Source organism: Phoca vitulina, unplaced genomic scaffold (genome assembly GCF_004348235.1).
Source record: "Phoca vitulina isolate PV1807 unplaced genomic scaffold, GSC_HSeal_1.0 scaffold8, whole genome shotgun sequence".
NCBI lineage: Eukaryota > Metazoa > Chordata > Mammalia > Carnivora > Phocidae > Phoca > Phoca vitulina.
Window position 1 is genome coordinate 50,767,733 of NW_022589711.1, and position 144,179 is coordinate 50,911,911.

A 144,179-nucleotide genomic window follows, 5' to 3' on the forward strand; every position below is an offset into this window, starting at 1 on the left:
GGGTCATCTGTTACCCCAGGACACCGCCATCCATACATGGTGTTAAAGCTGCCTGTGGCTTGTTGGTCTCCCACACTGGACGGTACGTTCCTCGAAAAGGTATCATAGCAACATCGTATGCCCAGCATCTGGCCCATGGAAGGTGCTAGTAAATACATGTGTGGGATGAATGAGAGTGCCTCAAATGTACACAGCGCCTTCAGGAGAGCCCGTTTGGGAAAGCTTGGGCAGCGGGTTTGTGAGGGAGCTACATTCTGGATCGTGTGGCCCCTTGGGGCTTCCCCCATCCCAGGAAGTTTCCAGCCGCCTCTCTTCACACTTTGCTTTGCTCTTCCCGTCTGGTGCAGGTCCCATGACAAGACGAGACCAGCCTGGGCCCAGCCCTGCTCATCACTGATAGTCATCATGGCCGGATTTGTGAAGCGTCTGGTTTCCGCTAGACCCTGCGGCTGTGACATCCATCATCTCGTCTAATTCCACTTCAGCTTTATGGGGATCCCTTAAAGAGTTACAATCCCAGGTATCAGGGGTAGGAACTGGGGTCCAGAAGAGGTCAGTAGCTTGCTCGAGGCTACACAAGGAGACACAGTGGAGCCAAATCACTATGCTGTGAAGACCCAGAGGGTAAGACTGCATTGTGTTCACTGCTGTATCCTCCATACCCTGCCCACGCCATGCAATTTTGAGTGTTTGTTGAATGAATGAATGAAACATGATTCTTTTGACTCCAAAGCTCAAATACATCCTGTGCCTCCATTGCCTCATCTGGAAATAATATGAACCCCATGGGCTTGGTGTGAGGCTGAAAATGAGTCTTAGCAATATGTTTGGTAAACAGAGGGGTATGTAAGCCACCTTCTTTCCAGAATTCCCCAAATCCCACGCTGCAGATAATGCTTGCAGATATCCTTTTGAAGATATTTGGCCTTCAGAGCTCAGCTCACTTCCCACTGGTCGTCACTCGTGGGTCTGATCTGGTCCTTAGAACTGGCGATGTCACTTGCCGGCAGGCCGACAGCAAACCTTCCATAAGAAGCTCAACAAACTCTCTTTATCTCAGGAGTGTCTGAAACCCGCTCGCGACGCCCGGCCACCGCCCGTCGGCCCACGCCTCCCAGCTCTAACCCCACCCCATTCGGCAGCCCTTTGTCAAAGGACTCAGAAGGGAGAGGTTAACTGAAGGGGGACATCTTTGTGGCCAGAATAAGTTAGCAGGGGGGCTGTGTCTCCGCCATCCCTGCTCAAGTTTCGGCGGCTATGGGCCACACAGAGCACGCCTTGTTCGCTCCTGAAAGTTCTAGCCCCGATTTCGTTCCAGGGATGTGGAGGCTTCAGCGGGGCCTTTGTGGCCAAAGAAACCTCCTGGACAATAGGGCTACCCTCCTCCAGAGTGCTTGCTCCACCCAGGAGGGAGGGCCGAGGCTAGCGAACTGCTGGCTGCCCAGCACTTTGTGGATGTGGAAAGTTCCATGAAGCCCAGGAGATACAGAGAGCTCAGGCCTCTGCTGTCCCAGGGCCCTCTTGGGCCAAGAGGCACAACCCAAGGGACAGCTGCTGCCAGCCCTCACCTGCCTGGTGGTGCCAACATCAACCAGATCCACTGGGGGGCAAGCTGGGAGATCTAAGCTCAGCTGAAATGTCTCATTCAGAGGCTGCCTTTTTCTGCCTGGTGCAGCTGATGACCCCTCTTTGTCTCGAGTGCCAAGGCTATGTCATGACGAAACACAGAGGGTTCCATGGGGAAAAGTTACGGAGCTCTTACCGAATGCCAGGTGGTGTGGGAAGCACTTCAACAAGTTAATATGTATTAAGCACCTACTGCATCCCTGGCATTCTGTTAAACAATTAATATTTATCATTTCATTCTAGGTCCCCAACAGTCTTACAAAAAAGGTAGGAATATCATCATCCTTATTTTAGAGAGGACAATGCTGAGCTTCGAAGAGGTTAAGTGACTTGCCTACGGTCTCACAGTCTGTAAGTGGTGAGCTAGGATTTAAATGTGGGATTTAAATCCATGTCTGTGCAATAGGGAAGTCTATATTCTTTTTCTTTATTCGTGTGTAAGTGACATACAATGTACTTCACAGAGTTTAAGTGTACAGTTGATTGTTTTCAGTATATGTGAGACCAACACCACTCAACGTGGTGAACATATTCATTTCCCCAAAGTTCCTTCGTGCTTCTTTGTAGTACCTTTATCCTATCCGAAAGCAACCACAGATCTATTCTTACTATGTATTGGTTTAAAATTCCTAGAATGTATAATTCCTAGAACCATATAATATCTACTTTTTTTTAATGTGACTTCTTTCACTTGGCATAATCATTTTAAGATTCCCCTATGTTGTTGTATATATCACCAATCTGTTCCTTTTGATTGCCAAGTAGTATTCCATTGCATAGATGTACCAATGTTTGTTTATACATTTCTCTGTTGGTGGACATTGGGGTTATATCCAGTTTCTGGCTGTTAGAAATGAAGCTATTATGAAATCTGTGTACAAATCTTGTACAGATGGGGCACCTGGGTGGCTCAGTGGATTAAGCGTCTGCCTTGGGCTCAGGTCGTGATCCCAGGGTCCTGGGATGGAGTCCCACATCAGGCTCCCTGCTTGGTGGGGAGTCTGCTTCTCCTTCTCCCTCTGCCCCTCCCCCTCCTCCTTCTCTCTCTCTCTCTCTCAAATAAGTAAATAAAATCTTTAAAAAATTAAAAAAAAAAACACAGATCTTGTATAGACACATACTTTTTTTTTTTTTTTCCTTGGGTAGAAACCTAGGAATAGAATGACTAGATCATATGGTAGGTTATATATTTAAACATTTAAGAATTGGCCAACTGTTTTCCAAAGTGGTTGTAGTTTCTTGCATTTCTCAACAACAATGTATGAAGATTCCAATTGCTCCACACCTTTATCAACACTTGGTGTGGTCAGTCTTTAATTTTAGCCTTTCTAATAGGTGTGCTGTGTAGTAGAACCTCATCTTTCCATGTGCTTATTTGCCATCATACACCTTCTTTGCTGAAATGTCTGTTCAAATCTATTGCCCATATTTTTATTGGGCTGTTTGAGTTCCTACGACTGAGTTTTGAGAGTTCTTTATATATTCTAAATACAAGACCTTTATCAGATGTAGGATTTGTTAATATTTTCTCCCAGTCTGTGGTTTGTCTTTTGAAGAGAAGAAGTTTTACATTTTGATGATGTCCAGTTTATCACTTTGTTCTTTTATGGATGGTACTTTAGTTGTAGTATCTAATTCAAGGTCGCAAAGATTTTTTCCTATGTTTTCTTCTAGAAGTTTAATAGTTATAGTTTTTACATTTATGCCTATGATCCATTTCGTGTTAATTTATGTATATGGTGAATTAAAGCTTATTTTTTTGCATATTCAATTGTTTTAGCAACATTTGAAAAAGCTATCCTTTCTTCATTGAATTATCTTTGCACATCTGTCAAAAATCAAGTGTCCATATATGCATGGGTTTATTCCTGTATTCTGTTCCATTGACCTATTTGTCTTTAAGCCAATATCACGCTGTCCCCACCCACTTTACAATAAGTCTTGAAATCAACTATTGTTCATCTTGTTCTGGTTTATTCTTCTTTGCAAATTTGTTTTGGTTTTTAAGTCCTTTTCATGGCCATATGAATTTTAGAATCAGTTTGTCAATTTCTACTTAAAATTTCTGCTGGGGGGCACCTGAATGGCTCAGTTGGTAGAGCATGCAACTCTTAATCTTGGGGTGGTAACTTCAAGCCCCAATTGGGCACAGAGATTACTTAAGTTTCTTAAAAAATATCTGCTGGGATATTGATGAAGTTCCTATCTTTAATTATATGTGAATCATACTTAAATTTTACCAAAAATCTTTGAGTTTGGCATTATTCTTACTATTTTATAGATGAAGAAACCAAGACTCATATAGGTAACAGGATCTCATTTGTGACAGAATAAAAACTAGGACCCATGAATGCTCTAATTCTTGCTACAGCAATAGAGCTTGGAATTAGCATATATGGTGTCCCAGCCTTCAGCTGGGATTTCCCATTGAAATATTTTTGGGTTGTATTCAACCCATGAAGCCATCATTTGATGTTTACTTGATTGCAAAATAGACCTTCAAAAACACATCCTTCATGCTGCTTCTCTCTGACTGACCCTCTCTTCATTCTCGCTTCTTCAGTGAGTGGGAAAAACATACTCTCATCTATGCAAATAGTACCTTCCCTCTAAGTCTCACTACACATGAATATAATGAGAACTTACTCACCAGGCCTGTTCATAACTGCCCAAGTAATCATCTTCTTAAAAGTATGTCACTCTCCTGCCCAAACATAATAAATGACTCTCAATGCTACTGAAATTATGTTGACTCGCGGAGTTGTGCACGTTTAGAGCAGAAAGAGACCTTCGAGATCAAGTGTACAAAACTATAAAGAAGTAATGTTCAACCCTCCTGTTTCTGATGTGAGAGCTAATTACCAAGGAGAGGAAATGACTCTGATGCAAGTAATCTGTAACTCCACCTGTCTTAGGAATTCTGGTTTTGTTTTATTTGGTTTTGAGCTTTATGGCAGGATTTTTATTGCAATCCCAGCCTAATGCTTTTTCTTCTAAAAATGTAAAAGAGTCACTCTGCCATTCAAGGCTCTCCTCACTCACATGCCAGACCATTTCCTGTCCTTCCACCATACTCCAGGCAGCTGATGTCCACACCAGCAGGACCCTTCCTGACCTCTGTGCCTTGCTTTCTGCTGGTCTGTCTGCCAGTGATGAGTGCTCCTTTTTCTCTTTGCATCCATTTCTTCCTAAAATACCCTTACTCCCTATCACTTGAGGCTGATCTCAAATGCCACCTCTTCCATGAAACCTTCTGTGATTCTTCCAGATGCAGGCATTAGGTTCTCTGTTCACCACCCCAAATTTCCATCATCCTGGGTCTGATATGAAAAATGCCCTGGATGGAATTAAGAGCAGATTGGTGACTACAGAGGAGAAGATTAGTGAATTCGATGACATAGCAACAGAACACCAAATGAGAGCCAGAATAAAACCCAGAGATAAAAAGAGAACAGAAAAAAATAAACAGACAATCAATGAGTTGCAAGACCACTCCAAGTGGCCTAATATATGTAATTGGCCTCAAAGAAGAAGAGAGGGTGCTCAAAAAAATACTGAAGAAGTAATAGCTAAAGTTTTTGTACATTTAATAAAAAAAAATACCCCCAGATCCAAGAAAGTCAATAAACCCCCAAGCACAAGAAATATGAAGAAAAGTACAAGGTATATCCTAATCAAATAGCTTAAAACCAGTGGTAAAAAGAAAAAAAAAATAAAAGCAATTAGAAAAAAAGGCACAATATATAAAAAAGGAACAAGAAGGACAGCATACTTCACATAGAAAACAATGCAAGTCAGAAGATGGTGGAGAAACATCATTAAAGTTCTGAAAAAAGAAAACCAACTTAGAATTCTATACCCAGAGAAAATATCTTTCAAAAAGGAAGGTGAAGTAAAGACTTCCTGAGACTTATAAACACTGAAAGGGCTCATCCTCAGCAGGCCTACACTATACAAAATATTAAGGGAAATCCATTAAAAATGATACCAGGTGGACATCTGGATCTACGGAAAGGAATGGTGAACACCAGGAATGGCCAAACATTGGTAAGGACATATGATTTTTAAAAATTATTTAAATCCCTTTGAAAGATCATTTTTAAAAAAGATCTTTGAATGCAAAATAACAGCAATGTACTGGAGAATTCGTAACATATGTTGAAGTAAAACAGAAAAATTGGGGCACCTGGGTGGCTCAGTCGGTTAAGCATCCGTTTGGTTCAGGTCATGATCTCAGGGTCCTGGGATTGAGCCCCATGTTGGGCTCCCTCCTCAGCGGGGAGTCTGCTTCTCCCTCTCCCTGCCCCTCCCCACTGCTTGTGTGCACGCTCTCTCTGTCTCTCTCTCCATCTTGCACACATATGCACACTCTTTCTCTCTCTCTCTCAAATAAATAAAATCTAAAAAAAAAAGAATATAATCTTTGTAATTATTTTTTTAAAAAACAATAAATGTTGTTTTAAAAAATAACTCTTAATATCTCTTTTCATACAGTCCGGTAGGATCTTGTGTTTCCATCTTGCTGAACACTGGCAGAGGTGTGCTCTGGAAAGAGTCCTGGGCTGGGAATCACAGAACCTGAACCGTAGTTCCATTTCTACCATGTATTTGACTTGACCTTTCTAAGCCTCAGCTTTCTCATCTGAAATGGGCACAATAAAGCATACCTCACAGGATGATTGTAAGAAGTATGCTGCTGAGACATGGGTGCTCAGTGAAAGGCATGCTGCCCAACAAAGAGCCTAAAACTAGGCTTCAGGAGTTTGAGTCCATCTCAGCTCTGCAAGCTGCAGCTAAGAAAAACCTTGTCTCTGGAACCAAGGCCAAGTCCAGGCCAGAACTAGGACACAGCCAAGAGCAGCCGTTGCTCACCTCCTGGCCCATCTGCTGCCCTTGCCCACCTCCAGGGCTTTCTCTGGGAACCATTCAAATGCAGACCACACCCATGCTCCTCCCCTCCCCCACACCAACACCGAGGGAAGGTATGCCCAGCCACAGACAAAGAGTAACCCCCGATGTTGGTCCCATCAGCTTCATCCTTACTGCCATGGTCAGGCTGTGACCCTTGTCACTTCACACCTGGACCATGGAAAAGACTCATAAAGGTCCCCCAGCCTCCACCTTTCCTCTGATCTCTAGCTCCTCACTTAGGAAGCCACTCTCCACTCCATACTGTGGTCAACATGATCTTTTGATAAAGCAATTCTGATTATGTCTCTTCTTTCTCAAAATTCTTCAATGGCTCCCTATCACCTTCAGGATAAAAACCTAAACTCAGCTTGTCACAATGTAACCCAAACCTGACTCTTCCATCTCATCACCCAGCCTTCTTCCCTTGACAAAGACACAGACTCGGCTCTAATCACACCAGAGGCCAGCTGCTGACTCCTAGCTCTGTGTGTGATGTTTGGTGAGCACCTGTCAGGTGCCAGAAACCCTCTAGGTGCATTTTAACTGTAAACTTTCCCAGACTTCACAACGACTAAGTAAGAGCTTACTATGCCAAAGGAAAACAGGATGGTTCACTTTTTGAAGGATGTTCTTTAGCTCAGCTCACATACCACCTCCTCCACAAAGCCCACCTTGGCTGAATCTGTTCTCTTTGTGCTCCTTTTCAGAGTGCTGGTTGTCTAAAGTTATCTTATGCCTGTGATGCAGGATTATTACTCTCTTCTCCAAGTTCAGCCCCTACCAGTGTGAGCCTCTTGAGTTGAGCGTGCACGTCTTGTTCACTTCTGTCTCTCCAGGCCAGGAGGAAGAACTGAATGGAACAGAACCCACGTGTCTGCAGAAGGCTCCTCCCAAGGCTGCAGAGCACCCAGAGCTTCCCAAGGATTCTTGTGCATCTGCGCAGACACAGCATCTCACCCTCGCCCCCAGCTTCCAGCTTGTAGGGAGTCCAGTGATGAGGTCTGGGGTGTTGCTGGTGTGTGTCTTGAAGGGAAGTGAAGCAAAGGCCTCAAGACAAGGGAAATGTTCCCAAGATTGCAGGGGCTGTAGGGTCTCTGGTTCCCCCCATGGAGGCCCCTGAGCTGGTGGCCTCTGCCATGCCCTTCTGCCTCCGGTGGGTGGCATGTCTTGACAGTCTGGCAATAGCGGATCCACTGTGCGTGCTCAGGAGAGAGGGAGCCAGACTCTGGATTTGGGCAAGAAGGAGATCCAGAGGCTCTGCCCCTGACTCGGGACAGAAGTCTCTCCAGAACCAGGCATTTCCAAGCCAGCTTCTTAGCCAAGAATGTAACATGGGGTAACACAATCTAAAACGCAGAACTCCCAGTAGTAGGACAGAGGGTTGCTGTGACCATGGGAAGCGCAGATTCGGTAAGAGCCCTGGGCGGGGTTGGGGGTAGAGGTTGATGTGAATGCCCGGAGAAGTAGGTGACATGGAGAATTCTCATGAGGGGAACAGTTGTTTTTGTGTGTTTGTGTGTGTGGAGGGGAGCTGGCACTGGTGACTGTGTGTGTGTGTGCCCCTTGACATTAGCAATGAAGTTCTTTAAAAGCATTCTAGGACTGGATATGCAAACTGGAGAGAGCCTGTCCAGACACCCTCCACATGGTCTCAAACAAGTCCCCTCCCTTTCTGAGTCTCAGTTTCCCCACCTGTTGAGTGAGAAAGTTCAACCCCTAGCTCTGGCATGCTTTTTTATCATCCATTTTAAGCTCCCTCTCATCCTCAACTCCCAATTTGCTTTAAGAAGGCAAAAGGAGTGCGGTATCACATAGCAGAGCGCAGTTCAGGGAGGTTCCCCCTTCCCTCTCTCAGTCGGCCCGGGGCGGTTCTCAGGCAGAAGAATGGACCAGATTCAGGACTGGAATAACTCAGGTGTATTCGGTGGTGTGGAGGGAATCCGTAAACGACCTGTCTTCTGATGTTTCTGGATGGTGGTATGGAGGGAGGAGGCACAGTGAGGCATGGTGGGCAGGGCACCTGCCACCTTCTTGGGACGTAAGACCTGAGCCTGTGCGTCGCCACTGGTTCAGACAGTCCTCTTCCGGTCAGCCCGTCAGCCGCCTCGGGCTCAAAACAGTAGAGTGGAGCCAGGGACCACACATTGGTACTGGAAGGGCCCCAAGAGACGTGAGACCAGCTCTGTCCTTTAACAGAGTCCACCCCGATGCCAGAGCAGGGAAGGGGCAGGGCTGGGGCAGGGCAGAGCTGGGACCCGTCGGTGCCAGGCTGTGCTGTAACCAGGCCCTGCTGGACACACACACACGACAGGCTGGCTGCAAATGCCAAGGGAAGTTTTCAAAATCATGCGGCTTAACACAGGTGCGACTACTGTATGTTAGCAGCCAGGTGAGTGGTCAGCGATGCCTGGGAGGGTCACAGGTGGGCTTGTGGGATGCTGGGAATGTTCAGCTTCTTGACCTGCTGGATACAAGGGGGTGGCGGTGTGTGACAATTCATGAGGCTGTGCAGATGACACGTGTACATTCCACCTCAATCAAACTGTTAAAAAAAGGGCGCCTGGGTGGCTCAGTTGGTTAGGCGACTGCCTTCGGCTCAGGGCATGATCCTGGAGTCCCTGGATCGAGTCCCGCATCGGGCTCCCTGCTCGGCGGGGAGTCTGCTTCTCCCTCTGACCCTCCCCCCTCTCATGTGCTCTCTCTCATTCTCTCTCTCTCAAATAAATAAATAAAATCTTTAAAAAAAAAAACAAAAACAAACAAAAAAACAAACTGTTAAAAAAAAAACGAACTGAAAAGAGAGGAAGGGAAGCACGTGTCTTGGACACTGTGCTCAGCACCCCTCCCGGCGGTGGGGGGGCAGGCGGGCGGGGTGGGGCACGGCTAACGCCCCCGGCTATCCCCCACCCCCCGGCAGTGGGAGGTTGGAAGGCCAGTCGCCCGCACATATTGGCAGAGCAAACACATGGGCCTCCGAGCACACTGGCCCCTCTGTGTACACAGGGTGTTAGGCCAGGCTCCATCGGGCTGCACTTCATGGTGACAAAGACAACAATGCCACACCATCTCGTAACTGTCAACAGCGTTGCGGTGCTCAAGTCTCTGGTCCAATATTTGCACTTAGAGGAGCCTTGTCTCCTTGGCAATATTGACTTAGATCCACCACTTACCAGAAAAAGTGGAGGCCCCGGCCCTGCCTGCGCACCTGCCAGGGCCTACAGGGAGTGTGTGGCCTTAGGCAGGATGCTGGGGGGGCCGCGTGTTTGGAAAATCCACCCTGCTGGGTTTCCCTGTTGTCTCTGTTACCTTCGCCCTGTACCCCGGGCTGTGGAGGGGAGTCAGGAGTTTCCAGATCGCCCTGCAGCCCTGTGCAAATGCAATCCGCTAGACCTGCAGAGGAGATAGCTGCGAAAACGAAGCATGAAGCTCACAGTCTTGAACTAAAGTTTTCAGGAAATGGCAATTAGAAAGATTTTTTTTTTTTTTCCTGAAAAAGTTTTCTTTTTCATAACGGAATTAAACCCTACCAGTGCCAAACATGTTAGCCTCTGGGTCAGGGTTTTACGTCCCCCCGGTTACTTCTGAGTGAGACACTTTCCCATTGACAAACACAAGAGACTACTTTCCAGAAACTCTGCCCCCTTTGTGAGCTCGGGGCCCCAGCCGCGGCGGCCATGACCTGTGACCTCCTGGCTCCCAGCCTTGTTGTCAGCTGGAGAAAGAGAGGGGCCCCGCCTGCGTCAGCTGGACAAACGAGGGCCTGGAAACGCTGCCTGGGGGCTCTGCTTTCCACGAGGGGCTGACCCCTCGCTGCAGGCGCCCTGTCCCCGGGGCAGCCTTGCTGCGCGGTCAGGTGGCAAGTCGCTAAGACAGCTCTGCTCTCTGAGAATGACTCTTTTTCCCATTTGATCAGAGGAGCTCTGATGAGATGGCCTGCCTTGCCCTCTCTGGGCCTCCAGGGCCCCCACATTCAGTGAGGCCTCCAATAACCATTAATTTAGCCAATTTCCTGGGCCACACCGTCCCCCAGGGACCCCACTTTGGTGGGCAGCAGCGGAACAAGGCTCCCTGCTGTTGGCCTTCCCTTTTAATTACACGGGGACAAGCTTCCTTGGACTGACTTTGGGAGGCAAGCCCCAGGCCAGCCTGGCCGCCCTCCACGAAACAATGCACACATGTTCAGGAGAATTCCCTCCTCGCCTAATCCGGGCTGGGAAGAAAAGGGCTTTTCTTCTTGTTGTCAAAGGGGGTCTTCGATGCTAAGATACCATTTTGTGTCTCAAGTCATGTCACGGGACTTCTGCCTCGGCCTCGCTGCCTGCTCTTTAGAAATGAAAGACACAGTCCTTGCTTCACCTCAGGACAAGTGCCCCCCACCCTGCCCTCCTCTGAAAATAAAGGGGGTTGGGGGCCTAGGGAAGCAGGAAAAGCTCCCAACTCCCACTGTTCCTTTCTCATCCTGGCAACCTCGGCTTTCTGGACTATTTGCCCAAAGGATGAGTAGGGAGGGCTGAGCCTCACCTGCTGATCTCAAGGGTCATGAATATTCTTATAATCCCCTGGAAAGAAGGGCCCTTTCATTAGAGGAGCAGATTCCTCCTGGCGGCCTGGGGGCTTGCCTCCCCCTCCTACCCACCGGCTTGCCTGCTGGCTGCTTTCCTGCTCCAAGGCCTCGGGGTCTGGCTAGCTTCTCCGCTCTTGGTGCAGGTTGGATGGAGAGCCAGATTTTCATAAGGCATTGCTAGGCTGCTTCCCTCAGCACTCCCTGTCCCTATTCTGCAGACGAATCAAAGGATATAACAAAGAAACCCCAGACATGCATCCTGCTGCTTAGGAAGGAGCTGGGGTCCGTACACCAAGGACGGCAAAGTGACGGCGTCATGGTAGTTGAGTGCACTTAGTTTATAGACTTCACCTTTATTTGGCAAAAGGATTGGAAGTAGCTTTTGGAAATACCCACAAAAATTCAGATGAAGAGCTCAAAGATAATTAGAGCAAAATGGAACCAAGGCAGGCGAAAGCTTAATACCACAGTAAATGTTAACAAATAAGTTACAAGTAAATGTCAGTTTCCATATGGGAGCAAGGCTGAGCTAAGAATGTAACTTTGGGCTTCCTAGCAGCCCCAGAAAAGGGAGAAAAATGGTCCATGGATGGTCAGAGCATACCAGTCGCTCAGGGGAAGCACAGTTCTCCCTGACACTGAGGGCTGAGACCCTCTATCAACAGTGGGTCCTCAAACAAACAAAAATTCTCGTGTGCTGCATTAAACATGTCATCCCTAATCTTAGAACCCTTTCCTTAAACTGTCTTTCAAGTGGCTTAACGTGCAACTCACATACCAACAATCCCTGACGTTTGCTAGACTGCTTTTAACACTTGCCATGGATTTAAAATCCATCTTGAATTCAGGCTAAGAAACTAAGAGGTAATTCTCACAGGGAGTGCATTGCTTCAGATATTTCAAACAAAGAAAGGGTCTGGTCCTATAGCTAAGCCTCATAGTACAAAGCAGTGATTTTCAAAGTTTTAATCTCTTAAAGATTATTGAGTACCCCAGAGAAATTTTTCTTTAGGTGGGTTATGTGTATTGATATTTAATATTTAATATAATACTTGATACTGGTATATTCAAAATTGAAATGAAGAATTATTTAAAATATATGCTCATTAATTAATTTAAAAAAGAAAACAACTTCATGTTAACATAAATTACATTATGAAAAAAAACTGTAGCAATAAGAGTAGCTTATTTTTGCAATTCTCTTTGATGTCTGGCTTGATAGAAGATAACTGGATTCTTCCATCCACTTCTACATCCAACCTATTGCAATGTATTGTTTTGGTTGAAGTATATGAAGAAAACTTGGTCTCATACAGTAATGTAATTAGAAAAGAGAAGGAGGATTTAATAGCTTTCCAGGTAATTGTGAATCTTCTTTGGTACTACATCAACACTTGACAAAGGTTAGTTGCAGTGTAGACTCTGAAACTGTATCAATGAACTTCTCATACTCTGTGATGTAAAATCCATCGGTCTACCTTCTCCTTAGAAAGGAGCTTTCTCCATGCTTGACGTGGCCCCATCATGCATTAGCCATTTGGAAAATACTGGTTTCCTTGGTTATGCAGATCTTCTAACTGACACATTTCTTTTTACAATATCAAAAAGATACATTCGTCTAAGTCATGGGAATAAAAGGCACAGCATAGGGCATATAGTCAATGACACTGTAATAGCGTTGCATGGGGACAGATGGTAGCTACACTCGCGGTGAGCATAGTATAGAGAAGTTGGATCACTATGTTGTACATCGGAAACTATGTAACTGTGTGTCAATTATTTTCAAATTAAAAAAATTAAAACATGCTTTTAAAAATAAAAAAAAAGATACATTCATCAAAGTCATCATCCACCTCACCAGAAAAATACTGAGTTGTCAAGTTCATTGTTTTTCCAGATTCTGCTTTTTGCCTACCTGTCTAAGTTTTATCATTGGCAACAAATACAACAGAGTTGTTTTCCATGAAGTGGCAGGCCCACTCTGCTTATTTTCGACAAAATGTCTGCCACATGACTAAGTTTGGATTACCATAGTTCCTCAGTCATCCTCAGCAAAATGGCGCTCCTCAAAAAAAAGTGAGACTTTAGGTCACCAATCAAATAACTGCACAAATATTTTTCCTCAAGATGACCATCATATTTTGGGTTGGAAAGTGCTTTATGTGACCCTCCTAATTTGTCACACAGACCATGAAAAAGACATGAAAAATACTTAAGGGTGGAGATTTAATAAAAGTAAAAATCAATAAAATAATATTAATATAAATTAATAAAATAAATGACTATTTTTTGCTACTTCACCAAGCCATTTGTTAAGTAAAACGGGCTTTTTCTTTTTTCTAAACTGAGTGCGTGGTGGTGCGGATGGCACAATGCCCGTGAGTGCAGGGTGGCGCCACTCCCTGATTCCTGCTTAGCAGGGTTACCCACCATGATCCTGGCGCATCCAGTGGATATCAGTGCAGTGCAAAATGCTAATAACATATTAGTATTATTATAAAGTCATGACCTTGTGAGCCCTGGAAGGGTCTTGAGGACACCCGGGGTCCACAGGCCACCTTTTACCAACTGCGCGTGCAGAGGAAGACCAGGATTGTAAGAAGGCAGTTACTCGAGGAGAGGCTCTCCTGATGTCAGGTAAGAAAAGGCAAGCATTTCCTTCTGAAAATGTTTTCTATCTTGAGTATAGCTCTGACAGCTGAAAGAATTAGAAACGCATCTGTGCTGCAGAAATAAATATTTCAGAAATTTAGTGCTAGAGTCAAACCGTTTGATTAAGTTTAGATAAATGCTTAAAATAGGCTAATAACTGAATTCTACTCACCCCACCACAATGACTATCTTCTCTACCATATTGATATATTGTGAAGATCAAATGAGATAATAGCACTGAAAGCTGTATGCCAATTACAGGTAGTTTTATTTTTTATTTTTAAGGGTAGTTTTATTTATGAGAGGCAGTTTTATATAAAAATAGAATCAAACTTTTCACAAATAGTGGCATTAGAAGGACCTTTAGTGAATATCCAATCAAATCCTCTGCTTCATCAGTGAAGAAATTAAGACCAAAGATGAAAAGGACTTCCCAAGTTATAGCAAATCCTGATTATGGGTCCAATTTTTTGCCAGTTGAAAAGTTAATCGTTTATACCAGTTAGCAAATGAAAAAAGAGATCACACACACACACACGCACACACACACACACACACACACACACACAAACGAGTAAACGTACAGATAGCAGTAAACGTTAATTTGTATGTAACTCAGTATCTACATACTGTATGCTTTATAGACATGAACAACTGACTCATTTAAACAGTTTTTCCATATTTGTGATGTGCTAAGTGACAGGTATATGAAAAGAGAACACACCGTCCCGGCCCTCAGAGATCTTTCAGTCTTGTGAGGAAATGTGTGAGTGATCAGTAACTCCAGGACGTGCTGCCGTGTTAGGTTAGGGGTATGCTTAGTAATGAAGGCACTAATGAAAAGCAGTTAACTCGGGTGGGAGACAAGGGAGTGAGGAAGTGGTCACGTAAGCTCCCCAGAGGAGTGGCTGCTGGATCGGGGTCCCCAAAGAGGCAGGAAGGTCACCAGAGCAAGGAGGCTGGTCCAGCCTGAGCAGGGGGTGCGCAGGAAAGCAGTGTGACAGAGCAGGGGGGCTCTGGGGCTCTAACAGGGCTGTGGGATGAGAAGCAGGGCTGGAATTGCTCTGAGAGAGGTGGGCGGACCCCTCACTGGGAAGAGCGTGAGGTAAAGATTTTGGACTTTACCTTGAAAGCTATCTGGAGACAGTTATTAATTAAGTGGTCACATTTGCACTTTGGACACATCATTCTGGCAAGAGTGTGGAGGATCGATGGGGTAGAGGGGACAATGAAGGTCTGCGGTGGCAATGGAGTGAGACATGAGGGTCGTCTGATGTGCGCAGAGGCTGTAGGATGGGGACACAAGATGGTAAGATGAAAACTACAGAGATTGGCGATTGGGTTTGTTCCTGTATCAGGGAGAGAGGGAGATTCCTAGATGTCTGTCTTGTGCACCTATCAGTGACGGTCACCATATAGTGAGGTCTGGAGAAGGGACAGGTTTAATGGAGAAAGCGGTGGTCTCACTGTGGACAGGTGTGTGTGAGACATACAAGTTGACAGCCGGAGATGGGGCTTTGGGGCATGAGGAGAGGACTGGGATGGAGCCAGAGAGTGACAGTCACTCTCTGGGAGGGCAGGGAGTTGACCAGCCAGGGAGAACGTGAGATTGAGGTAAGGACACGGAGGGAGACCTCCGGGAAAGGCCACCATTTAGGAAGGTCTGCAAACAGCAGTGACAACCAGCAGCTGCTTTGTTACTAGAAGGAAACCCAGGAGAAAGTGGTGTCATCAAAGGGTAGAAGCCAAAGAAATAAGGGTTTACAGAGAGAGAGGGGAGAGGGAGAGGGAACGGATGTCACAAGTAAGTAGAAGAGTGCTTGGGGGGACAGTGGTGGCCTCAGTGAGGGGCACTCGGCATAGGAGCCCAGCTGGTGAAAGAAAATGCGAGCTTGGAGTGAGCTGAACAAGGAATGGTGGATGATTTCTCTTTCTAGGAGCTTGGCTGTGAATGAAAGGAAAGATAGTATACACTTTATAGATACATAGACTTCACAGAAGATACCAATTTGTTTCTAGATCCTGGGATTCACGGATATTTGAAAAGTTCATTTGGAGCGTCTGAGTGGCTCAGTAGGTTGAGCCCCTGACTCTTGATTTTGGCTCAGGTCATGATCTCAGGGTCCTGGGATTGAGCCCCCCATTGGGCTCTGCGCTCAGCACGGATCCTGCTTGAGATTCTCTCCCTCTGCCCCTCGCCCTGCTTGCATGTGCACATGCCCTCTCTAAAATAAATAAATAAATCTTAAAAAAAATTTTTTTTTTTTAAAAAGTTCATTTCCCTTATTTCCAGATAACTATATCCACAGTACCCAGAACACAGTATGTTAAAGTGGTGGTATAAAACGAGAATAAAGGAAAACCCATTCAGATTAGAAAAATGCAAAAATAGCAAATGCAAACCACCATACTGGTAATCTAAAATGCTCCCAATCCAGTTTCCTTATACCCACATGGTGGCTAAAGCACGGCCTGGGAGCTGGGCTACTAGTAGACAAGGCAATCCCTTTTCCAAAGCCTGGCCATGAACCTAAGTTCACACAACTCACCCTGTGCCCTCTCTCAGGCAGCCAATCAATAGTCTCTTTAGAAACCTACTTTGGATTTAGGTCTCTTTGCTCATCACTGTTAATTTGCTCATCAACGCAGATTAACCCAGGCTCATGCCCTTTGCCCTTGGCAGGGAGGAGCTGCTGTATGTGAGCCGTCTTGTTGGCAGTCAGGGGTATCCCAGGACTTGGGCGTGGAGCCAAGGTGCCTGTGGGCCAGCAACGCTATTTCTCTGTGCAAACATTCCTGAGCAAGCAGGACCTCTCTTACCTACAGCTCCCGAAGGCTTCCCTACTGAACTCACTACCTCTCAAACTGCTCTGACATCTTTGCCAACAGTAACTTCTTCCTCACGCACCCTACCGTAATGCAGGCCATTTAGGCTGAGAAACAATTTATAGTATAGGGCAGTGGTGAGGTGCACAGACCAGGAACCAGACTTCCAGGGTGGAAATCCCAGTTTTGTCCCTTATAAGCGAAGCAAACTCTGACAACTTGAACAATTTAGAGGCTCTGTTTTGTTTTGTTTTGCCTATAAAATGGGGAAAATAATAGTACCTTTCTCTCAGGGTTGTGGAAATTAACAACATTCACATAGTTTAAGTGCTTACAACAGTGCCTGACAAACACTCAGTACATGGTTACTCTCATTATTAGAAGGATGCAAGAGAGAAACACCTTGTACCTGGTTTGGAGGCAAATATTAGAATGCCTTTCACTTAAAAATGAATGTAATCTGGAAAATATCTTGCCTGACTTAGTTGGACAAGGATGCATGTTCCCTTGGTTTCTCTGGATGCCAAGTTTAATCAGTGGCAGAAATTCAGAGGTTATCTGGGCTGGAGGAAACCTGTGGGACTATCCAGCTCACTGTCCTTTCACACATCTGGTCTGGAGAAGGAAGTGGCTCTAATAAGGTCATGTGGGGAGCAGAGCATGATTAATCAGAAGTAGGACTCGGGGCGCCTGGGTGGCTCAGTTGGTTAAGCGACTGCCTTCGGCTCAGGTCATGATCCTGGAGTCCCTGGATCGAGTCCCGCATCGGGCTCCCTGCTCGGCAGGGAGTTTGCTTCGTCCTCTGACCCTATCCCCTCTCATGTGTTCTCTCTCTCTCATTCTCTCTCTCTCAAATAAATAAATAAAAATCTTTAAAAAAAAAAAAAAAAAAAAGAAGTAGGACTCTTGTGCTTCATGGTCGTGTGCTCTGCTTTGCCCTTCTGAAGATCCGAATGCACAGGTTTGAACTATGTGTGTGTGCACGTCATTGTCTTCTTTCCTGTCAGAATTTCTCCAAATAGGACTTTTTCTGGAACCAGAGATGAACTCTTTGTTACAAAACCAGGGTAAATACACACACACACAGACAACTGGCTCTCCCTTATGATACAGTACCCTTTAGTTAGTGAGATGATTTTATTCAAGCTGAGCGACAAATACAAAATATTTATCAGAATTCTAGGCTACCTCTTCCTCAGTAAACCTTAAAAATAGAATGTGCTCTGAATACTCAGGATTCACTTAAAATGTGTAAAATTGGCCTCAGGGCCACTTTCCCCTGCTGAAGTTCACCAGCGTGACTTCCAGAACTTGAAAAGGGTAGACGTGTAGAACAGATGATTTTTATATAAATATGTGCATCTTATTCGATCAGGGTTTCCCCTTAGCACCGACTTATCCATTGCACTGGAAGTAGCGTGTTAAGTGTCTCTTGATGAATGTACACACGTTTTTGCAGCTCACAACATGAAAAGCAACTGCCGGGTCGGGACAGGGGAGTGGGTAAGGGGAGGGGGCTCCTGGCACGTTGCCAGTCTATTCAATACCTGCTCTGCTTTCCAGGCTTTGGAGGCAAACCTACATGGGATCCCAGACAGACTCAGCGAACTTGCCAGCCTGGGAACTCAGGGAACCTCTCTGAGCGGGCACTGACATGCTGAAAAATGGCAATGGCACCGACGTTAGGAAGTAAAAATAAGTAGTGTATTTAACATATATTTAATATAGTTGGCATTTGGTAAATGAGATTTTCCCTTCAGTCCAGTGTCATCATTTAACTTCATTTAAAGTTAAAGCTCCATGCATCTAAATGAAGCTAAACATCTATGCATCTCTAAGCATGACCAGAAATCATGTTCTCTTCAGAAGCCCTCAGTAGAACTGTCATTCAGATGCACCGAGGCCAGCAGTGGACAGAACGCTGCAGTTCCAATCACGAGTTCTCACGTGGTGGATCCGTCGCTGGGCAGCATGCTGGTTGTGGATGTTTCTGTCTGACTCACACACCGTTTAGGATTTTTTCTTTTTTTTTGAAGATTTATTTATTGAGAGAGAGAGGGAGCAGGGGGAGGGGCAGAGGGAGAGAGAGAGAGACAGAATCCCAAGCAGACGCCTTGCTGAGTATGGAGCCTGACGTGGGGCTGGATCCCACAGCTCTGAGATCATGACTTGAGCTGAAATCGAGAGTCAGACACTCAACCGACTGAGCCACCCAGGTGCCCCAAGATTTTTTAATTAGCTGCTAACATTCAAAAGTAGGGAGGTTGCAAATGAATATCCAGATCCCCAACTTCTTTTACAAAATGCCCGACTTTGGGGGCACTGAGTTTGTGGCCTGACTTAAATCTTCTTGGAACGGACACGGTATAGTAGTTCCCCAGGATCAGCAGGGAGGGACATTTCAAGACCCCTGGTGGATGCCTGAAACTGCAGATAGTTCCGAGTCCTATACATGCCACGTTTTTCCCTATACACACATACCAATGAGGAGGTTTAGTCTATAAATTACACATAGTAAGAGATTAACAATAACCAATAATAAAATAGAACAATTATAACAATATACTGTAATAAAAGTTATGTGAATATGGTCTTTCTCTTTGTTAAAATACCTTATTGGACTGTACTCACCCTCCTTCTTGTGATGAGACGAAGTGAGGGGAATGGCAAAGGCACCGTGATGTAGCGTTAGGACACCGATGATGCCTCACGAGGAGGATCACCCGCTTCCGGATGGAGGTTGCCCTTGGGTCACTGGAGTCGCGGATAAGGGAGGACTCCCATACTTGCTTAGGAGTCAGGAGAGAAGGGTTCTAGTTCTGCCACTAATTGAACAAATTGTTTCTTCTCTCTGGACCTCTTTTCTTCTTTTGCAAAACGTGAGCTATCATTGCCCTAGAACTATAATTCACTTGCTAGGTAAACAAAGTGAAGCCGAGAGTAAAAAAAATGATAGAAATCCTCTACAATCTATATACAGTCAGCCAGGTAGTGGAAGGCTTTAAAAATGTTTCCGAGTATACATATCTGGTTGCACAAAAGATTATCCAAACGATAGGCATTAATAATAAAAGCTATGGTACTTCAGAAAGAGGAAACTATTTTTTAAAGGAGGAACTACCCTATTTTATATACACTACTGTATTTTATATACACAGGAAGATCTTGGCTTCCCACTACCCGATGGGAAGCATGCAGATGTGCCCCGTATGCATCTGCTCTGGAAGAAATTTCCCTATTTCCACATTCTCATCTTGTAGTTTTGAGGAGGTTGGTTGAGCATGCCACGCCTGGTCCGTGAGGCTTTCTGCTCGGTTGGCTTCAGACAAAGTTACCATTAACTCCCCAACCTGCAAGAAAATTATTTAACACAAAGGATTCCAAAATGTCCTCCTCTCCCCCTACAAGCCTGCAAACAAATGGTACAGGAATGAGGTCAGAAAGGAATCCCCCGCCTACCAGGCCTCTGAATTCATTTACCTACCTCAGAGCCCATTCAGGGAAAGGGGTGGAACGGGGAACAAGAGATTCTCGGAGGCCAAGTGGAGTTTGGGGGTCGAGCGCTACATTACAAGATTTGACAGGCCTTTGCCAGCCTTCAGCTTCTTTGTGTCTCTCACATAATAGAGAAACACAAACTGAGCAGCACACGATCTGTGGTTACACCCTTGGACAGAGCACACTCTTTGCAAATGCTAATAGTATTGTAGCATCCTGTCACCCGGGAACACAAAAAAGGATGTTGATTTTCACATGAACCAGAACAGGCCCATTGTACACAAGTTTGTGACCAACTTGTAGTATCTGCACATCAAAAGCCCAGCCAATCACAGGGCACACAGCTGGCGAACTGCACCGATGGGGGTGCCCAATGGAGAACAAGATCCAAATGCCTCATCCACCCATAGAGACACACACAGTACTTTTGACATGAATGAAACTACAATCTCACAATCCTGGTTCAGCTATGACCATGACAATTGGCAAGTAAATAATTAGCAAGAACGTAATTGTCTCAGATGTTTAAAGAGAGGAATCTGAATGTATGAAAATGGGAGTGGTTTTGCTCCTGCTGAGAGCCTCCAATATGGTAGAGGCAGCAAAGGGTGGGGGTGTTCAATTAAGGGTGATCCGATACACGAAAAGATAAACTCATGAGAACGTTGGCAAGAAAAGTATCTATTTCCAAGTCCTGGGAAACTAGAAACTCAGGGCAAGAAAATTAAATAAAGAATGTATATGATGTTCTTAAAAATAAATTTAGTCAAAATTGTAGAGGCTTCTGCTAATAGCCTCTCAAGTGTTTTTATCAGAAACAAAAAGATAGTCAAAATTTGGGAAAATATTCAATCAAGGTTTTAAAAACTGGGGTAGAAATAATTCTGGATCTGATTAGTTGGGCTAATCCCCCAAAATTTAGAGAATCAACATAGGTAAGATGGGAAAATTAACATGATTAACATGTTGAGGAAAAATCACAAAGTACTAATTTCTACTCCTGAGATTTGAGGTCTGGGGCAGACAGATTAGAGCCCCCTGAAATCTTGGTATCACCTTGTCCCCCAGGACCCCACGGGGACCCCTGTCTCTGCTGAGATCCCCACTGTTGTGGTGCAGCAACAGCCTCATACAGTTAGGGTTAGCCCCTTACGCACTTCCTAGGGGTGTCAGTGCGCAGGGTACTCCTCAGTAAGTTTACTTTGTAAATAAGTTCACTGTCCTAAAAGTATTTTTGAGAGATAGCAAAACGTACAGGGGTTTGCAACCAGACCTATTTTCAAATTCAGAGTTTGTTGCTCACTAGAATGACTTAACTTTTCTGAGCCAATTTCCTCATCTACAAAATGGAAATAATACTGCCTGTGGTAATGAATGCAAAACGCAAGACATACTGGTTCAAGTTCTCTTAACTTCAAAACTTAAAAGAAAAACAAAAAAAAATTTCGTGGGACCCATCTTTGGCAAGACAGGATACTAAAAAGGCTTTGGGGTTTCTAGACGGACCCCAACATGCTAACGGCCTGTGACAGTACACATCTTCGCCGTGCGCTCAGTCCTGCAGCGTGGAACGGGCCCGCAGTCAGGGTGTGCTACCATCTGTGCCCTTCTCCCGACACACCCGGCACCTCTTCCTCCGGCCAGGATTGCTCCTGGAGGCAGGGAGGCAGGTCCGCTACTGGCAACTGGGTGTGTGCTGGGTTCTTAAGGCACAGCTAAGGTGCTGCGAGTGACTTCCGACTTAGGCTCTCTAGACAAATACATTTCTTGATGGAGAAAGTAAGCATTGCAACTTGTTAATGGTGTGTGACTACTTCTATGTTAAGACGTATGGAAAGAGAGATTAAAAACAAAAATGGAACGCAGGAAATGGATAGGTTAATTCCTTAAGTTAAGAGGTAAATTAATTTTAGCATTTCCTGCAGCTGAAGTGAAGAAATAGGTTAAGGTCTTGAAGTCTCTTTGACAGAAGAAGAGTGGCATATACATTTGTCCGGAGTGAGAAGCTTTGCTGGCCCTGCATTATCTAGTAATCCTTACTTTAATGAACTTAAATGATAAGACATGTTCTTAGGCTTTACTTCTGCAAAAGATACCTTGCAGAAAAGAGTATTTTCTTCAACTAGGTACATCATATAGTATTTGGGAAAGCCAAGGCCGTATTAGATAAATCCAGAGGTAGGTCAGTGTCAGTCCAGGCAGTATTGCTTCCTGAAGATTTGGCCTAATTCTCAGAAAAACTTCAGCAGGCAAGATGGAGTCAGTCTATTCTCTACACACTTTCTCACAAATGTCAGAGGTCTCACAAGCTTCTGACCAGTGCTAGATCATGTCAACCATGACTATATTTTCTGACAAGTGGATAAAATGCTAATTTCCATGTTGCTATGTGACTTAGTGACTCCAAGAGTAAGCGGCAGAACAGACGTTCTGCTTCAAACATTAAGGAGCGTAACCTGTACTGGTAACAGTGCTGTAAGATACTCCTCTGTGGGAGGCAGCTGGTATGTCACGGCATGGTGTCTGGGTCTTCAGGGGGGCCTTGGGCCTATGGGTTTTTAAATTTTCTCAAATACCTGGATAGGAACCAGGCTAACACCTGGATTAATTAGTTAAAAACAAAACAAGTAAGAATTCTTTAGCTAAAAGGATGAAGGAACAGGGATTTAAAAACATTTAAAAGTTACTTCCTACTCAGTGACTTGACCCCAAATGAGCCTCAACACTAGCCCTAGAGAATGTGAGCTCAGGTCTTTCTGAGAGTGATCATATACACGTTCTCAATTTTCAAGCTAGTAACTCAACTCTATCATTTCAAGATACCTATTTAACCTTATGATGCACATTTTTCTTACCCTTACATTATAAAACGGTCTTCTTCAGGGTAAACGTCATTCACATTTAAACAGAATGGAGATTCCTCAGAAAGTTCAAAATAGAGCTACCCTATGACCCAGCAACTGCACTACTGGGTATTTACCACAAAGATATGATGTAGTGAAAAGAAGGGGCACCTGCACCCCAATGTTCATAGCAGTAATGTCCACAAGAGCCAAACTGTGGAAAGAGCCGAGATGCCCTTCAACAGATGATGTGGTTCATATATATACAATGGAATATTATTCAGCCATCAGAAAGGATGAATACCTACCATTTACATCGACGTGGATGGACCTGGAGGGAATTAGGCTAAGTGAAGTAAGTCAATCAGAGAAAGACAATTATCATACGGTTTTACTCATATGTGGAATATAAGAAACAGTGCAGAGGACCATAAGGGAAGGGAGGGAAAACTGAATGGGAAGAAATCAGAGAGAGAGACAAACCATGAGAGACTCTTGACTCTGGGAAACAAACAGAGGGTTGCTGGAGCGGAGGCGGGTGGGAGGATGGGGTAACTGGGTGATGGGCATTAAGGAGGGCAGGTGATGTGATGAGCACTGGGTGTTATATGCAACTGATGAATCATTGAACACTACATCAGAAACGAATGATGCACTTTATGTTGGCTAACTGAATTTAAATAAACTTTGTTGATACTGTTTGCTTCTTTGACAATTTTTGTAGCACTCATCTTAACTCTTAAGTTTTCTACGTCCATTAACTTAGTTTTAATATGTGCAAAATATGACCATTTTAGTTAACACAAATTGGCTGTGATTATTTTAAAACACATTTTGTAATACAATTAAACAATACATCTGTATTATTTACAAGCACATGATAAACTACTTCACTTTGGTAGAGAATTCATACATCTGAAACTTAATATTATGTCAACTATATTACAATTAAAAAATGAATAATTTTTAAAAGGTACGAATTCTTCAACTGGAAGCGTGAGAAGGAAACAAATCACTCTGTTAAATCTACAGGAAGTAAAGTCTGCAACTTTTTTGATACATGCAGATTTTGAACTTGAAGTGTACAAAGGATAAAAAATTAAAGTACAACTACTTTCTGAGCCTCACGTTGAGAGTGGTCCGTTAACAGTGACAAGTGACATAAGGCTAATGTGACTGAAACATGTTCTTTTCTACAAACCTTCCAGAGGAATTCAAAGACTCTCTTGACATTAACTCATCAGAAATAAACCATATTCCAGCTAGTATGTACTACTTATTGAAGCAATCATGACTTTGAGTCTTTCCCTAGTTTTGACTTCAGCCAACCATATGAATCCTGGAGATGGCACACCTATACTCTGCCTTATTTTACATATCAAATGATCAACAGACATTTAATAAGCATCATTTAGGAGCAAAGTTCTGGGAAGAAAAAAAAAAGAGAAATGGGAGTTCATAATAAGGTGGTAGATGGAAGTAAGGGATCCTCACGGTTCCTTCCCCTTCTAAGACTTAGGTCTGACTTTTCAGTAAGCCTCCTGTACGAATGAACATGCTAGCATCATTAGTGAAAATGATGGCCATGGCAGCAAAATCCAATTAAAAGACATTTTTAATATATTTTATCATAGTAAATACCAAAACGTTTTGACAAGTATCAAGACATAAAAAAAGGCATTGTTTGACCATGGATTACAACTGCGAAATGTGTGCGAAGTAAAAGTATTCAGAGAAGAGCCACATGAAGAGGCTTGTGAGACCATGAATTTGGCTACACTGTGAGGTCAAATTATGACCCTAGGTGCTCAGGTTTCTCTCTCTCTCTTTCTCTCTCTCTCTCTCTCACCCTCTCATTAATACAGAGAAAAGGTAAAAGATGCTCTCCAATATCGAATTATAACATGATTTAAATATCTTTAATTACTAATCTACACAAATGACCTTAATTAATCACAGGCAAAATATAATCGCAATAACATCTACATGGAGTGTGAAGGTTTTAAAAAATAATACAAAGTTCATTCACAGTGCACAAGTAAAAACAAGGTTAAGTTTTAAATATTTAAACACATAGTCATGATCATTCAAAAGTAAGTATATTTGTAAGCACATCTCTATACTGCTAAAGTACCTGAAACTCTAGCAAACACCAGCTAAGAGAACTGAGATAAAAAGCACTGTTTTGATCCCTTTTACTGGAAACCTAAAATACCATATTTCTTTCTGCAGATAAATACATCTGAAATAAATAAATATAAAATTATTAACTAGTTAAGGAAATTACCTTTTAAGCCTCCACTCTGAATCTTATCATCATATGTAAACTTCCCAAATTATACGGTTAGGAAGTACCACTCTCTGCAATGTTCCCTACTCATTTTTACACTATTCATTTGCATTTGGAGGCCAAATTATTTGTGGGAAGGAGTCCATTGGAGTAAAGCCTGAAAAAGGGGGGTAATACAAAGAGGAGAGAATATAATTAAGCTCCTAAGAAAGGAGGATTGCTCCACCTATAGCTACCGCTCTGCTGACTGAACTGTGAAGCAGCAAGAACGGCTTGTTTCCTATTGTGCACTGCCTATGAATACGGAGTTTTAAAATTGATACCTTGACCAAGTCAATTTTGGATATAATCTATTTACAGTTGTTCAGCCTTCCATACAGAGCTTTGTTCACTCTATTCTTTGCAATTTCTGCCATGCAAAACAAATGATTCCTGGTCGAGTTAGAACTTAACTCCTATACATTGAATTTCTGAAGTGATTGGTTTAACTTTGAATCATTTGTAATTTTTGAACTACAGACACAACACACAGGGTTTACTGTTGAGAATCCGAATTTTATTTTTCCTTTTAATAACATGTGCATCAACCTAACTTCCAAGAAAAAAAAAAAAAAGGCATGCTTAGAATGAGCTCAGCTAAAAAGGAAAAAAAAAAAATATATATGTAGCCCATAAAAGAAAGAAGTCATATTACTGTGGGGGACGAGGGGGTGTCCGGACTCTTAGATGGATTTTTAATCACATTAATTTGTATCATCTATTTGTATGTTTAAATTACAAATACTGATCTCAAAATGAAGACACCCCATCCCCGTTTCTTAAATTTATACAAAGAGATGTGAAAAAAGTACTGACTTAACATTAGCCTTTTGCTTGGGAAAAATCTATAGAAATACAGCTGAAGGTATTTTTTCCTATCCATAGCACATATAAATAAACGTGGTCCTATTTCTTTAGAAATAGATTTATAGTTGTAAAGTGGCTGTGTTTTACAACTACAAAAATATTAATAATTGCATGGTGCCTGCTTCAGTGAGGAGTTATCACCAAGCAGCACTGGTTAGAGGGAGTTAACCACTGAGGTCATCTCCAAACTCAGCACAGAACATGGAGCGGGGCTCTCTACTCCCTTTCTGTTCACCCACCAGCCCTAGAGCTGAAAGACACGTGAAATGTTCTTGACTCTCATCTACCAAATAACAATGTAGACTGCTACTGGCTGTGTAAAACGGGATCTACCTTTCTTATCAAACAGTATAAAACAAATATTTACAGAATTCTCAATTTCTGAAATACTCTGTGATATCCTTCCAACTTTGTATATTAAGTGTCCTCAGATCTTGAGAGAAATCACAATGAAGGCTATATTGATGCTAAATTAAAAAAAAAAAAAGTGGGGTGGCAAGGGAACTGTTACCAAAACATAATTCTAAAAAAGCTGAAAATTAAGTAAACTATAAAATAAAAACTGTCACACAGTGGGCATTTTTATTAGAATAATAAAGGTTCAATGAAATGGCAACAAAGCAGAGATAAATGAGAAAGACAATTTAAGTCAAAAATGGCATATTTCTTTGCTTTAAAGTCCGTCAGCCAGTAAAGAAGTATTTGTATGAAACACATGAAAATGCTGTGAAGGTACAATAACTGAACTGCAATGAATCAAATTTTATGTTTTTCTTTACACGTTCAGCTAAGAGGGAGATGGCCAACGTTATTCTGTTGAAGTAATTTCTATTTAAAATAGTCTTATGACAGAAGGCCTTTTCCTGAAGCCCACCTGAAGTGCTTGACAACAGTCTCAATGAAATTAGTCAACCGATTATTCTTTGTCTTCCTTACCCTGTGTCACAACCCAGTAGCTCTGTCAACAGGTTAAAAAAACCCACGGTTAACAGAAAACCCGGCTTACCTATACAAAATAAATGAATTTCAAATGGGTACAGAAAGGACAAAATGGTCAACGGAAGCACACAGGGAAGCTGCTGCCGACTTGGCTTCTAAGACAGCCCTCTCAGCTGGCAATGAAGGGTAAGACCTCTTCCACTGGATGTACCCGGATTGTTGTAATCCGAATTCACCTGTTTGAGGCGCTCTTCTGTTAGCTAGTCCTCTTTCACATGATAAATGTAAACTCAATTTTCATAATCAGATAGCTACTGCATATAGAACATTACAGATACAGACAACAACTTAGCGGGTTACCATCATCTTATATACAACTGATAGCTTTTCACAACATCTAGCATTTTTTCCCCAGAAAAAAACTGACACTACATCAGCTAATGAATTAGTTGAACGCGTGCCACCACAAATGAGACAAGCAGGAGAGCAAGTTTCTTATCTTCAAGGACTGAATCTAACGGCCACACCACTTGTATTATTTCACTTTGTCACTTCAATACAATAAAATAGGATTTTAATGCCATTTCCACTGTTCTTGCATTTGAAAGGCAACTGATGGTTAAAGTGCCTTGAACACGCATAAATTATTTTTATCCCATGACTTTATTTTATGTTTAGAAAGGTGGAACAGCAGAAGGAAAAAAGGCAGGACAAGAGACTCTGGAGTTTTTTTCTTCACATGTATGCAGAGGTGATTATATTATGAGTAGGATTCTGCAAAAATAAACATATTTGATAAATTAAGGTATGAGGAGACAAATGCAAAATTTCTAAACTTTATTACTGCATGATCATAAAAATATTGAAGTTTAACTGCCTGTCTGCTAGTTGTATTAAATTCAAAAAGCACCTACTGTAACAACAGAATAATTTTATTAACATGATGTGTGAATCAAAAAATACTGTAATTAATTTTTATGGAAAAAATTTAAAAACATATTAAAGTCGATCAGCAGAAGGAATCTGTGTATGGCTGTGTTGGGTATAAACATCTTCAGCAATTATCAGAATGAATTACTTAAAACTACCAGGCTGAGGAATCCATACATGTTAAAACTATCATTAAGAAACTATTCCTTAAAGTTCCTGGTAACTTTTATAAAATGGTCAGAATGAAGCAAGGCTACTACCATTTTGCCACATTTATTCTTTTCATTGGATTTGCAGGGTACAAAACAGAATTACTAACAGTTCACAGGGTTATAAATCCCAAGGGTTGGGAAGGGCCGTAGAGATTAAAGACAAGTAAGGAACAAAGAAAGTTGGGATGGTTTCCTCATAGACAAATATCATCACAACTTAGCTCTTGGGACTGCCCTGGACTCCACTTGAGACAGACACTCTGGCAGGAAAAGGCATGCTTCCAGTAGCAATGGTAATACTAAGATGTCACACTGACCCGCTTAGGGAAGTGACACTCACCATTATGTAAAACACTGGCTGGCTTTAGGCTTCCTCATTTCATTAAAGACAGAAATGCAGCTTATGTTTTTAATGGGTTTCTGTGATTTTCATGAATTTCCTCCCCCGCCATCACCCCAAACCACATTTATAAACAAAAATTTCAAGAGAACTTCGGTGCTGAAGAGGAGAATCTTCATATCAAAAAGGCTCTCCAAATGTTTATTTCTAACATTAACTATTGAGTAATTATGATGAGGAAGATATAACAACCTTAGGACTTTAAAAGAAAATTTTCATACACTGAAGTTGTATAAAACATTTATGAACACCGACACTTAAAAACAATGAATTATTTTTGGATTGTGTTCAAGATGATTGATATTTAGTTTCTAGATACATTTTGTATACATCCATATATACATCTGTCTTAACTTCAGGGAGAGACACAGAACAAAGTAACAAAGCATTACTGGAAAGCTTTCTAACTCCTCCCTCCCTCATTCATTGCTGGGATGCTGTTCTGAGTGATAATGGTCTGAGCTGTGCTTCCTTTTCTAGCTTGCTTTCTCAAACATACTGTCCCTCCAGTAGAGGAAAATAGGTAGTTTGGTTAAAGGGCCTTTTCTGAAATGAATGCAGGAGCTAGGGAGGGAATCTCTTACTTTTCTATTCCTTCCAGTTCTGACTGTGTTGCAGGCTGCCTACCGGGCAAGGCTCACAGATAAAGTGATTAATTAAATATTTTAAATACACGATAATGTCTTAATTATAGCATTTTCCCTTTCTCAACTTTTTCAATAAAAGCAAAAGACTTACTAATTATAATTCTTTAGCAATAATTAGCAGGTTACTAAGCTACTAAGGCAAGTCTTTATACATGTAATACTTTATCTGGAACATACTTCCAATGCCAGACTATAAAATTAGACAAGAGTCCACACGTTCAGAAGAGTACTACATACTAAGGCTATCTGAGTAATTTTAAACAGGAGAAATATTTTTAAACATAAGAGAATAAGATTAAGAACAACTGTTAGGATTACCAGTCAAGCCAAATAAATGCTTTGCAACTTAACATACATATAATTATCAATTAAATGTGAACAATGAGGAATAAAATGAGAGCTAGAGTTCAATTCTTTACATGCAGAAAACTTGCGAGCCATATGCATATTATGAAATAGCTTAGCTTTGTTTACCTTTGTTCTGTTCAAAATGAGTTCTAGAGGATATTTTTAGTTCAGCCAGAAGACAAGTATTCAAAAGGAACATTACACATATGAAATGTAGAATTAGTTTCAGAGATCCCTGCCACTAAAATTATTTAATTACACTAAAATTGTTATTAAGGAACAAGCAGGATATAGTCAAGTACAATGATGAACTATAATAATAAGTTAAAAAATATAAATTTTGCATCTAGTCAGTACCAACGCAGTAAGAGGACTTTTACTTAACTTATTACCATTTATTTCTCCTGATGAAGAGCTTCAATAAAAGCATCAAGTTTTTCTTGAATTTCTCTAACTTTCTCTGCAGAGATAAAAAGACAATAAATTAGTTAAAAGTGAATTTATTTTTCAAAGGCGACACAAATCTTAGAAGATAATTATCCAATATATGGTCTGGGATACTCTATTTGGGAAAAGGGAAAAAAATTCTTTTAGCACCCCATACCCCCTTATGTCCAGAAAAGGTTAAATTGGACTGTAGTAGTAGTTCTTAACAATTTTTTGGAAAGGGAAGGAGTGTGGGGTTTGTGACAGACCCCTTTCAGAATGTAGTAAGAGTTATGGAATCTTACACAGAAAAATGTATGTATAGATACATATGTAATTGCATATAGAATTTTAAGGAGTTCTCAGGTTCTCTGGAGTCCAACCAAGGACTCAGTTAGCAATATCTGGAACAGAGGAAAATATAAAATAAAATAATGAAACCATTTTTAAAAATTAAAAGAGAATACAGGTGAGCATTTAACAGGCCTTAGACTGGAAAATGATTTTTTAGGATAAACAGGAAATACAAAGGATAAGATTACCAGTATGACCATATTAAAATGTACATTTTATATGTCAAAACAGATAAAAGAAATTGTAGGAAATACTTGCAACAAACATGAAAAGGGCAAAACACTTCAAAAATACATAGAAAAAACGTACTTTTCTAGCTATAAATGAATAAAGTTTAAAAACACTATAGGAACTGAAGACAGACTTACATTATTTTATTTGATTTTAGATTTTCATGTTTATAGGCTTCCAAATAAAATCTGTAACTTCTCTCAGAGATATAAAGATTTCCTTCACAAATATAAACTAGTCACAGTACATGTCAATCTCCAAATGTTAAAAAAATGGACGTTGTGATTTATTCTACTTCACTGCTAACTTAATTATGCAACTCCCCCTTTAAAATATAGCTTGTGGTAAGCACAGTAACAAATATTTTTGTCCTTTTAACACAATTCTACATATTAGTGGGAATTATCAATTATAGTGAAGTGGTTCAAAACTATCGATCTAGAGGCAAAACTGTAAAGCATTCTGCATTATATCTATAGAAAAATCATAATAATATTCAACATGTGTTATCTTTTAAAAAAATATTTATTTATTTACTTATTTTAGAGAAAGAGTGCTTTCAAGTGGGAGGAGGGGCAAAGGGAGAGAATCTCAAGCAGACGGTGCTGAGCATGGAGCCTGATGCGGGGATCATCTCATGATCATGACCTGAGCTGAAACTTCAGGTTTCAGACACCCAAGTGACTGAGCCACCCAAGCACCCCAACATTTGTATCTTTTATATTTAAAAATAAATAATCTGCAATTGAAGACATAGTATTTCTATCAGTGAGACAGCAGTTTTGATGAATAGCCAATGAAAGGAAGACCTGTCCTCTTCACGAATTCCTACTAACATTGCAGGAACTCAACAAAGCCTACATGGCTGCATATCAAGAATATGTCTTCATCTTTTTTTGCCAGTAATTTAACACTCCTACCTCTTCGTATGACTCTGAGACTAACACAAAATCTATAGGGAAAAAAAAAAAAGTGTATTGTTTTAATCAAACTATTTACTGAGCAAACATGAGAATAGTTATCGCAGAGATGGCAATAATTCCTTATATGTGAAAGTAAACTAGAGAAACCAGAAACAATAATCCCAACCCATCTCTTAGAAGTTTAGTCTGTACTTTTTGATAGTCAGTACTATTTGTAAAAGAAAAGTCAAACCAAAAATATACATCCTTTCTCAAAATAAGGTCATATTCTTATTTTTAAAATTAATTCATTTGTTGCTTAGAAATAGCTTCACCTATTTTCTTCAGTGGGTATTTACAGAGTTCCACATAGTGCAGTTCATCAGCTGAAGAATTTTTTTAAAAAAAGGGAGATTAGGAGAAAAGGAGTTTTCTAAGTTGTCTCACAGAATTTTGGAAATGAACAGGGTTTTTAAAAAATCATCTGGTTTAAACAGCACAACACATGGAAATCTAAAACAGGTGTTTAAAGCCTTGGCAGCTCCTCTAAACATTTCACTGTGAACTATTTCTACTTGGGAAAGCTGTACTGTGTAAGAGGAAATCTGATTCTATTTGCTCCATGATCTGCGTACAATCGGGCAGCTGCAGGGCCAGCTCTATCCATCCTTTTGCCCTGTCCCTGACCTTCATCCTCAGCTGGACAGACGACCTGTGAGCGGGTGGTACAGTAGTATCACTCACAGGAGACTGTTCAGAGCAAGGTCTATTTGTATTGAAAGAGACCAAGGGCCACTCTTTTTTTATTTTTTTAATATTTATTTATTTATTTTTATTAACATATAATTATTTGTTTCAGGGGCACGGGTCTGTGATTCATCACTCTAACACAATTCACAGCGCTCACCAGAGCACATACCCTCCCCAATGTCCACCACCCAGCCACCTCATCCCTCCCACCCCCTCCATTCCAGCAACCCTCAGTTTATTTCCTGAGATTAAGAGTCTCTTATGGTTTATCTCCCTCTCCGGTTTCATCTTGTTTCATTTTTCCCTCCCATCCCCTATGATCCTCTGTCTTGTTTCTCAAATTCTTCATATGAGTGAGATCATATGATAATTGTCTTTCTCTGATTCACTTATTTTGCTTAGCATAGTATCCTCTAATTCCATCCATGTTGTGACAAATGGCAAGATTTCATTTCTTTGATGGCTGCATAATATTCCATTGTATACATATACCACATCTTCTTTATCCATTCATCTGTTGAGGGATATCCAGGCTCTACTTTGGCTATTGTGGACACTGCTGCTATAAACATTGGGGTGCACGTGCCCCTTCAGACCCCTACATTTGTATCTTTGGGATATATACCCAGTAGTGCAATTGCTGGGTCGTAGGGTAGCTCTATTTTCATAACTTTTCGAGGACCCTCCATACTGCTTTCCAGAGTGGCTGCACACCCTGCATCCCCACCAACAGTGTAGGAGGGTCCCCAAGGACCACTGATACAGGTGTCTAACTGTGAAGTCTGGATCAAACTCAAATTCTTCTAAAATTAGAGATACGCAATGTTTTTTTCCAAATGAAAGTAAAAAGACTTATCTAATTGATAAGAAAACCACAGAATAAAATTGCCAAATTTCCCTTTCAAAAGTTGTTTTTTTACAAATTTTATAATTGGAGTATCAGGACACCGTGACACTATACTCTGAAACCTCAAGAATGACACAAAGGGTATTTGAGTAAGTAATTAGGAAGTAATGGGGGTAGATGAGAAGAGAGGAGGGGGTGGAGGTAAACATTAAAAGAAAAAAGAATAGTTGTGATAAACATATCCTTTTTACACTAACTTTAAAAATTCACTTCTGTGTTTGTTCCTTCATTTTCTACAGTGCACTTAATGGAGTGACATGGGGACAGAGATGCTATCCTGCCTTTGAGAAGAACTCCTTGATCACCTCCTACCTACCTCATTATAAGTCTATGAAGTGTCTACTATATTTGGGATGATTTTAAATCCCACATTTCACTTGTTCCTCATACGACCAAAAGTGTCACTGCCAAAGATGAGGATATTAAGCCCGGAGAGTTCGCTTTGTGACATCCCTCTGATCAGAAACATACTAGATCTGCTACAGACTCTAAATGGTGAGAAAACCAATGCTATTATTTCAAGTGTATTTGTTTTAAGTTTTACCTTTTATGTGAAGTAAGACACACTGTGGTAAAAGTTAGGGAATGGACTAGTTACCAAGCATGTTCCCAAGTAGTTCTGTGCCTAGGAATGACTAAAAAACATATAATAAATATTATTACCTCTTGAGGAGACTAGATCTACACACATTTGAAGAAATCCTTGGAAAACAATACAAAAGTATGAAACTGGACAAAAAAAGTTCAGCATCTTCAGTGTCTACAATATCAGACTCAATATACATGCTCAATAAATACTTGACAGGTGGTAAGCGAAGTTCCCAAAAATAGAGCACAGAAAATAAAGGCTGTAGGTTATTAAGAAGGAAAGTATCACTTGACAGGCTTCCTGGGTGTTAAGCCAATGACGCAGAGGGCAGACGCCAGGAGCACAAGAACTACAGCCAGCCTGGGAACAGGAGGCAGGGTACATACACACTGACAATGAAGGTCAAGGAAAGCTGGTGGGTCACCTGAACCACATAAGCAACACAGAACAGAGAATACTCGGATCCAACAATACAATACCGGTGGAAAGAGAAACTTCCATTTAATTATTTCACTTTATTAAGAAGACTAAACTATGCTGACTGTGCACGCGCACACACACATACATACACACAAACACAGAGCTTTAGAAATTAGACTGATTTCATTCTTTGCAAAGAAGCTATATTACAAATAATAAACAGCATTATTTCTTATATTTGAATTCATTCATTTTAAATTCTAAGTTTTCAGCACTTCTTATATACAAACTATGCCATCTAACTGCACCCAGGAAATAGTTATCCATAAAAATAAGGTTAAGTGTTAGCAACTAAAACTTTCTACTTTCTGATCCTTTCAAATTAATGTCCCAGTATTAGTGTTTTCAAATTCTAAGATCTTACTGTATTTAACTATTTAGAAATTACTTTCCCACGGAAATGTGTGTACAGATTAGCATGGCTAATTACAAAACAAACTCCTTTTTCTATTAAATATCTGCACTAAATATTTATAGCTAGAGAATTCTTATAAAATTTCAGATTAACTTGATAAATTAAACCAACTCAGGAAGGGATTAACAAACCACTATTTCTGTTTGAACTGCTATTTCGGTTCTGAAATAGGCAATTCTACATGTAGTGAATACGGAGTCTACTTTCCATTTACCCAATGTTTACTTAAAAGATGAACTATTTCAAACATCAATTCATTGTGCTTCTTGATTGAGTCATGAATATTCCCATAATCCCCACCTCATAAACCATCCGTCTCAGTGAATGAAGTTCCTTCTCTTTTTTCTTTTCTTCAGATGACCTGACACCCATTCATGTTTTGGGTCTCTTTATCTCCACATGAAATGATACTGCTACTCTCAATTTCTTTTTGAATCTTCTGATACTTGCTCAAAAAGTCTCAAATATAGACTAATCTGTAATTAGGTTTTGAATACACTGTGAATACCAAAAGGCCAGACCTGGGAGAAGGTTCACTTCAGTGGTTAATAACAGTTTAGAATAGGAACAAAGAATCACACACAAAACACTACCACATGCGCTGAAATAAATCTTTTACAACTTGAGGTTTTTAAAGAAAGCACAAAGAAACAAACTGTAAACTTACTAATACAGTGTACTTTAAGCAAACCACACATCCAAAGATTAAAACGTACCTTAACAGAACTGTTTTATAACATGCTGCATACATACTTTGTACCAAGCTTGAGGACACCTTGTAGGTGAGATTCTGCTATAAAAAAGCTGTTCACTAAAGGAACAGTTCTTAACATGTAATATATGTTGCTCCTAAAAAGGTTTGCTTTTTATCAGACAATTATACTATAAGTGCTCTTTAGAAGTTCAGTATTTAGAGGAATTATCTAGAGAACAGGGAAACAAGGAAAAAAACAAATGAAAAAGGTAACAAGAGACCAGATTTAAAGTTCTTAAAGGTATAGTCAAAACAGATTTAGCACAAGAAAAAATGTGCACCTTTTACAGTCGAGAGGAAAAACCAAAGAGATAGTCAAAGGTGTATAGCTAAATCTAATACTTATCTTCTGAATCTTGGCACTGTAGTTTTTTTTCCCTACAAACAGGCATGACTATTTTTAAACAGAGTCATTAATGAAGACGAACAGAATACTTCTGCTTGTTACAGAAAAAGGAGGCATTATTTCCTATGTTCTGGAAAGCTGTTTGAGACTGATATAGTAATTTCAAAGCTGGGTGGGGTCCCTGACTTCTAGGGGTCCGCTAAAGGTGGTAATAGAGTTGTCTGGGTTATTTCCATTGTCTCAAAAGTTCAAATGGAAATCTTTGGCCAGAATTACATCTACTCTCAGAACAATTATTATTTAGGCAGATAGAAGATATAATTGTAACTCCATGTTTCTTTCTTTTTTTTTTTAAAGATTTTATTTATTTATTTGTCAGAGAGAGAGAGAGCACAGGCAGAGGGAAAGAGAAGCAGGCTCCCCACTGAGCAGGGAGCCCGACGCGGGGCTCGATCCCAGGACCCCGAGGTTTCTTATGAAAAATATATTACTGTAGACAGATCTTCCAAAACACAGGACTTCACAGGAGTATACAATGAAAGGAGTGTTTGATGACAACAAATGTTAGAAACCCCTGGACTAACACCCCTAATAATCAATGAAATAGTAATTTTATATGGTTTTTATAAAGATGAGAACATAATGGATTAAAAGCTATATAACAGCGTGGTCAGGAGAAACAAGGCTTCTAGCCCTGGCTTTGCCTTTAACTTCATGATCACAGTCATGTCACAGCCCCAGTTTCTTTATCTATAATATGAAGGAATCTATCCAGAAGAGTTCAAAGCCTGTATTGCTTTAAAACTTAGGACTGAAATTTACTATTCTAACTGATCATATGTTTTAACTGCATCCTTTTTAAACTTAATTGTCTTGTTTGTGCCTTAATATTTTAATTTATTTGATATTAAGCTCTGAGTAAAAATTCAACTGCAAATGACAGTATTACTCTCACAGGGATACATAATTTTAGAAACATCAGTTTTATACTGTTGTTTTTTTTCCCCCAGGAATCAGTGTGGGACTGCTTGCATGAATTATCTACATACAAAAAAGTGTCATTTAATATCACTTGGCCTAGCACAGAACTTGCTACGCAATAGATGCCTATGAATATTCATTCACTGTTGAGTAATCTACTTAACCAAAACATGAATCAAACACTAAAGATGACTATTTTAAAAATTTGCTGCAATCAGACCCACAAAACAATCTGATTTAGAAAGAAAGCTGCCTTAAGAAAGTCTATGAGATAAACTGCAACTTAGGTCTGGTGAATATATAAATAAATTCAGCTTTCCTTCTCTTTCTCTTTTTCTTTCTTTTTAAAAACTCTTAACTGTAAGCATTTCTACCAGGCTCTTTTGGCCAATATAACCAAAACATCCTAAAACACTTTCATGATATATTAAAGCTAATTCTCCAAAAGACTTCAGTATGAATGAACACAGAGTAGCCTTACCCTCAGGTCTTTCACTTTTATAAGCAGATGGCAATTGTAATTTCATCTCAGCTAACTATTAATGCTTATGGATCTGCCCTTAATTAATAGAGTAGCTCCATTCCAGGTGTTTGTCATTGTCAATGAGTATAAAACCTTGAACTTTCTGCCACCTGATTATTACAAGGCTCAGCTGAAAAAAGAAATCATATGCATGGAAGACTGTATGGGGGATACTAGATATTAGATACTACGGAAGTTCATCTTTAGATAAGTCAAATAGCTATGTATCTGGACTGCAATTTATGTTATTAGCCTACATTGAGCTGAAACCAAGTTAAGAGCCCCATGAAATTCATGATTATCTGTAGTCATTTGATTTACTCTATCTTATATTATAAATCAGTGTTCTGTCTGTGAGGATGGGTGAAATTTCCCTCAGGCGTTGTATACCAGGAACACCTATGCTTCCACTAAGCAACTGCTCTGTCCGACAGTCACCAGCAATGCCACGTAATCAACTTCGCTTTCCATTTTGCATCAGCTGTCTAGGAAACTCAGAGCTAAATTTGTAGGTTACCTGCAAAACAGAAGAACCCCTGAGCAAGCATTTTGAGGGGTACCAATCTTATCCCAAGTTTCACATTATTTCACCTGCCTTACCTTTCTCTTTCCTTTCACCCAACTTTCCACTTAAGCACTTTTACATTTTGTACAGGATAGATCTTTGCAAACTGCCTCAAACCCTTTTTGAAATAGGGCAGGGAATAAATAAACAAGCTAAAATACTAGTTCATAGAAGATGTACCATGAGGTGGCTGATTCATACAACACACTATAAAACTTGAAAAGTGGTCTTTTTTTTGCTGGTAATGTTTTTAAAATCAGTATTTTAAAAACATTTTGGGGAGACAATATTTGTCCTATTAACCTTCTCTAAGTAATTTCTGCATGGGAGAAAAAAATATTTTTATTTCTGCCCAATGCTTGGAAAATCCAATGATATAAATATGGATACTTAAAGCATTTCTTTTTAGCAATCAAAGAAAAAATAATAAATTTTTATGGGACTCATGATTGTCTTTAAAATGTAAAAGTTAAACTCTAGCATAAGATTAATAATCATCTGTGAATTATTTTATTCTGTATCCAGTACATAAAACAGTCCATATTAATTACATCTATCAAATCAAATTATGGTGAAGAAAATCTTTAAAAGTTATTTTATATACTAAGTCATTAATGATACATTGCTTTATTTGCCCCCCAAAAAGTTTAAATAAATACACTATTTCAAAATGAATACATTCCTTTCGTCTCCACAGAAAAATCTAAACATCTAAATAATTTCTAAACTATGGTTTAGGTAATTAATTGAGAAGGCTAAAAAATCTTTAGCATAATGACCAGTAAAATATTTGGTCCCAATCAATTAAGAAAGTTTGAAAATAATCCATTTTTTTTTTCTATTTTCCTCTTCTTCTTTAAAGTATATTTTATTCTGAATTTTGTTAGAAGGAAAGTTGAAACATTTTAAGAAAAGGAAAACCACCCAGGCAGCCCTTAAAGAGACAGGACATCATTTATCACCTGCAAAGACAGATTTATAAGAAGAGGGCCCCTTCTGTTCCTTTAAGACTGCAAAACAGATGGGAAGTGAATGGACAGTCAATGGGACAAGAAAACACATGGGAGGTGCTGCTGTATGTATGTTCCCAGCATAAGAAAGAGGTCAAGATTGTAACTGCATGACTGGGTCCTGGAAAGGGTCTTTCTTCAAGCTGTTACAAAGACAAACGCTGTTCCTCATCCTGCTGTCAAACTGTTATAAATATTGGTTTGTCAAAAGACCTTCAGTGCTGAAGCTTTAAAAAGGAGGCGTAACAGATGAATGAGTCACAAGAAATGATTCTTAAACAGTCAGCTCTTTAATGTAATTTTTAAAAGTAAAAGAAAATATGAGAATAGAGACTGTAATTCTGATTTATGAACCTAACCAAAAGTTTATGAAAAAAATATGGAACTAAAAATTGCAGGTTTTAATAAAGTTATGAATTAAGTGAGATGAAAAACAAAAATGAAATACAATGATACTTCTTAACTAAGATGCTGCACTAGGACAAAGGATTATTATTAAACTTATCACAAGAAGAGCTAAGAGGAATTCATGTTTTATTAGGCTGATTCTGTAAGTTTTCAGTTATTTCTCACTACGACCCTGTAAACAGGTATCATTGTTGATGTTGATTCCAGAAGTCAGAATAAGACTCAAAGAAATGAAAATAACTTCAGAATTAGTTTTACATATTCATTAATTCAGAAAGTCACCTTTACATTTTGTCACAATTTCTTATTACCTACAGAAAAGGAAAATCACAAAATTGAAATAGCAATACAGAATACACAGATTTATAAACCTGTATATTTATCTTTTTTGAAGAATGAAACCAGTACATATGTCTTTAGAAGACAAATTCATTGTTCTAGATTCTTAATAATTAGTTTAGGAGAGTAGGCTCAGAAACTAGCACATTGAAAGTAATATAAAAAAGGAAGCCAAATTATATGAATTTGATCACCCACAAGCACAAACCCAAAGACTAAAGATGAGCAGATCCCAAAACAAATCTAAAAAGACACTATCTCTAACACATGTTGTTAGCCCCAGCTTTGCCATAAATATTTATGCAACTAGCTAAATTGTTTCCCTCAATGATCATTAATTTCCCCATCCAAACGACGGGGGACAATACCTTACAAGCCTCTTATGCCTTTACAAGGCAAACATGGACAAATATAACACTCTCTGTAAAGCGCAAAGCTCTATACAAATGTCAGAGACAGTTGTAGAGCTCCAAGCAGGATTTGGATCCCAAAGTACCAAATGCTGCAGTTACATGGGAATAGATACTTTCTATTCCTTAATGCTCACCTAGCTCACTGCTTTCCCTTGATTGTCAGCAATCTTGGAAAAAACAAATTTGGCAGAAGTGAGAATAAAAGATTACAAAGTTAAGAGAGTGGATGGTTAAAGTGGAGGTAGCAGGCAAACATTCAAAGGTTCTTCTGGATAAGAAAGTCAAGATCAAGGCAGAGTGCACGGAAGAATCAATCCAATGGTTTTAAGATGGGGATGACGTGAACATCTTTGGAGAAAGGACAAACATAATGCAAGCATAAGCACACACAGGAAGTGCCAGCGTCCTGGATACAGGTGGGGATTAACTTTCAAAGCAGAGTGATTTTCTGTGTATGTTTTGCTACAATATAGCCTTTGGAATACCTGACCTATTTAAAGTAACTAGTACCATATGAAGAAAAAGAGGAGAAATTTAGCTTACTCTGATAAATGAGAGACCAGAAATAGGAGCAATGGCAACGAAGTGAAGACTGGTAGTATAAGAGAAAGCCAAGCTAAGATCTCCTCATGAAAAATGTGTTCCAGAAATGCACAGAAATTATGTCCCTAAGACCACATTAAAATTTTTGCTAGAATACAATGTTACAGTTGGTTATCTCTGGATAGTGGCAATTGTTTTAAAAAATTCTGCTATCTCTAGTTTCTAATTTTCTTTTCAAAGACTATTTATTTGACAGAGAGAGAGGGCAAGCACAAGCAGGGGGAGCAGCAGGGGGAGTGGTAGAGGGAGAGGGAGAAGTAGGATCCCCACTGAGCAGGAGCCTGATGTGGGGTCGAAAGGCAGATGCTTAACAGACTGAGCCACCCAGGCGCCCATTATTTTCTAATTTTCCACAATGCATATATATGTACTAGTTCTGTGATAATAAGAGGGATTAAAACAAACACCTGAAATACTGGTAGTGTACTTGGTGGAGACAGGTAGTATGTACCTATGACTCAGAGAATGAAGTGGTGCCTCAAGGAGACTAAACAAGCGAGGTTAGAAAGACTTGAATTCCTTCACCCAGGAAACAGACCTAACTGAAGGGAATAAAAAAACCAGCAAACTCGTTTCTACAATGCACAATACTAAGAAGAGATGAAACAGCTGTTCTAAGAGAAATGAAAATGGACTATTTTCATATGTAGTAGGTAACAATGAAGCAGGGAAAATCTATTCTCTTGCATGGGTTGCATGAGCTTGAAAACTTCACCAGTTTAAGAAAGATTTCAATTCATTTACAGATGACAGATCCACAGTTGGCATTTACTGGAAATCAGAAGAATTCAAAGTGAATCCCAACCACTAACGAAGACCCCATGATGAGCAATTACCGTCTAGTCCCATGAAATGTCTCTTGTCATCACAATCACCAAGAAATTATTTGGGAAAATATTCGGTCACTTTTAAGACTGATTATATCATGAATTACCTTTGTCATTTCTATGAATACAATAATTAAGAATATGAAATTTCTAAGGTAATTCTGCATTATGCTTATTTGGGAAAAGAGAGTTTAGAAATATATAAAATAGTAAACAGTTAAAATTTCTTTTGCCTTTAACTCCCCTCTCCAACTACCCTGAGAACCCTACTTCATAGAGGTTACCAGTTCAGTGTGTACCAATTCATCCTCCATGACCGTTCCTTTTAAAAATATTTATTCATATCCTGCTTAATTTTATTTAACATAGTGTTCCACAGGCCGGTAGACTGTTTTATGATTAGATTTGGTTTTCAATGACTAGATTTCGTTTTTTTCCATCTTAGCAAGGGAGAGAATACATAAAACAATTAAAAAACAAAACAAAATTTAATCCGAACTTTAAAGATGTTACTTCATTCTAGTACCTTCTTAGTAGCTCGGGCAAAAAATTTGAATTTCTAGCTGAAAACATGCACACTGGCCCTTTTATACATAACAATATACACATAAACACGTATCACAACATGTAAATAAAACCTACTTCAAAATGATAAACAAAGACCTTTCTTTATTCTTTTTTTTTTTTTTAAAGATTTTTTATTTATTTATTTGAGAGAGAGAGAATGAGAGAGAGCAAGCACATGAGAGGGGGGAGGGTCAGAGGGAGAAGCAGACTCCCCGCTGAGCAGGGAGCCCGATGCGGGACTCGATCCAGGGACTCCAGGATCATGACCTGAGCCGAAGGCAGTCGCTTAACCAACTGAGCCACCCAGGCGCCCCGACCTTTCTTTATTCTTACTTTAAATAAGTTAAAATGTGAGTTTAAGGCAAAAAGAATATACTTGCTAATAAGACACTGAATACCAGTAGCCTGTATAAGATTACAAAGAAGTAAATACCATTTTAATCTTTACCAATTTACCAATATCCTCAATGTTGCCTTTAAAAGATAGACTTAGGCCATGAAAAATGTGCTTGATTCTAAATGCCCCATTTTGAGTCTGGATTTTCTCATCAATAACCTGGAAAGCACACCTCAGGCTCGTCACATGGAATTCTGTGTGTAAATAACTACTTCTCTAACACAGAGGACTCTCCCTGAGGATTACTTTATTCTCTGTGCGGCCTTTCTCTCTTTTTTTCTCTCTCACTGCAACACAAAGCAGAGTCTACTTCACCTATGCAGACTCAAGGTAAAAATAACCCTTCACTATCTTCCTTAGTTTGTCAATTTCACCTGACTATAAAAAATACTATTTCACAAAGGCAAAATGTAAAATTCAACTGCTTTTACCCTGAACAGATGCCTTAAAGACCTCAAACACTGGTAACACAAAACAGAAAGAAGTTTATCTTATTCTGTATCAACAAGAGAAACATTCCAATCTTTCCATTTTTTAAAATATACTAATTTCTACTAATAACCATTCCAAAAAGTACACAAAGATATTAAAAGTACACAAAAATATTAAAGAGAATGAAAATAATTCCAATCAACTTAAAAGTGCCTAACAAACATAAAAAGTTATTAAACTGCTTTGGTAAATTGGATGGATTGGCAATTAGGAAATCACTGGGGACCTACTAGAAGAAAGTGGTTTCATTAGGAATGAAAGCCATATCACAAGATGTCAGCAAGGGAGTGGGTTGGTGGAGACAGGGGCCAACGTAGCAGATGCAAGCTGTTCTACAAAAGAAATGATATGGTAGCTTTCTGGCATGACAGAGTGTTAGAAAGGTTCCTTACGATAAGAGTTAGCATCCTTCTTCCTCTTTTTTAAGCCAGGAGGTGGAGGACGCTAATAAAGAGTCTGTATTAAAAGGTCATGATTAAATAGTCATTGAACACATACAGTATATACCATACAAGATATGGTGAATTTATGAAAGAACCAAATCACTTTAGCAGAAAAGATGAATCAAAATAGACATGAAATTTTTTTTAAAGATTTGAGAGAGAGAGAGTGCGTGCACAAGCGGGGGAGGGGCACAGGGAGAAGCAGACTCCCCGCAGAGCAGGGAGCCAGATGCGGGACTCAATCCCAGGACCCTGGGATCATGACCTGAGCTGAAGGCAGGCACTTAACTGACAGAGCCACGCAGGCAGCCCCCCAATTTTTCTTTCTTAAACTGGTTATTTTAGTTGATCTACAGTTGCCTACAGTGGGAAGTCTGCCTTCTGCTCAATTAAACCACACTGGCAGTACCTCAGTAAGGTATTCAATCACTGGAGGAAGGTAAATAAGTAGGGAGAAGGAAAAGTCCTGGTTGAGCAAGTGATAATAGTCTGGATGGAAGTAGGCACAGTGAGAGACATAAAAAACAGACAAAGGGAAAAGACTGCTTAGAAATGTGCTAGAAGCAAGGAGAGATGAGAAAACAGTACCGAGGTCTTACAAGTATTGGCCAAAAAGAAATGCAGTAACAGTAGTCAGATATAAGTGAAATTACAGGGGTTACAGTCCTTATACTTTGTGTTTTCTCTCCAGGGCACCTTACTCTATCCTCCGTGATTGTGCCTTTAAAAAAAAAAAAAAAAAAAATCCTCTCTGGGCCAAACTTTGTATCTAGAATTCTACAATTCAATGCCACTCATTCCTTTTTCAAATCTCTTAAAAATTCATTTTCTTTGGTTACATCAACAGACACAAAGTGAATATGCTACTACAGATAGAGTTCAAATAACTTACCAAATTTTCAACAGTCACACGGTTTCTAAGACTCTACTAAAAGAAGATGTATGTCAATTTTATCCCAATTAATAAAACGACAATTTTTAATTGCTGTGAATAGGAAGAATTCTCTAGAGTATGGACTTGGGGGCAGGAGAGTGGGTAGCGGTGGTGCCCAGCAAATATCCCCTATGGAGACTTGTTAAAATTTGCATGCCAGAGCCCTACCCCTAGATAAATAGTTTTATTTTTTTTATTTTTTTTTAAAGATTTTTATTTATTTATTTATTTGAGAGAGAGAAACAGCATGAGAGGGGAGAGGGTCAGAGGGAGAAGCAGGCTTCCTGCTGAGCCGGGAGCCCGATGTGGGACTCGATCCCAGGACTCTGGGACCATGACCTGAGCCGAAGGCAGTCGCTCAACCAACTGAGCCACCCAGGCGCCCAGAAAAATAGTTTTAAATATGAGTTCCCTTTTCTATAATTTTAAGTTCCAGATTCTGAGTATAATAATCATTTTTTACGATAATTTTCAGCCTCACACTACTTCATGGCCACTATTTTCATCCATAATGGCCCTTCAAAGATATGGCAGGTATGGAAGAAGTTTAGGAATGTGGAGTAACCAACTGAAATTAAATTTGAGAGTATCCCGTTAGTCTTCCTTTCTAAATAAGGAACAACAAAATCATTCTGGCTGAGGGTTCCATCTAGATATGTTCTAACTACTTTTTACTCAAATTTTAACATGGCATGAAGATACATTTTTAACTATCCTATAAATTAGAATTATGCTTTATTTATTTAAAGTCACTGGTCTTTTTTTTTAAGATTTATTTATTTTAGAGAGAGTGCGAGTGTGCACACACATGGGGGGGGAGGGGCAGAGGAAAAGGAAGAGAGAATCTCCTAGAGCAGACTCCCCGCTGAGTGCAGAGCCCAATGTAAGGGCTTGATCCCAGGACCCTGAGATCATGACCTGAGCTGAAATTAAGTCAGCTGCTTAACTGACTGAGACACTCAGGCACCCTTAGAATTGTTTTAGATCTAATAAAAAATCTTAAAAAAATTTTTAATTGAAGTATAGTTGACACACAATGTTACATTAGTTTCAGGTGTATAACACAGTGATTCGACAAGTCTGTTCTTCTATGCTCACCACAAGTGTAGCTACCATCTGTCACCATACAACGCTATTATAATACCATTGACTCTATTCCCTATGCTGTACCAATAAAGGATCTTTTTAAATTTGAGCAGCTATGGTGCATTTCTCTTCCAATTTTAGCTTTTAAAATGGCAGTACTGGTTCATTCTAACGTCATGCCCTTTATATCACCATAATTTCAAAAATACACTAATATACACATGCCCTTTATATCACCATAATTTCAAAAATACACTAGGAACAAAGTTTCCATTCTAAGAATGATTTCTGTTAGTGAATATCTGGTAGCTCAGAGAAAAATAAAATTTCCATCTAAGCTTTTAAAGTCAAAACTGAATCTCACACACACTAAGATACAAAGCTGGTAACTGCTCCTTTCTAATTATCAAGAGAAAGCACAGGATGGATTATAAGAGGAGACTGGGAAAGTGAAGAGACCCAAAGACAAGCCCACCAGCACTGTATACCCTCAAGAGAAACAAACTTTAAGTTTTAAGAAACAACTGCTGGCTGTCTGGGAGATGCCCAGGCATCAACCAATAAAGCACAGTCAACAGAGGCGAGAGGCCGAGCACGCTGCTGTGACTCCTACTCTCCAATCCCCGGGCTCCAGTGAAAGGCCAGCTGTTGCCACCTGGTGCAGGGAGTCAGCAGAGCAAATTAACTGCAGGAGAAAAAGGCCGCGGATACTGGAAAACTCCAACTGGCTAGGCTCTATAGGCTATACTATTTTAAATATTGGGGACATCAAACTGTATCATTAAAATAAAATAAGCCTATGCAATGACAGCCCAAGTAAAGGAGTTTATCACTGTTTCACATTTCACTAGTAAACAAGAACGGAAATATGAAGTTAACTAATTTTTACCGAAGCACATCTTCAATTCATATAAAGTACAAGAGGCAGGAAGCAATACACTGAAGCCTATTATCACAGATTTCAATACTCCCAGTGCAAAACTCCCCACCGCCCCTCAACTTAGAGTAATAGTCTTTATGCTCAAGTAAAGATTCTCTATCTGTTCCAACTGGATCTTAAGACTTTAAGCATAAACACATCACACTGAAAAGCTGTGTCTCAATTTTGGGCAACTTACATACTACTTAATTAACTATGGTGGAATTTGATAGAGTATAATTTGAGACAAGTTTAAGTCATAAATTAACTTCTTCAATCAGGTCAGTGGCTTGCTTTACACTTTAGTGTTCCCTTATCCAGATATTCTATCAAAGTTTTCATATCATTTGGGAGTTTAAATATTAAATCACTAATGTGTATGTTTTTCTGACCCACTCTGTAAAGGACACTGTTAACTATAACCTTCCAAATGTAAAGGACCATATTTTGTGTAATTATATTTTTCAAAGGCTTGAGTTTTGTTCTCAAATTAGTTTGGCAGAGTAGTTAAAAGACCTGAACGCAAATCCTGGCTTTACCACTTACTACCTATGTGTTTCTAGGCTTCCATTTCTTTATCTATAAAATAAGAAAAATGACTACCTATGAGAATGCATATAAGGCACACACACTAACATCAGGCACAGGGAACGTATCCAAATATTAATTCATATTCGTAAACAGTTTCAAGTTCTAATACAAAAATGAAAAGAAATATAAAATAAGGGAAGACTGTAGATCTTAGAGATCTAAATGATTTGTAATGCCCCTTTAATTCCTGGATATCAATGTGATTCTCTGATTATGTACACAGACAATGAAAAGTAATTTGGGCTTTAGTGAACAAAAATTGAGAAAGAAATCTAAGCTCTATATCCCAAGCAATTGATAATAAAGGTCCAAAACTCACAATAACCTAGTTAACAACTGACACAACATTCATATAACAAATAATAAAAGAATTCCATGCTGTTTTGCTGGACTTCAGTTTAGCAACATTACAGCAATTGTTACCAGCGCCCAAATACTCCATTTCCAGGGTGGGACAGAGAATAAATTCCAAAATGTCTGTGAGATGTTAGCATTGTCATTTGTTTCATATGATGACAATCATAAAACAGATTTTATAAATCATAAAACAGTGCATTATGGAAAAACTTTGAATTGAGCTATATACCATACCAATCTTCCCCTCTTCAAAGAAAGCATTTAAAAATATAGTCTGTTTCAATAAATATACTAAAAACATTATTACAAATTATACTGGGAATCCAAATAGATTTTATCTAAGTGGACATTGTATTTATCTATAAAAAAATCCTTTAAAATAAAATTTGCTATAAAGTCAAAAGAATTTCATCAAGGTCATGGCATATTTCAACACTAAATAGTTCTAAGTGTAATTAGATGCTGCAAATAAGGAATTTAGGTGGAAAGATGAGCTATGCAGGACGTGGGGCACCTGGCTGGCTCAGCCGGTAGAGCATGCGACTCTTGATCTCAGGGTCATGAGTTTGAGCCCCACATTGGACGTGGAGCCTACTTAAAAAAAAAAAAAAAAACAAACAAACATCTAGGAGGTAACTCAGCCTCAACATATTCAGAAATCATATTTTTTAAAATTCTCATTTTCTCTAAATTATTTTCATATGACTATGATCCATTTACATAAACAAATCCAGTTATAAAAACAAAATTAAACCATTTTTTACCTTTTTTAATGTAAAAATAATTTCAGATATGGAGAAAAGTTGTAAGAACACTACAAAGAATATATTTTTCCTGAATAATTTACTGTAATTACATCTCATAAACCCCAAATATTGTATTGTGTACTAGCTACAAATACAGATATCTTCCTAAATAATCCCACTTTCACAATCAAAATTTAAAAATTAACACTGATGTATCACTACCATGTAACACCCCATTCAACTTTTACCAATTGTCCCATTAATGTCCTGTACAGCAACAAAATTAGGTTCAGGGTCACACACTGCATTTTGTTTTCATGTTCTTTAGTCTCCTTCGACCTGAAATACTTCCTCACTATTTTCTTGTTTCTCATGATCTTGATACATTTGAAGATTACAGGCCAGTTATTCTGTAGACTGTGCCTCAATCTGGGTTTGTCTGATTTATCTTCATGATTGGATTTAAGGTACACATCCTTTGGTAAAAATATCCAAGAAGTGATGCTGGGCATTTTTTCACTGCCATTCTACAAGGTGGCACACAGTTCTAATTTCACCATTACTGATAATATTAACTTTGACAGCTTGATTAAGGTGGTTATTGCCAGGCTTCTTCATTGTAAAGTTACTCTTTTTTCTTTTTTAATTATTTTGTGTGGAGATACTTTGTGTGATTATACAAATATCCCATTCCTCATCACTGATTTTGTTCATTTATATAACTATTTTATTCAGTGGGTTACAACTTGTACTTGTCATTATTTATTTTGATACCTCAATTGTCCTAGTTTGGCCAGCTGGAGCCTTTTAAAGCTGGCTTTTGCACCTTGCTGACATGTCCCCTTCATCCTTCAAATACTTCCTTATTTTGTCATCTTAGGATGCTCCAGGTTCATCTTTCTTGCTCCAGCTATGGAATCCACCACCTCTCCAAAGAGTCCTGTTTCCTATGTATGACTTCTCTTCTTGAGACTAGAAGGGGGTAGGCTCTTGTTTCATTTCTTTGACCTTCCTAACTCAGGACAATCAGTTGATGAATCTCCAAAGTAAAGTGGTGAAAGGATTTAAAATCGAGCAAGTTTAATAAGATTGGCAAAAAATATGATGCACCAAACTTTCCCAAACTCCACAATACTCTACCCCTGTACTATTTTGAAATTGTAGTAAAAGCTCTTTTGACTGTTTCCCTTTCTCTAAATTCCATCTACACACGATATTCTAGTTGAATATGCTATATACTAAAAACTTTGATCCAAGTAATACAGTAGTTACTGTTAAAACTTTGAAAGTTTTCTGGCTAAAAGAATCCATGACCATATTCCCAAGTGTTACACTAAAGATAAACAGTATAGAAAAGGTACTCCCAAGAGTCTTTTCCAACTAATAGACAACGTCATGGCTCATCTCCTCCTTTAGTGTGAATGATGAAGCTGAGTCACTGGTGAAACACTTGCTTCCAAGGACGTTATTTGGTACATTAAAATGACCATAATTTTATATGTACAAAAACAGTAAATCATTTCAAGGGAGTCATAGAGTACTTTCTCAGGAAAACGAGCAGGATAACGTAAGACTTGGCTTGACAGTGCACAAATCTGTGTTAGCAATTCACTTTCTTGAAATAATCAAATTGGGACTGGAAAGTAATGGGGGTTATATAAGGCTCTCTTACAAAACATGAGAAAAGACATTATTTTTCATTACTTAAAATTATATATGCTGGTAAAATTCAGTGAAGTATTTTGCTGTCTGATAACCATGTCCTGAGGGATACAAAAGAAATAGATTTGTACACCTTGCGACACTGACACACCTCTTCCTGTAACAGCACTAATATAGCATAAAATTGTGAAGCAGGGACTTGCAAGTGGTTTTTGAAGTAATTCTCCCAAAGCCCCTCCTAGCAATATAATAACTACTGGAGTCATTTTTACAAACAAGAGGCTAAGACTCTGAGAGATACCCTGCCTAAGATAACACAGCTAGTGAACGGCAGTTCATATTCAAACACAGATCTTCTGCGAGTTAGCACAAACTTAATTATTCTGATAAAGTGACATGAAAGAAATTAAAAGAAAAGCAAAAGAAAATGGAAATAAAAGCTAAAATGAGATACGTTTTTAAAAAAAGACTATTTAAGGGAAGAGAGGACAGAAAGAGAACAAATGACAAGAGGCGGCGGCGACGGCGGTGATGGAGCGCGCTGCTGAGGCGCGGGGTGTTAAGCAGGACAACCGCTGCTTTCTCTTGGACATTTTAGGGAGCGTATTGTAGTGACCTAAGTTCAGATTAGAAATGGTTTTCAAATGTGATGAACTTTCTTACATATCAGAAAAATCCTAAGACACTAAATTTAAGTATATACTGAAAGGAAAAATACTTTGTTTCATGAAATTAAATGAGGGGAAACTTGTACCAAGGTAAGCTCAAACAGAAGGACCAACCTCAGTATTTTTATTTTTATTTAATATTACTCTTTCATGGATTTCCTTGGGTTCTCAAGGATCTAAGTAAATCTTAATATGCAATCCAAATACCTTAAAGCTAGGAACCAACTAGCATTCAGGAAAGAACCAAACATCCCCCCCAAACAAAGTGAAAAGGTGATCAGGAAGGCCAAGCTAGATTGGAGGTGGGGGAGGGGTGGCAGAAGGGAAAGCCTTGTGGGTCTAGTGTAGTTGTTAAAGCCCGACCTGGCTGAAGAGGGTGTTCACATGGGGGTGCTGGGGGCTTGACCCAGTAGTGAGGAGAGTAGCCCTGTAGGAGGGCAGTCCAGTCTGGTGCACAGTATGGGAGCATATGTAGGGTGAAGGGGTTGTCCTCTACAAAAGCATGGCCTGGCTTCAGGTGAGGAGGATGTCCTGCTGCAGGGGAAGAGGTGGGAAGGATAAAGGGGGATACGTCTGGTACACAATGCCAGAGCATGAGCTCAGTGAAAAGGGTGTCAATACAGGGCGAGTCACTGTGGTGGTGGCCTGGAGTTGGGTGGTTAGAGTCTGAACTGGGTGAAAAGGATGCTGTGCAATGAAGGGAACAGTGACAAGTTTAGTTACATACAGGAAGACTGATCAAAGGAAGTAAATATTAAGGAGACTTGGAGACAGATTTCTCATGGTTAGAAAAAGGAGAAAACTAGGATGAACTCTGTACTACTGAATTAAAATGGGAAGTATCAGTGTCAACTTATGATTTTCAATACAGACATATACCTATGGTTAGGAATATAGATGTAAATGTGTGTAAATGTGTCTACACACACACACACACACACGCATGCAAAATCTGTTCCCCAGCTCTTTCCATTGAGACGGTCTGGGAACAGTGATATTCCAGTAACAATCAGCATATCTAGTTCCCCACTCTTGATTTCTAAATACCATTCTCCAAAAAAAGGAAGCTGGATTAGGGAAAGTACAAGATGAGCACGGAACATCTTGTTACATGGAAGGACAACACTAGGATGACACATGACACTTGAATGGGGTCTGAAAATTAGATGCAGTAATGTATCAGTGTCAACATCCTGATTTTGATGGTTGCATTATGGTTGCTAGGAGAAAATCCTTGTTTCTAAGAAACACACATTAAAGTACTTGAAAATGATGGGGCTACGGGTCAGCAACTTTCTCTCAAATAGTTCATGGAAAAAAGTTCTTGTATATACTTTTCTCCAGTTTGTGATTAAACGGATGAATGGATACGGGGAAGGAGAAAAGGCAGTCAGGTGAAGGGCAGGAAGAACTACTTACTGAGGTCTTCAGCCAGCTGAACTCGTTTGCCAGTGAGCAGTTTTACCTTCTTCTCGCTGTCTTCAGCAAAATCTTCCAATACCTCTTTCACATTTTTCTCTAATCGCCTGACTGTTCAAAGTAAACAAAAAACTTGAGGAGCATCATTTTTATGAATGCACAGGGAGGATAAATTAGCAATATTTGGAGAGTAAGTCCCAATTGTTCTCATCATGTTAGATCTATTCAGTTCCGACTTCTCACAGATATAGGGAGAATCTGTACCTGTTATACAGTACTTTTATCCAACATGAATCTAATACATATTTCAGAGAAAGTCATATTCTCAAGTCCTAACACTTTAAAGAAGTGAGGATTTCCCCCAAAAAACTTAAGTGTTGCTTAGGAGTCCTTTTCTAACAGTTTTTGTGTAATGAAGGGAGACTCCTGCTATGTTTTATCTCCCATCTTTTCCAATTATGATTTATTTTCGTTAATATTTTAAGGGCAGATTATAGTTCTTAATTTTTCTAACAAATCTATTTTTTTAAAATTTATTTTTAATTTATTTGATAGAAAGTGCGCGTGTGGGGTGGGCAGGGGTAGAGGGAGAGGGAGAGAGAGAGAATCTCAAGCAGACTCAATTTCATGACCCTGAGATCATGACTTGAGCAGAAATCAAGAGTCAGAGGCTTAACCAACTGAGCCACCCAGGTGCCCCTAACGAATCTATTTTTAAAGAAGTATTTTGATATCCTTCCATTAAAAATGAGTTATTACTATTTTTTTGATGTTAGAAAGTGGTCCCTCTGTGGCTTACCTTCAGTGTTTGTAAGTTGCTGCCTTAAAGTATTTGCAGTGATAGCAAGCATGCGCTGTATTCGCCAAAACAGGACGACATCATTGCATTCCAACTGAAATTTAGGTAATTAAAATTACCAGATGCAAATTTAAAAATGAAAACCATGATCATAAACACATATGACTACTGAAGTTAGTACCTATACCCTAAACTTTAATAAAAACCCTCATATTTACCTAATAGATATATTCCTATTGTAGATATAAGCCACTGAATCTTTTCTGCACAGGTCCATGAACATCTGCATGATTTTGCGTCAATCTGCCCCCCCCAACCACAGAGGTTTGATTCCAATGACAAAGCAAATAAACTTGGGAAGTAGAGAATTGCACGACATTATATACAAGTAGAAATTCATAGCACATACCCTTAATTTTTATTTAATTTCAGCTAACAACCATGTTAGCTTAAATATACCCTTAGGTTAACCTCTTTTCTTTGTGCACTCAAGCCAGTTTTGAAATGCAATTGTATATAAAAGTAAATTAATAATATGTTATGTTTTAAAAGAAGCTTATTCTATAGAAAGGCCTCCTCAACAATTACGCAAAAAACTTGCCACTTTTTACATAGATATATTTAAATACAAATTTATTTTAAGCTGTAGAAAACTCAAAAGCTTATTTTAGGGGTCTCAAATAAGATCACTGACTAACAGAGAGCTCTTTCAGAAGGATACTTTAAAAAGCATTTCTGCTTGTAAGAAAATGCTCAAAATACATGAGTCTGCTGCCACCTAGGGGTTACTCTGTGAAACGTGGCATTAACGTACAACCTTATATACTTCTTTTAAATAATTGTTTAGAGATTTTAATGATATAAAGAAAGAATTACAATACAGGAAAAAGCACAATAAAAACTGTTTTTGCAGTATGATTTCCACTATCCAAATGGATTGTTACATCATACACATGCACACACAACTTAGAAAGAATTGAACAGATATATATATAAATGTTAACTAAAATTACTTCTAGGTCAGGGGATTATAAGTGATTTATTCCTCAATAGGGAATATTTAAATTAAGAGACTATTTCCTTTTGCAATTTTTTTTTACATTTGTTCATTGCATTTCCACAACAAGAATGTATTATTTTCTAACATAAAAAAGTTAATTCTTTTTTTTTAAGATTTTGTTTATTGATTTATTATCAGAGAGAGAGCAAGCACAAGCAAGTGGCAGAAGGAGAGGTAGAAGCAGACTCCCCGCTGAGCAGAGAGCCCAACATGGGACTCGATCACAGAACCCTGAGATAATGATCTGAGCTGAAGGCAGACGCTTAAATGACTGAGCCACCCAGGGGCCCCAAAAAGTTAATTCTTAAAAAAAAATTTAAAAAGTGGTTTAGCGCCTATTATTCGCATACAAAATCTTATAGTGTGTAAAATATAAACTGGAATACCTTAGAAAAGACAGCAGTTAGGTTATTCTTCATCAATCACACATTCTTTCCCCAGTAGAACAAAGGATTTAAAACTAATGCTAAAGTTATAGTTTAAGCATGTAAACGATCACTAAAAGCATTTCCCCTTGTTTTTGGACACCTTACCTCAGAATCTACAAAATGCCTTTGGTAGTAGTAAAAGCCTCTTCGACAAAGGTTACAATGGTTTAGAGCTGTTTTTAAGAAGTGTCTTCTATAAACTTGGTGCCAAGTATCCTTAATCTAAAATGAAAAAAGAAAACAAAAAACTGAGTTACTGTACACTCTGCAGGTTGACCAAACACATTCTGAAAAGTCATCCAAGAGTTTACTTATAAAAAAAAATAATTAAAACTAATAGTAATGTTATTATTCTACCAACCTTTTTTATCCATTAAAAAAATTTTTTTTAAGACAAAGATTAGATTTACCACTCCTCTGACTCCTTACCAGTTTACGTACTTCTAAATATGCAATGTTTTTAACAAGCATTGTTATTATATTCATATAATCATCCTGTAGGGTATATAGGGTTGAGATTATTATCTTCCCTAGTAAGAGGTAAGGAGCCCCAAGGAAAAAGGGGTAGTGAGCCAAATCTAAGGACAGAGTTTTAGGACTAGGAAGCTGGTCTCAGACCATGTCTATCAATGCAACAATATTTCCTTTTTGATTACTACATTTCATTGTTACCACAACAAAATGAACCCTCCGATGTCATTACTATGTAGAGTGTTCAAGGTTCTTTCACACCATTATCTTTTCTGAGCATGACAATAATAATGTTAAGTAGGTATAACAAGTATCACCAACACTATATGACAGATGAGGAAAGTGGAAGTTCAAAGAGATTATATTAGTTACTAAAGGTACTATTACTAATGAATGGGATGAAACTGTGCTAGTATTCACATCTCTGACATCTAGCCCATCTGCTATTCTTGTCATAATACTTCGCTATTTCATAGCTTCATAAAGTACCCTGAACAAAATGTCTCTTGGAAAAAACTAGAGATTTTCTTGCTCAGAAAAAGTAATTAAGATATATAGCCAATCCACATCCTAATATGTGGGCAAAGTCCAAATGTGGATAAATTAAATTTATATTCAACTAACAGTTTCATGTAATTATCATTAGTTTTAATTTCATTTTCAATTTATAAATAATGCTAGATATAACAGCTTGAACTGCTCTGAGTTTTACCTGCTTTCTTTTCTTGTTCTGACCTCTGGTAGAATTTATATTAAGTATACTCATTTCTCAAATGTAGAAACATAAATAGTAGATAATCTCTAAAAGAATTTATGTGTGGCTCTGAAATTTCTTACAGGATTATTTTTCCCCTTAGAATTATTTTTCTAATTGGGTTTCACTTAACTTAAGCTAATATTAAAATGAAATTTCGATCCCTTACACCTTAACTGGGGGCACACTGGCCCAGAAAGTTATTTTTTAAAAATTTTCCCAAATAAGCATCATGAAGGTAAAGTAAAACACAGTCTAAACTGTAATTATTTTTATTCTTGTATTTATTACGAATGAGGAAAATGAGATAGAACCCTAAGGCACTATCCAATTTAATAAAAACTTAACATTCATATTTTTTCTAAACCCACTCATACCTGATTAAGGTACATTTGACTGAGAAAACACACATACAAAAGAACCGTATCGAAGCAGAACTTATATTTTGCAATCTGAAGCAGTGCAGCAGGGTGCAGAGATGTGGCTGGGCTTCACCCCCCTCCTGCCAGAGCTCCCTGCTGAACTTGCCCAGGTATATCACCTTTTCAAGTCTCAATATCCTTGCTTACAAATTAAAGCATTACACTTAAGAAAGCAATACTGAGAATAAATCTCTACTCTGTACACAGTCAAAATGACTGTTTTTACTGTCAGCAAAAGTCCACACGACCAAAGTCAAATTAAAGCACTTAAATACCCAAATAACACATGAGAAGTAGTCACATGTCACCGCAAGAAACAGAGATTCAGGAAGCATGTGCATGCTTATCAGCAGTACGTATTACCAAGCTTGGGTCCACTTCTACTCCTCGGGATTCAAGGTTCTTTCGGACCGTAGTTATCTCGTCGCTCGCGAGATAGGCTGGGTGATCCTCGGTGCACTTCAACATCTTCTCCAATTCGTTCTTGGTTTCATTGTGGACAAACTTTAAATTGTTTCAAAGAGGACTTGTTTTATGGTTCATGACTTGGCACACTTACAAAAAATTTTACTAAATATACTGCTATTGAACAATAGGGGACACGAGCTCCACACAAGCAACAAAAAGAACATAATACCCTGGCTTATAAATACAGCACAACCGGCTTACAAAGGCAGGGTAAGCTGGACTCAGCGAGGCAAAAAAAAAAAAAAAAAAAAAGGCCTTATTTGTTACATATTTTACTTTTGCTGAAATGTTTCATTGTCGAAGTTACAGTACCAGGTACCTTACTATATAGCTTCTTGACCTTAGGGTGGGATATCGCTCTAGGAAAAAGGACCCTGAATACATGGGAAGAGATAATGTTCTATAAATGCCTCGTATCTAAGAACTAGATGACTCTAAGGACTTGCACCTGCTGACATGTTTCTTTTCTGATAAATTAAATATGAAATTCATAGTTGGGATTTTTTTTTTTTTTAAGATTTTATTTATTTATTTGAGAGAGAGAATGAGAGAGAGAGAGAGAGCACATGAAAGGGGGGAGGGTCAGAGGGAGAAGCAGACTCCCTGCTGAGCAGGGAGCCCGATGCTGGACTCGATCCTGGGACTCCAGGATTATGACCTGAGCCGAAGGCAGTCGCTTAACCAACTGAGCCACCCAGGCGACCCATAGTTGGGATTTTTTTAAAAAAAGTATGTTCATTAAAAATTGTGCTTTAGATTGCTTCTGCAAGGTACCTATCATCCTCCCCTTTTAAGATTTTATTTTTATTTTATTTATTTTATTTTATTTTATTTTTTTAAAGATTTTATTTATTTATTTGAGAGAGAGAGAATGAGAGAGAGAGAGCATGAGAGTGGGGAGGGTCAGAGGGAGAAGCAGACTCCCTGCCGAGCAGGGAGCCCGATGCGGGACTCGATCCAGGGACTCCAGGATCATGACCTGAGCCGAAGGCAGTCGCTTAACCAACTGAGCCACCCAGGCGCCCTATTTTATTTATTTTAAAGATTTTTATTTATTTGCGAGAGAGCAAGCAAGCATGAGAGAGAAAAGCAGGAGAGAGAGAGAGCACAAGCAGGGGAGGGGCAGAGAGAGAGGGAGAAGCAGACTCCCTGATGAGCAGGGAGCCCCATGTGGGGCTCCATCCCAGGACCTTGGGATCATGACCTGAGCCGAAGGCAGACACTTAACCAACTGAGTCACCCAGGTACCCCTAAGATTTTTATTTTCAAGTAATCTCTATACCCAACTGGGGCTCGAGCTTAAAACCCTGAGATCAAGGGTAGCACCCTCTACTGACTGAGCCTGCTGGGTGCGCCAAGGTACCTATCATTCTTAAATATACTTCCAAACTCTTCTCTATAATTGTTCACAGTCTTATGACCAAAGGAGGAAAACATATACACACTAGTGATAAATTTGAAAATAAGACTCCTATACAGTGTCAAATTACGTTTATCTTTTCTTTTTTCAATCCTTTCAAAATTGCATGGTAAAAGAAACTAGCTTCAAATTCACTGATTACTCTAAACAAGCTACTACCACAACACTTTGCCCCAAACTATAGCAAGCTACAGTATCTGAGTACTTATAGAAGAATAAAATGTAAATGTAAATAACTGGCTTATAAGTGAAACTACTAGTTAATATTCTCTGAAAACATGACACTTTAGAAGAGCTATTACTTAATGAAGAGAAATTTTACAGTTTCCTTAAACATCTGCTCTTGGTCTGAAGTAAGAAGGAAATCTCTAAGTTAGAGGATATTCCCCAACTCTTGTCCTGTTTTCACTTCTGTCTGTCCACCCGTCCCCTGACCACATTGGGTCTTCAGGAGAACACTACTCTCCCATCCATCCTGAACAAGATCTCCACAGTTCAGTTCAGACAAGGTGAGAATGTTTCAAAGGGATGGATTTTTACCTAGAAAACTAAGGAAAATATAACAATATAAAAGCACAAAATAGTTCTCAGAGCATAGACTTCTTATCTTTAACACAGGACAATCTTAAATTTCTTTTCCTACTAAATCAGTCATTCAAAAAGACAGAAAGAATTATTACACAGTCATCTAAACTTGCAGTGTGAGATATGGGGATAATCTCAACCTCTTCCAGAATCTGTTTCTCACAGTAACCTCTAGGAATGAGGTCTAGAATAGTGGTTTTCAACAGGGAGCAGGAGGGATAAAAAGGTTAGAGAATGAGAACTTGATTCAGTGAGTCTGACAGGAGGGGCTTTCTTTTGAAACAGAAAATGAAACACAACACATTCAAACACTTCCCCAGGCGGTCCTGATGTCCCTCCCCCTATATTCCCAATTATGGCCTCTGTTCTAGAGTCAGTCTGGGTCTTACACATGCTGCCCTGAAATCCTGAGAAGGCTCTTCTCTGAAGGGTTTCCACAGTCCTCTCCTAGGCCACAGATCCTTGCATTTATCTTAAAACTAATTCCTCTACTTCTCTTGCAGGAATCCCGTATGGGTTCAAATTCCTGAGAAAATAACTTACAACTAAGAATTATTTCTCTCTGAGAGTGTTTGACCAAAGCATATTTGCCACTAGTTGCTGAGGCAAGTTGCCATCTTTGATTATTCTGGAAACTTTAGGTCTAATTTCCCTTAAGCCATGATGGTCTGAAACCATTTTTCTTCCAAGTTTATCTGCCTCATGCCAGTTCTTTTCAATCAATTTTTCTTCTAGTCAAAATCGGAAACCTCTGATGGATCTCCTAGAAATTCTTTTCTGACAGACTTCGTCCTCTCATCCCATGTGTCGTGAGAGATAACTGATGCTCCCTGAAAACACACATGATCCAACCACTAACTCTGTCCACTTCCTCAGCTTCTCTCCAGTCTCTTAATGACTCATTTTTCCACAAGAATCCTATCAAAAAAAAGAGAAGAGGAAGACTGTCCCTTCACTTTTTTTAAGACAAACTGGAATTCACATCTGATAGACAGCTTATGAAACAGAAAATGCATGAAACTAAAAAAAGATATCTCTACCTATATCTCTACATGTATATATAGGGTGTTGATTATATAACTTAATTCTGTATTTAAGATGAAAAGAAAAAAGAAAACAGGAATGACATGACCTTTGATAGTTTTCCATTTTTTAAATTTTTTCTCTTGATATTTCTGTATCTTGGTCTCCTTTCTCTAACTACACAGATTCAAAGACAAAAGCAAAGAAGGGAGATTGGATTCCACCTCTTTTTCTTATTCATTACTTCCTTCACTTATGTATTTTGGTTCTATATCCTGTTTTCTCGCTTCTGTTTAAGGAATGAACATAAGAATGAGATGTGGTGTAAAAAGAGAAGCCGTAACAATAAGGAATAAAAAGACGATAGGGGATGGGGACTTGAATGATCTGTACATCTTTCCTGTATTCATTTGTCAAGTTATTTATACTTGCCTTTACCATTTTGTTCTACTGAAGTGCTCATTAAATATTTATTGAATGAATAAATTCTATAGTTCTACTTCCTATGTGAATTTTTATACCTATTTTGGGAACACAACAGCAAAGTAACAGAAAAATCCAGAGGTAACAACAGATGAGGTAAAAAAAAGTCACTATAAGCTTTTATTCTAATCACTTTCACTCTACATCCTTTAAATTCTTGTCATTTTTTATTTCTGTTCATAACTTTAATTTTCACTTTACCTCAAATAGGGAATTGAAATGAACAAAGTAATCTACCACAAAAGGGGCATGGCTCATTTCCTCTTCCTTTTAATAACACAGCTACTTCACTTAAAAAACAAAAACAAAAACAAAACAAAAAACCAACTTTCTTTTGTAGTTTTCTATTTATTCTAAAGATTCATTATATTTTAGAAAGGCTGATAAAAAACATTTGAAATTATTAAGCTTGGACTGGAGGCATGCAAAACTTGTATTTAATGCTTGAATTAAAATAAACAAAATTATATCATAACACAGAGATTTGTTTGTCTTTACCTGTTCTTGGGTCCGGTTCTTCCAGTATAACCACCTCTTTTTCCAATCTGGACCTATCATGTTTTCAATTGTGTTTTCAGCTAGAAAAATTAAAAAAAATTTTAATTCATCAAGAAATTTTATCACTTACCAAGTTCATAAATTGTAACTAATAGTAAATAGTTTTGTTTTCTTAACTATTTCAAACTGCTATATCAATATAAAGTCAGTTGAAATAAATAAAAAGACTACATGATGGTTATGGTACACATATAAGAAATTTATTTTAATTATGTATGTTTACAATCTATGAAAGGTACAACTGCTTATAAAGTTCCTGTAAGTATAGAGGCAAACACTAAAATAGTCTTCAATTATAGTTTTTTAGAATGTAAGTACATATAAACATGTGTCCAGTTTACTTAATATTTTCAGTAGCTACTAAGCAGTTGACTGAAAAATCTCACAAAAAATATTTAACTATAGTATTAATGACAAAGACTATAAAATGTTTGTTTCATTTATTTTTTAAAAGCTTTTTTTTTTTTTTTAACAAATGTTCATCAAGTTGGATAACTCCTTTACCACTGGGAATACTCAAAACTCAATAACCTGTGTCCCTACTTACTATCCTTGAGACGAGCTTGAAGAGCTTCTTCCATAAAATAAATAGCTGCATCCCACTGCTGTTTATCAGATATGGAACGGTCTTCTAAAGCATTGTGCTGAATAACCCTCTGAAATAAGAAGGAAAGAAAAACAGCTAATTTGATTTATGCCTTATCATCTTAGTAATTTTATTCAAATAGACAGCTTATCAAATACACAAAATAATAGATGCACCTAAACATAAAAGTATGTCGCTCCCATGCAAATGCAGGAGGTCCTATTATCTGCCTATTGTCAGCTTTCTCCCAAAAGAATGAACAGTGAAGATTTTTTCCTATACCAAATTAAATGAACTATGTCTAAGATAGAGAGAGGCATATTATACATGTAACTACATAAAATCTGCACCTAGAACCCTAGTACTCAGGAGTTAATGATTCAGATCTTCGCTACCTCTCCTTTTTTGCCATATGATCTGTGTGTCTGCATTCTTAGAAAAGAGGAGAACAACAACCACTGTCTCACTGTTAACATCAATGAAAAGTATAAAGGAGAGAAGCTTAAAAGGTCTGGACAGCTATAAGCAAATGTGAGTTATTTATTATAAGAAAACTGATTTCTAAATTTTGTAATTTTTAAATGAATGAACGAAAAAAGACACTTCTCGAAGGAAGCTAGTCTTAATAAGGTATTTAACAAGAATGAATATAGTTTTCAGGGCGCCTGGGTGACTCAGTTGGTTAAGCGGCTGCCTTCGGCTCAGGTCATGATCCCAGGGTCCTGGGATCGAGCCCCGCATCAGGCTCCTTGCTCAGTAGAGAGCCTGCTTCTCTCTCTTTCTGCCTGCCTGCTCCCCCTGCTTGTGCTCTCTCTCTCTCTGTGCCAAATAAATAAAATCTTTAAAAAAAAAAAAAAAGGATGAATATAGTTTTCAAACATGAAGACAAAACACTTGTTTAAAAATTAATAATTACAACCAGCCCCCAGTGAGATACGCATTTTCCTAGAAAACTCTTCTATCTTATCTTTCAAGGGTGCCTCCTTGGAACTGTCTGAGCAGAGCAGGTGCTTAACAAGGTTTATGGTGATGCAAACGTTCTACATAACAAAAGATCTGTTGGAGGTGGAGCATTTGGTGAAGGTCAAGAGCCAGGCTTTGTAATTAGAGCAGGGCTTGAGTCTGAGCTTTGCCAAGGACAATAATAGGACTGCTTAAGAACTAAATAAAATAGTACTTACAAAATATATTGTAGAGTTTCTGGCACCTTTTAAGCATTCAACATGTGGTATTTAGCATTATTTCAGGAATCTAATATTTTATGACTCAAATCCACTGAAAAGCAATGCATCTAATTCCTTTCATTACCACCAAGGGTAAAATGAGAAGCAGCTATCTGAGCCATCTGTGGTTCAGGCCCATGTAATGGCTAGTGGACAACAATTTGTGGAAGTTTATAGAAGCCTGTTTACTGCGAAGTTTCAGAGAAAAGTTTTTCTAGAAAACTTTTTTTTCTCTGAAATGACAGCCCTGGAAGAAATAGTAGAGAACCTTTAAAGGGCTGATTACAGATAGTTAAACTATTTCTTTCCTTCATTATTTTAAATTCAGAACCTAATTGAAATGGTCATATAAAAACAACTTCCTATAAAAAGGGTATCAATTTGAGAAATTGTATAAAACTGTGAGGCTGACACTGTAATATACAAATGATGTACCAAGCTGTCCTCCGCAAAATCATTCCACTTGTGGCGTTTAATACTTTCTTCCTTAACAGCCTCTTTAAGTTTATCAAATATGTCATCATGCTCTTTCCCTTTTGGTTCTGTCATGAAGCGGGAAAATTCTTCTTGTAGGGTCTCCCAAGCAACCTAGATTTAAAAGAAAAAAAGCTGTATTCATACTACTTATTTTAATACGTAACATGACAAACACGTGAAGTTAAGCCAAATAGATGTAGTAAGTTAGCTTATCACAAAATACATATTGAAACCACAATTTTTTTTTTTTTTTTAAAGAAGGCAGCAAATACAAACTCTGGCCTAGAGATCTCACACTGGTAGCTGGTGGGATAGATCTGGCATCCTGACGTTTTGCTAGACATACACAGTGTTTTAAATTTTAAAAAATTAGTAGCCAACACTAAAAACAGACTTCATATAAAACCTGTGTTTCCAGCCTCTCTTGAACTATCTGGCAGCACTGTACCCGCATTCCTATATAATACCAACTGGAACTGAACAGGGGCCGCCCCCTTGAGATAGGTTTGCACTCCAATCAGCCACCACATTTAGTGCACTTATTTATTTCATTCTGTACAACATGTGAGTTTGCCTGCTTCTTCCATACTGTAGAAAGTTTAAAATGTCATAATGATTTAGTCTTCTTCACATCTTTGTGAAGATCTAATCTTCTTCACATCTTTGCCTTTATGCAAATATATGAAGCAATGCATCAATACCTTCAATCATATTGAATATTACTGATACTGAGTATTCAATATAAGTAACATTCAACCTATACTATAGCTAACTCGTAATTACCTGGCCAGTGAAAGAAGAGCATAGTGTTAAAAGTAAGAACTAAACCTACTTATGATTAAGTGGGCTAGTTAATGTTGTATTTTTTATTTAGCCCTCCTCATTTTAAACCATGACATAAACAACGTGACTGTCCAAGAATACCCAGTGAGGTATTAGAATCTATGTTTCCCGACCCTTCAGCAGATCCACAGCTTTCTGCCACACCCAGGCATGAAGGGAGAAAGCAGCAGGAAAGAGAATGACCACTTCCCTGCTGAGCCTTAGGATGTGACAATATCCTACCACGGGACCGGGCCAGCTGTGAAAAGAGCTAGTGGAGTGGCGGCGGCAGCCCTCTAGTTATTTTAGGGGTCAATGTGTCGAGAACTGACAGGGGTCAGCTGTATGCAGCTTTGGCAGAACAGCTGTCAGTTCTTAGAAAGAGAAGATTGAAGAAGCTGAGAAAAGAGGTGAAGCCAGGAGTGAAGGACAGGAAAGGGGGAAACACACCCAAATAATTAAAAATTAGCTGACATTTTCTTTTTCAGGTAATAAGAAATAAAATTATCTTTAACACCAAGTCTAACTTTGTGAGCAACCTCACACAGAAGGACAGGACACGCGGAGTCTTTGCTAGAATAATCATTCTTCAGAGTAATGCGTATGGCAGATCAACTTAGATGATGGTCATCATCCTAACAGCAGATGGCACTTACTGTGCAGTTACTGTGAGCCACTTATGTTTAAATATTTTACATATTACATCAATTTACATATTCATTTAGTCCTTAGAACAATCTGTGAGGCAGGCAATATTATCATCCCTAACGTACAGACAAATAAACAGAAAGCTGAAGCAGCTAGTCCAAGGGTCACATAGCTACTAAGTGGTAGAGACCACGTGTAACAGAAAAGCATTCTTCAAGGTACTTTCTTATAATTCCTAGTGTAACCTTCTGGCAGGATCCTAACTAAGGAAATGATTATTTAAGTGTAATTGAGCTCTGTAGAAAATCAATAAATGAAATGTTTTATTCATTAAACATTTTCCTTATGGAATCCTTATCCACAGAAAAAGCTAAAAACATCTCACATTCAAGCAAATTCTGCTGGTTTTGTTACATGCTATCTTTGGAATAGAACCAATATCCTCAGACCAGCAGCATACCAATTAGTAAATTTTTATAACGGTAGTCAAGGTAGTAGCATTAAGGTTAATCCCAACACAGAGATGAGGAGAAAGAATAAATGGAGCATAAGGACCCATTAGGAGAGACAGTGGCTGTGATGGGAATAAAACCTAAAATTCACAGCTCCTACTCCCTTCAGATAATGCTTCTTACCCATTTAATTAAATTATATCCTAACCTCTACTGCTTTATTAGGAAGCTGTTTATCAGTCCACTGTTTAAGCTTGATATCCACTGTCGTATTAAAAGTCCCTGAATTCATGGTCTGTGCAGCTGGGAGATAGATGTTTTCAATCACATGAGTTGACACTCTTTCCCACAAAGACTGCTGAAGGATTTCTTCCCTGAAATTAAAAAAAAAAAAAAGTTTCAAAAACACCGAATTTAAATATAATAGTTTTTAAAAACAGCTTTATTGAAGTAATATTCACTTACAATAAATTGCACATATTTAAAGCTTTGACATATGAATACACCTGTGTGCACCACCACAATCAAGATAATGAACTTACCCATCATCTCCAAAAGTTCTAACCATCGGATCCACTTTGTTACAAGAGATTAGCTTATATTTTCTAGAATTGCATATAAATGCAATCATACAGTATACTCTTTTGTCTGTCTTCTTTCACTCAGCATATTTTGAGATTCAACCATATTGTTGTGTATATCCATGTTTCACTTCTTTTTATTGCTGAGTAGTATTCCACTATATGAATCTATTTATCTATTTACCTGCTAATGGACATCTGGGCTGCTTCCCATTATTGGCTATTCTAAATAAAGCTGCTATGAGCATTCGCTGTATGGACATACACTGTTGCTCCTCTTGGGTAAAATATCTAGGGCTGGAATAGCTGTATCATATGGCAATTATATAAATAACTTTTTATGGTACTGCCAAACAGTTTTTCAAAATGGCTGAACTATTTTACATTCCCACTGGCACAGGATGAGAGTTCTAGATGCTCTACATCTTGCCAACATTTGATATGGTTAGTCATTCTGCCAGGTTTACAGTGGTATCTCATTGTGGTTTTCATTTGCATTTCCCTAATGACTAATACTTCTGAGCATCTTTTCATGTGCTTATTTGCCTCATATTAATACATACTTTTTATGTACTGACTGTGAAGTGGAGTCCAAGTCTGAGAACTTGTTGGTATAATTTTAACAATTTATCAGACCACAGCACAAAGCACAAAGATGCTTTGGGATATTGCTAGGTAAAACTGTCGAACACATCATGATAAATAAAGGTAACAATATAAAAGATGGATAATCAAGTTGAGAATCCTTCCTGCTTTAAAGACACCTCAGAAGAACACAGATCTCTAAACAAGAAAAAGACAACTATTTCAATCAAGAAAAAAAATTGAACTCTCAAGAAAATATTTGGCTTCTCCCAAACTAATTTCTACTGTAAGATAATACTATAACATACAAAAACATTCTGCTTGCCAAAAGTGGTCAGTTTTAAGAGTAACTTCACCCCTCTACTACACAGCCATAAAGCTCAGGGTAGCAGAAACAGCTGTCGAAAGGCCAAGCTGCAATTTTCTTGGTTGAGCAGTGTCAACATTCCCTTCTATCCAAAACTCCTCATATTTACTCAACATCTTGTGTGAAATCAAGTATACTGAGTCAATGAGCTTAGCTGCTGGTTTCCCCTTGCTAACTTTCGGGTCTTTTTTCAGTGACAACCAGAACACCAAAGAGCGTGAGGTAAGGATACACGACCAGAAGGACACAGTCAATTTAGTCATGCTGTTAATGACAGATAATGACAGGGGGAGAATTTTAGGAGCAAGCTGGAAGAAAAGAAGCTTCTCAGGGTCTCCTATTCAGATATAATTTTAAACACAAATTCAAGATTTTGAAAGATGAACAAAAGGCCAGGATCCAGCCTCTGACCATCAAGCTTTCTGCTGCTCCTGCCTCAGAACAGAGTTGGTCTGTTATCTCTTCCTCAGAGTCTGGGCATCCCAGACACCCTTTCAAGGAGATAATAACAAAATCCCGGACCATCAAATCCTGACAAGCCTAAGGTAACTTTCTCACAGGAGGCTGTTTTCCAGTCCACCACAGGTAGCTGCTGTCACCGATCCTCACCCCACCCTCCTCGCGCCTTTTACCACCAAGCTGCTGTCCTGTCCACACTCCCCCTGCTCCCCTTCATCATAATCATGTTCAGTGTGCCCCCAATACTCTGTCCGGAACAAACAAACCACTTTACATTCTCACTCTTTCCCTCTTCCTTACATCCTCAAACCCTTCCTGGCTCTCCCTTCCAGACAGTGGCTGACCTTATATTCTGCTGACCGGAAGGTGCTCAGAGTTAGGAAGTGGAAGCTGTGTTCTCCTCACCCCACAATCTCTCTTCCAGACCATTAGTCCTCAACTCTCACGCAAAAATCCCTGTGGGCTGAGGCCAGCGTATGTGCTTACACCATCTGCCACCCTGACGTGCACCCTTACTTACGTTTCCTAGCATATGTTATGTGACTGTAGACTTCTCTATCCTAAATTTTGCCACCATCTAGGGATAATTCCACAAATACACAAAATACAATTAACATTATAGTTCTACGTATTCCTCTCATTATCTCCAGGAACTTTACCTCCATTTTTACTCCATTCTAATGAAAACATTTTTCAAAATGGAAATTTCTTGTTTTAAAGCAGAGGACTCACTCTATATAATAATTTCAACCAATACAGAAAATGTAAGAAGTCCTCCATAATTCCTCTTTCAGTAGTACAATCACTATTCAGCTTAATTTATCAATAAAAACATTGAATCCTTGAATAAATATTTGTGTGTTTACATATTACACAGACTGTTTTATAAATACTTTTTATTTTTTATTTATTTATTTTTTAAAGATTTATTTGGCAGAGAGAGACACAGCAAGAGAGGGAACACAAGCAGGGGGAGTGGGAGAGGGAGAAGCAGGCTTCCCACTGAGCAGGGAGCCCGATGCCAGGCTCGATCCCAGGACTCTTGAGATCATGACCTGAGCCGAAGGCAGATGCTTAACGACTGAGCCACCCAGGTGCCCCTATAAATACTTTTTAAAAGTTAAAAGCATGTTATACAGTTTTCCATGTTATACATTTCCCTTCCATGGGCACCACAGTAACCCACTCTATGAATAAATCAAATATATTAATTCCAAATAGAAAACATAAGGTTTCAATTTTTTTACACTTACACACAAAACAATGGTGAAGATTCTTATGTGTTCATCTTTGTCAAATATATCTTCATTCCTACAAATTCACAGCAATATAATTACTGGATAAAAATGCACTCACTGTTTAACTGACTTCTCCATTACCTATACATCCAATCACTAAATCCTGTCAATTCTATCTTCTAGGTAACTTCTCAGACATTTCAAAACTGTCTCCTCTTCTCCATCTGCACAACCACTATTCAAGTTCCTGCCACCATCACCTCTCATCTACATAATTTCAACAGCCAACTGCCTCTTTGCTCACTGCCCCCTTCTTCATAGCATTCCACTTTCCCTACTACAAAGATCATTCTAAAATAAAATGCAAATCTGCCCTAAAGTTATTCAGTGGCCCTCAGTGCTCGTGGGATAAATTCCAAGCTTCTGAACATGGCTTGCATGGCCCTTCATAATCTATATCTTGTTTGTATCTACTGTTTTATCTCCTGCCACTTGCCTCCTTCTATGCTAAAGCCATAGGTAACAGTCTTCAGCTACCTTTGTCACTTTGCTTGCTCTCACCTCCTGGGCTCTGCAATTTTCCTGTCACTGCCTTCACCTAACACCTTTTACCCTTTAAATCTAGGATTATGATATCAGAAATCTTTTTTAATTCCTCAACTCTGAGTTAGGGAACTCAACTGTGCATTCCCATTTTCCTTTCACTCTTTTAACAAAATAAACTTAATACTTTTAACCAAAAGTTAAATGCGTACCATCATACCATTTTTTAAAAAGTGAATTTCTATCAATACAGTCAGCTATCCTTCTAAATGACATATAAAAAAGAGATAAATCTATAATAACGGTCACATAATGTTAATGGTACACCAATATCTCCTGCTTAATGTTAGTAATCAATTCCTGATAATCAGGTATATTATGTGAAATCGCTGAGAGCCTATTTCTGCCTAAATACATCATATGTCAAATATAAACCCCCAACAACTTTCTTAAAATATAGTTACAGTAGAGTAGAACGCCTGTAAGCAAATTATAAACTATCACGTTTAGGACATAAAATACTTGTAACCCTGCTTCCAGATCACCAAGTATAGATCAAGTAGTCCTGGCAATTAAATAATTAATATCTTAGTCACCCTAAAATATCACATAAAGCATATGCAACACACACACACACAAAATACTACTTAAGACAATAACAACTACATCACAAAAATAAAATGTTTTGGGTACAATGCAGTTGAATTCAGTGTGGTATGAACAGTTATAATTAGGACCTGCTATTTTGATCTACATTTGTGTTAAGCTATAGAGCCTGAAAAAAAAAAAAGCCGATGAAAAGATACAGACATCTGATCCATCAGCTCACAGAATAAACCTCTAGCAGCTAGATGTCCTACTTCTTTCCCTTGACTTCTCAATAGGCAGCCTGGAAATACAGGCTTCTCATCCCTTCACAATTCCCTTCAGCCACCTGCATGTTACATAAATGACATCTATCTTCATTGCTCACTTTAGTGCAGGTATATTTTGATTTCTGACTGCTCTGCCCAAACAAAACTACCCATTTCATTTGATGATGCCAGGAATTTACAGACGCACCATATTTTTCTCCCATAGACAGCATTAGTTATAATAGTTTACAAATCACTTTTCATGTACATTATCCTCATACAACCTAGTATGACAAGTAGTATTCATTCTTTGTGTGCACATGTGTGCACAGGTGTGTGTGTGTGTGTTTTCACACACTCTATCTCTTGCAATTTCAAAAGCTAACTGGCTTACAGAAAGCCATAGAACTGGCTTAAAATACAAATAATAACAAAGATAAGCTGGGTTGTATATATACCTGATTAATCAATCAACAAAATAGATAAGATCAGAATCCTTTTGGGGATAAGGAGAGGAGACTGAAAATAGGCAAATTTTGGCTCCCTGAAGAGAAAGAAAGAACACTGAGGGGGAAACTAACAATACTAAATAAACTAACAATACTGAATACTGAGTTCAAATTTAAGGACTGGACACTATTCTCTAGGCTCAATTTGGATCATCTTAAACTGAGCAAACAGAAGAACAGAAAATATTTAGTTCTAGTCCAAGAATGATAAATTTTTAAAAACACTATAGATTTCATTAGAAAGATAATTTATGCACAAGGAATTTGTTAATTAAAATATGATTGCAAAAAAAATCAAGGCTATTTATACATATCTTGCTTGAGTTACACAGAACCTATTTTGGTTTCAGTGCCAACAAATTTAAGAGTGCCAAAATTCATTTAAACATAAATAGAAGGTGATAGTTTGCCCCGAAAGAGATTTGCATGACTATTTTTCAAAAGGATGACTTTACCTGCTATTTAAAAAAAATCTCCAATAAAATTCAACTTGAAATAAGATTTGTACAAAACATGAGGCACATATTACAAAAAGTACCAATTGTTCTTACTCAGAAATGAGAACCTGAAAATATATACTCCTTTCCCTTTACAAATTAATTTTCTCTATAGTTTTGTTCTCTGTGATTAATCTAACAAGAGCAACCAGCTTTTTAAAATTTATTTTTTTAATTTAAATTCAATTAATTAACATATAGTGTATTATGAGTTTCAGAGATAGAGGTCAGTGATCATCAGTCTTATATAATACCCAATGCTCATTAACATCACGTGCCCTCCTTAATGCCCATTACCCTGTTACCCCATCCCTCCATCCACCGCCCTCCCTCCAGCAACCCTCAGTTTGTTTCCTATGATTAAGAGTCTCTTATGGTTTGTCTCCCTCTCTGATTTCGTCTTGTTTTATTTTTCCCTCCCTTCCCCTATAAGAGCAACCAGTTTTGATAGACTGATCTTTATCTAAAACACAACTTGATGAAACTTTTGCCTAAATGACTTGACAGAAATCAAAATTATATACAAGGTAAAGCAAGCCTAAGACAAATTAAGATTTAAAAAGACCATGGAGAAAGCAATTTTTCAGAATATCTCTTCTCAAAGATAATAAATACATAATTTATTGTACTTAAATACTTAATTAGACTACAATAGTGGTTAGATTTTGCAAAAAGAAATATTTTTATGCTATTGCCTATTTACTGTTTTGGGGGATGAGCCAAGGCTACAATAAATCACTGCTTTATCAATCTAAATTTTAGTATCTCATTATAATCCATATAGTAAAATCTTTGAGAAAAGGTCAAATACTCACCAATGTTTTGGTGTAACCTGGCTCAGACTGATAACTTCATCGAGGATTTCATTTTTAGCTTTTTCAAATAGTTCGTTCTAGGTAATATAGATACAAGTAAGATTTTCATAACATCAATCTGCCCTGCCATGAGTTTTAGATATCAGTAAAAAGAAGGCCTCTGACATGCTAGTAGGCTGAACTTATGTCTGAAGCATGCATGAACCAGCAAATAACGTTCTTCTCTCCTACCCTCTGTTTTAGGAATACCAGTAGCCAGATAAGGACAAAGACACGGACACAGATGTCTACCTTATTCACTCAATTCTGAGTGTAGTTTTTCATGTAACAAATGTTACATGAAAATATCAATACATATTAATTTAGTCTATTAGCATTAATAAACCGATGCTGTGTTTTACAACAGATGGCATTTTAAAAATCAAAGAAAACCAATATTTAAGTCCCACTAAATTAGAGTATATTTCTCCACAGTAAATGTTGAAAAGGTAAAAAAGTTGATGTATAATTTTAAAAAAGTTTACATTACATAAATATATTAATTCTATTAAATGTTTCTCACTTTTTCAGAAAACATTTTTAAACACTTGCTTTAGCATCTTATGATCTATAATTATTTTTTAATATTATGTCCCAAATAATTTAAATTATTGTAGAAGACATAACTGCACTCTTGCAGTTATACAAAGAACTATATTCTTGCAGCTCTAAATTAGTAATCCTATGGTCAAAATCAAAGCAGTTTGGCTTACCAGATTTTGCTTGTCAACATAAATTCTGTTAGAGCACCATATTAAATAAGACATATGCGAAATACATGAGGCACACAAAAATTACCCGGTCAAGTTCTCGCAGGCGAGGATAGTTATTCTTCCACTCAGTTTCAAGGTTAAAACGTGTTGCTGAGGAAGAAGGACAGATGTTCCAGTTTCAGGATTCTCTTTCTATCCAGCTGTGGTGGTTACAGGTGATCACACATCTCTCTGTACTAACTGAATTTCTGAGTGTGCATCGATGGCTGCTGAGTATTCTGGCTCTCAACATCTCAGATCTCACTATTGCAACAGCCTCCAAACCAATCTTCTTGACTTGTTTCTCCATCTTCAATCCACATAACACAGAGCTGAAACAGCTTAGTACAGCTGCTAAAGGCATGGACTTTGGAATCACATCACCAGGATTCAAATCCTGGGTCTATTATCTATTGTGTGTGATGCTGGGTGCATCACTTAGGTAAGTTAACTCTGGTGCCCCACTTTCCCCTTCTGTAGAATGGGAACAATAACAATACTCATAGGGTTGCTGAGGGACTAAGCAGGTAGAATTCCCAAGTGGGAAAAGGGAAGGAAAGTATACTCTCAATCAAATGAAACTATGGAAGCAAAGCCACAGAGCAGGAAAGTGTGGGATTCAGGAACTAGGACAAAATAGCTGAAGCCCAGGCTGCTCTGCCTTCCAACACCACTCCGCTCTTCCCCCTGAAATGGGGGAATCTGAGTCCCCTCTAGTTTACTAAGTTTTCTCACAAACACTACTGCAAACTTTCTACTCTGTTTAATCTGCAAAGTGCTCCTTGCAATGTTTCCTCTGAAGGAGAAAGTGTTCTTGAACAACAACTGGAAATTTGTATTTTTTCCATTTTCCACACACTAATAGAAAATGAACTAAAAAGCAACTGTTCAGGGAATAAAGAATCTGCTGGATACCTAAGACTGCCAACTAATAAAATGTCTGAAGTTGTTAGCTTATTTTAAAAAGCCAACTTACCTTTGAAACTATCAGCCTGTTGCTCAACTGACTCTCGTACCATTTTCCAAAAGCAGTCTGAAACAGCAAGGCTTAAATTTCTTGTAGTCACCTGGTGTGCCTTTAGCATGCTTGTCCTATTAAAAAATAACAAGAGCTACGGTACATAAAAATGGCAAAAAGGACAACACTCTCACCACGTTTGAAAATGTGCTTGTTATAAGAGAAGAGTCACTCATATTTTATACCAGCGCTGTTCAATAAAACCTGTGATGCGGAAAACGACCTCTATCTGAGCTATCCAACATGGTAGCTACTAGCCCCTTGAGGTATTTGAGCCCTTGGAATGTATGGCTGGTGTGACTGAGGAACAGAAGTTTAAATTTCTTTAAAGTTAACTAATTCAAATTTAAGTAACCACCAGAGGCTAGTGCCTATCATGTTGGACAGGTAAGTTCCATATGATTGTCAGCTCCTCCCCACAGATAATGCTCAAGACCATGTTTGCAAGAGCTATCTTGATTTACTATACTAATACAGATGCAAACATACCTTGCCATTTTAAGAGACTCTATATATAAGGTTTTAGTATAATTCAGTTGTCCTTTAGCTCTTCCTTTTTGCTTTTCTCTCAGGATCTTATTTTCTGTTAATTTCTGTCAATAACTATTTAGGGATACCCCTTTGACAACCCCACCCTCCACTCCAACTTTCCCCAATACTGAAGAGAACCAAATACATGTATTCACAACATAACGGTTGAGGGAAATTGGCTGGCTCAGTTGGTAGAGCGTGCAACTCTTTTTTTTTTTTTTTAAAGATTTTATTTATTTAGGAGTGCTTGGGTGGCTCAGTTGTTTAACCATCTGACTCTTGGTTTCAGCTCAGGTCATGATCTTGGGGTCATGAGATCAAGCCCCACGTTGGGCTCCGCGCTTAGCACAGAGTCTGCTTGTCCCTTTCCCTTTGCTCCTCCCCCCGCCTGCCCGCTTTTCTCAAATAAGTAAATAAATAAAATCTTAAAACAATAAAAAAAAGATTTTATTTATTTATTTATTTATTTGAGAGAGAGCTCATGGGCGCGAGTGGGGGGGAGAGGCAGAGGGAGAGACAGAGAGAATCTCAAGCAGACTCCCCACTAAGTGCAGAGCCCAAGGTAGGGCTCGATCCCCCAACCCTGAGATCATGACCTGAGCCAAAATCTAGAGCTGGATGCTGAACTGACTGAACCACCCAGGCGCTCTGGTAGAGCATGCGAATCTTGTTGTGAGTTTGATACCCACGTCAGGGGTAGAGTTTACTTAAAATATAAATAAATAAATAAAATAAAGTAAAATACCAGAAGGATGGGTTTCTTTAAAAGATAAACAAATAAAAATGTAAGCGTTGATTTTTAAATATTATTTCATAAGTAAAACAACTAAGGAGGTGTCCGTGTTGTCTTTCAGTGCCCACAGCCCGAGGGGCAGTTTTTTACACCAGCATGTATTATACCAGTGATAAGATGCTCCTAATTCTGAGTAGCTTGAGGACTTGCCTATTAGATACAGATCACTATTTCGGAAAAACGCTGGAAATTCAATGTTAAACTAGCAGCTATAAAACAAACTTTTAAGTGAAAACAGTTTAAGCTACTCCCTCACTACAAAAATCTTCAAATAGTTAAACCATATACCTACTTCAGGAGTTTTGAATTTTCAAAAAATTCTTCTTCATATTCTCTTATAGCTTCAATGCTTTCAGAGCTGTTTCCTAGGGAAAGATGTTGGAGGTCTAAGAAAATTAATCTTATTTGAAAATAACAAGAACTTAAATTATGATAATCCATCTTTGCATACCTTTTCCTGTTACAACAGCAAAATAACCCAGAGCTTTCATTGGGAAGAGTTTTCCTTCAATAATCTGCTGAATCTATTTTTAAAAGTGGGAAATAAATGTGAGATGTAGGTTTATATAATTTTTTTAAAGCACAACATACTATGCAGAAAATTTAATAACGCTGCATATATATGTTCAGTCAAATATATAAATCTGTACAAAAGTATTAAAATGTTTTTTAATCGCTACTTGAGGGGAAAAATGATTATATTTAATTTTACTACACTAAAAGATGCATTATTAAGACCTAAGATGCATTATTAAAACTTGGAATGATGTGCAGTGCTTTGGGGTCAGGCCTCAGTTTAATTTCAGCTCCACCACTTACTACCTATAAGGCCTTAAGAAGCTACTTACTTTTTTCAAAATGACTGTTGAGAAGATTCTCTGAGGCACTACGATACGAACCACAGTGCCAGGCACACAGAGGCACTCAGTAATGGCAGCTGCGATGATTATTTCCCCATACTCTTCTTCAAATAGATAAATTCTAACCAAGTTGGACTGTCTTATCTTACTCTACTTTTAAAAATATTGGGATCCACTGGCTCTCATCTCTTTTAGGGTCAAAAACCCTTTTCTAAATGTAATAAAAACTAGAGACTCTGTCCCCAGAAAAATGCATATTTGCATAGAGATCTATCATTCACAGTTTAAGAGTTCCTGCTCCCAGAAGCCCGTTCACATTAATACTGCAGTAAGAATCCCTTCTCTAAGACAAGTTACACCCCTGAGCTAATGCTGACTCTTTGGTATAAAAAAGGATTGATACAAACTTCAATTGCATTTCAAAAGAAATATAAACTCACTATCCTAGAGAAGAGTGGAAAGGAATGAGAGAAATGAAGGGATGTGGGAAGGAGGCACAGAATTCGCTTCAACCTTGTTTCTCCCTGTCTCCAAACCAGGTCCAATACCACCATAGCAGGCACACACCCCCCCCCCGCCCCCCAATATGGCAAAGCAAAGGTCAGGGAAGCTGTGCAGAGAAGAGTTAACATAGCAGCCTGAGACTGCTGTCCTTAGAAAGGCCTGCTCGCCTTTCACTGGCATCTGAGGACCTCATTGGTAAACAATTCCCACATTGATACAAAACTTTCCCCGCATAACAGTGGCTCATTGTGTGAGTAATGTGGTTTCTGCTGAACATCTGCTTTCCTTTGGGTGTCTGCAATTTTGGTACTTGAGGGTGCCTACATGAACAGCCCCCAGTAAAAACCTTAGGTGTTGAGTCTCTCATGAGAAACTTGTTGCTGGAGGGATTAAGTGCTTCCTGCAGGACTCTACTGGGAGAGGGCTCTGGGAAACCTGAGCCTGGTTTCCTCCAGATACCATCTCTTGTACTTTTGCCTTTTGTGATTCTGCTTTGTATCCAATCACTGTTAACAGATGTTAGGTGTAAGGATGACTATGTACTGAGTCCTGTGAGTCCCTCTACAGAATCGGTGAACTTTGGGGTGGTCTATCTTGGGAACCCAGCACAAAAGGCACACTTGCAGCAAGTTTCAGGTGGGAAGGAGAGAAATTCTAAGCAGTAGCACAAGGGATGGGTACTTATACCTGAAGTTGTGCTATGGGGGATCAAGATATAATAACAACAGATGAGAGCCACCATGTATTGTAAGACAGTGCCGAGCACTATTTTAACCACTTCACAACAAATATTTAACTCATTAAATCTTTGCAACCTATGAGATAGTACCCATTATCTTCATTCCCAACAGATGAGGAAGCCGAAAGCATTAAAAAAGTTTAAAAATTTACCCAATATTATACAGCTAGCAAAGAGTAGAGCCAGCATTTGAAACCAAGCAATCTGGCTACAGATTCTGTACTCTCAACCACTACCTTCTGCCTTTACAACTAAGTAAAGAGCATGCCCTAAGTCACAACTTGCACCCTAATAATACTTACAAGGTCATCTTGAAATAAAACTCTTTCGTTGTTACAGGAGAGGGACAGGAGGGACATGTATAAAGTTGCAGAACTTCAGAAATGAAAATGACCCTAAAGATCAACTAGATTAATAGGATGGATTATGCACTAACTAGATGCAGAGAATTAACAAGATTTGCCCAAGGACACACAGCCAGTTGGGGGTGGAGCATGGATAAGAATGCTGAGGCCTGACACCAACCCAGTGCCTTCCCTATTATAAAAATCTGCTTCTTAGTCTTTGATCAGTTAGGAAAGGTAATGTTTGTCTGCAAAAAAAAAAAGTATACACAATGTTCAAAAGGAATCTGTAGCGTCACCAGGCCTACACTAATTTATGAACATTAACTAAAAAAAAAAAAAATTTAGAAAAGAAACACCACGATCATTATTAATTTGTGGTTAATTAATAAGTGGTTAATGACTGTCAGCATACAAGATTATTTAAATTAGAGTAAGCAATATTAACAGTTTTCTAAGAATTTCTGAAGTAAACAAACTGAAAATTATGGAATTTTATTTATACTTCAAAATTGCACTTAAATAATTTATTATAACTTTCTAATACTTTGTTTTTAATGAGACGAAAAATCCCACTAAAGTATTCCACAAGGAGTTTTTGTTTGTTTGTTTGTTTTTTTTTTTTAAAGATTTTTTTATTTTTATTTATTTGACAGACACAGCGAGAGAGAGGGAACACAAGCAGGGGGAGTGGGAGAGGGAGAAGCAGGCTTCCCGCTGAGTGGGGAGCCCGATGCGGGGCTCGATCCCAGGACCCTGGGATCATGACCTGAGCCGAAGGCAGACGCTTAATGACCGAGCCACCCAGGCGCCCCGGCTTGTTTGTTTTTGTTTTTATCACCAGTCCCTATCATGGCTGAAGCTTGTACAAAGAATCTGTTTTCTCATAATGAAGAACTTGCCCTTACCCTGCTTGGGCTAGCCACATTTTTTTCTGCCAGGTCTACTTTGGTCAAAACAAATATTGTCCTCCTTCCATGAGGATCCATTTGACTGACCAAGTCTGTAACAATGCTGCGTTCAGCATCCACAGATCCATCTGAAAAAAATTTGAAAAATGATACTTAACAATTGCAAAGTAGATTTTAAAATTTCTATACGCTACACCCTTATATCTAGATTATAGTAAGAAAAATTTTCTTAATACATTTATCTTAGTTATGAAAAGAAATTCTAGTCAATAAAAATCTGTGATACCTACAATGAAATTTTTCAAAATATTCCCAATTTCAATTCCATTTACTAATGAAATGCAAGACATTTATCTTGTATTTTTATGTAACATGCATATTTAGAGCAAAGCTTAGATTGCTAAAGAAGGAAGCTATCAGTGCAATTAAAACCTTTTGATAAGATTTACCTTGAATACATAGTATGATGGCATTAGGATTTTGCATATAAGCTTTGCTGATACTGAAAATAGTTTCCTTCGTGTCAGGAGCCATGCCTGATGTCACAGTCTTAAAGAAAAAGGTTTTAAATGTCATTATACATATTTTCCACAATAGGAACAAGACAAAATACACATTTTGTATATACTTACACTAATCACACCTGGCAAGTCAACAAGCACCATCCTCTGCAGTCCAGGGCCTTTTACATTTAAAGATATGGTCTACTCAGGGAAAAAACAAAACAAAACTCATTGTGGGGGGTTGGTTTGTTAGGAATTTATTGGTGATATATATTCTGAAAATTCTGCATCTCATCCATTCAGAAAGAAGTTACTCTTTTTCTAATCCTTTTAGTTAATTATTCTAGAAAATTACCCACAAAATGATACATTATTTGGAATATTAAAAAAAAAATCTATGTATCTTAGAATAGTTGCAATCTAAACACAAATACCAATATCATGATTTATCTGAAATCATTAACTTTGAATTTCCATAGAACATTGTTAAAATGAATTACAACACTTACCTCAGGACTAACAGTACAGCCTTCTTTCACATTTTTCCTCATTCGGAGTTCTATTTCATGTCTTAATGCTGCAAGCTATTAATGGAAAACAACAAAATCCTATGAAAATCTTCAGCTAACAAATATTCCAGTTAGTTGTCTTTCATAAGCTTATAGGAGTTATAAAGTTACACACATGAACCTCCATGTAAATTCTACTTACATCCTCCTCTTTGGTAAGATCGAACTCCCGAGAACTATCTTTAAACAAGGCCACGTGGTGAGGACCTTCACTAAGAGTAACCTGAAATTAATGGAAAATCGAGAGGTAGTAATGTATTTACAATTCATACTGATCCCATAGGACTTACATGGTCTAGAGAGGCCCACTGCACTGCATAAATCTGGGCATGCCCTCATAGTACACATCAGGAACACCCCTGGGGGCTGTCAACATGGCAGTACAGAGACTACAGAATTTTTTATCTGTATTGTCCATACATCTCTTGCATGTGCTGTAATTTCCCAACAAGACTGATGGCTACTCTTTATCTTTCATGACCTAAAATTAAATGCTGCTGCCCCTCTCCTTTCCCCGTCAAGGCTTTAAGACTACTGAGCACAAAACCATCAACCTAAAACTTGAAAAACAAAAAGAAATCTTGGATTTAACTTCACAGGTCAACTTAGGTAAAGGACAATTCATTTATTCAATTTCTATCTATTGAGGGCTAACTGTGTCAAGTGTTCCGGGGGGGAAACAAAGAACAGACTGTCCCTGGTTTAGATCTCACTACCTCCTGGGAGAAATACACACAGAGCTAACAGGACAGTGTAGCAAAACCTAGGTGCACACAAGACTGACCACAGGGGAGCTAAGGCAGCCTTCACCCAAGGAGTTAGTGACATCTGCATAAGGAATTTTCTAACAGCTTATATATCAACAGGGCTTTCATGAGAACTTTTAAGTTCACATTCCTTTACTTTTCAAGTTTCTTTATAATGATCCGATTTCACTTTTTAAAATACAATTCCTTCTACTGAGACAAGCTAAGCAGGCTAGATAACCAACAAAACTCAGCTGTTTGAAGGCACTGGAGAGCAACCATGGCAGCCTGGACTTGGTCCAAGACCCCAGAGGATTTTAGGGCACACTCCTACGGCTGTTTTCCTTCAGGGTGCTTGCAGATTTATGGCACAGGGTAGCATAAGAGAAAAGGTTAAAACTTGAAGCGGTCTTACTGGGTTGAGGAGACAAGATAAGAGATCAGGGTATCAAGCATCCCTAGGTTAAGGTGGTAAAGCCCCAGAAAAAAAGACAGCAGAAATGAATCTCCAAAGACCAAGCCCTACCTTTTGTGCACAATTTCCCCATAAGGTGTTTGCACATGAGTTAACAAAGCAGAAAGAATCTGCTAAAAAGGCTAAAATACTAAGTCAAGATTCTGGCAATCTGTTTAGGAGAGACAAAAATCTGGAGTTCAGAGTCCATCAAGGAGGAGAAGTCCTGGTAAATTCTAGAGGTGTAATGGTGAACTGGAGAGAAGGAAATCTGTCCATGATTTACTTGTCTGCTAGAAGAAAATTAATTCCTTCCTAAAATATAACATCATTCATAATGTTATTTTACCAAAACATCATTCATCATGTTATTCATATAACAGCCGCTACAATTAGAATGCTAGTGGCAATGTAGAAGGTAGGTTTTTACAATGTTTTTAGAGATGATTATAGAGCAAGATATGAAGTGCAGTCAGATTTCCCCCCACTGGAAATATCCCAAGTGCCCATCAATAGTAAAATGGATCTATACATTTTGGTGCGTTCACACAAAACTACAGAACAATGGAAAAGAAACTAGTTTTACACAACATAGTTGAATTGACACCCAGACCCAAAACAGTGCATTCCGTATAAATCACACTAGACTGCCTGTTGCAGTTATGAACAGACTTCATTTCTGGAAGATTTTAGCATCAGCCTTATTGTCTATTTTGGCCTTCGTTCTTGGTGATGTCAATTTTCTAATTCTCCAATTACTCTACAACCACCAGCTAAAGTAAAAGAAAACACACACACACACCCCCCCCCCCATACAGCTTTCCCTCAAATTTATGTCCACAGATCTTTTTTTTTTTTTTTGGAGAGAAAGTGCCCATGTTGGGGGGGCTGCGCAGAAGGACGGACAGAGGGAGAGAGAGACTCTTAAGTAGGCCCCACACCCAGCACAGAGCCCAAAGTGGGTCTCAATCTCATGACCCTGAGATTATGACCTGAGCCAAAACTAAGAGTCGGATACTCAACCGACTGAGCCACCCAGGCACCCCTGTATCCACAGATCTTAATGGAGCCCTTAGTATGGCTCAGGAATCCTATTATCTTGCCTTCTGTCATCAACTCACTTCTGGAGTCACCACTCGCCAAGAAAGACTTCTTAGCTCAATTTTTAATACCTTCCCACCTCTTTACTTCACAGCTGATAATCTAGCCTCTCGTTTCATTGCCTGCTTCCCCTACTAGAATGTATTCTCCATTATGGCAAGGATCTTTGTTTTGTTTAACCAACACACTGCCTAGAACAGTGCTGAATGTATTAAGCACTCCACAACTATTTGTTGAATGAAAGACTGTAGCCATAGACTTTCTTCCTGTGACTGTGGATGAACTGTTAGAACGTCTATATATTGCATGCTGAGTCCCAGCCTTTTACCTCAAAGACCCTACTACTGCAATCAATTGTTCTGTCTCTTACATCATTTTTATCTCTCAAAGTAGATCATTATAATCAGTATGTAAATATCTTTCCCTTGACCCAATACATTTCAACTGCTACTGCCCCATTGCTCTATCTTCTTACAGTAAACCAGGAAAATTATCTACATTTACTGACTCCACTTCCAATATTCTCATCTTCTAACTCAGCCTCTTAGTGACCTCACTCTGAATAAAATCCAGGGTCCTAACAACAGCTCAGGACAGCCTGCCCCTACCACGCCTCTGCCCTCCTCTCTCTCTTCCATCACCTGCTCCGCTCCTGTCACATTCGTCTCCAGGCTGTGCCTCCACCAACTTCCACAATAGGACTAATTCCCAGTGCTATGTATCAATTCTTTTTAGTTACAATTCTTCACTTCAACATAATGAACAAACTTCACTGAAGCAGCTACCTTCCTAAGGAGCTTCCTCCAGATGGCCTACTGTCCTACCTTAACTGGAGAGCGTGTCATCATTTCCCCAGATCCTCGAGGGAATATCCGTGCTTGGGCAATCATTTCCAACACACTAGTTTTTCCAGCACTCTGGTCTCCAACCACAACCACCTTACCACAGAACACATAACATTAATTCAGATTTTTAAATACAGGCTTATATTTAAATAGACAGGAAATACCGCTGAGATTTTTCAGTCTTTTAAAATACCTACAGTTAAATGAGTTTAAAAATCCCATCCATAAAAACAAAGATGGTTGTTACCTCTATGCATATTGAAAATATAAACAGCAAAATATTAATTGGATCCATTATTTATAACCAAATTTTTAATAAAAAGTTGTGCTAATTAAGCCACCACTTCTAAAACCAGATCATTCATGTTCTACAAATCTTTTCCACAGCCAGTTTACTCTTCATAAAGACATTTTCAATTTTATGATGTTAAATTTCACTCACTGACTAATTTCATCCACTGTTCCGGAATTTTAGTTTCATGGATGTTACAAATGCATAATGCCAAGTACCTGATAACCTTACTTCATTACACATAAATATAAGTAAGCCAATGGACCAAAATAGTCAAACAACATTCAATGCTTAAGACATCATCTAGAGCACATAAATAACATTATATAGGTAAAAAATATATGTCTCTATTTATGTCTGTGTGGTGTGTCTGTATGTATATGGCTATACTGTGTGTCTGAGTGTGTATATATATATACACATATATATACATATATACATATATATACACATAGACACACATAACTTTTTTAAACCCTAAAGTGTTCTTTTGCTAAAGAGTAAGTTCACTATGTATTAATTTTTCACTTACCCTTGGCAGATGATCTTGTGTATTGTAACTGGCATCATAATCAGATAGAACATCAAGAACTTCAGAATACATGTCAATCAAAGATTTCTATAAAATTTTAAAAATTAGTATTAAACGATGAACAAATTAAAGAAAATCAGATGTGTCAAGAGAAAAAAAAGCTGATAAATCCAAAACGTTCTTCCATAATGATTGTTTTTTTCTAATTACATAAATAACACTTTCATAGTAAAATGGTATAGAATAAAATTCCATTTTTTCATATTCAATTTATTTAGATATGTTGATTTAATATAGTACCTTAACTGAGGATTTCCTAACCTTCCAATTAAATGTTAAAAGAGGGAAGTTACTGTTTAATATTGAAGAGCTAATATTAAATGCCCAACAATTAAAGGCCAGAAGAGCATCAAGGGCAGGCATCCTGCATTGTTTCTCTCTCTAGGACCCGGACAGAACATGGTACCTGGCAAATAATAAGCTTCAAGAAAGTATCTGAAGAACAAATAAATAAATAAATAAACAAGTGAGGAAAAAAAGGACTACTATGCCAAGCATTTAATAATTAAAGACAAGTTTCAATGCAAGGTAGGAAGAAAACGAGGGCCTACATTTCCTTTCATCTTCCTAACACCAAGAAGTAATTAAATGGAAAGCAACTGCTATCCCTTCCACCTAAAAATAAACAAAAAACTCTTGAAATTTTCATTACTATTTCATTTTATGAGAGAAAATACCGTTTTTGAGGTGAACTCTCAAAATATATTAACACTGGACATGACTTTTCTCAATTGCCATGTGTAACTTGTGAATAAAGCCATGCTATCTATCTGTTTTATGCAGACATAATTTAGAGTCAGAACTACTAATACATGTTGGTTAAACTAGAACTACTTATCTTTGGACCTTGGCCTCAGAATACATGTGCCATCATTTATTGTAGGTTTGCTACACACAAAATCTGTTTACTTATATGAGATATAAGTTAAAAATATTACTTCAGCTTAATTCAGCAAATACAGCTTGGTTTAGTGGGCAATAATGAGATTTAACTTACTGATAATGGTGATTACCAACGTGCTGATAAAAATATTAGCATATGCTTTTTACAAAAATGCTTTAAAATGCCTAAGAAACCTTCCAGAAGAAAATGTCTGTATGAAACAAATGTCTGGTGACTATAATTTATGAGGTGTCTTAATATAGGAAAAGACTTCCCTATCTCCCAAGGATATCAGGTTAGAAAGAAAAGGATAGAACACATTACAGCTTTAAAAACTGGTATTGATGAACGCACAATGTGAAGTAGCAAAGTTCTGGAACTAGCAAAATTAAGGTAAACTGAAAATACCTTAAGTTTTCTGTGATGGATGCCTTTGTCATCTTTCTGCAATACTAATTTTCTTAATTCTTTGTTCTCTTTTTCTAACCGTTCCAAGATCCTCTGGTACTTTAACTGTAACAAAATAACACCATAACTATGTAAGAAAAAGATGAGTTAATAATTTAATTAAGTCTAAATTAAAATCTTCCAAAATCCTGAAGTCATATCTCCTGAATATTTAAAATGAATTATTTCATTTAAAAAGCTTCTTCAAAAATGTTGAGAGAATAAAATCAATTATGAAAATTATCTCAAACAGTGGAATTCATTTTTCTATTATAATCTGGCATTTTATTTGGAAAATTCTTTGCTATTTACATTGAAGAAACTGAATTATTTAAAAATACTAAAATGTAAGAATTTAAAGAAGCAAGTTCTTAAGTACACTCTATTGAAACAGTATTTCCTATTACATCAAAAATTTACGTCTTTACTATAGGGATATTTGACAAAAATTCAAATTCTTCCCATTCCCCATATTATTTTATGTTATATATTAAAATGATATAAAATAACAACAGCTAATAGTACCTGAGCATATATTATGTGACAGGCCCAATACTGAGTGTTTTACAAGCATTAGCTTCCTTAAGTCTTTACATGAGGCAAAGGTAACCTAGATTAGGGACCTGAGGTTAGGGACCCTTGATAGCCTATCCAAGGTCACAGGGTTTTGAATATAGGTCAGAGTCAAGAGCTCAAACTCCAAATTTTGGTTACCAAGGCCAGAGATTCCACATTAATTTTTAAAATACTGATATAAAAACAGATTTAAATAAGACTAATACATGTAGACAGCTTGTTTTGCCAAAGTAGATGCTTAGCTATATACTTTTCTTCTCAAATAAATGTGATCCTTTTCTACTTGGTCATTTCAGTTTGTATACCATCATTTCTTCTCTAAACATGAATAATGTTCAGACACTATTAAGAATTACTTGTTCCTACAACCAGCAGAACGTTTATGTCCAACTTCTAATATCATGCCTTTCAAAATGGAAAATCATTCTTAGGAAAATTTTTAGGTTGTTGTAATCTTTCAAGAACAAAGTAAATTAACAGGAAATCAGGGGTCTATCCTCAGAGAATGTCCAACTATAGTCAAATTTTAAAAAAGCATATTCTGCAGAACTCTGTAATATGAGACAGGTAGAACTAGAAGCTAGATTCTACTATAAACATTTTTTAACAATCCTTGTTCATTTATACATTGTATATATAACATATACAACAAAATTCTGACATAAATAGATCTTTGCTGTGTAATATGGTAGCCACTAGGCACTGGAGCTGTTGAGCACTCTGAAATGTAGTTAGTCTGAACTGAGATGTACTGTTAAGTGTAAAATACATACCAGACTTTTATGATTCAGTAAATAAATGAATAAAATACCTCATTACTATTTTTATACTAATTACACGTTTAAATGATACTAATTTGGAATTTACTGGGTTAAATAAAATGTATTATTAAAATCAGTCCTACCTATTCCTTTTTACCTTTTTGGAATGTAAAAATTTTAAATTACACATGTGGCTTGCATTATATTTCTCTTGCACATCACTGATATAGAGAACCTCAGGGCTTATTATAATATTAGGAATTTTTCATACAGTGTTTGTGTCAATGCCCACTGGCTGACACTACAAATTGCACAAGTCAAAGAGTTGATATCAATGAATATATACGGGTGGTAGGATTTCTACTGGCTCATTTCTTTGTAAATACGGAATCAATTATGGGGTCTACATTTTCTGGGGATGGAACATTTATTTGGTATAGGTGCCAATCTTCAGCCATTCTGCAGAGATGTGTTACTGAGCTGTCCTCCAAAGATCTAGACTAATAGTTCTCAAACTTAAGGATGCATCAGAATAATTTGAGGGCTTTTAAAAAGAAAGATTGCTGGGTTTTACTTCTACAGTTTCTGATTCAAGAGGTTTCGGAAGGGGTCAATAATTTGCATTTCTAACAAGTTCCTGGAAAGATACTGATGCAACTGCTCCAGAGACCACACTTTGAGACCAAGGATTCCTAACCTCTGGCTGAACTGAAGATTACAATTGCTTGGCTGGGAAGCCTTTAAAAATATATATGGAGATGGCCAGAGCACAAGTGATTCTATGGTATAGTCAGGCATGAGGATCAATGCATAGGTATCAACGAAATCAATGCACAGGTATTAAGAAAAACCTGTGACTCAAAATATACTGTTTAATTTCATCTAGGTTGTCTCTTGTATTTTTTCCCTAAAAAGAGACCCCCTTAAAAAAAGTTTTCTTCAAAGACAGAAACTTTTTTTTTTTTTTAAGATTTTATTATTTATTTATTTGAGAGAGAGAGAGAGAGAGAGAGAGCACATGGGAGTGGGGGGGCACAAGGAGAAGGAGACTCCCTGATGAGCAGGGAGCTCGAAGCGGAACTCGATCCCGGGACTCCAGGATCATGACCTGAGCCAAAGGCAGTCACTTAACCAACTGAGCCACCCAGGCACCCCAAGACAAAAACTTCCTAATTATTGCACATCATTGTTATCCATGTAAGTTAACATAACTAGATTATATGTTATTGTATTTATATTACATCATAATATAGTAGTAATCATAACAATATATTAACTAATGATGGAGTGTGTGATATGGCAATTTTGTACTAGAATTTACCTACTTATCAGATTGCACAGAACTTTAAAATAATGAAAGTTTTATAACAAACTACAGGAGAAGAGCTTTTCAAATTAGTGCCAGAAATACATTTAGAAAAGTCATTATCTGATTAGTTTAGGGATTTAGAGAAGTAAAGGGAAAAGATACTGAGGGCTGATTAGAACTACAGTAGACTCCAATCAATTTCTTATATGACTTAAATTAATTAGTCTATCAATGTAAAAATGCAAGCAGAGGTCTATGTAAGAACAAGTTACTTTTCCCCACTTTTTTTTCCATAGCAGTTTTCCTTTAAAATTAGAAGTACAAGATTCACTCAAAAATAGGTTTTTACAAATAAAGGAGTTAAACCACATTTACCAAGTTTCTTTTTTATTCCTTATTTCTCAATTTTTTGCATTTTTTTTTTTTTACATCTTTTTATAAGGTCATATCATCAAACCACTCCAAATTTCACTCTCTTAAAAAAATTCCCATATTATCAAACTTAAGATAAAGTCCCTGGTTCTTTTTTTTTTTTTTTTTAAAGATTTTATTTATTTATTTGACAGAGAGAGAGCCTGCACACTCTCTCTCTCTCTGCAGGGGGAGTGGCAGGCAGAGAGAGGAGAAGCAGACTCCCTACTGAGCAGGGAGCCCGATGTAGGGCTCAATCCCAGAACCCTGGGATCATGACCTGAGCCTAAGGCAGATGCTTAAATGACTGAGGCACGCAGGTGCCCCTAAAGTCCCTGGTTCTTTCTACTCATCAGAATTACCTGAGTATGCAGAAGTTCTTCTTGAAGCTGGTCAATTTTCTCTTTGTCTGTCACCTAAATATTTAAAATAAATTAATTTTATTTCAGTAGAAATAGATTTACATAAAATGTACAGTAAGTTAAATTTTTTGAAAAGTATTTTTAAAAACTACTGACTTTACATGCATATTTAATCAAAGCAAATTTTAAATCAAATAATTTAATAAAGTAAAAAAATCTGTATTCAACACTAAAATTGCTTATCAAAATTTTGTAACTGTATTAATACGTAAAAGCCTTAAAAAGCAATCCTTTTCCAGATGCTATTCTCGTCATTTCTGATGAATGGCTCGTTAGAAAAATAAGAGATCAACACATATGGTTACTATAGTTTTCATAGGTTGTTTTATACTCAACCCCAGGCATTTGGATGCTTGGAGAAAAAGAGCATTGACACCTACAGAAATGTGTTTTGGGAACTTAGATGCATGTTATCATTTATAGCTACTGAAAAAATTTCACTAGTCATAGTGTGTATGTTAAGCATCTATTACCCATTTCTATTCTGTAAGTAGGGAAGTATTTAATAAATGCAAAGAACAACTTGTATTTTCAGAGCTTTAAGTGGAGCCAGTTGCTTGTTTTTAAATTCAATTCCAGTGCAAGATCTGCTAACCCATAATAGAGTGATTGCAGTAGCAATAAAGTTGAGTAAGGCAACTAAAATTGATTTAAACATAAAACAAAAGTAGGATAAAATCTACAGCTATTGTGGAAACTACTTCCAGTTGTTACTAAAGCTAATAGTTCTAAGATAAAATACCCAAAACAACAAAGAACTTTATTACATTAACAGGCTCTAGTCACAGTATAATTCAAAATATAAAACACAATGATCAATTTTATTAAAATGATATCATTTATGACAAACCCATATAACTGTGCTTTGACTCCTTGGTGAGGTGCAGAAGTTGTCATACTCAGTCTTTCAAAATAATTGTCTAATTTCTGATCATCAAAATTCATAAACATGAATTTATTTCATAGGAGACAAAACTCAAGATAAAATTCATGTAAGTCCTTGTTCACTTTTCTTCAACTGCTACTTAAGCAATCAAGACATTATGGTAGCAACTATATATGAAAAAATTTTAAATGATTTACTTATTGAGGTAGATATTAATAACTCTTATCCACACAAAAAGTTATTTTGAGGTTTTAATTCCTCTTTCCAAATAGTTTCTCAAAATATTCCCCAAACTTCTTTTAAATAAAAATGATAATACTTGCTACAAACATTATTTTTTCCTTAAAAGTCTATGACTGAAGAAAATATAATATAAAACAAAATTTGTATTACTGTTTTCTCATTCTTGTACAGCAAGCAGAGACTTATGGAGAGAAGCTTTCTCATTTGACCGTGTTTGTGTAAAATGGACAAGAATTATTAACAGTCTCCTAAAATATGAGGAAACAAGCAAGTTGAGAAGGCACCAATAACCCAAAGAACAAAATCTTGAAGACCGATGAAGAAATAAATAATTCCATATTGTTTTCATACAGCATGCCATCATGCTGTAATAATGTGGTCAAAAAATTTTGCTGTGTAGATTAAATTCCCAATTCATTTTAAAAGGTAACTGTGTTCTATTAAATACTCATCCGACTGCAGCTAAGTTAGTATGAAATGTATAAGCAGTATTAGTATAAACTGTTTTAGCTTTGAATGTGAATATTTAATGACTTCTGCAATATATCCTAAATTATAATAGAAAATCCACTAGTACTCTACATCTGGGACAATAATTAAGTAACTAGTACAATTACACAAAAAAGTTAGAATGCTTACTGTAAACCAAGGTCTATAGAAGGTTAACTTGGTAATTTGGTAAAATAAAAAGGGTCTATAAAAAGTTAAAATGATACAAGGTTATTAGACTATCACAATCTTTATGCTAATATTAGTAATTTAGTAACGATGACATGTTAAGATTTTTATAAATTTGGATTTTTAGAAGTCTTTGGATTTATCATTTGCCCTTCTGGCACAAGTGTTAGGCATAACGCATGTGTGGTTTTATCACTATGCTTCCTATCTACTCAGTTTAATGCATCAAAATTAACATTATATTAAAAGACAGGTGTGGTGGTGGATCAGGAATCAGACCTAATACATTCTAGGAAATAAGATGAAAACCTTTAGGTTTACAAAGTAAATATTAAAGATAATGAAAAGATATGAAAAGATACTTTTCCGTATTTTCTTAAGGGAACAGCACATATGATTTTTCACCTGTCACTTATTCAATATCTTAACTAGCTAATCTGGGTATATTTAGTGTTGATGCATTTTACTGGTAAAGTTCTGCTACTTACGACAAGAGTTAAGTTCTTGTCCCATTGTTCAATATATTCAGTTTGCATTATGAAATTAATTTAAAACTCACCCTGACAGAAATGGGTATCAATGGTCTTGAAACCACAGCTTTTCTACAATTCCACGGCTGTGAATCTGATGGAGAAAGAGCGGAATCCTCCGCAGAAACAAGCTAAAGCTGAAAAAGAAAAACCTTTACTAGCTCCTCACAAAACCAAGCCTGAGTGTTGTATTTTAAGTATTTCTTCCTACTAAGCCATTGTGGCCATTCTGAAATACCAAAATACATAGGTAAAGGACTCGTAAACATTTCCATGTATGTGTATGTATTCATAGGAGGCAAAACTACCAAAGGCAGTTTGAATCTACTGTCTACATGAGCGATAGGGACAGCTTATTAGCTGCTACTAATAAGATATAAAAAAATGAAGGCCTACTTATATTTTCAAGAAGGTAAGGGAGGAAGAATGATTAAAAAGTGACAAAAAGCTGTGGTTCTGCACCTCAAGAAAACCTCAAATGCCTGGAGGAATGACACAAATCTCACGAATTGGGATTCGGATCATGAGGACAGTGAAGGGCTGAAAAAGTCACCTGTGTACCCACTACAGGGAGAAACGGGGGAAGATGCAGTAAGGAAATGATCTTTAGGGACAGTCAGGGGAATGATGTCATTACAGAAGAGCGTGAATTGCTTTTGAAGTTCCATTTACTTTCGCGCTGGGTAACTCCAGAGTGGGCCAGACTACCTGGTGCTCGACTAAGTATGCCTCAATAAACCACACCACATGGAGATGCAGTCCTGTCAGCTGCTATTTTACAAAGGGGGAAAATGTGGAATAAAAGATTACGTGGACAATCTGATGACCTCAAAAAGAGAAATGAGATCTCTAAACCTGAAAACTGCCTAGTAAAGTAGGCCTCAAATGAACACTAACCTTGGGCAATGCAGAAAATGAACATTATTCACTACTAATATCCCTTAAATCATCTGATTCAAAAGTATATCGATGATCTTAAACCGTATCTTAGAATCTTAGAATGGCAGATCTGTGGGACTCATTTCAAATTATTTTACCATTATGAAAAAACAAGAACTTCTAACTAGAGCTATTCATATTTCTAACTAACATACCAGAACATACCAGTTCTTTCCCCTTCTTTCTGTAACAAACCTAAGGAACAGATGGCTCAGCTTAAGCATCCAATTTGTTAGAATATTTAAATGGCACTTCACTGACATACAGAGCAGAGAATGCTAAAGCACCATTTAAAATAAGCCCTTTCTTGGTTTAACACATCTACTTTAACTCAACCAAATAGGAAAATAACTTATTTTCGATTTCAACCTATGTTGTTCATTCACTGAAAGCTAAATATACAGGAGTTGATTCTACAGCCATGGAATTGAGAAAAGCCAGGAAGTGACTGAAAAGATAAATGAAACTGTGAGGAGTACTCTCAAGTGTTACCCATCACCAAATGAGGTAAGGTTAGTAAGCAAAATTACTGCATCAAATCATTATTTATAATATTGGTTGACTTCAAACCAGAACCTACAGGAAGCTAATTAAATGGCTGAATCTCTTTTCCTGAGTAAAATTTGTATATGACTTTTAAAACTTTCCTGATCTAATATATGTAACCTAATTAAGCTGATGTCAAGATCTCAGAATGTAACTTTAAAGTCATTACATTCATTTCATTTTGACTCAAGTCTCTTCAGAACATTAACCTTGGGATCTACACCATGGGACTATCTAACAGCCAAAAGCATCCTTTTAAGGACTTCTTGATTATACCTAAAACCAAACATTTGTACAGATTTATGCTGACTTTTATGAGAATCTGTTCTTCAGCAACCCAAATCGTATCAAATTTCCAGTATTCAATCCTTCGGTAGTCCAAGGTGAAAATTTATTTGTGCTGACTTCACTGATGATTGTGGAAAAACTTAATCAATGAGTTTATCAGGTATTCGAATAATTTTGCCCAAAATTTATACCAAAATAGTTTTTTTCTATAAGAAATAACCATGTTTTCTGCTGACCCACTTTACTAAAACAAGTAAATTTCATTCTTTAAATAATTTAAATAGTGGTTGTCGACAGTAGTCCTTTACACTTTAGGAATGAAAACTTGGGAGAACCACAGACAAGCTAAAAACTAAAGGTGACTTGATACAATAACTGGACCAAACAAACCACAATTCATAATTCTTCTCTAAATACAAATCCATGGACCCTCACAGAGAATCTCAGTTTGAGAAAATTCCTATGTTTAATATTTTGGGTTTATTTATCCACTTCAGGAAAGTTACATATTTGTATTATGTATCTTTTATATTTTTACTTTGTTAAAAATAATTTCCCATCACTGGAGTCCATGAATGGATTAAGGTGATATGATCTTGGTAGAAATGGCTGATTAGTGTGAATACATCAGTAGCCCCCTTAAATGATCCATCACCTTGCGCTTCTGTTGGGCATAGCTCGTGTTATATTGGCCAGCAGCTCTGCGTGCTTCCTCTTCATGCTCTTGAATTTGCTGTTGTAAGAGAATGAGCTCACCAAGCAGACCCTGCCATGAGTTTACAATGAGGAGAAGAGGAAAATTGGGGAGGAGAACAATGTTAAACCAAAGGGCACAAGCAAGGAACGGGCGTAAGTTAGGGAAGAATGGATAGCTTATAACAAAAACGGAAATGCGTTTCTGTACTTTTAGAGCCGCTATATAACAGGGCTCTATACCACATTTCCATTTCTCCCCTCAGTAAAATTAGATGTCTCAAAATACGAAACAGCAGAGTTTAAAAAGAGAAAAGCAATGTGACTGTCTGCTGAGTAACATGAGCCAGATATATATTAATATACAGTAAAACCTAGACTAACTGGAATGCTCAAGGAAAGTGGCATTGTAGTTAACAACTTATTACTTCAACCCTTATTTTTGAATTGCCAATATGAACTAGTGTATGCTCCTGACTTGATACAAAAGGGGAAAGAAATCTTAATTCTCAACCATAATTCTCACAAGACTGAAATAATAGCTTATTTAATTATTAAATTATTACTCTTAAGTATTTTTCCTTGATATCTAATGACTTAAAGATTACAGCCCCTCAAAACTACTGAGTTTCCAAGCATCAAGTTAATCACAGTTTTACAGTAATTCATATATTCTACATGCCTACGCACACAAGCTTATCTGACTGCAATTTAGGATTCTCTTTCTTCAAATTAAAAAATAATGTTTGAGGCACTGTTTTAAATTCATACAACATAAAGTAAGTATTTGACTGAATTTTCACTTTTTATGAGCTGTTTTGACATTCAGTAGAAACAGCCTCTAAGAACGTAAGTAATCTATCAATTACTAAAGCACAAGCACTATAAAAGAACATAACTGAGATTTGGAAATACAGTTATTATGAAAACTCAAAACGAAACAAAACCCAGTTACCTATGTACAACACAATCACCATTCCTATGTTTAAAATTCATTCCATTTAATAATCATGAAATGTTAACTGGTGCAATTTTTATCACAATGTATTTACATGGGGATTGGTACTCAATACATGTCATTTTCTGTACAGTATTTTTAATTGCTGGCCTATTAGATAAGAGATCCCAAGAGATGTGGAAGAAAAGACAACTAAGGATTGAAAATGTCACAAGCCTAGTAGTTTTTCAATTAGACACCCTAAAAAAAACGTAAAGTTCCAATGAATGGAGTCACTATTTAATATGCAGAAGAACAGGGCTCTGGGAGAACCATGGGCTCAATTTTTACCACATTATAAAAATAAAAAGAGCTAGGAAAACGAAACTCATTAAAATAATCTAAACTGGCAGTTTCAAATAGCTTCAGAGATTTTTAAAATAATTGTCCAAAGTATTATATTTTATATAATACAATTAGAAAGCTTCCTAAAATGCTGGTTAACATTACATTCAAATTTTAATTAGTAGAATCATCCAGAGGCTTAGTAACTTAACTTTATATAACCCAAAGACTTCTACTATAAATGAAAGTTTTCCAGAAAAGAAATAAATACAAACAGGAAAGCTAATATTCTAGTAAAGCATTTTAAATTAAGGGAAAGTATTGGCATATAATTCGGGAGATTTTTGTCTGAATCTTACATTGAATACATTAGGCTATGCCAACAGTAATAAAACCGGTTGACTTACTATAAATCAAAGGATGAAACTAGTTGAAATTTCTGTGTGACAAGTGAGAGAACATCAAAATGGCAGGTGACATAACTGAACTGTCAACATCTGTTTCCAAATTCATTCATCACGGTGATCTTTAAAGATAGATCTTTTAAATGAATACTTTTAGGGTCATGGATAAATCTAGCAAAGAAAGACAATGCCAACCAACTACTCTCACTGTCCTCATCATTCCTAACTATCTATCATTTTTTCATTTTTTGTATGATTGTTTTTCATAAAGCAGAAAGAAGAGTAATCCAACTTATTTTTATTAATTTAGTTATTTACTATAATCACTTCTCATCATCCAAATGTTCAGATGCCTCAAAACAATACCCTTTTAAAGGCTTCTTCTGTGTTGGCTTATACAGTCGTGTACCTGTACTTTAATTAACATACTACCAGTATTCTAACTTATATAATGCCAAAGCAGTGAGCAAATACTCCACATTTCTTAACTGTGCTGGTCTATCAGGCACATGATTTGTTTTTTACTTATAGCTTAAATACCCCTCCCTAATCCATTGCTTGTATCTATATACAAATTGTATGGTAAACAATATCTATTACATTACAAGCAAACACCCTCTTTTTAGCGACACCTCACTTTCCTTCCAAGTTTGTTACTGAAGCACTGTTATGTGAAGATAGTTGAAATTAACTGTTACCTCCTGAAAAAAGTAGGAAGAAAACAAGAATTAGACACAGAAAAAACTATTTACACTATGCTACATAACTAAAGGAGGTTACCTTTATCCAATTTGGGGCATCAAATCTCACCCTAAATACAGCTTCTGAGCTAATAAGGCCACGTGGAATAAGGAAGGGAAAGAAATGTGACTACTGTGCAAGACACACTCCTTAAATGGACAAAATACATTTTGTTCAATAAATATTTTCCCAAGCTCAGACATTTTTCCCTCAAGAAACAGCACATAATTACGTTAAAATCACATACATTATATATAAACGTAACTGTTGTAAATAGCAATAGTTATTGTAAACAACTACAAATGATATATTCTCTAAACATCTCCTAGTTACTGTCAATTTGACCCCGCAACTCTCAGTCTCATATTTCTACAGTATTGTCAGATTTTTAAAAAATTATAACATTAGATCAAGAAAATCAGCGATAACTCTAGAAACCAAAATATCAGCCAAAAATACTGCAAAAACCTTAAAGTCTTTCTGTTGATAGGAAAGATTTTAAATAATCTTACAATTATAAGTCATTCATATGTGAATACATTTAAAATACTGTATTTATAACAGCATTTTAAAAATTCATAGCAGAACTAGGCTTTTATCCTGTTTGTTTGTATACCTACCACCTAGAATAAGACCTGACACTTGAGATGTGTTATAGCTGACACCTAAAGAAAGACTTGGCACATGTTTATTCCTTCAATGATCAAATTATGACCTACTTTTACCTAATAATGCACACGAAGTTTCTAGTATAAAATTCAAATTGGGTTTCCAAAAAAATGTGTAATCTGTAAATAAGCTATACATCAGCCCTATAATCTATTTTCCCATTTTTCATCATCTCCAGAACAGACTCCACAGAAATTAAGAAAAGGGGAGGAAATTCATCAAATAATGTTAATAGGCAATTAACTCATACAGTAATTAAGAATGTAAGGTAATAATAATCATTGTCATCCTCATCACCCTAATAGCCAGTATTTGTTTAGTTTTATTAGGTGCAGATCTTGTGCTAAAGGGCTATACATAAAACAACCCTATCAAGCAGGGGTTCCCCCTTTTACAGAAGAGGAAACCAGCAACTCAAGAGTTTGAGCTTGTCCAACCAAGATCACATAGCTCAGAAAGCAGGAAGGACAGCATCTGAATGCAGGCAGCGTGACTACAAAGTCTGTACCTGATGCAGTCCTATCGCCACAATGGTCTATTTACAAAGTGGCCTTGACTCCAGGAGGTTTAATCCACATTTAAAAGAAGAAAATGGTTAATACTACAATACATCAGAAGGCATATTTGAATTACTAAGAAGATGGGCTGGCTGAGTAGTCCACAGAGAACTTAGGACCTACAAACCTAAAATATTCACTACCTAGCCCTTTAACATAAAGTGTGCCAACCCCTGCTTTATTACTTTTCAAAGTAACCTAGGTCCAGAAAAGAACTTTATGAAAGTGAAGACTTCTTTTCACTTCCATTCAAAAAATACTGGTATGAATTAAACTACTTTTCAGAGTTTGAATAATTTTATTTGATTAGCTAGAAATAACTATTTCTCCCCTCCCAGTAATACATAGCTCTGCTCAAGGTATTTATGGTCAATGGAAAAAGGTTTATTAATGGATATCAGAAGGAAATATATCTTTCCATTTGGATTATTTAACCTGCTTCTATTCAGAAATATAATTTCCTATTTTACTACTTGGACAATTTCTACAACTGATAATTTTAAGAGATGAATAAATCAGTCTATTACGGATAGTTATTATCAATATTACAATTCCTACCAAATCCCCTTTGTTCTAAATTGTTACCAAAAAACAGTACTATGTACACAGTATGTACTTAATGTTTCTTAAATGACATAAAAGGACAGTGTGCTTATGAAGGAATAAAATAGGATGGCCTGTTTTGCCATTCCATTTTTCTTTATGCAGTTCTTCCCTCCTTTTCTTCCGCTGATACCTCTGCTTCCCAACTACTACACTCCAGTGCACAAATGGGTTGGCTTCCTAGCTAAGATTCTAACCTTGTTTGCCAGTTAGCTGCTCAGGAAACTTAAGTTTACTGATCTGTAGTTGCTTGATGATGTTGGCTGTGGGAATTTCATTTTGCACAGTTACTACATTATTTGTTGCCTGAGGAATCCCAGAAACATAAATCCTACTTAAGCAATGCTGCTTCATTTTAGTTACCAAGCATAGGTACTACTTTCACATTCTTATGCTCCTCAGTAGATGCCAAATATCAAAGGCCAAGAGAAATTCACATGTGATCAGAGTGAAGACATATAAGATTTTGTGGCCTACTTGTTGGCATTAATGAAATTTATTTACTTCAATTAGCATCTCTTTCACTGTGTTAAATTAATCACTCAATTTTGCTAAAAGCTCAGTATTATCCTAGGTGTTCTAGGATAGAGATTTTATGATAGAAAGAATGCAAGCCAAAGTAAGTAATGTTTCAGCTGGCAACTGTTTTCAGTGTTAAGAGTATAGTTAATGGAACTAAAATAGTTATGGAAGGTTTGACGAAGAGGACAACAGAGCGAGGCTTTAAGGATGAGAAAAAATTTGGCAGAAAAGGGAAGAGAAAGATATCAGCTGGGAGGTATAAGACAGGTAAAGCCACAAAAATAAGAATTAGAGTAACATATGGAAAGGAAGAACATTAATTACCATCTAATAATCACACTTAAAACAGTAATACCACTCTTCATGATTTAGACCTTTAAAACGTCCTCCAAATATTTTCTATAAATTATAAATGTGCTTGTAACCTTCAGAATGACCATATTGCTTACTTCTGTGAGATGTTTATGACCAATCAGAAACATGATAAAACAAAAGTACAGATGTCTCATTTAGCAAGTTAGTTTTCACTACAACAGACAATCTTACTGAATCTAAAAAAGGAGATTCACTAAGTGGTCTTGTCACCTATGTTATGATTGATATACAGAAATCTGCTGATTTGCAAATGATTCACTAAAATAGGCTCACTACTTCAGTTCTCAATTTGCCTTCAGGTGGTTCTGAAGGTCTCCAGGTCTCAAGGATATTATTCAGTTGACATCAAGGGCTCTAATATTTTTCTTCAGTGGATATAAATTTTAAAATTTCTGATTAACAGCATTTATTGAAAAGTGGTTTTGATATTTTTCCATTTTTTAAATTTGGTAATATGTATCAGAACTGCTGGTCAACATGATGTAAACAACTACTGTCCATAAACTGAATGGATATAAATCCAGGCAAAGTCAAAGGAACTTGATGTTTAGTTAGCCTGTGCAGCATCATGCAGAAATATATGCTTTTCCCTTTTTGTAGACTTTTGGTAGACCTCAATTACAACTTTCCCGAGTACCTAAAAGTATAGTGACCCCAGACTGGGAGCCACAGGTAATCAGTTCATTGCGTTATTAATTTTGTCTGATGCAAGTCAAATAATCTGACATCCGTATTCTCTCAACTATGTCATTTTCACTTCAGTTGATTTTGAAAGGTCCTAACTGTTCCTCTACCTGCCAGCATTTCTCCAGATGTGTTCCCGTTTTTTTTATTTACTTATTTATTTTAGAGGGAGGGAGGGAGGGAGAGAGAGAGAGTGGGAGCACATGAGTAGGGGGAGGGGCAGAGGGGAAGCAGGGGAGTCCAACACATGGCCCCATCCTGATGGGGCGAGCACAACCCCAGCTGAAACCAAGTCAAGACACTCAATGGACTGAGCCACCCAGGTGCCCCTGTGTTCTTCTATTAGAAAGGACAAATCTCTTTTCTAGTTCTAGCTGTAGAAATGTTTTTATTACTACTTTAAAAAAAAATTGGGGGGTGCCTGGGTGGCTCAGTCGTTAAGCGTCTGCCTTCGGCTCAGGTCATGATCGCAGGGTCCTGGGATGGAGCCCATGTTGGGCTCCCTGCTCAGCGGGGGGCCTGCTTCTCCCTTTCCCACTCCTCCTGCTTGTGTTCCCGCTCTTGCTGTCTCTCTGTCAAATAAATAAATAAAATCTTAAAAAAAAATTAAAAAAAAATTGGATTCACATTTACTTTTACATTTCTAGTTTAAGTCTGGCCAGAAATTCTGGTACAACCCAGACAACCACTAAGCTAAGGCACGACTGCTTCAGACTCTGAATACCGTTTTCTATCTGGGGCTCTCCTAGGCAAGAGGATCACAGGTAAGAGCCAAGCCTGGAAACACATCATGTTGCATATTAACAAAATTTAAAACCACTAGTTGAGGCTGGAAATACTTTTCCTGTATAGTAAATTCTTAAACTTGCATTTGCTACAATTTAATTTAAACTATAATGAAAGCACCTTAATTACAACTCTAGACTCAGTAATATTAATTGTTGAGCTTTTAATGGGAAAGATAATCACCATAAATTATGAAAAAGTTAAAAGAAAACAGTAGATGAGGACATTTACCTTCAAGCAAAGTAAACTATAAAATAAAGCAGTAAATTTACTTTTATGTCTACTGCGTAAAAAACATCTGAGACTAAAATGATATTCCCAGGGATCCATTCTCTTGCTTCTTCTGTACTGCAAAGCTCCTGATCACTTACCAATTATTCATTAAGCATCTTAGCAGGATTTTAAGGAGATTATCTGAGCTAGACCCTGAAACAAGTTTTTTCATTCACCAAAGCAATCCTTGGCCATAACAGAGAATAGCAAAGATGCCGACCTCCCCTAACTGATCTAGGCAACAAGGCCTCGTCACTCGAAAACCACACTACTAATCCTATAAGAGAGGTCCTTCTCCCTTGTTAGATTAGCTCTTCTCTGCACATTAAGTCTACCTGCATTAAGGGACAAGGCCTTGGCTCCAAATAAGCTTTGCATAATAGGCTAATTGCTATTCAAATTTTTCTTCCCAGTAGCATGAATAGTCAAGGATGTTCCTTTTGTTAACATGCCAATGGAAAAGGTATCAATCAAGATCAAGTTAAAAGGCAAATACACTTGTACACATACACATATATGCACACACATTTTAAAATGTTTTCTCTAAAAGATCTAGTTAAAAGGCAAGAGAAAAGTCTTTGAAATACTGGAATTTAAACCTGGAATATCACGCAAAAAGTTCAAAGTTAAAGGACAAGGAGAGAGATGGAAACTTATGCATCGGAATTATTTTCTTTCTGCTTTCCAAGTAAACATAAATTTCCCTTCAATTTATAAAAACCATAATAACCTTCAGTATAAAAGTTACATACTCCAAATTTAATTTTAAAATGTTCATTAAATATTTTTTCAGGTATCTATTTATCTAAATATTATTTCAGAAAAACTTCCAAGGAATCAGTTATCTTACCAATTCCAAAAGATGAAAAAAAGGAAGACTAAGAGAATATCAGGTTAACATATGAATATAAATAAAGAGCAATGCCTATGTTATTTTACATCAGCAACTCTACCAAAACTTTCATATGGATTTCAACACAAGTACTGAAATTGACATAACCAAAATAACTCCATACATAATTGTTGACTATTAATGTAACAGAATCAATCTATCCCCTAATAACCCATTTCCTATTCTCTTAATATTTCCACTAAGTATATGCCATGAAACATTAGTCCCTAGAATATATTTCATGGAAAAAGGGTTCTGTTGCTAAATAAATCTGGACAACTCTGTACACTTTGACTTCTGGGATTCACAATGCACACAAGTATATTAACGTCTGAAAAGTCCTCGGAAAAAGAAAAGCCTGTTTATTTTACTTACTCAGCTTTTCCTATACATATTTAACAATAAAGCACTTTGTTGAAAACAATCCTTGTATAACTAATATTTCACAGAGCATATTTGAAGGAAATGGGCTTCTCCAATAATATTTCCAGAACTGTCACATAGTACCTCCACTTTGTACCAAGATTAAAAACACCTCTACTTAGATGCTTTTATATTTGCTCCTCAGATGCTACTGTTTTCAAGTCTTCTAGGTGGGTAAAAACTATTTTATCTCTTTCAAGACTATCTATGTGAAGAGTTCTCCTTTATACTTACCTTTCTATAATGCTTGTCACTTTCAGATCCATGATCTGTTGCTCTAAATGCTGTTTCTCCAGGTGAACCTTAAAGATAAATATGCAGTCCTTTAAATTCTCCATTGCTGTCAATAGCCCAAATTCCAACTTACTTTATTTTTTATTTTTATTTTTTTTAAAGATTTTATTTATCTATTTGACAGAGAGAGAGAGACAGTGAGAGAGGGAACACAAGCAGGGGGAGTGGGAGAGGGAGAAGCAGGCTTCCCACCGAGAAGGGAGCCCGATGTGGGGCTGATCCTAGGACCCTGGGATCATGACCTGAGCCGAAGGCAGACGCTTAACGACTGAGCCACCCAGGCGCCCCATCCAACTTATTTTAAAGGCAAATAGATTTTTAGAGCAAAAATCACTTTTTTGAGAATTAAAAGCTATTCTTATTTGAAGGAACATACTGGTAACCTATGTCAAAAAAAAAAAAAACCTTTTTAAATATTGTAAGACATGTTTAAAATTTCACTGAAAATTACAATTAAAAAAAAGACAATCTTTGATAAGGATTATTTTCCATGAAAGTACTTACAGTTCAGCCATTTACCACTGCCATTACAGACCACAGATAGTAACAAAATAAATTTAAAATGTCAACTGTGACAGGACAGATGAGACAAACTAAAATTACTTTTCATTTCAATTATCAGAAACAATCATATCAAGTTCAAGAAAATATTTTGGTTAAGCAAACTTCCTAATAGTTTTAATCTTATAGATACATATTTAGGAATTTTAGTTTTACTGTAAAATAATTATTTTATTATTTCACCTATAAGATAAGGAGTTTGCCCAATATAGTTCTGGAGTTTTAAAATTCAGCATAAGCAGCATAAATTTGGTCTGAAATTTTATTTGCAACTAGTTTATTAGAAGCATTTAAAAGGCATGTTAAGGTCAGCAAAAATGTCTGTTTACACACCTAACAAGAGAAGTAGGTCAGAAGCTCCTATGACTTCACTAACCAATTTGTGACCTGTGAAAAACCAGCAAAAGGGGAAATAGAAATGTAAAATTTGACAGGAATGAGCAAACAAATGTCTGAGATCGGAGTTATATCATGATAGGGCATGAATTGGGCAAATACACCAGGATTAACCTCAGTAAATTCTACTCATTATGGTACATCATAATTAAGTTTGTTTTAAAATCACCAAATTGGTTCTAACCAATTATGAAAAGCAAGCACATAGGAAGTCTCATCTACTTGTCAGGAACAAGAGATATTTTTTTCCCTCATTGACTAAAGCCAAGCATGTTTAAGCTCTTACAAATTTTCATTTTGTTGCATTAACCAAAATTTAAAACCACTGAGCACCAAAACTTTGTGCGTCTTTTCTTCAAAAACCTGTTTTTCATTTGTACTAAATGTTTTCATTTAAAAGACAGGAATCAACAAATGAATACATCTCAGTATTTTTCCTCTGCTGTTTCTGACATTTTAAGTGAGATCAAATAGGTCCTTCCTTACCTGTGGTGAAAAAGTCCTTCAATAAGCTGAGGCTTTCGACAATCTTATCAAAGTCAGGTGCCAATTTTGCAAGGTCCTCTGAATTAGGAAGTGCTTTTCTAATTTTCTCTGGAGAAGATGAAAAAAATTTCTCAAAATATTTCACTATTATTAATTTCACTATTAAAACATTGATAAAATTTAAATAATATCCTATATAAATATATATAAATTTAAATTAAAATATTTTTCCATTTTTCTCCCTATTACAACCACAACTGCTACATGTATCTGAAACAATATGTAATTCTGACGATATTTCACAAGCCATGAAATTTGTTTAAAAAGACTCACCAAATGTCTGGCTTAAATGGACAGCTTTGCTCTATAAGTTAAATGTCTTGAAACAGAAGCACTATAGGAACAATGTTAACACTGTACTGGAATCAGAAATACTTTTAAGGAGAAAATCACAGCAAAGAGGCTAAGAATCAAAGGAAAAAGAGAAAAACGCCTCCTGTAACACCTGGTCCAAACTCAAAAAAAGTAATGAAATCTCAGTTCAAGTTCAGAAACAGAATTCCATTACTTTTCTCTGTCCTTTCACAGACCTTCAGAAAATTCACACTTGTTACTATTTGGAAATAACTGTCTAAGAGGCCAAGGCAAGCTTTGGTTTTATTTTTGCTAGCTTTATTTATAAAATGGTCAGAGTATTTATTTTTGTTTACAAACACTCAACGATTTTGTCGAGGTTTGGTACAACTTTACAGTATCTTCTGATTTAGGATGGGCTTTTCTTAATTTTCTCTGCAGAAGACCAAAACACATAAATATTCTCAAAATAAGAATATATGTCAGATATTGTTCTAGTGCTATAAAAGCATTCACCTGTTCAATCTTCATAGCAACCCTACAAAACAATTATCATCAACCACACTTTACAGGTGAGGAACTGAGGCACTGAGGTTAAGTAGCTGGACCTGCGCACACAGCAGAGAAGCGGGGAGTCAGGCTTCAGCCTAGCTTCAGAATCCAGACCCTCAGCCCCACACTGTGGTACTGGCAAATACATCGAAGTCGAAAGCTCTCCACATGAATATTAGAAAAATACTGAAAGAGTGCTTCAAATTCCTGCAGGTTCCTCTGTCAATGCAGCATGGTTTTATCTTTAAGAAAATGCCGTGTGAATAAGTACATTCCACCCCCATATACACCTAGGCTAAAAAATTAGACAAAGTCTAAAAAAAAGACTGAGGAAAATAAGTTTTTAATTACCATAACTTAATCTTGGCAATCAGAACTATCAAATATACTTTTTTCTCATCTACCTGTTATAGAAAAGGGGGAACAATGGCTGACTATGGGGAGAAATTACTACGGACACTAGCAGGCTTTTAGGGACCTGGTTACAAAAAGTAGAGGTAACCAAGGGATCTAGTCAAAATTAACTAGTTAGGTGGGTCATGGTGCATCTGTTCTGGGTAACAATACACAACGCTGAAAGTGATGTCTAGGAAGGCTGCTTAGCTGACAAATTCGTTAGTTAGCAAATGATAAGAAACCAAAGTGTACGTAGACTATGGCTCTAAAATATTAACCACACACACAGACTAGCTACAATTAAAAGAAAATGTCCATAAGGAAGGACAGTGGTGGCTATGTCAGAGTGATGGGCGAGGGCGTTATTTTTTTCCTACCAATTTTTTCTTTGATATTCTATTACTTTTACCATTCAAATAAAACTGCTACACAGTAAGCTCATGAGTGAAGAAACTATCTCAATACCACTATTTCTCTTTCCCAAAGATACTACCAAGAAACGTGTTTCAATGTTGATGATACAAACCTAAATCGATGTACTCATCAATCTCCCACACTATGTCAGGCACAATCCATTTATAGTCACTAAGGTCAGGTATCATATCTTTCCACTGATCAAAAGTCTAAAAGAAAAGAAAGTACGCCAATCAAATGCTCTGAACGTCATACAAAAATAAAGAAAAACTACCTTAATTTATCTAATTAAAACATGTTAATCTACTACGAACGATGTATTATGTTCAAACATTTTAGAAACAAAAGTAGCCTCGGCTCTTCTAAAAACAAATTAGCTGGCAAGCATATAAAATATGTAAATATTCCTTTACAAAATATGGAAAACGTAAAAATTCAAAACACAGTCTTATTTCAAACAGGTTTCATGACCTGGTTTTAAACAATACTGTGGAACAGAAGACAAACCAGGGGTGTCGCCTCTACTCCCAAAGCTGCCAAAAAGTGGTTGTGTTAGCATGCCACCTACTTTCCTGTCTGAGCTACTAAGTGGCAAGCTGAAAATCAAACCTAGGTGACCTCACCCCAGCCCAGTGCTCCCTTCCACTAGGCCATTCTCATTTCCTTTAAGTATAACCAAGATTCAAAGAGCATTTTTCTGTTAGCACCATTAAAACAATTTAGCACATGGTAGAGATACACAATACTTTTTTAAATATCTAATTATATTCTATTGCACTAAAGAAAAATGGTTTGTGCTATAAAACCCTCAAATAATCATGCTAAAATAATTGCAAAAGCAGTAGAAATCAGACTCACCTTTTTGGCTGTATAGCCACCCCCAACAGCAGATCCTAGTATGAGATATCGAAGTTTTAAGAGTCTTGCAGCTAATCTCGCTGGCCAAAAATTCCTGCGTGGCTGGTAGCCATATTTAATGGGAGAAAGTTTCAATTTACGTAAGGGAAGGTTAGTTAAAGAGGAGAACTGATGAAATGATGTCCTGAATTGGGGTCTTTGAAGCTTTAAGGTAGGATGATGTGAATGATAAATACTTCTTGAAACCAGATGCAGTTTTTGTAGTGGTAAGCTTCCTTTGATTCCAGAGCTATGTTTCACTAAGGATTGGCAGACCTCACTAAAAAAAAAAAGAGCACGGGACAAAGATCAGACTGCGTAACAATGCAAAGGAAATGATATAAAAAGAGCAATATACCCAAGAGAAAACACACAGGCGGGCATGTGACCAACCACATTATGTCAGACCGTACCTCGCATTTTCTAACCATTTACTACACGCCAGGCACTGTTGCAGCATGTGCTACCTCCTTTAATCCTGCTAAAAATCCTATGGTGAAAATACTGGTATTATCTCCATTCTACCAATGAGGAAAAGGTGGCACACACACATAAATAACTTGCCCAAGTCCACACAGACAGGATTCAAACCCAGGCAGTGGGACTCCAGAGCCTGCCCTCTCATTTACTTATTTTATTAACTGCTATTCGCTTTCAGTAAAATTGGAAACAAAATGAATGCAAACCTGCTTTTAAGCACAAAAATTCCAACAGCTTAGAATAGCTATTCTTTGGCCTCTCCTCTAGGTCTCAGAATCCTGAGATAGCCCAGGGATAGAAATTAAGGAAAAATCATTAACTACATATAAGGTACCTGACTGAAAGTTTCTGAATAGAGTAAGATTAATTAAAGAGTAATAAAAGAAGATACTAAAGGCAATGTGCAACAATCTGAATATTTGTGTCCTCCCCCAATTTATATATGGAAGCCTAATTCTCAACATGAAGTATTTGGAGGTGACGCCTTTGGGAGGTAACTTGCTTTGTATGTGGTCATGGACATGGAGCCCCTATGTTGGGATTGGTACCCTTATAAGGAGATGAAGAGTACAGATCGATCTCTCCCTCTCTGTCATGTGAGGACACAGAAGGAAGATGCCCGTCTATGAACCAGGAAGCGAGTCCTTACCATACACTAAATATGCTGGCACCTTGATCTTGGAGCTCTCAACCTCCAAGAACCGTGAGAAATAAATGTCTACTGTTAAAACCACTCAGCTTTTGGTAATATGGGGAGTGATAAGGTGATTGTATATCAGTTGTGCAGATATAAGAGAACAGACTAGAGTGAGTTAAGGTGGCAGCACTGAAAAAGGAAGGGAATGGTAGATACCAGAATGACAGACTAGACACGGGAGACAAGGGAAAAGAGTAAATAGTAATCCTGATGTTTTCGCTGGGAGACTAACATTACCACTTACAGATATTAAAAAAAAAATCAAGAGCCAAACCAACTGGGGGGAACAGCCCATGGTTCCATAACGTTTAGCTCAAACTTCTTTCAGCTCTATCCTTACAGCCACTTAGTGTTTTGAGCCAGATAAACTTTGGTTCCATTTATAGTTTCACTGCTTACCTGTGTGCAATCAAGGGCAAATTATGAACTTGCCAAAGCCTCAGTTTTTTAAAATCTGTTAGAATGGGATAATAGCTATATCAGAGTTATTGTCAATAATCACTAATTCAAGTTATCTTCTTCTCAGACCATAATCCCCTTCGATACAAATATCTTTGATCCTACTGGAACAACCAAGTCACAGATCCTTCTATCTTCTTAACCTATTAGTCTCCACCTTATCTATTTACCTACTTACCTAATTACCCACCTTATAATAAATAGTTCATAGTTTCAATGACTCTTTTGCAAATAATCTAAACTCAGTTGCCCTCTGGTTTTTTGTTACACTTGTCTGGCAAAATACAAACCCTAGATGAACTTTATTATCACTTTAAGCCTGTACCAAGGGAATGAAGCACTACTGAAGAAAATTGCATCTACTGGACAGACATCTCACCTTGGTCCCCAAGAACGCCTGACAATCTTACATTTTTCCACTCTCTGCTAGGACTATTTCAGATGTTCTCCACCCTCCTCTACCCTCCCACGTTCTCCCTATACTTCCTGCAATTTTCTGGAGAAAATGGAAGCCATCAGAAGGAGACATCCTGTTACTTCCTACTGCATCTACACCCACCCTGCTCTAGCTCCCTGTCCCCTCGGGTCCTGAGCCCTGAGCCCTGTGAGATTAGTTAGTACTCCTCTTCCCTTCAAAGGCAAATCCCTCTGTTTCCTTGGAATTCTTCCTGCCTTTTCAGGAATCACTAGTCAAGTCTTTCTCAATTTAAAGAAGAGAAAAAAACAGACACTGGTTCCCTGCTCTAGCTATTCTATTAAAAGCCAAACCAACCTGATTTCCATTTGTATCACTTCAGTGAAACAGCCCTTACTGAGTGTCCTGATGCCTTCCAATGGGTATTTATTTTTTCAATTCTCATTTTCTCTCTCTCAGCAGTATCTGACAGTGTTGACCCCCTCCTTGCTGGAACTCCCTTTACACCGATAGTCACTAGCTTTACTCCTATTCACTGGCAACTCTTTTTCAGGCACCCCCCCCCCCCCAGCTACCCCCCTTTTTTTATTTTAGAGAGAGACAGACAGAGAGCTTGTGAGCAGAGTGGGGGGTGGGGCAGAGGGAGAGGGAGAGAGAATCCCAAGCAGACTCCCCGGTGAGTGCGAAGCCCAACACGGGCTTGATCCTAGGACCCAGAGATCACCACGCCAGTGGAAATCAAGAATCAGATGCTCAACCAACTGAACCACCCAGGTGCCCCTCCCCAACTACCTTTTAAATGTTGGGAGTTCATGGGACTTTAGATATAAAGTCACTTCTCTTCTCATTCTATTCACTCTTCCCAGGCAATCTTATCTATACCCATTTCCTCAATTACCACATACATACTCATGTTTCTCAAAACTTGTATGTCTAATACAAATAGCTAAGTTCCAGATCCTTGTGTCCAAATGCCTACTGAACATCACCCCTTAAATATCAAAAAGTACCTCAAATGTCCAAATCCATGATATCCTTCCTCCCTCCTCCCAAACCCTGACCCCCCCTCTAGTACTTCCTATCTCAGGAAATGGCACAAACACCTGTCCAGCTGCACAAGCCACAAACTTGGGGTTCATTCTTGATACCTTCCTCATCCTCAAGTTCTACTTCCAACACAGATCTCTAATCTTCCATTTCTCCCATCTCTACTACCACCGTTCCTTACCTTGGCTGCTATTAACAGTCTCGACTGAGGGGTTCTCCACAGCACAGTCAGAGCACTCTTCTGAAATGTACATCTGATCACTGTCACTCACCTGCATAAATCTCAGTATCTCCTACATTCAGAATAAAATCCAAACTCCTGGTCTATAAAGCCCTCCAGGGTCTGGTCCTGCCTCTCTCCCTCTCACCTCCCAGCTGCACCCAGACCAGTTTTCATCTAGCTCCTGGACTGTGCCATACTCCTTCCCACCTCAGGGCCTTGATACCCACTGTACTTGGACAAACTCTTCTACCTACTTAACTCCCGCTACTCCTGTAACTCTGGTCACAAATGGTTTCACTTCAGCATTCCCTCCTCTCCTGGAACCTATATTCTAATTTGAGTCCCTTGCTACAGTTCTTGGCTCCCTGTGCTTTTTCTTCAGTGCACATAAAATTGGTATTACATAATATTGTAATTATTGGATTAATATTTGTCTCTACCAGTAAACTGCAATCTTCATAAGGCCAGGGCAGTCCTGTTTTGCTTGTCATTGTATTTCTAAAGCCTGGCCCAGTGCTTCACAAGTAGTACATGCTTAATAATTTTGCTGAATGAACATATGTTATTGGGAGAATAGCAAAAACAAAACAAAACAAAAGGTGAAAGAACCTAGCAATGACCATAGAGTAAGTGCTCAATAAATGTCATTTCAACATTAACTGCACTAACCTCTACTAATGTATCAATGAGTAGCCCTCTATCCCTCAGAAGTTGTTTGTTTTCAAGAAAGGAGTTAATCCAAATATATATCCAAATAGATAAACTCCAGACCCAAGGAGTCCTGTTGCTAAGATGCTATTACAAAGTTTATTGAATTAAACATGTCTTTAAGAGCTTAATAAATGTCTGAAAGGAATTCATGGAAATTAAGGCTGTAATAGCCAATAAAAAAAGATGAATAGCAACACCAGAAAATGTATTAAGGAAATTCTTGGGAACTTAGAACATAAAGAAAAATGGTGGAAATCAGTAGAAAAAAGTTAAGTGACTCAGAGAAGTGGTATCCAAAATGGGGATGTGTGTGGAATGCGTTCCATAGGATACACAAAATGACTCACTGGGATTCAGGAAGAAAGTACCAAAGCTTCTAGATACAGTATTTTTTGTATCTCATCCTTCAAGATTATGTTAGGGTAGAATTATAATGTAAATAATTAATACAGAGATATATATAATTTAAAAATAAGTGGGCATATACACATATTGTAGCATATGCCTACTATTTTTTTTAACATATGATAAGCACAGATCATATTTTGCAAATCATGGACATACAGGATCAATCTAAGAAGACCAATTCACCTAACAGGAGTCTAAAAACAAAGAAGAAAAATGAAAGGAAGAAAATAAAGAAAGAAAATAAAGAAAAGAAAAACTTCCCAGAACTGAAGAATCTTCTTAACAGAAAGGCCCACTAGTACCAAGCCAGATTTGGGGTGGAGGTTGAAGGGGGGGACCCACACCTTTGTCAAGGACAAAGCCTTGAGAAATTAAAGATAAGGCCAAGATCCTGAAAGCTTCCGTGAAGGGAAAAACAGGATACCTACAAATACCCAAAAATCAGATTGTCCCAAGAGTCTGTATTAGTGACAAAGGATGCTAGAAAAAAATGTAGAAATGCCTTTACCATTCTGAAAGAAAAGTATTTTGAATATAGATTTCTATATCTGGCCAAACTAAAAATCAATGTGATGCAAAACAACCCCCCCCATGACTCCCGAAATCATGTATTCTCTCTCATCTATCATCTCTTTTAACCTATGTATCATCTCCTAATACAAATTCTTTTTTCAACAAATTTACACAAACATTTATTGCACCTAAATAAGTGTTGGTCACTGATCTTCTTATATTACCGTATGTATTTAGATATATTATATCAAAAAATGTTTATGTTCCCATCTGTTTAAGAATGGGAATTTAAATGTACTCCTTCATAACAAACACGCAAAAGAAATACAGCAAAAGACAAATTCCAGAGCTTGAGGCTTCTGACCTTCCACATCTCTACTTCTGCAGGGGAGCTAAACTGTGCTATCAACATAAACACTTTTAAGCCATGACTCTATGGAGTCAATGGTAACAAACAATTTAGCGCAACAGCATCCACCTGAATAAACAAATATCAGTTATTAATCAGTCTGTTGTTAAGCTCAAATTTTAAAGTTTTCCTACATATCTCTTTTGTTCCAATGAAGTATGCTATTTTCTGCAAAGTCTTTTCTCCCTTTTTATTTAAATAAAATTAGATATGTTTCTCCAGGAAACAGTGAGGAGTAGAAATAAAAAGGTAGTAAATAATTTCCTGCAGTATCAAGGGCTGTGGATTTACTCAGAAACTCAAATTCCATAAAATTAGAAATAACTATTCAGTTATTCTGACTATAGCTATTGTATGTCATCCAGTTCTAAATTTAGACTCAACCTTCATAAAAATGGATTCCATTCCTTATAAAAACTAGAAATTACCTACACCCTTTAAACAACGTTATGAAAAAAATTCAAGACAGGTGTTTAGAAGCTAATTCAGGAAAACCAAGTTTTTCTAACCTTATTTGATGCATATTACTTCTTATCAACAGCCTGCAACAATGAGTTAAGCCTGAAAGTATTTAAGGATATTAGAACACGAATACAGTCAAATTTAAATCTTATTAAAATGTATATAGTAACCCACAGAAATGAAAAGATTCTAAGATTTTTTACTTGGGCTTAAACCAGGCTAGGGCAGCAATAACAGTGTGATTAGAAAGTTGGTGCTATATTCACCACTTTGCATCCAAAGCAAGTCTTCCTGCCTAAAAATGAAAAGCTGCTATTAAGAGGGCATCTCTAACCACCATCTCTGACACCATTTGCGTCACTGCCCAGAACTGACTCCAAAGCAAGTCTACTCAGCGGATTAGGACAAGAGGCAGGGTCCTCTTCACTCTGGGAGAAGAACTTGTACCCGCAAGAGCAATGTACACCTGGCATGGAGGTAGAAGAAAAAGAGTTAAGAGAGCGGCGGAGAGGGTGACACATGAACAGAGCCAGAGGCCGGGGAGGTAGAGGGCAGAAACAAGAAGCAACCAGAGACAGCGATAACAGCAAGGGCAGAAAGGTGAAAGGGGCAGGGACAAAAGGACAATACAGACAGGCCAAGACTGAAAGGGGCCCAGAATCTTCGAATGGCAAAGGAACAGGAACAAGGGCCAGGACTGCAGCCGGCACCTCAGGTAAGCCCGCTCAGGGCTCCTGTTAACTACGGGTCCTCAAAAATATCCCGGAATCCTCCAACCACCCTCCGCCTGGCCTGAGAGTTATGTGCACATTCTGGAGGTAGTGATGAAATAACTCGGTTTTTCGGAGGCCCCAGAAATAACGGGGCCAGGTCGGAGCCCACACTTACCAGGCCACGGCGGCCCGGCGTAGTCGCCACATCCCGCCGGCGAGGAAGTCACACAGGCGCCGACAGGGCCACGCGGCAGCCCGGGTGTCAGCCCCCGTCCGGCCCTTGCTCCAGGAATGACCCAGGAAGAAGCCCTCGGCAACAAGGGCACAGAGCAGCCACTGCGGCCCTCCCAATGGCGCATGGACTTCCGCGAGAGCCCGCCCGGCAGCCGTACTCCGTCCGTCAGAAAAACAAGCACCCCGCACCCTTCCTAGGAGGGCAGCACAAACGGTCCGCGGAGGAGTAGTGTCCGCGCTCGGAGCCTCCAGAGGAAACAAACACTTTCCGCTTCCCCTCACCCTTTCCCTCCCTCTGTGTTTCCGGGTTGGAATTACGAAATTTGAGCTTCCCAGGTCAAAGATTTGGAGAGGGGAGGAGGTGAGAGTGGGGCAGGGCCTGGCAGGGTGTAGGGCGAGGAAAGCGGATTGATAAATTCTCACTGGGTAGCTACCGGTTTAAGAAAATTTAGGTATTGATGGAGCATAGAGGAGCCTACGTAGCATCAAATGAATACAGTAATAGTGTAATAGAATAATAAAAACCAGTGGTTGCCCCACTCTTTTGTTCGGTGTCCTTGTTTACAAAGCACTTTCAGAACAATCTTGGGAAGCAAGAGGAGTCACGGATTGGTTAAGTGCTTTAGGATCTGAAGGATCTCTGAGAAGGGCTCGGATCAATTAGACCAGCTGTGGGTTTAGAATAAGTTTGTGCACTTCATAAAGGCATCAAAACTTATTTTTAATTCACTTTTTAAATGGCTTTCATTTGGCTTTTAATCCCACTAATTTATCGAAATGGCATCTGTCAAAGGCTCCAACAATTCCAAATTATCAGTGGTCCCTGGACCTCAGCATTCAGCTTAGAATGTTGGTGCTCAGCACTCTCCTTAGTTGGCTTCCTTCTCTGGGTTTTGGGGACATAACATTCTCCTTTTTCTCCAGGAGCTGCTGCTCCCCATTCTCCTTTGCTGGTTCTTCCTCTCCCCAAACTCTCAGTGTAGGAGAGTTCCAAATCTCAGAGATCCTGGGCCCCTTTCCTTCTCTATCTTCATTCTCTCCCTACCTTATTTGAATCAGTTCTATGACTTTAAATACTGTTTTCCCTTAACACTCTTGTGTTTTATTAGGAAACTGGGACCCATAAAAGGGATGTGGCCTGTGAAAGGTAATGAAGTCAATTAGTGACCAAAATGAAAGGGCCCTGTGCCCCCCTCTTCATTTCTACGGCACTCCCCCCCCCCCCCAATTCCTCTGCCCTTAATCATCAGAATCCTAAATCAGTCTCCATCCATTCACAACAAAGCCAAGTATTAGACCCAACCCTTGGTAGTAAACTTTCCAAATGCAGGACTCTGGGGGATTTTCTTTCTTTATTGTGGTGACTTTTAATGGCAGGTCCAGATAGGAACTTGCTATATTGTGCAAACTGTAGCCTTTTCCAGGATTGCAGAGTTGTGCAAAAATTCCTTTGTTACTGTTACTTCCCAGTTGTTTTAGAAAAAAAATAAGAGAAACCAAATAATGGTAACCCCTTTCATACATGGGTTACCTTTACATTTCACAAAGGCCCCCCCCCTTTTTTTTTTTTGCAATTCTACTTCTAGGCACTTAGCCTGAATCATTCCTTCATGTGCAAAGACAAATGCATGTTTATTTTTGCATTGCATGAAATAGTGAAAGATTGGACTCAACATCATTAAAAGATAAACTGAGGCATAATAAAAATTGTAAGTGTTTATTTGATTAAAAATTGATTTGAATTAAGCAGTGCCAAGCCAGAACTCTATCAACAGGAGCCAGGGACAAGACTTTTATAGAGAAGACAGGGAAGCAAAAGCGAGGAAATTTGGCTATAGCTTACATGATTGCCTTATTTGGGAAAGTCTAGTTGACTGCGATTGGTTGCCTTAGGTATTGCTTTCTTTCTTTCTTTCTTTTTTATTTAAATACAATTAGCCAACATATAGTACATCATTTGTTTCAGATGTAGAGTTCAGTAATTCATCAGTATTGCTTTCTTAAGCTTAAAGCATTTATAGGCTTAAGTTTTGGTTTGCTTAGTAGGCTGCCAAGGCATTAGAACCAAGTTGGTCTATATATTCAGCACATTCCCAACATAATCCCAGCAGGCATATATTGTAGAAATTAACTAAATATTCTAAAATGTATATAGAAATGCAAAGTGTCTAGAATGTCTAAAACAAAGAACAAGAAGAGTATTTATAACCAACTGACTTTAAGACTTAATATTATAATCAAGACAGTATAGTACTGGGATAAGAACAAATAGATCAAGGGACAAAATTAGAGGGTTCAGAAATAGATCTCCGTTTGTGCAGTCAATTGGTTTTTGGCAAAAGCACCAAAGCAATTCAATAAAGATAGAAGTCTTTTTAATAAATGATGTGAGAACAATTGGATATCTATATGGGAAAAAATATACCCTACACATGCTATACATAAAATTTAGTATAAATTTATATCATATGCAAAAATTAGTATACATAAACAAAAGTTATATAAGCTGGGACATAGCCCTAAATGTAAAAATAGAAACTATAAACCGCTTGAGAAAATATAGATTATCTTTGCAACTTGGGAGTAGACAAAGATTTCTTAGGTCACAGAACATAATACCACAAAATTAAAATTGATAAATTAGACTACATCAAACTAAAATACTTCTACTCATGAAATAACAACACTGAGAAAATTTAATAGACAAACATCAAATTTGGAGAAGATATTATTAGAATATTTATCTGACAATGTATACATGTCCAGAATATATAAGAAATTCTTACAACTTAGTAATAAGATAAACAACCTGCTATGGTTTGAACGTTTGTACTAAGGCCCATTTTGTTGGAATTAGGGGCCTTTGGAAGGCCTAAATCATGTGAGGGGAGCCCTCATGAATGGGATTAGCCTCTTATAGAAGAGACCCCACAGAGCTCCCTAACTTTTCCACGCTGTGAAGTTACAGCAAAAAAGACAGCCATTTATGAACCAGAAAGCAGACTCTCACTGACCAGAACAAGACCATGCTGGTGCCTTGATCTTGGACTTCCCAGCCTCTAGAACTGTGAGAAACTTCTGTCTTTATAAGCTACCCAATTTATGGTATTTTGTTATAGCAGCCCAAATGGACTAAGACAAAACCCAGTTAAAAATTCAAACAAACACTACACAAAGGAAGATGTGTGTGTGTGTGTGTGTGTGTGTATCTATATCTATCCAAAGAACACATACAGTGCTCAGTGTTATTAGTCATCAAGGAAATGCAAATTAAAACCACAATGACATAACACTGTATCTTCACTAAAACTGCTAGCTTTAAAAAAACTGACAATACCAAGTGTCAGTTTCTTACAAAGTTAAACATACACCTCCCCTTTGGTCTAGGAATTCCCGTCATACAGATTTATCTAAGAGAAATAAAAACATGTCGTGCACAAAAAGGCTTGTATAAAAATGTTCATAGCAGCTTTACTCACAGTAGCCAAGAACTGGAAGCCAACCAAATGTGCATCAATAAGAAAATGGATAAATGAATTTATACAAGGAAATACTACTCAGCACCAAACGGGGAAGAACTACTGGACATGTAACAACATGAATCAGACTAACAGACATGCTGAAATCAAAAGAAGATGTTCCACTTATAGGAAAATGGGTGTTAGGAGTGGGAAAGGAACTTGGAGAACTTTTTAGGTAGATGGGAATGTTAGGGGTCTGAATTACTTGGATGTATCTGTTTATCATAATGTGCAGCTAAGAACTGTGCATTCCAAGTTTCAGATATATGTATGTACATTTTGTATGCATCTATAAATTGATTGAGTGGGGAGGGTTGAAGTAGGTGGAGATTAGATGGAACAAGAGTGACAAAGTGTTGATAATGATGAAAGCTGGGTGGTAGGTACATGAGGGCTCTTTATACTTTTCTGTTCACTTTGTATGTATTGGAAATTTTCATCATAATGGCTTTAAAATTTATCACATACTTCTTGAAAAAATGATGCAGGAAGAAAAATAAAATGAATGTGACAGAAAGGCAGTCTTGTGGGTAAAAGAAGGAGGAGCAGAGGCTGAATAGGAAAGCCTGTGTACGATGTAGAATTCATTCCAGCTGTATTCGTTTCCTATTGGGCTATAACAAATTACCCCAAATGTAATGGCTTAAAACAAAACAAATTTATTATCTTACTGTTCTAGGGGTCAAAAGTAAAAAATGGGTTTCACTGGGCTAAAAATGTGTACAGTGCTGCTTCCTTTTGGGGGCTCTCAGGAAGAAGCTGGCTTTTTGCCTTTTACAGCTTTTAGAGGCTGCCCACGTTCCTTGGCTTCAGGCTCATTTCCGTCTTCAAAGCTAGCAATGACTGGCTGAATCTTTGGAACATCATCTGCCTTTGACACTGACTCTCCTGCTTCCCTCTTCCACATTTAGGGACCCTTGTGGTTTCATTGGGCGCATCCAGATAATCTAGGGTAATCTTCCTATTTTAAAGTCAGCTGGTTAGCAATCTTAATTCCATCTGCATCCTTAATTCTCCTTTGCCATATTCACAGGTTCCAAGGATTAGGATGCAGACTTCTTTGTGGGAGGCATTATTCTGCTTACCTCACAGCTCCATTTAAATTCTTTTCAATGATCTCTCTCTGATACTAAGGAGTGTGTGTGTGTGTGTGTGTGTGTGTGTGTTTGAAGTATCAAGTTTATGGAGCTCAGCCACACTTGGAAATAGCTGTAGTTTTAAAATTGTACTTCTAATATTTGTTCTTTATCATTTTCTTAGTTTTAATGACTTTCATACCTTTGTCTTCTTTTCCTGCAATCTAAGAAGAAATCTCAAGTCCACATTCCATGCCACAAATTTCATTTTCTGCAGTGGCACTTTTGCCTTCTAAGTAGTTTCTTAAAAGTTACTTTTACATTGTAAGTCTTGAAATGTTTCCTTTGCTTATCTTTACTGCTTTCTGTACCTGTATTTTAGCGGTCAAGCTTTTTTCATCATGTTAAAGATGCAAAATTATTGTCTAAAATTTTTTCTTGTCCCTATAGTGAATAAACTCATAGATAATAAATTCACTGATATGATCTTTCTCTGGATCTTTTTATTATAATGACTATAGTGATTACTATGACCAGTGGACACCCATGTAATGTGCTAGGGGCTATGTTACCCTTTATGTATAATATCTCCTTCCATTCTTTCCTACAGTATTTTTTCACAGGCTTCATCTTTTTCCCCCCTTCCTTGTTCTTCTAAGGCCAGAGGGTTTACTTTGTTTTATGAAGCAAAAGATGTATTGACCAATGACTATAATTTTTCATTCTGCTGCATAGGTCTTATCCTTAGTGGTTATTCCTCCATGAATCTGGTTAAAAATGTTCATATTTTTGTTGAGTTTTCACAGGCATTTTAGTAATTGATTAGGAAAAAAAAACCGCACCAAGGACTGCTAGTCAAATACCTATTGGCTGAGAAAATGTGGCTCCATTGTAGATACTCAAACTGAAGACTTGCTTCAGCTGTACACACTACTCAGTTGAGGTAAACTTTTGAATTGAATTTATGCTATTTTTCCAGACTTCTCCTTTCCTTCCCCCATTGAAAGGGTAGGCAGTTTTTGTAATTTCCTTGCCTCAGGGATGTTAGCAGGAAGGAACTGTGGGGAATTCAATGGCTCTTTTGGTGAAAGCTCTCTAAGAAACCTTAAGTCTGTGCTGGGATTTTGCTAGGAGCCTGGGAATAGAGAGAGGGCCATATAGAAGCAAAAGTTGGAGGGTAGAGATTCCTAGAGGCCAGAAAGAGGAGAATGTTCTCCCTTAACTACCGTTCCCGTACTTGGAAGAGATCAAGACCTCTGAGGGTTCTCAGCCCCCCAAAAGATTCCACCTAAGCATGATCAGAAATGGCCGGTCCATCAGATTCAAAAGGATCATGAGGACTAGGAATTTGGGGGACAGCAGAGGTTACCTATGACCACTAATTATAAAAAGAGCTATTTTCTATGCACATGGTTATCTATATCCAGTAAATCTGTGTGGTGAAATAATTATGTAATAGCATGCTACTGTGTGTCTCTTTCCAAGTCTGCATTCACTGACATCTTGTTGGTAGTTTGAAATTAGTTTTGGTGACAGTATTTACATCATAGAAGTAAGCAAACGCTACCAATTGGGGCTCAATTTATTATTCTGTTGATTGTTTAGTCTTAAGAAAGTTATGGAAAAACAGTAATACTATGGGTTGAATTTTAAAGTGTATTGTGTCTGTGGCTATTTCATTGTGAAGAGCATGGAAAACTGAGGAAATATTCTTCCAGTATTTAAAACCTTTTATGTGATTCAGTAAAGAAGTCATGCACGTTTTCATGAATTATTTAAATTCTCACATATGTCTTTGTTGTTTCACTTTCTTCTTACTTGTTAATATATAGGCAAATAGCAATCAATATTCATGTCAGACTTAAACTCATAGGTCAATGATGTGAGCCAACTTCTTTGCTGAATAGATAGCAATCAAAATAATCAAGCATTTATTCCTAGTAAAATGTATAATAAATATGCATATATATGCATAATGTGTTTTGTAGAGCTGGTTGCTGAACATTTAGCAGCATACCACTGGTATGTATATGTATGCTTGAGCAATTCACCGGTTATTTCCTTTGATCTATTTCCATCTTTCCGTAATTGAAAACTTTTGCCATTTAGTTCTTAATTTGTTTTGAAGTTTCCTATATCTCTGACCGCTTATACGCTGTCTCATTTTGGGGGGCCAATGCCATGACCAAAGCCGGCAGAAGTATTACTTTCGTCCACTCTCTAGGTTCTGAGGTTTTCTCCCTACTGCTTGGAGGTATTTTTGCTCACACTTTGGAACATTTGCTTTTTGCTTCCTTTTTAGACTAAAAATATATCCTCTACTTCCACCATGTTCCCAAACTTGGCCTGTGCAAGAAATAAAATACATATTAGTCCTTAAGTAATTCTGAGAGGCAGTCTGTTCTAGGATTACCTATACAAATTCCTTTCCAGCTTGCTAGGTTCTCCTTCAACAAGAGTAGTTTGAACTATGTGCCTTGCAGAGGGATAGGCTCCCACATCCTTGCTGCTCATTGTTGTAAGCTGTTGACAGCCTCGTTACTTTCTCATTTTTTGAGTGGTCTTGAGTTTCTTCTGCATTAGGAAGGGCCAAGACGAGCAGTTGAGGCAGTAGCTTGTTACAAGTGCTATAATCCTAATATAGCTCATGAACACCATCAGAAAAGTGAGATCTACCATCTCCTTGTCTGGAGACCCACCTACATAGCATTGGTGCCAGCATTTAGAGAAGACAAAGTGATTCATTTACCTGTTTATTCCAGTAGGAGAGATGATAGGAGTTCACAGTACCCAAGGAGTTCTTAACAAGCAGGATTGGATTTACACATTTACATAAAACAAACACAAATTAGAACCCCTTCTTCCTTTGTTTCCTTTGTTTGCCATCTTGTTTCTTCCTTGGAGATGGGTGAGATTTAGAAAAGTGGAAAGGATAGGGGGAAGAAATACTGTAAGGATGTGTGTGGTGAATTTGGGGTTCAATGACTATTTTAGGTTTGTACTTCTGCATCATTCTGTTACCATGACATTATACTATGGGCTAATGTGTCTATCTCATTATAAAAAAAGCTAATAGACATTGAGGCATTTAGAGTTTTGCCTGGTATATAGTAAGCACTTACTAGTTGTATTAGTTGAGGTAGGATGAGATATGTTGCTCTAGAAAATATATTCCCAAATCTCAAGGACTTAATCACAAACAGAGCTATATCCTATTCAAATGACAGTCTTATGTACAATGGGGGGTTTTCTTAAAAGCTGGAGACTCAGACCTGCAGGTTGCTTCCTGCTGGAGCCTACCACATCTGAAACATCTGGTCTTCAAGGTCACTTTGAAGAGCCCAGAGGGTTGTCTAGGATGATTGTTAAAGACTAGAATAGAATAGAAATCACTTGGAAATGACCATTCTGAGAATGGTCAATAGGTCAAAGATCACTTCTGCCCACCTTTTATTGGCCAGAACCTCATCACACGGCCAACTTAACCACAGGTAAAGCTGGGAACTACAGAGGAGCACATGAAAGCTGTGTAGACTGCCTAGCTCTGCCATTATGAGCATCAGCTATAACAACAACAACAACAACAATTATAATTGTATTATTCTCCAACGATAGTGTTATTATTCTCCAAGAATGGAATATTATCTTCTGGTTATGTTTGCTATCTATATTTCCATTGAACTTAAGAGTTTTAGATTACTTTGTAACCTATGTCCATCAATGTCTAAAACACCATGAAACCTACTTTTATTTTATTCTCCATAATGGGAGAGTAACCTAATCTTATTTTACTCTCCATATCAGGAGTACCACCATATTGATAGCCATTGAATTTCCTATAAACCAACTAAACAAGGGCTCAGAGTTAAAATTCAGTTGATGTAAAGAAATGAAATACTTATTGCACACCTGAGTTTGCAGTCTGAGACTGATTCCTACCGCATTAAAGTATATACTCTACACAGAGAGATTGAAAGAGATTGAAGTATTCTCAATTTTCAGGACCATTCCATGGGCCTGTCAATAAGGCCTGGCTATTTTAAGAGCACTGGAAGTAAAGGTTATTGTGAGCTACAGCCTTCCACATGTTAAGCTGCAGCTTAGAGATCTGATTGAGAAAGGGTTGGAATTGGTAGTCCTACTGCATCAGCAAAAAAGCATGAGAAAGACTGTGCTCTAGTGCTTACCCTCCAGTTTCATCAGGAGACAGGGTTTAAGGCTACAAGTTCTGCCAATGAGCAGTGCAGATAATAGGATTTCCATTTTGTATTTTTGTGAGTTCAGAGAAATATATTAGTTTTCTCAAGGTCACACAGTCATTTGGATGTGTTTAGTATATTTAGGGCTCAAAATGTAAACCATTTCCCTGGAAGAGTTTTGGCAGTGAAAACTGGAAATTAGGTTCAGAATAGATCATAAAGTGGTTTGAAGATGTCCAATTATGGTTGGATATTTTTCTTTTGGCAAAAGGGCCTATGTGCAGTTTCTTTGCAAGGAAGCACCATGATCCAAATTGTATTCCATGGAGGTTAATCTACCAGTGGGGGGAGGGTTGGTTAAAGGTGGGAAGCTACAAGCAGAGAGCCTAGTTAGGAGGATATCATAATTATCCCAAGGTGATCTGATCTAGATTATGGTTAAGGGGTCAAAGATAGCAATTAATTTTTAAGCATAAGTGGCTGAATTTAGATTTTCTATATTAAGGCTGAAAGACATTTATATGCTTGTAAAATGAACTTTTTTGATGTCATGTTTCTTTTCCCCTATTTAATCTGCCATGTTTCATCCCATTGAATTGTCAGCCTGCATAAGATCATTTCAGTAGCACTTCATTAGGAATGAGAAGGCCATTGGGAGAAGTCAGGATGCTTTCAACCCAAATTTCCATCACCTGTCATCTGGCTTGATGAGTAGCACTTTCAATGGGAGATGTCAGGGTGGTAGTCTTCAACAAAGAATGATCTCTGGGCAGGGGCCTTGGGGGCATCACATCCAGTGCTGCTGCCTTACTAACTTTTAAGGTCTGAAGAGCTTCCGCCATCTTGATTGACTAACAGACATTTACCAGGGTGTTAAAAGATGTGATAAAAGATACGAATCAGCAGCCAGATGAAGAGATGCATAGGGTGAGGTGTGGAGAAAGGGTGCAAGCTTCCATGTCTACTCCAGGCTGCCACTCTCCCCGCATCTCCACGTCTTCACCAACCTGGAAGCTCCTTTCCTTTCCTCTTTTCAAGTATCCATTCTATCTGATGGCTATTATATCCTTATTTCCTTCCAGCAGTGTCTTTGCCAGCTGTGGGAGCACAGACATCTTCATGGTCCCGTTCTGGAGTTTGGTTCTATGAATTGTTCTTTTCTGTGTGGTCTCCAGGCCCCTTTCTCCAACTCTTCTAATGATTCGCTGAGCTGCCCACTAGTACTTAATACATTCCTTTTTTGCTCAATTTTCCCAGAGGCCATTTCTGTTACTTCCAAATAAGAACCATAACTGGTTCATTCCTTAAATTTGATGCCATAACCCAGATGTTAACTACAACCACCCTGCCCTGATGATTTAGATAAGATTGATTCAAACCATATTCAGTGGATTGTAGAAAGTCCAATGTCTTCTCCAACATTTCTACAAATTCTGTCAGAGATTTAAGCTCTCATGGACACGTCTGACTCAGATCTTTTGCTTCCTCCAAATCGGGATTTCTCAACCTTGACATTTTAGGCTGGACAATTCTTTATTGTGGGTGGCTGTCTTGCACATTGGAGGAATTTTGGCAGCATTCCTGGCTTCTGCCCACTCGATGCTGGTGGCTGCCCTCTCCCAGTTATGACAATCGAAAGTGTCTCCAGACATTTCTAAATGTTGCCTGGGGGGAGTAAAGTCACTCCTAGTTGGGAACCGCTATCCTAAACTAGTTCAGTGTAGGAATTGACACCTGTAGTCCCTGTTGTCACCAAGTCAACATAGGTGTGATACTCAAACATTTTTCTTAATTTCCACTTTTTTTTTTTTTTTTTTTAAGTCACAAAAGGTATCTATACTGGTAGCAAATTTGATGGAAGTTCTGGAGAAATTCAGAGATTTTCATCATGAATATTCAACCAAATCAAATTTGTCAGATGCCCATGTTCTTAAAAACTTCTCTTGGTCATTTTTGCAACTTGGGCTCTAGCCTCTGGCCACGTTGCTTGTCCCTCCTTGGTTTCTCTTCTTTATCTCTCTTTACCTTTTCTATTCTCTGTTCTTCTCTACTTCCAAATTTCTGTCCATTTTCAATTCAAAGTGGCTTAGTTATATCGTTTTATTTCTCAGTGCCAGCTCATCCTCTTAGGGTCTCACCTTCCACTCCTAATTGGCAAATCAAAGTATTTTTCAAAACAAAAAAGGCCCTTCTCCCATAGTAATTCTGGAACCTATTATGGAGATAATTAAAATAGAATCTTGTTGCAATTCTCACTACAAGCTCCCTTTGTGTAGCTACAGTAGTATTAATCCCCTTTTGTAGGAAGGAAGCTGTTCTAATTATCTGTTGCAGCATAACTGACCAAAACCTAGTGGCTTAAAATAACAACCATTACATCGTATTTCTCTTCAAATGGCACATCCACATGGTTAGCTTGGGCTCCTCCAGCAGGATGCTCTTGGACTAGTTCATTTTTTACACGGTGGCTCAGGGCTCCTAGAGGAAAGGTTTTATGTGACAGGAGGAGAGAGCCGTACGAATCTCGTAAGTCTTGAGCCTTTAATGTCACTTTTGCCGTATGGGTCAAAGTCATCCCAAGCCTGTCAGATTCAAGTCAATGTGTGGTATCTTTATTTTACCACGGTACATCCTCTGGCCATAAATTTTGACATTACTCCTTCATGCAAATTACCCTCTTCCCCTTCCAGGAGCCCCAAGAGTTTCATTCCATTATAACATCAGACTCAGACTTGAGGTCTAGGTTTTTGATGCATCAAAGAACTGGAAAAAAAGAGCTAAGAGAGCTTGGTGCTTGGAAAGCCAAGGAAGAAGTGGATCCCAAGGAGAGTGGTCAGTGGGGTTAAAGATCAAGTAACCGAGACTGAGGAGAGGAGAGCTTTGACTGGGGCCAGTGGAAGGCTTAGGTCCTCTCTTCCCCTGTCCTTCACTGTGGTGGAGATGCTGGGAGCCAGAGACCTTGTTTATTTCCCTTCTTATATATAATTTCCTTTTTCTGATGGTATAGAATAAGTTTCTTCTAGAAATTCAGAAAATATGGAATATTATAAAAAAGAAAGTATAATGCATAAATAACCACTGAGACCTTTCATTGAATTGATTTCTCTACTCTTTATATGAACATGTATACTTACATATGCATATATATGTGAGCATGTATGTATATATTCATTCCTTTTTACTCCCTTCCTTCGTCCGTTGTTCAATCACCAGCAAAACTTTTCTGTGTGCACTCAGAGTAAGGTTACAACAGGAATGCGAAGAGAAAGGAAGGAGGCAATTATCAGCATTTACGTTTTCTAAATAGACTTGAAATTCCTGGAAGAGACATTACTTAGAGAAAAAGGATTTCCGAGTCTCCAAGTTTGCCTGGGGGAACAAAAACTTAATTTTATTTTTATAAATAATAGGCTGTGGAAGCATGAGTGAAGTAAGAGCCAATTTTCCTGCCATAAATTTGATAGAAAAGTCACAGCTGAGGAAGGAGAGATTTGGGAGGTGTGACTGGGTTTGGTGCTGGTGTCGGTCTCAGGGACACTGCCGTACTTTGTGGAACGATGGAAGTCCTAGAGGGATGGGGCTGGGACCTGAAGCAGAGAACTGAATCCTGCTTCCTGGGGAAATCTGAGGGGGCAGTGACGATGGCACAGAAGTCCCTCAGGCTCACATGTCGCAGCAGTAGTGGAGTAGAAATGGGCAAAACCAGGCAAGTCTAGCTGGAGACCACACCCCACATTGCCTGTGGCCCAGCAGGAAAAGTGCCCTAGAGTTTCATTTGCTCCAAAGGGATAGAGAAGGCAGAGATAAAACTCAAGATGAAGCCACGCATGTCACAGCGGAGGCAAGCCTAGCACAAGCAAATGACCAGATAAACAAAGACAGGTGATGGCTCCACTTGTGCCAATGGAGGACAGAGAGGACAGAGTTTGGGTAAGGAGCAGCCTTTCCTCACTCTGTGACACCAAAATCCAGTGAACATAGGTGCCAATTTAATGGAAGGGGGAGGGAAGGAGTAAATCCTTAAATGATTATTTAAACACAGAGTGCTGAGGAATACCCTGGGGTGACTAGCTTTTTCTGCCATCAGGCAAAATGAGGGATTAAAACAAAATCAAGTTGACTTATAAAAAAAAAGTTACATTTTCTGCACACTGTGACCTGAGAACTATGTGTCATTGTTTATTTGTGTATGTGTATATATGGTCATCTATATTATCCCCTGAAGTTTTGATCACAATGTTGATAGAGTTTTACTAAACATTGTATCATGAACAGTTAAACCATGTCATTAAATATTTTCAGGAATGCCTTTATCGACTGCACAATAGTCCAGTATATAGATACAGTTTTCCTTCTTTCCCGTTCCTTTCCTCCACAATTCCCTGATTGTTAAACACTTACTTTGTTTCAGATTTTTCATTGTTATATGTAAAATTTTTAAAAATATTTTATTTTTTAAGATTTTATTTATTTATTTGAGAGAGAGCGAAAGCGATCACAGAGGCAGAGGGAGAAGCTGACTTGCTGCTCAGCAGGGAGCCCGATGCGGGGCTCGATCGATCAATGCCAGGACCCTGAGATCATGACCTGAGCTGAAGGCAGATGCTTAACCGACTGAACCACCCAGGCGCCCACATTTTCTTTTTAATATTTTAAATCTTTTTCTGTAACTTGCATTATTTCCTAGGGAACAGTTTCCAAAAGTGAAATTACTGGGTGAAGATGCATAAACATTTTTAAGTCTTCCCATTCACACTATCAAACTCTCCCCCCAGCCCCTAACTATGCCTTTTACATTCACACCGGCCAGTTTCCTCACATAAATGTGTCTCTCCTCCGAGATCATTCAGGAAGGTAAAGTTCTGTGTAAGTGAACAGACTGGGGAATGGTTCCAGGAGAGTAAAGGCCCTTAAGTATATTTTGGCTCTTGTCTGGACTTTGAAACATCAAAAGTGACTGGCACAGGAAGACTGTCCTTTTGCCACTAAATGTATATAAAATATCAAGCCACTAGAGGGCAGAATTATCTCACTAAACCAAGGGTTTTTGTTGTTTGTTTTTGTAAAGCCCAAGCTAGTTTATAACATCAATCCAGATCAAAATCCTGACATTGCCATCAACGCGGCTTCAATTATTTCAACAAGGTGATAAACAAAGGCAGGGATGCTAGAAATTTAAACCAGGCAGTTCCCAATTACTGTAATGAACACATTGCATTCACACTGCTTTTTAAAGACTGAACTTTTAATATTAGAATAGTTTTCGATTTACAGAAAAATTGTGAAAATAGTACAGACTTCCCATGTGCTCCAAACCCAGTTTTCCCTATTGTTAACATCTTGCTTTAGTATTTCATATTTATCACAACTAATGGACTAATATAGACTGATTGCTATTAAGTAAAGTCTATAATTTATTCAGATTTTCTTAGTGTTAACCCAATGTTCTTTATTTGTTCCAGGACACCACATTACATTTAGTTGTCATGTCTCCTTAGGCTCCTCTTGCCTGTGACAGTTTATCAAACTTGCCTTGTTTTTGATGACCGTGACAGTTTTGAGGAGTACTGGGCAGGTATTTTGTGGAATGTCCTTCTACTGGGGTTTGTCTAATGTTTTTCTGACTATTAGGCCAGAATTATGAGTTTTTGGGGTGGGGGAAAACATAACAGAGGCAAAGTGCCATTCCTGTCTCATCATGGTAAGGGCACATACCACTGACATGATTTATCATTGTTCATGTTGATCTCCATCACTTGACTGAGGTGGACCTTGTCAGGTTTCTCCACCACAAAGTTACTCCTTTTTTTTTTTTTTTGCTCTTTCTATACTCTACTCTTTGGGAAGGAAGTCATTGCGTGCAGCCCACACATGAGTGGAGAGCTATGTTACCCTCCCGGGGTGGGGTAGTATCTACATAAATTATTTGAATTCTTTTGCATAGGAGATTGATCTCTTCTCCCTGATTTACTTATTTACTCTATCCTTTATCAGTGTGGACTCATGGATATCTATTTAATACTTTGGGTTATAATCCAAATCCAATTTTTAAACTTTGTTGCTCAGATTGTTTTAGCTTTGGCCATTGGGAGCTCTTTAGTTGCTCCAGTACCTTCCTGATATATCCCCACCATCGTTTTGTTTTGTTTTTGAGCACTTCTTTACTTTCTGGCACTATAAGAGGCCCCAGGCTCATCTTGTATATTTGTTGCTTTAGTCCTGGAATCAGCCATTTTTTTTTCCAATTTTTATTGGAAAATGGTATTGGAAACAAAGATCTGAGTGCTAGGTGTATGTTCTCTCATGTACACATTTTGCACACTTTTCTTCTCCTAACAGCACTGTAAAGTTACTAGTCCTATTTTATAGATGAGCAATCTTGGCAGCCTTGCACAGGCTCCCCCATTTAGTTGTAGAGTCTGGCCTCCCATCTGGACTTGGAGTGACTACAGACCCATGTCCCTTTCAGTATGCCCAGAAATAATGGCTAAAGCAAAGAGGAGTGTCCATTATTGCGTGCAATTGGATGAATGATTTTGCCTTTACTTTTACGTCTTCCCCCAGAGAAAGAAGCGGCTTTTGTCATAGAATCAATTGTTTGCCAAAGCTCTCTGGTAGTCAAAGGCAAGGGGTGGTGCTTCTGGTGCTTCCATTTCACAGAAGGCACCACTGTGGATCTTAGATCTCAGGCAGGCTGCCTTGCCCAGGCTCATGCAAGCAGAGGAAGGGGAATCTGTCTGGGGGACCCTGGGCAGGCTATGAACAGGACCAGGGCCAGTCGGCTTTGGGAGAAGCAGGGACTGGAGGCGAGAAAAGAAACAAGGGACATTACAGACATAAAAATTTCTGGAAGAAGTAAACATCCTCGGGAAAAAGAGAAGGCCTAATGCATGGGAGCTAAATCTCTATTTCTTGGGCAATTCAGGGAGTTTGGTGCATCCTTAACAAGGATTCATCTCCTGCCACCAAGTGACGTGTACAACTTCTTTATTTTGGTATTTTCTGTGCAATTGGGATAAACTTGCATTACATTTCCAACTCCATGTTCTTGGGAATACTATTAACTTCTAGCTTATGGTTGCCTTCAAAGAGAATGACCTTCTGAAGCTCCCAATGGGGGCAAGCAAGAAACATGGGCTGTAGTAGAAGTTAAAAGAACTTAAAGAAATTAGGCTATAGCAAAAAACATGCTTAATAACATTTTTTTCTGATTATGACATTAAAGTATGTTTGTTATGGAATAATAGAGGATACAGATAAATGAATAAAGCAAAGAATTATCCCACTCAGAGATATTCACGGTTAGGGCTTTGCTCTATTTCTTCTTTTCCTTTCTCTGTTTTTTTTTTCTTGTCCATGCATCCATGGATAATATTGGGCTAGTGTTGCATATAAAACTTTGCATCTTGCTCTTCGCTTAATATTCAATTACCTTTTCCACATTACTAAATATTCCTAAAAATTTGATATCTGATAGATACATAATACCCCATCAAATTGGATATATTCAGTTTGAACTATGCTGTCATGAATTTTTGTTTACATTCATTTCGAATACAGCCAAAATTATCCCCTGCAGAACAATTTCCAGAAGTGGAATGAAGTGATGATAATAAAAGTGTCTACCTCATAGAGTTGATGACTGGAAAAAGGAGGTGAGGTGAGTTAGCTTACACCAGTGTTTGGTACAGGCAAGCATTCAATGGATGTTGGGATTGATTATTGTAAATACATTCCGCTTGATAAATACTAACAAATAGTCTTCCAGGAAACTCCTTTTCATTCTTAATATGAGCATGTTATCAGATACTTTAATAGTAATCGAAACTATTGTGAACCATTAACTCTAGGCTTTGTGAATGCCATCTGGGATAAGAGATGGGGTCTTGGCAAAAGGGATTGAAGAAATTAGGAGTAGACCTCCCAAAGAGTGAAGGGGTGAGAAAAATCCTGGAAAGGAGTGGTGAGATCCATTGTCATGGATCTAATGGGAGTGTAACCAGGGCGTATGCTGAGATACTGGGTGTGTACATGTATGTGTGTGCATGCATGTGTGTGTATGTGTGTATGTGACACTGTGACATCAGTTTTGGGCCGCACACCCTGGTGCAGTCACAGATTCTTGACGGAAGAATACAAGCTAAGTGGGGTCACCAGTGCTTTGAGGAAGGAGGCAGGCCAGCTGGTATCCAGATACATGGAATGTTCAGTTGTGGCTCGAGACCTTCTGTTCTATCATAGGAGTTATAAAGATCGAAGGAAAGAAAAGCCTGGGGATTCAAAATTAAAAATAATCACTGAGGTAGTAAATTCTAATAAATGAAACTGGAATTTAGGGCAGTGGCAAGAAGAGTAGGTTAAGAAACAAAAGACAGGGATGTCTGGGTGGCTCAGTGGGTTAAGTGTCTGCCTTCGGCTCAGGTCATGATCCCAGGGTTCTGGGATCGAGCCCCACATCGGGCTCCTTGCTCAGCGGGAAGCTTGTTCTCCCTCTCCCTCTGCCCCCCCCCCCCGCCCACTCATGTGCGCTCTCTCTCTCTCAAATAAATCAATAAATCTTAAAAAAAAAAAAGAAAGAAAGAAAGAAAGAAGAGGCAGGTTCCAGAGAACCATGGTCTAAAACGCACCTGTGTTACCTGGAGGGGAAGAAAGCGCTTGACTTGTTCCTGTCAGCAACTGCACAGGCTTGTGATTTGAGGACGCAAACATTCCCTCCTATGTTGCCCTCACCTCCCTCACCTCACAGATGCTCAGTGATGACAGCCACATGACCTGCCCCTCATGGAGCACTCAAGTCTGTACTGGGCAGTACTAAGTGCTTTACAATGTCACGAGGATGGGGCAAATAGTATCAGTGCTATTGTACAGACGAGGAAACTGAGGCTCAGAGCAGTGAAGAGTCTTGTTCAAAGGCACACGGCGAAAGAACGAGAGACAGGAAGTGGAGGTGTTTCCCACCTCCTATTCCACCATAAGTGACTATTTCATAGTGTTTGGTGTGCAAGCTCCCGGCCCGGATGCCAGCAGAGTGCCCACTGGGGAAGGCGCCCTGTGTGGTGGCGGTGGGGGCAGCACGGCGGGGGGGAGGAGAAGAAGAGGCCGGGACACCTCATGACAGAGTGCGACTTCTGAGCGGGACTTGGATCGCCAACCTCTAACGCTCCTTCCCAGGCCAAGATAATCTGGCTCTGCATTTCTCTCATTTACAGGGCTGGGGTTCCCTCGTTAGTGAGTGAGTGAGACTGGCAAAGGTTGGCTATGAATCTTGCCCTTTTCTGTGCTCTCTGATGGCCTTTCAAAGAGCCCCCAGAAACTCCGGGTCCCAAAACTGCCCTCCCTTATATTAAACCAGCCCCTATTAAGAGCTTCGCAGAAGTCAGAGTGTGCAATAACAACAGCAATTGTTGCGCACACTGACTCAGTGCTAAGTGCTTCATATGCCTCTTCTCTCCTAAGCTTCTCGTCAACTCCAGGAGATTAGAGGTCAAGGAATTTGTTCTCGATCACACTGACCAGAAGTGGCAAGGCAATCATTGGAGCCCAAGCTCTCTGACATTAAGGCTAATACCCTTTTCTACTTTATTGAAGTATAACTGAATTACAATAAACTGGACATATATAAGGTGCAAAAGATGTCAGGTGCACACCTGGGAAGCCATCTCCCCAATCAAGAGGACTGAAACAGCTTCCACCTGTAATATCAGCCCCATCCTTCTACATGATGAGAAGTCAGATATTTGGAGAGGACCAACTTGTGCTTTCTAAATCTCCCATTCTTCAAGATAAGCACCTTCATAAGTTTCTGTAAATTCATTTCATAGTACACCTGAGTTTCTTTTATCAGCTTGCTAACCCTCCCATAGGGATTTTGCCAGGTGATCGGATATTTGGATAATTCTCCAATCTGTCAAAAGCCATCCAAGGTTTTGTCACGAAGCCCATAGGCTGGGACCAGGCCTGCAGGTGGCAGCCAACAATGCCTACAGCAAGGCCCACATAGGCAGGCACACCAGTGCTGGGAGGTCGCCAGGTTAGCAGGCCCTGCTCTGAATGCTCTCGTGCAAATAGGCTGATGCCCTTCAAGAAGCTATCAATTTATATGTGTGTTTATTTTAGAAAGATCAATAAAAACATTTGCATTGTCTTTCCCCCCATTTTTAATATATGTATGGAAGACAAAATTTCCAAGTACAGCTTATCTTCAACTTTTGCTACTAAATATATATATTTAAAATGTTTATATTTAATATCTTTAAAAATATTCTTATAAGTTTTCTGACACTAGGTTGGGCATGTATACATTATCTTATATATCCTTACTACATCCCATAGAATAGAGTAGTAGCAGTCCATTTCACAGGTGAAAAACTGAAGCTTCGGCTAATTAAGTGACCTGGCAAATTTTCCACTGCTATTAAATGGTAGAGCCATAATATACAGTGTCTCCTCTGAGGCTGCATCTGGTTTGAGCACATCGAGGGTTTGGGAGGTGGATGGCAGAAGGAAACAGGGATTAGTGACTAAAATCCTAAGTCCAAGGACTCCTTTGGTTAAATACCCTCAAATATACCACAACACCCCCACATACATACATTTCCTGCTGTTACAAAAGTGGGATTATATTCTATACAGTGTTCTGAAACTTAACTTTGCAGGTATGTAAAGCTTGCCATGACAATAGACCTACCTTATTCTTTTATTTACCTTTTTTTTTTAAAGATTTTATTTATTTATTGGAGAGAGAGAGAAAAAGAGAGAGCATGAGCTGCGGGGAGGAACAGAGGGGGAGGGAGAAGCAGACTCCCCCCTGAGCAGGGAGCCGGATATGAGGCCCAACCCCGGGACTCCAAGATCATGAACTGAGCCAAAGGCAGATGCTTAACTGACTGAGTGAGCCACCAGGCGCCCCTATTTACCTTTTAAAAATGTAGATCTTGTGTTTTCACTCCCAGGGACTCTGATTTGGTAGGTCTGGGTTTAGACCAGGGCTTTTGGAGTAGAAGAGCTCCTGAGGTGACTGACTGCCACCACTGGTAAAGAACTTGTGTCGTTCAATGCCTCCCCCTGCAGGGTGAAGGAGAAATAAACGGAGTAACAACAAGGCACACAACTAGACAACTACAAGGGCCCGGGAGCCAGAGAAAGACAGAGAGGAATGGGGAGAAGACTGGACTCAAGTCCCAGTGGGGGAAGAAGTACAGTAATACTCCTGTGGCAGACCACAGGAAGAAAGGTGTGGGTTTTGTAAGGACTTAAAAAGGAGGGAAGTACCAGGACAGTGACAGCCCCCAGACCCCTCTGGAAGAACAGAGACTAGGCTGGAGGCTGAATGGTTTACTTTAAAGTCGCAATTGCGTGGCAAACACTGTGTTAACTTGTTAATTTGAGGTGCTTTGGCAGAGTTGATGGAGGTTTGTGGGGAGAGCTAAAAAACCTCAGAGAGAACCCCCTCTGATGTCACACTAACTGGGGGAGGGTCTGAGTCCTAGGAGTGCCTTAGTTTCACTTCTTATTCTTTTTTCCATCAGGAAATAACATATTCCACCGCCCATTTGCTTAGGGCCTTGAAAGATACGTATAATATGGGCAAATAAAAGCTCTGAACTTCATTAGTTGTTCATTTCAGCCTTCTCCCAAAATATCATTGATTGATCCCCTTGAAAGTTCCCTATCTTCGGTGCGGCTTTCTTGTTGATGAAAGTAATAACTAGCATAAAGTAGACACCAGGAAGGAGGTAAACAAAGAGGCCCAACAGCAGTCCTACTTTGCCTCTCTCTTTCCATCTCCTGCATGGATCTGTTCTTGATTCCCACCAGGTGGCTCAGCCCTGTGCCTGGGTCATTCTGGGCCCACGGTGGAGGTTCTGAAGTCAGCCTAGCCTGGCTCTCTGTTGCTCAACGATGTCACACTCTCGGCCAGTTTGACCAGATATGGTGCCCTGATTCTTCTAATTGGGCTCCTGCTTCATTTCCTAAGTCTCGGTCCCACGTTGCTGTCTGGAGGCCCACATTAAGCCCAGGTCCTTCCTGGAACGAAGGACTAATCATTTTCTTTCCAGGCTCTGACCTGGAATTGGAACCTTGCCCCAGGCCCAAAGTCTCTGGTTGGGATTGGTCACTAGAGGACAGACTCCTGGAGCCAGCTTCCTGTCTGGATTTCCAGGTATCACCTGCCTTATAGCTGACCTCTAGCTTGTTGGGAACATTCCATTTCTGTTTTATGTCCCTCCCCCAACCCCCTTAGCCAACTGCTCTCTTGAGCTATAAGCAAAGATTGCTGTGAGTTTCAGTTGCTTGCTAGATTGAACTTCCTTTGTTAGTCCCTGCAATTTCATCAGTTCCCCAAGTGCCGATTTTTTTACCCCAGTGGGTGTGTCCAATGCCATGTCCCAAACCCTCTTTATCCTGCTCAAATAGTTGGATACACCCTACAATTCTGTGATATAGCCATAGCCTTACACAATGGGTGGGTTCTGGGAATTTTTTATTTAAATCAAACTTTTCAAATGAAATTCTTTTTTAAATATTCTAGGGAGAATGTTTCAAATATCTTACTCTGATTCTTTTACAAAAGGTGGACAGCAATATGGTGATACATGAACACTCAAGTCCCTGATTGGAGTCCCATCTCTCACAGATTTTAACTTTGGGCAAATCATTGTACAGTTTTCCTGGAACTCTTTCTTTACCTGAAAAACAATGAGGTCATTTATTAATTTCTAAGGCTGAGTTGTAACAGTCTGTGATTCTTTTTTTTTTTTAAGATTTATTTATTTATGTGTGAGAGAGAGAGAGAGCGTGGGGGCGGGGGCAGAGGGAGAGGGAGAGAGAGAATCCTCAAGCAGTCTCTGCACTGAGCACGAGCCTGATGCGGGGCTCGATCCCAGGACGCTGAGTTCATGACCTGAGCCGGATCCAAGAGTCAGCTGCTTGACCGCTTAACGAACTGAGCTACCCAGGCGCCCCCTGTGATTCTTAATCATTGCTTTCTAACATGTATTATTTTGTATATTCAAATTTCTAGCCTGAAAGTTCTCAAAATTAAGTACACTGTCATGAAGTTTCTGCCTGGGGATTTACTCTTTTGGCTTTTATTAGTATTATTTTTTTAATAGACTGTCCTTCATGACCTGGAATTACCATATTAGTTGCCAAGTGAGGTAAGCTTCACGGAAGAGAAGCCACCTTATCCCTAGAGAGGAGTCCTTTATATTATTTTTGGAAAGAACAGAATGCAAGGGGATGGGGCTTTTCTGAGTGTGGATATATGGGCCACTCCAAGCCACCTTAAAGAAGGTCAGACCCCAGTGCTGAGCAGGGAGAATCAGGAGCAATACCTCTGAGAAGTAGAAACAGCCATTAGCCAGCTCTTTTCTTCTGTAATTAATGGGGAAGCCCTGTATCTTTGTATTAGACCCTTTAATCTAAGGGTTGCTAAATGTTTTACAAACATTAATTAATTCAATTAAACTTCACCTCACCACCTTGAGGCAGGAAATTCCTCTTTGGGACATCACATCTTTGCTTGTTCCAGTATCATCCACACATTATGCATTAGTGCAGATTAGGATAATGAATAATAACAGTAAAACCTTGAGTTTAGATAAAGTTCTATAACTAAAGATCTCAAGTACTCTACAAAGAGCAGATTTGGGTAATGAGGACTGACGAGGAAGCTTGAGGCAGCTCATTGCCAATGATGACAAGGTAGCCACGTTACACGTGTTTCAGGTTCCACTCCGTGCTGAGGACACATGACCTTGAACAGTTCTTTGTGACCCCTTTGTGACTCAGTTCCTACAGCTCTCAAGTGGAGGCAATAATATTACTCACCTCCGTACCTCACAGAGATGTTGCAAGGAATAATGTTTGTAATATGCTGTGGAGTTCTCAGATGAAAGGTGGAAATTAATATATGATGAAACATTAATACCACTTATCTTCACACCCTCTAAATGGGTTAGGCTAGTGAAGTATCAGCATCCCCACAGCCTGACAGAGACTAGTACTGCCTTTATTTCCACTTAACATCTATTATATACACCCAAAGAGGTTGAGGATTGCTCAGAGCAGCAGGATTGCTCCTAGGATAAATGAAAGCAAGCTAAGATACCAGATCAACAAAGAGGTAGCTAATTATTTATTTTCTTCTTCTTTTTCAGTCTTATTTAAGATGGAGTGTTTAAGAAGAAATGAGTGCAGAGGGAGAATCAGGGAATGGCTGAAGCAACTTTTCTTCGGACAGTCCTCTCAATTCTAAGTCATCAGCATCTGTGCATGATTCACAGTCTCTGAATGAGCTCATGGGCAAATCCTCCTCTGTGCCTTTGCCTTCTGTCTCCTTTTTCAATAATGTTTTCCCTATCCATCTCCATTTACCTAGGCCGGCATAGGGCTCCCTACCTCCATGGAACCTTCCTGGCCTCACTCTCTACCTGAACTCCCTCTGCCACTCCTTTATAGTTAGCACATGTTTCGGAATGTATATTTTGATGTTGGTGTTGCTTTCCAATAGACTTAACTCTTCAAGGGCATATTCTATTAATCTCTATTTTTTACCTAGTACAGGTCTTGGCATAATGAAGTTAATCGAATAAGTATTAAATAAATGAATAAGTGGAATCTGTCAACAAAATGTCAAGATTCGAGTTCAGACCACACCAAATCCACACCTGCTATTCTCACCACACTGTATCGTACATGTAGTACAGAATCGAAATACTGAACAGGCAAAACTAGGGACAGACAGACTGATTGAGACTTTCAACCCCTTCAGGTAAATACCAAGGAATATGATTGCTGGATCACATGTTAAGATGTCTAATTTTGTAAGAAACCTCTAAACTGTCTTCCAACGTGACTGTACCCTTTTGCATTCCCACCAGCAATGAATGAGGAGAGTTCCTGTTGCTCCACGTCCTTGTCAGCATTTGGTGTTGTCAGTGCTTTCAATTTTGGCCATTTTATAGGTGTGCAGTGGTATCTCATTGTTGTTTTAATTTGCATTTCCCTGTTAACATTATCAAATGTGTTGAAAACATATGTCTACACAAAAGTCTACACATGAATATATGCAGCTTTATCTGTAGTTGCCAAAAATTGGAAGCAACCAAGAGGTCCTTTGGGAAGTGAATGGATAAATAAACTGTGGTACATCCAGGCAATGAAATATTATTCAACTCTAAAAGGGAATGAGACATGGAGGGAACTTATATGCATATGACTAAGTGAAAGAAGTCACTCTGAGAAGGCAACATACTGTATGATTCCAAATGTATACCATTCTGGAAAAAGCAAAACAATGGGATAGTAAAAGAATCAGTGGTTGGTAGGGGTTAGGAGAGACATAGGGATGAGTAAAGGGAACAGAGGGAATTTTGAGGATAGTGGAACTACTCTGTATGATACTGTGATGGTGGATACATACGTCATTATACATCGGTCAAAACTCATAGGATGTATGACACCAAGAGTAAATCCTAACCTCAGCTATGGACTTCGGGTGAAAATGATGAGTTGAGGTTGGCTCATCGACGGTAACAAATGTATCACTCTGGTGGGGGTTGCCGATAGTAGGGGAGGATGTGTATGGGCAAGAAGTATATGGGAATCTTCTGCTCAGTTTTGGTGTGAAACTAAGACTGCTCTAAAAATAGTCTACTAAATTTTTTTTAATGAAAAGAATACACTTTCCAACAGGGAAACTGAAGATGTAACTTCCAGTGTTCAAGGGAACTCTCCAAAGGCATATGCTACCTAAAAAGACTGAGTCACTTTAGAACCTGCTTATGCAATGATTCCTATAATATTTACACACAAAAATGTGAGTATTTATGACACAACTTTGCCCTCTCTGGTGTCATTACTCATTGCATTAAGTCCAGACCTCCCTGGAATGCCCTTGATCTGTATTTTTTGCCACATCTCACTCCCCTCTTCTTCCATCACACACACACCCTGGTTATAGCAAAGGTGATGCGCGCCCTCTGGACAAACCTGTGTTTCTCCTTCTGATGGCTTCCCAGCTTCAAATATTTTTTCCTGTGGCCCCACTCCCAGTCTAGGCTCTACCATCTCCACCTATTAAGGCCTTCCCTGTCTGTTTTCAAGGCCCTTCTCAAATGCTTCCTCCACACAAAGGCTTTCCTAGCCAAATAAAGGCAACATCCCTTGCAGAACACTTTGGATATGCCAAATAAACATGCATATAATCTGGAAGAGCACCGCCTATAAGTCATGCTGCCAGAGAGGCACTGGGATGTTTTACTATTAGAATTCTCCGAGGAACATGAAGAAGCTGTCACTATTTCAAAGTCCTCGGTCCTACTGGGCCATGGTGTTGGAAATGATTTTCTACAGATTTTCCTGGTTTTCACAAAAGTTTTTCTTAGGGACTGATTTTGCTATTCGAGTGTGGCTTAAATATTGTTATTGCATAACCAGATTCCTTGAGTGAAGTCAGTTTGTGTGAGGGTTTTCCTTTAACTCTTAATCACACACTCATCTTCACCCACAATGGTGCCTGCATTGCCAGATGTATCCAGGAACCCAGTCAGAAGCCCACAGTGCAGGGATTACCAATTACCAATTATGGACACTAGAATGAAATCCTCTTAACTACACACCAGCGCAGATGTGGTTTCACCACGTCACATACTAACACTCCTCAACCTCCATCAGTTGAGACAAAGCCTGAAATCGTCTTGTTTTGTTTCTTTATCTGCTAAATATTGGAATGACTACCTGCTGGAGTTCCAACATGTTCACTTACCTTTCTGGAGGTATAATTTTTTATTGAGCCATAACTCACATTCATAAACTTCACTCTTTAGAAGTATACAATTCAGTGAATTTTAGTATATTCACTAAGTTGTGTAGCCACAACTGCTATCTGCTTCCAGAACATTTTTATCCCCCTAAAAAAAATCCCATATTCCTTGTATTTTGATCTTTTTGATCAAATGCAAATTTCACTTATTTATTTGATTAAATTGTGCTAATAACTTTTGGAAATTCAGTGAACAGCATATATATATATAGTATATAATATTATAATAGCTTAGTATTTTTAATGTTTATCTTGCTTATACTTTACCATTTGATCAAGGTTTTACATGTGCATGCGCGCACACACACACACACACACACACACACACACACACTTTAGTCTTGGTTTTGTTAGGGCTACTAGGGCCAGGTTGGGATATTAGTGCCAAGAATTGTAGCTTGAAGGAGTGAGTGGACACAGTGAAGGTAAAAATAACTCTCCTTTATTGAATACATACTGTTTCCCATGTACTATTCCTCACTTATGTGGGCAAATGGAGGCTTATAAAGTTTATGAAACTTATTATCCCTAAGATGGCAGAATTAGCCCACCTTGGTTCACAGCCCAAATTCAAACCCAGGCTCTCCAGATTCAGTGTACATACCCTTAACTACTATGTTCTACTTCCTGCTCTTACCTTGGACATTTAGTGTAATTATACCAACAGCTCTTGATCAGGGCTGTGCAGTGTGCTTTCACAAGTCCTCGTGCAATGCCTCGGATTACTGGATGAGAAGAGACCGCTCCTGTAGGTGAAGTAATCACACAGCTCAACCAACTCGGACAAGCAGCTGGAATCCAGGGTTCTCTCCAGAGCCAACGTGGATGTGTGTTCCCCTACACCATGTTGAGACTTCTTTTTTTGGGAGGGGTTGATTAGGACTTTATTTAGAAAAATGGAAGTATGTATGGAGAGAATATGTATATTATGTTTATATTTAACAGAATATAGGTTCTAAACACTTTACTTATTTATTTATTTATTTTTATTTATTATTTATTTTTTATTATGTTCAGTTAGCCACCACATTTGATGTAGTGTTCAATGATTCATCAGTTGCATATAACACCCTGTGCTCATCACACACATGCCCTCCTTAGTACCCATCACCCGGCTACCCCATCTCCCCCCCCCCCCCCCCGAAACCCTCAGTTTGTTTCCCGGAGTCCAGAGTCTCTCATGGTGTGTCTTCCTCTCTGATTCCCCACCTTCAGATTCCCTCCCTTCCCCTGTGGTCCTCCCTGCTATTCCTTATGTTCCACATATGAGTGAAACCATATGATAATTGTCTTCTGACAGTTCTCTTAGACTTCTATTCCAGGTTTCATAATAACGCAATGCCTTCTATCTTGTATTTATTTGCATGTTTGAATGCCTACATCAGTCTTAGGGTAGCAGATATGACTTGATTTATATGTGTAGTCCCTGTGCTCAGATAATGTATATTGAATGGATGTGTGGATAAATTAAACAATGAGTCTTGCCACGAAGTCACTTGAATTTTCGGTTTCTAGACCTTCTTAAGAGTTTAACCACCAAGATTTTAGTGAAAGAGCACATAAAATAGCTTGATCACACCATTGTTCTCTCTCTCTGTTTTTTTGCAAAAGTAAACTTAATTCCACATACACGTTGAGTAGAATGCTTTTTGCATACACAAAGAAATGTGGTCACAAATAACTTTGGAGGAGGATTAGTCATAACTTGTACCTTTTGTAAGCAAAATGAATGAGGATACTATTAAAAGCTGGTGGATTGGGGCTTTCATTAATCGAATAAAATCTGCAGCTCTTTTAGCCTTCCCCACCCCCAATTCCTTAGCCTCTGTGAATAAAGCAGTGACCTGGGAGTTCTTGAGCCCGCTCCCCCACTCCTTGGAAAGGTCCTGCCAACTCTGCATTGTCCTGTTGGATTTGCAGTCAGATGTCTTATGCTGGCAGGCACTGGGCAGGCAATGAGTTCTTTCCCTGGAAGTTGGGCACAAAAAGACCGGCATGGGAGCAGCCTGTTTTGGGACAGCTGCTCTGGGACAATGCAGTAAGCAAGGCAGAAATTCCTCGGAGCAGAGGGTGACTCGTGGGAGGAGTTCAGTTTGCTAAGTATTGTCATTTGCTGAGAGTAGGTGTGTGCTCAAGAAGGAGTCTTAACCTGGAGGATCATTAACTCTTTCCGTCCACTGGCGAGCTGCGGTGGCTTGGCAAGTTAGTCCCGGAGGCTCCTGCTCAGGAAGGCCAGGGAGGAGGAGTGGAGTCACTTTTTCATGGGGGACCACTTTGAGAAGGGCCAGCACGCTCTGCTCAATGAAGGAGAAGAGAATGAGATGGTAAGATTCTAGCCACACTCCCCTCTTCCCCTTCCCATTCCCCAGCCTCCAATACTGTCCCCTGCCACACACACACACACACACACACACACACACACACACATATGCGCGCGAGCGGGTACGCACACTCTCAGACACACTCATGTGCTTCTCTGCAATTTGACTCTGGTATTATGTGAGAAAAGGTAGTGTCCAAGAGATTTCTCTGTCCCGTAAGTGTAATCTCTGACAGCAGAAATTTGCTAGGATGAAAACATTGTATTCATTTTATCAAGAAGGGATAGACACAGAGAGAGAAGCACAATACCACTTTATGATGCATTTTTGAGCCTCACGAGTCTAGCAAGTTCTGTTCAGAACTTTAATAATTTCAGCAAACCTCTAATGTTGGAAGCAGTGTATTCCTTGATAGGAAGAAGTGGAAGAGCAACTGTGAGGTAGGAATGCGGCTGAGTCTCTGATTGTCTTCTCTTCTCACATATGTGTTCCCAAAGAATGCTGGGTGGGGAAAACATAAAATATTAACAATTATCAGCCTATACACTTTTCTGTTTACTTCTCAAATTTTGCTTGTAGGTCTCTAGTTATGGAGATTGGTTACAGACAACTTTCTGTATGTAGTTCATTGTCTCTTTTATTTTAGATGTGCTCTCCTCTGGGGAACTATAGGAAAATCAGAGATGATTCTTATGCTCTTGCTGAATTTAAGCTGTATTTCTCAATTACAGAGTAATCAAGAGAGAGTTAGAAATGTGTACTTTTGGTTAATAAGGCCTTTCTGCTAATTGTGTTATGCCCGTAGTGGTGTAATTAAAATGCCATACTCCCATTCTATAATAGCATTTTATCTTCCTGGAATTAATATAGAAATAACAAACCCAAAAGATATTTATTTAAATTTTTTCTTGGCTAATTGCTTTAGCCCTGACTATTAAATTCTTTGTTCCTGAACTGGTCTTTCAAGTTTAATCTGCTTACCTGTTCCTATAGCAACAACATTTTTTTGGACCTTCAAGAGTAGATCCCTTGTGCTATCAAAGCTGAAAAAATTGTAAGGGAATAAAAGGCACCCAAATGGACATGAGCTTCTTAACCATCTCCTTACTTCTTTCAGATTGGGCTGCCGAATGACAATTATCTTTAGGCCCTACACAAACATCCCTCGAAATGACTTTCTAATGCTATGTTGGCTATAGTCCTTACTTCTCCAAAGTGTTTTCTTTGGAGAGTCAATATTCTATTATTGTCTGTATTCAGTTGACAATTTGACCCTCATCTGGAATGCTCTTCACCGGAAGGCAGGGGCTCCTCCCTCACATCCTCAGATGGAAACACACCCACTCTTTTCTCATACACTCATTTCTGCTCTTTGACAATTTACCACTCAATAGTCATTGAGAGTCATCCACTTGCTAGCAGACATTCCCAGTACTGGGGAAACGACTGTCCTTCTTTAGCCTACACACTGCAGCGTGGCGATTTTGTTCAGACTTCATCTTCATAATGGCACTGCCTAGTGAGTCAGGGTGTCCACTTCATGTTGTATGCAGCTGAAAGTCCAGTTAGGAGAGGACCTTTGGTATGGAAAGGGGACTCTGTGTTTTATGGACTGGACTCGTCTGGCCAGCGGTCTCAGCAGAGGTGAAGCCATTAGTATGCAGTCTTGAGCTCTCCATCTTTTTCCGCCCGGAGAAACCTGGCCACCTGCCTGTTGCTGTGTCTGACTCTGTCCCTTTGTCACTCACTACTCCATTCCCCATGCCCCCTTCGCCTATCGCTGTAAACTTGCAAAATTCTGAAGATCTCTTTTTATTTATTTGGTTTTGATAGAGTACAATTGACATACAATGTCGTGTTAGTTTCGGGTGTACAGTATAGTGATTTGACAATTCTCTACATTATGAAATGCTCACCACAATAAGTGTGGTTACCATCTGTCACCAGACAATGTTATTACAATTTTAGTGACTATATTCCCTATGCTGTACTTTTCATCCCCGTAACTTTTTCATTTTATAACCAGAAGTTTGTAGCTCTTTGTCCCCTTCACCAATTTTGCCCATTCCCTCAGTGCCCTCCCCTCTGGCAACCACCAGTTTGTTCTTTGTGTTTATGAGCCTGTTTTTGTTTGTTTGTTGGTTTTATTTTGTTTTTTAGATTCCGCATATGGGTGAAATCATATGGTATTTGTCTTTCTCTGTCTGACTTCACTTAGCATAATACCTTCTACGTCCATCCATGGTGTTGTGAATGGGAAGATCTCACAAAAATTATCAAGATATCTTCAAGATATTCCATGTGTTTTTATAGTGAGTTTTAGTTTACCAAGTATTTTCTTGGCCACTTGCTAATTTGGTTTTTACTATACTTTGTGAGGTACATGCTATGATTTCCACTTTAAAGATGAAGAAATTGATGCACTGAGAATTTGCTTGTCTAAGGTGGCATCAGCCAATAAGTCCAGGAGCTGAGGCACCACATTAATTAAGTTGGCACCTCTTTTGTCTCTGGACCTAAACATAGCCCAGTGATACCTTTTTCAGTTCTCCAGGACATTATACTCTTAACAGAACACACTTCCTCCCTTAAGATAACAGAGCTTAGGAGAATGTCTGATCTTAGATTCCCCAGGATCTATTTTGTTATATATAATTTGTAGACTTGTATTTCCTGAATAAGTCTGTCTCCTCTGGCTTGAATTTTAATCCCTTTTAGAAAGCCAAAAAATTGTCTAGAAGTGTGTCACATCAAAGTGTTTATAGTTTCTTGCTTTATAATATACACCATTTGGACCTTTGCAGAAGACATTCCTCCAATGATAGAAATGACTTCAGATTTCAAGAAAAAACAACATTCTAGGGTTTAGCCCTCATGTCAAATGAAGAACAGGAATATTTCCAGGCCTAACGATGCCTGGACTGTCTTCCATTCTAGAATAAAAGAAAGAGGAACTAAAGAGCAACGCTAGGTGATATGAAAGTAATATTCTTAAGTGCAAAATGAGACAGGAGTCAGGAGAAGAAAGAATTTGTTCAAAGGACAAGGAAGAAAAGGGGAGAAAGTAACCTTGAGAGCAGGTTCACCCAGATGACTGCCTTGTAGCCTCAAAGAGCAGACTGATGCCTAGCCAGTGCTGCAAGTGGATCAGAGGCCTGGCTCTCACTAGTCTTGGGCTAGTCACTTGCTGCTTTACCCTGTTTCCAAATCTGTCCAGTAGGAATGGTCTTTCCTACTCTACTGTCTCATAGGGCTTTTATGAGGATGAGCTGAAATAATCTCTGAGGAAGTGTTTTGAGAAATATAAAATTCTAAGTGAGTGTAAGCTGCTATTATCTAAACAAAGATAGGAAGAATCAGGGCTTCAGAAATTAACCAGTTGAATAACTACTAACCCCGAAGTGAGGTCATCTCTTCTCATTAAATAACCACAAGTAAGGACTGTATACTTTTACTCACAAGCTATAGTGACCATTTATAAATGGAGAGGAGCTGAACTACCTTATACCCAACCTTGTAGTGCTTACTTTGGGAAAACCTCAACTCTTCTTCGAACTAACTTCCAATCAGGAGTATCAGATTGCCTGGGAGCTCGAATTCCTTTGAATTCTGTGGATACATATTTATGTTTTGAAATGCCTTAGAAATACTAAGTGCTCGGGTGCTTGGGTGGCTCAGTCGGTTAAGCAGCTGCCTTAGTTTGGGTCGTGATCCCAGGGTCCTGGGATAGAGCCTCGGGCTCCCTGCTCAGTGGGGAATCTGCTTCTCCCCTTTCCCTCTGCTCTCTCTGTCAAATAAATAAATAAAATCTTAAAAAAAAAAAAGAAATACTAAATGCCCATTTCCTTATACCATGACTTAACAAAGTGGTTAATTGATTAATATCATGGTTTAATTGTTTAGAACGCTGCTCACCGTTATCCTTCGTTACACCCTAATGAAACCATACTCCTTTTGGGGAAGTGCTTTATTTTTATTCTAGTGAGACTTTTTTTTTTTTTAAAGATTTATTTATTTATTTGAGAGAGCGAGAATGAGAGAGAGAGAGAGTACATGAGAGGGGGGAGGGTTAGAGGGAGAAGCAGGCTCCTTGCCGAGCAGGGAGCCCGATGCAGGACTCGATCCAGGGACTCCAGGATCATGACCTGAGCCGAAGGCAGTCGCTTAACCAACTGAGCCACCCAGGCGCCCAAGTGAGACTTGTTTTTAAAAGTAATGTTCCCTGATTTTTTTCTTTCCTAATTTCTAGCAAATAAGAAAGAAAATAAAACCCTTGATTTTTCTGATTATAAAGATAACATATGTTCACTATAAAAATATTGAAATGACATATAAAAATCTAAAAAATGAAGTAAATATGATTTATAAATCTTCCACTCAGACACGATCAGTATTGTTGACCCTCCTTCTAAAGACTTATAAAAGATGAATCCACAAAATTCATCTAACTCATCTAATAGACAAAACTTTCTAATTTTTTATTACATTTTAATATTCTCTATACCGTTCTGTTTATTTACGTCTGTGTATCTGTATCATGGGAATACTACATAGTGGTGTGCTACTGTTCATCTCTTTCAACTCCATATTCAGTAGCCTGAAATGAATAATGTTGGGAGTATTTATGCCGTAGAAATTGGTAAATGCTACCCAGGACTTGAGTCTTGCCCCACCTGAAGGCCAGTTGTTAAATATTTACCAGCATACCACTGAACATATTATTTCTTTAAGACTTCCCTTTTCCCCCGATACATGTCTAAATACAGTAAGCATGTTGTATTTGGATATCATCTGTTTATTTGTACTATGCATCATGCCAAAACACAATAAAAGCAATCATAGTCTATTCTAAAAAGCATGCATACACATATTCA

At 38.4% G+C, this 144,179-nt stretch overlaps 2 protein-coding genes across 7 annotated transcripts in view; one reads left to right on the forward strand and one right to left on the reverse strand.

The window, feature by feature from the left end:
• Window positions 1-23,578: 23,578 nt before the first annotated feature.
• On the reverse strand, window positions 23,579-111,622 carry OPA1 (OPA1 mitochondrial dynamin like GTPase). 4 transcript variants are annotated; one of them, XM_032406892.1, is made up of 31 exons: window positions 111,302-111,622; window positions 104,551-104,869; window positions 103,805-103,901; window positions 101,977-102,084; window positions 101,428-101,481; window positions 100,474-100,541; window positions 91,991-92,101; window positions 87,166-87,219; window positions 83,708-83,812; window positions 82,357-82,443; window positions 81,512-81,625; window positions 78,529-78,609; window positions 78,327-78,401; window positions 77,947-78,018; window positions 77,764-77,863; window positions 77,312-77,442; window positions 74,408-74,480; window positions 74,249-74,321; window positions 72,591-72,706; window positions 71,661-71,725; window positions 70,824-70,900; window positions 64,584-64,749; window positions 62,412-62,564; window positions 60,715-60,823; window positions 60,108-60,187; window positions 55,994-56,134; window positions 54,089-54,205; window positions 52,496-52,589; window positions 51,697-51,807; window positions 29,985-30,052; window positions 23,579-27,829 (listed from the first exon to the last, which is right to left on the reverse strand). In XM_032406892.1, exons 1-30 carry the CDS (start codon window positions 111,331-111,333, stop codon window positions 29,988-29,990), a joined length of 3,048 nt encoding a protein of 1,015 aa, XP_032262783.1. In that variant the 5' UTR covers window positions 111,334-111,622; the 3' UTR covers window positions 23,579-27,829; window positions 29,985-29,987. The 4 variants fall into 4 exon arrangements, with proteins under 4 accessions (XP_032262783.1, XP_032262785.1, XP_032262786.1 ...); XM_032406894.1 differs by lacking the exon at window positions 101,428-101,481 and having other exon boundaries at window positions 23,580-27,829; window positions 111,302-111,621; XM_032406895.1 differs by lacking the exon at window positions 91,991-92,101 and having other exon boundaries at window positions 23,580-27,829; window positions 111,302-111,621.
• Window positions 111,623-138,918: 27,296 nt separating this feature from the next.
• The window catches only part of ATP13A4 (ATPase 13A4), a 125,562-nt gene continuing 120,301 nt past the window's right edge, over window positions 138,919-144,179 (forward strand). For all 3 annotated transcript variants that reach the window (XM_032406897.1, XM_032406898.1, XM_032406899.1), the window contains exon 1: window positions 138,919-139,308. In XM_032406897.1, coding sequence (XP_032262788.1) covers window positions 139,246-139,308 — 63 coding nt within the window. In that variant the 5' untranslated portion in view covers window positions 138,919-139,245. The remainder of the gene's footprint in view (window positions 139,309-144,179) is intronic.

Bases quoted from the DNA above. Each gene is read 5' to 3' on its own strand.
- OPA1 (XM_032406892.1), bottom strand. From the start codon at position 111,333: ATGTGGCGACTACGCCGGGCCGCCGTGGCCTG. The intron at 60,824-62,411 runs GTACATCATTTG...TTCTTATTTCAG, and splicing joins ATTTTGCGGAGGACAGCTTG to AGGGTTATTCAGCACAATGC. The intron at 54,206-55,993 runs GTAATACGTACT...TTTTCATTTTAG, and splicing joins TAGAAGTGGACCCAAGCTTG to ATTAAGGATACTTGGCACCA.